The sequence below is a fragment of the Apteryx mantelli genome, chromosome 22 (assembly GCF_036417845.1).
Source record: "Apteryx mantelli isolate bAptMan1 chromosome 22, bAptMan1.hap1, whole genome shotgun sequence".
Taxonomy (NCBI): Eukaryota; Metazoa; Chordata; class Aves; order Apterygiformes; family Apterygidae; genus Apteryx; species Apteryx mantelli.
Window position 1 is genome coordinate 10965396 of NC_089999.1, and position 110213 is coordinate 11075608.

General features: G+C 49.1%; 6 protein-coding genes across 8 annotated transcripts; 4 read left to right on the top strand and 2 right to left on the bottom strand.

Annotated features, from left to right (window-relative positions):
- Nucleotides 1–2843: 2843 nt before the first annotated feature.
- Nucleotides 2844–5105, bottom strand: MRM3 (mitochondrial rRNA methyltransferase 3). Its single transcript, XM_067309522.1, has 4 exons — nt 4834–5105; nt 4293–4537; nt 3710–3877; nt 2844–3506 (listed from the first exon to the last, which is right to left on the bottom strand). The coding sequence occupies exons 1-4, from the start codon at nt 5103–5105 to the stop codon at nt 2941–2943; spliced, it is 1251 nt and encodes a 416-aa protein (XP_067165623.1). The 3' UTR covers nt 2844–2940.
- Nucleotides 5106–5171: 66 nt separating this feature from the next.
- GLOD4 (glyoxalase domain containing 4) lies at nt 5172–11757 on the top strand. 2 transcript variants are annotated; one of them, XM_067309622.1, is made up of 9 exons: nt 5172–5285; nt 5736–5785; nt 6546–6666; nt 7672–7816; nt 8029–8165; nt 8784–8870; nt 9109–9222; nt 9310–9396; nt 9918–11757. In XM_067309622.1, exons 1-9 carry the CDS (start codon nt 5196–5198, stop codon nt 9981–9983), a joined length of 897 nt encoding a protein of 298 aa, XP_067165723.1. In that variant the 5' UTR covers nt 5172–5195; the 3' UTR covers nt 9984–11757. The 2 variants fall into 2 exon arrangements, with proteins under 2 accessions (XP_067165723.1, XP_067165724.1); XM_067309623.1 differs by having other exon boundaries at nt 5175–5231.
- Nucleotides 11758–12062: 305 nt separating this feature from the next.
- GEMIN4 (gem nuclear organelle associated protein 4) lies at nt 12063–15548 on the top strand. Its single transcript, XM_067309730.1, has 2 exons — nt 12063–12135; nt 12243–15548. Exons 1-2 carry the CDS (start codon nt 12126–12128, stop codon nt 15422–15424), a joined length of 3192 nt encoding a protein of 1063 aa, XP_067165831.1. The 5' UTR covers nt 12063–12125; the 3' UTR covers nt 15425–15548.
- A 567-nt stretch (nt 15549–16115) lies between these two features.
- TLCD3A (TLC domain containing 3A) lies at nt 16116–23545 on the bottom strand. Its single transcript, XM_067309694.1, has 5 exons — nt 23386–23545; nt 22456–22539; nt 19512–19725; nt 18563–18658; nt 16116–18123 (listed from the first exon to the last, which is right to left on the bottom strand). The coding sequence occupies exons 1-5, from the start codon at nt 23505–23507 to the stop codon at nt 17854–17856; spliced, it is 786 nt and encodes a 261-aa protein (XP_067165795.1). The 5' UTR covers nt 23508–23545; the 3' UTR covers nt 16116–17853.
- A 414-nt stretch (nt 23546–23959) lies between these two features.
- On the top strand, nt 23960–94580 carry VPS53 (VPS53 subunit of GARP complex). Of its 2 annotated transcripts, XR_010886229.1 has the most exons (23): nt 23960–24043; nt 27512–27592; nt 28698–28747; nt 29580–29646; nt 44859–44945; nt 45253–45368; nt 46507–46626; nt 52341–52419; nt 53806–53949; nt 54989–55131; nt 55859–56000; nt 57739–57840; nt 60969–61063; nt 66022–66264; nt 67673–67820; nt 68749–68831; nt 72433–72511; nt 78452–78600; nt 83925–83994; nt 87557–87694; nt 90922–91026; nt 91403–92685; nt 93015–94580. XR_010886229.1 is itself a non-coding variant. In XM_067309857.1 (22 exons), the coding sequence occupies exons 1-22, from the start codon at nt 23960–23962 to the stop codon at nt 91571–91573; spliced, it is 2496 nt and encodes an 831-aa protein (XP_067165958.1). In that variant the 3' UTR covers nt 91574–94580. The 2 variants fall into 2 exon arrangements, 1 of the variants encoding a protein (XP_067165958.1); XM_067309857.1 differs by having other exon boundaries at nt 91403–94580.
- A 3225-nt stretch (nt 94581–97805) lies between these two features.
- On the top strand, nt 97806–102736 carry RFLNB (refilin B). The gene is made up of 3 exons (XM_067309858.1): nt 97806–98037; nt 98835–98944; nt 99824–102736. The coding sequence occupies exons 1-3, from the start codon at nt 97834–97836 to the stop codon at nt 100152–100154; spliced, it is 645 nt and encodes a 214-aa protein (XP_067165959.1). The 5' UTR covers nt 97806–97833; the 3' UTR covers nt 100155–102736.
- The last annotated feature ends 7477 nt before the right edge of the window (nt 102737–110213 follow it).

Here is a 110213-nt window from a genome sequence, read left to right on the forward strand (position 1 = left end):
CCTGCGGGGGCTGCTGCGCCAAGGCTGGGAAAGGAAGGGAGCCCCCGGCCCAGCCCAGGCTCCCAGGCTCCTGCGGCCGCGCAGCAGCATCTGCGATGGTTCCCTCTGACGAACCCTGGCGTCCCCGGGGAGGGCGGCGTCCCGGGGCCACGCGCGACGCTGCGTGCGGTGTGCGCTGAATAGTGAGTGTTGTGCAAGCCGCTGCCTTTCCTTGCAGCTCGTTTGTCAGTGATGGCAGGATTACGGCCTCTCCCCTTTTATCACTGTTGCAGCAAGCCGCCCTGGCAGGAGTTTGGAAGAGCAGCCAGCTCGCAAAGGCAGCAATCGTATAAATCTGTTGTGTTTTGCACGCTTCACACATTCTTGTATTCAGCGATGATTAACTGACTCGTGAGCAGTTCAAGCAGCAGCAGCACTGCTGCTTTGCTGCAGGCCGCGCACGACGGGTGTTGCCAAGTAGGAGCGAGCAGGAGCAGCTCGAGGGAGGCTGGTGTCCAGCTGGGCCCGGCTGAGGAGCCGGCGCTCGGCGCTGTACGTGGCCAGGGTGCCCCAGCGTAACGGCAGCCACGGCGGGGGCACCCTGGGGCTGCGCACAGAGAATGCAGCTTCACTGCAGCCCTTCCCCCCGTGCTGAACTAACTCAGCCCTCCTCCAGTGGGGTTTCCTGAGAAAATAACCTTTTCAGGGACTTATCGTGCACCCTAGGGTTAAGGGATGGTGCAGGGAGACGTGAGTGCCTTGGACCGGCGCTGTGCGCAAAGCGGCTGAGCAACGGAATTGCTTCCAGACCCCACTGCCACCTAGCGCACACGCTGTTTACACACAGCGGGCTGCTGTCGGTTTGGGGGCAATCTCCATGGGTTTGTGGCTGGAGGGACAATTACAGTGAGGCTGTGACCAGGACCGCCTTGTCTAGAGCATTCGGTTGTGCAGCAGCGGCTGATTTTAGGCTAAACGTGGAGAACCCATGTTCCCCTCTGGCCGCTGTGGTTCGGGCTCCCAGAGAGGTAGGGGTGGTGGGGCAGGGCCTGCGCTCGGAGCACATAGTGCTGCTACAGTGACTCCGGGAGCTACTGACCGTCCCCTGGGTCCGCTTGGCATGAACAGGGCTGGAATTGGTCTCTGGAGAAAGAATTGCTGGGCTGGAGCGGTTTCAGCCATGAGGAAACGCTGCTGACAGTGACTGCACTCCCCTCCAAATACAGGGGCTCAGGCGTGGAAGAGGCTGGATCTGTCTCAGGGTATTTCTCATTTCTCTCACAATATAAACGACTTCAGCGTGATAATGGCAAACAAAGCGGGCTGGCGGTAAGTAGTTTATGACCAGCAGCCAGTGTAGGTGAGGCGTTTTCAAACGCGCAGGAGGATGCAGCTGGGGCTGGCACAGGAGCCCTCTGTCAGTAAACAGCTATGAGCAAAGCTGAAGAGCAGAGCGCAGTGCAGGCAGGAATTTGCAGAGCGACAAGGGCTTTGCAACGCAGCCCCAGGAGCGCACATGGATCCCCCGGATCCGCGGAGGTGGGTTACTGCAGCCAGGCTTGCTGCCGGCCACCCTCAGGGAGGTGCAGGCAGGGCCCTGGGATCCTTCCCTCCCTCCTTCCCCTGGAGCCCACAGCTCGTTCCCCTTTGATCCCAGTTCACTGCAAGTTGCAGTGCTACAGCTCCCTTTTCCAAGCCTTCCTGTCCCCTCATCCATAACTCATCCGTCGGTGCTGAGGCAGCGCTGGAGCCGGGCGGGCTGTGCAGGGACGGACACTGCCACCTCCCGGCAGCGGAGCAGCCCCGGCCCGCCAGGAGCGCCCCGAGCGCAGCCCCGGGTGCTGGGAGCTGCCACGGGCACCCACGCGGCCCCCGTGCGGGGCAGGCGGTTGGCACCCTGCTCTCATCGCTGGCTGGAGCACGCCGTTCGCCTAAGTGCTGGCGACACTGTGCTCAGGTGCCGCCATTCGGCCTTCCCGACCCAACGTCTAACGTCCACCAGTTGTAAGCACGGAGGCTCCCGTTCCCCCCACGGGCTGCTGCAGCAGCGCCAACAGGGCCGCGAGAGGAAGGATGCACGTGTCAGCCGGTGACCTGCCCGTCCGCCCTGGCTGACGTCAACGCTGCTGCCAGCAGCTGTGCCGTGACCCCCTTGCGAGCGAGTTCAAGGCCTCCCCTGGAAACTGCTGGGTGGGTCCGGAGCAGCCCTGGCCCGGGGCCGCAGACCAGGAGGCAGTGCAAAAAGCCCCGCAGCCGGGGAGCTGGCTCCCAGCAAGGCAAGGGCCCCCACCCATGGCCGGCTTCCTACTCAGCAGCATCACCGTGCGGCCACAGGGCCCGCGGCCGCGCACTCGTCTGCCTGGTGAGCCTGGCTGGGTTTCTGCCCCTTTCTGGGGGAGAGAAAGCAGCAGCACCAGATGCCAAGCACCCCCGCGCGTGCACTGCTCTTCCTGACGCTGAAGAACCGAATACTGACTCAGCGGGCTCCTGCCCGTCCCGGGGCTACGTGTGCACAGCACCGCCGCTTCCTCATCACGCTGCAGGCAGCACAGCTGAGCTCTGCCTCAAGGCGAGAAACCTGGCGTTGGTGCTTTGCCAATAGGGAACAAGACAAGAAGAGCGGCTGGGGGGAAAACAGAGTGCTGCGAACCCCTCTCGGCATCCCTGCAGAGGCGCAGCGGCAGGCTCTGCGTATCTAATCCCACTGCCTCCCACCCTCAGCAGACACACAGGTACGCAGGAGCCCCAAAGTTTCTCACGTTCCACTCGCGCCGTGGGGAGCCAGCCGGGGTGGTGGGTGCTGGGAAGCAGGACAGGCTCCAGGCAAGCTCTGCCACTGTCAGAGCTATTTAATACGCACGATAGCACAAACAAAACAGCCCGGGCTGCTCTTTTATTAACTCCTCTGCAGGATGCCAAAGGGAAGAGATGCTTTTTTTTCAGCACCCAAATCTCAGCAGCTTAGCCCACTACGGGGAACTTTTGCCTTTCAGCTTCTTGCTTGTGCCTCCACAGCAATTGTCTCTTCCCTTCAAAGAGCACGATGCCAGCAGCTATGGCAGAGTTCAAGCTGTCCATGCCCGGGACCACGGGAATGACCAGTCTCTTCCCCCCTGCGCTCGCTGCGAGGTGAAGCGCGTCTGGACTCAGACCTTGGGTCTCTCCGCCAATCACTACTGCCACAGGGGTTCGTGCCCAGTTCTCGTAGTAATACTGGGCAGCGAGCTCTGGGACACAGGCACCCGCCGTTCCCTCCCTGTCCTCGCTCTCAGGAGGATGAGCCTTGGGTTTTGATTTTACAGGAGCCCGCGAGTTGCTGGAAACAGCACAAGAGCTGCCAGCGCTGCCCGACACGAGTTCTGTCTCAGGCTGCGCGCCTGCGTCTTTGTTGTCAGCCACACAGACCTGGGCGCCAGCGGGGAGATGGCGGGGAACAGATTCCCAGTCCAGATTGGCAACGATGGGCACGCGGAAGTGAGCTCCCATGCCTGCGCGAAGCACCTTTGGCTCCCACGGGTCCACACAGCCTGAGACAGAAGGGAAGAAAAAAGTGAGAGTGCAGCAGCTCCAACAAACGCACAGACTCAGTAGCGGCTCCCACAGCAAAGCGTGACTGGGCAGAAACCGCTTACAAAGTCTCTGGAACAGCATCCTAAGACCTCTTATTCCCTGTCTTACCTCCAAACTGGTCAAACTAAACTCTTTTTTTCCCCCAAGAAAAGGCTCTTACCTTTGGTGAGCAGCACTTTCTCACAGCCTGCTCCAGCTGCAGATCTCAGAATAGTCCCCAAGTTTCCTGGATCTCGGATATTGTCACAGATTAGGACCACTGGCAATGAGTTGGTTAGCTGAGCAGCAGGATAAGCCATCTTGGCATGGTCAGGCTTGGAAAAGATCCCTAAGGAGACAAAGTGCCGATAGGCTTCTGACTCTAATACATCCCAAGGAGAGGGCTGACTCTGCTTTAGTTGGCCCCAACTCCACTATAAAGATGTGCCAGAGAAAGCATTAGGAAGAGTGTTACTTAAAAGTTTGATAAGACTTTGACACTTTGCAATAAGAACTATTTCCCAGTGGAGCGTGAGCAATGTGCTATTAAAAATGGGCATTAGGACCTTCAACGTACCCTAGGAGCCCCTTTCATAGTTATCACAGGAGGCCAAATAAAAGGGAAGTCTCTCAAATTATTTCACTCTTGACACACAGCCAGAGTGTCTGGGGGAGACCAGTGAAGAGATAATCATTATCCACTTATTAAGTGTGGAATAAGTTTCCCTTTGAGCAGTGTTGTGACTATTTCTAAGGCAACTTACCTATAAGCCCCTGAGGAGTTACAAGGTCAGACCAGCTCTTAATGTCTTCAAATTTCACCTTAACTAAGTCGGCTCGTTCTAGCTCTGCCTCGGGCAGCTCCTTCAGGTGCCCCACGGTGCTGAAGAAGAGAGTCTGCAGCACAGCTCCTGCCTCCAGGGCATCCTTGATGAGCCTGTGACCCTCCAGCAGAACCTTCCCGTGATGGTCCCGGAACTTCCTCGACTTGGCTATAGTCACCACTTTTCTGCAGAGAAGTTGATCAGAGAAAACGACCGTGATGCTGACACCATCTACAGTCTGAAGCTTGCCAGCCGCGAGCAGGGAACACGCGGGAGCCCCCCGAGGTGTCTTTGGAGGGGCCGTAACCGGTGTTAGGATCCCGACCGCCACCCCGAGCCCCCAAGCTCGCCCCAGGCGCTGCAGACGCCGCCGCGGGCGGCTCGGCACGAGGCGCGCACGGGCCGCGGGGCCTCGAGGGGGTCGGGGCGGGGCGCCCCCGCCGCTGCCCCGATCGGCCACGACGGGCGGCCGCCGGCTCACCCCAGCCTCCTGTCACCGGCCGCCGCCTTCTCGTACCACAGCCCCGGCCCGACCGAGCGCCGCTCCACGGCCGGCGGCGGGCGGGGCTCCGCCGGGGCCTGCCGCGCCTCGGCCGCCGCGCCCCGCTCCCTCTGCGGCGGCAGCACCCGCACCGGGCTCCGCCGCAGCGCCCGCGCCCAGCGCCGCCCGGCGGCGGCCTCGGGCGGCCCCGCGGGCCGCAGCAGCAGCGGCGGGCGGCCCAGGCCCGGCGCCAGCCGCCCCAGCGCCGCCATCTTGGGCGCTTCCGCCGCCGCCGTCGCGCGCGCACAGCGTCATCGCTCTGCGTCACCGTCCCGCGCCGCGCGGCAGCCAGCGGCTCGGAGATGGGGGCGCGGCGCGCGCTGCACTTCGTCTTCAAAGTGGGCGACCGCGGCCGCAGCGCGCGCTTCTACCGCGAGCTGCTGGGCATGAGGGTGCGCGCGCGCGGGGGGCGCTGCGGGCGGCCGCTGGGGGGCGGGGGCGCGCGCGGGGGGCGCTGGGGGCGACCGTTGGGGGGCGGGGGCGCGCGCGGCGGCCGTTGACGGCGGCCGTTGGGGGGCGGGGGCGCGCGCGGCGGCCGTTGACGGCGGCCGTTGGGGGGTGGGGGCGCGCGCGGCGGCCGTTGCGGGGCTCCGCTGAGCTCGGCCCGCCGCACAGGTGATTAGCGCGGCCGGGTCCCCGGGGCAGCGGCCAGCGATGCCGCTGCCTCCCCCACCTTCTGCCGAGGGGGGGCCGCAAACGTGACTAAAGCGGCCGCACCAGGACAGATCCCCTTCGGCCGGGCATCGTGTCAAGCCTGCTAAGTGTTCAGCGTCAAACGTGTTTCCTTTTTTTTTGAGGACGAAACAGGTCTGACTTTTCTTTGCGTGTGTTTGATTCATCAGGTTCTAAGACATGAAGAGTTCGAGGAAGGCTGTAAAGCTAGCTGCAATGGGTGAGTGCCAGCGTTCCCTTTCTCTAATCTTTTAATTCTCGTAAAACACCCTTTAGTCATAACCGGTCATATGTGATTGTCTTATAGGTAGATTAGTATTCTTTCTAAACTGTTCTTCGCATGGAACTAGCGCTGCACCTTTTTGTATTGATGTGGGGTTTACATTGAAACACAGATATTGCTGTGTTACATTTGTAATCTAGTATTGAACTTCCTTTACGAAATCACTTCTAAATTCTCCTGGAATTACAGTCAGTGTTTTGGGGGCAGGTTTCTCAAGTCACAGGGCTGGCTAGGGTCTTGAATAAAAATCCTTCCTAGGAGCCCCAAAGGCTTTTTTGCCTGTTCTCTTTTTTAATTAATAAAGCATATTATAATCAGTTAACTAACTACTTAATTTTCCTACCTTATAATAAGGAAGTGCTTGTATAACTGCAGCTAGTGAGCAGCTTGCACTCTTGAAACGTGAGGTGGTAGGAGGTGGGTAGAATTGTTTTTATCAGTTATGATAATCATGAGTGACAACCTAAGATCAAAGCTGTTGGCTGGTAGGAAAACCTATCTGTGATATGCTATTGTATCACTATTAGCCACAGTAAGAATTCTTCACAAGCATCAGCTCCTACTTAATGGAGAGGTTGCTGGATTAGCTGTACCATATATTTATTCTAGAAATGCAGTTCTCATCTTGAGACACAAACACTTGCGGTTTTTGAGGTTTATTTCTAATATTTACTACAAATAAATATGGTTGTTTTAGCCCTTATGATGGAAAATGGAGTAAAACAATGGTGGGCTATGGACCAGAAGACAATCACTTTGTTGCAGAATTGACTTATAATTACGGTATTGGAGATTATCGACTTGGCAATGACTTTCTGGTAAGTGCCACACTTAAAATGTTTCTTCTTACGATAATTTTTTCTTTATTTATTAGGAATCTGTTCAATATATAACTTGCGACAGTTGTTTTTTTATGCTATTTGATTCCTTGGACACTTTTTATTCTTGCTTGTATAGTTCTGTCCAAGTTGGAAGAACAGAAACTAGAGCAGTTTTGTGTGCATTTAGGAAACCAGGAAGTGCTTCCTTGAGCACATTCCAACTCTTAGTTGCTGTGTGTAGGACATGTGGTATTTCTGGCAGGTCCCACTTGGAATGGTCAGCTAACAAGAACCTTGCTGTAGGGAAACACTCTTTTATTTATCACATTTATTTATTATTTTTTATTTCTTTAATATTTATTATTCACCAGCTGAAAGGCAGTGAGGATCTCATGTTTTTTTCTATGATTATATGTAATCTCATTTTCCCATAATCTCATTTTCTTCCCGTACTTTGAGAAGTGTCAAGGAACAGATGCAGAGCCACAGATGTCTACCTACCATGGTAGAACAGTTAGGAACTTGGTTTTTTTCTTCTCTACAGTGTGTTGTATCAGGCTTTTAAATTCTTTTTGCTTCTCATTTCCCTTTGATGTAAAAGAAGTGTAGGTTAACACATTCCTAGTATATATGTGGGATGAGAGATCAGCTTACACTTACTTTGTAGGAGCAAGATACCAGATTCTCAGGAGATCATATAGTCCATCTCTTAGCAAAAGTACTGTGATTTGCTTTTGGTTTTCATACGTAGAGGCAGATTTTTAAAAGGTGGGACCTGTGCACCATCCACCCTGCCTGGTGATCAGATCTCCTTGACCTCAACCACAGGTTGGAACAAAGATTATGGCTAATGTGGCCTGCGAGGGTGAAGGAGAGGAAGATGGAGTTTTCCATGTTGATGCATGTAAACTGGAGCCGGTGTTAACGCAGGCTGGCGAAGAGAGGCGCCTTAGCCATCTTTGCACCAGCGTATTTGGTATGTGTCCTTTCTGTTCTTGCTAGGGCATAACGCTTGTGTCCGGCCAGGCTGTGAGCAACGCTAAGAAGCTGGGGTGGCCCCTCAATGAAGTTGCCACTGGTATATTTGAAACTGAAGCCCCAGGAGGATACAAGTTCTACTTGGAAGACAAGGAACAACTAAAGCAAGGTAAAACATATCCACTTTTACTTACACTCAAAAGAGGCCTACAAATGGAATATTAGAATCGGCTGTGCATTTGGCTTGTGATGGTTCATGAACCAGGAGCATGTTTCTGTTTCATTTCCTTGTTGCTTATGTCTTCTTCTCAAGAACGTAAAACAATGAGTTTAAAACTACAATTTATTTGTAACTAATACGAAATTATTGCAATCTTATAGATCCTGTGCTAAAGGTAACTTTGGGTGTCTCCGATCTGCAGAAGTCTATTAACTACTGGTCTAATTTGCTTGGGATGAAAATATATGAGAAGGATGAGGAAAAGCAAAGGGTTTTGCTAGGCTATGCAGATAACCAGGTTAGTCTCACAGAAAAATTTCCAATTCCGATCTTTAAGTGTTGCGTTTCATGGCAGAAGCTTCTCATTCATGAGAACAAAATCTTAAAGGAAAAAAGCTCTTGATAAAAAGAAGTGTTTCTCTGACGTTCTCAGTATTAGCTTTTATTGGTGCATCCTGCTTCTATCTTACATCTTACATGTTGCAAGGGAAGAGATTCTCAAATTTGTTAATGCTTCTGGGTTTGCATTTTATATGCTTTGTTAAAAGCATTTTTATTTTGTGAATTATTGCCCAGAATGCTCATGCAAATAGAAATCAGTGGTACAAGTTGACCATTTCATTGAGACGCTTACCTGAACATGAGCTTATTTGTTCGATATTTTGTGAAGAAAAACTGAAACTGTCAAAAATTCTCAGTCCTTCCTGCTTTGGATTGGTTTTGTATGTGTATGCTTGCATGCACTTAACTTCATTTTTTTAACGAAAAGCTATGGCTTGCTCTGGTAGTTCTAACTCATTGGTAAATGTGTGTATGGGTGACTTTGAAATTATCAGCATCAGTGAAAAGTGTGAGTAAGTGTAGCACTGAGAATAGTGTTGTTGCAAGTTAGACAGTTTTTCTTTTTCTTTTTCAGTGTAAATTGGAGTTGAAGAATGTTGGAGGAGCAGTGGATCATGGGACAGCATTTGGGCGGATTGCCTTTTCCTGCGCGAAGGAAGAGGTGATCTTCCTTCTCTTACCCCTTTCATTTGACCAGCTGGCTACTAGGAGATTAATTTCTAGTATTAACAAAATATCTCAGATGTGAACAAAGTAACACTGAACGGATGTTCTGTTCGTGTTTTTTGCAGTGAGAATGCAATGGAGAAATGGACTAACAGGAAACTGTAAATGAGAACAACCTGAATGCGTCTGATCTTCATCTGACTAGGGCTGATCTTGTTTCTTTTCTGTTTCAGTTGCCAAACATTGAAGCACTGATGAAAAAGGAGAATCAGAAAATTTTAACACCTCTGGTTAGCTTGGACACACCTGGCAAAGCCACCGTACAAGTGATTATTTTGGCAGATCCTGTGAGTACTATTGGCAATACTGACAGATTGGACTTAAATTTCTTTCTCTGAGTTATCTAACTTACTCTGCTGTTAAATTTGGTTTAGGATGGCCATGAAATCTGCTTTGTGGGAGATGAAGCATTTAGAGATCTGTCCAAGGTGGATCCTAACGGTGACAAATTGTTAGATGATGTAAGTAATGCTGTCTGTGCATTAGTTTTCATCCTGATTGGTTAGACACCTAGTAGAATTTAATTTTTTTTCCAATTCCTGTGTTTTTTCCCTTTAGTTTCAAATGGAAACATTTTCAGGGAAGCAAGTCATGTGGTGTTGTATCTGTCTACTTTCCTGCTAAGGAAAGCAAATCAGCTTTTAAAGTTCACTTCTCTGTCCTGGCTAGAGTTTTCTAGCCTCGTCCTCAGGGCAGCCACATGGTTGTGCATCTTGCTGGACACGTCAAAAAACACTTTGGTGCAAGTTACTGCAGAGAATGATTTGTCAGCTGCAATAACATCCATGCAGTTGAAGATCCTCCCGCGACAGAGGGGCGCTGGCAGAAACTGCGAGGTTTCTTCAGCAGAATAGCTTGCTTCAGCACTAGATTGATCATAAGGATGCTTTCTAAATTTGCGGTGCAGGCTGGTGAATGTCTGCAGCCAGGTGTTTGGCTGAATCAGCTCCTGTTCTAAATACTGACATTTTCCTTTGTACAGGCCATGGCAGCAGACAAGAGTGACAAATGGTTTGCTGAGAAAAAGATGAAGAAGGCTTCTGCTTAGCTGGAGAAAAAGACTCGTCTGATCATTCGTGCCTTAGTTTCCATCTGAGCGAAATGCCTAGAATATGTAATGTGTTGTGTTATCCTTTCAATAAGAGGCCAGTGTAATGTCTCATGCTGGGGGGCGGGTTGAGCTTGTATCTCTTAATGCTAATATCTCCTTTCGAATAAATGCCACATGCTCCTTCAAATTGTAGGTGAAAAATTGGGTTGTCCAGTAAGGAATAGATTGAGCATGTGGCTTCAGAAACAGGAGCCACGAGTTAATAGGTGGAAAACCTCTCACATGTCTCTATTCATGTTAGACTTGGAAAAGAGGTCCGGAGTTTTCCCTCTAACACTGCTACAGCTCTCTGACATCTTGGGTAGTGCACTGTTACAGTTGTCACTGTGCTGAGCGGCTGTCCTCAGTTAGCCTTCTGCTGTGGTTGAAAGCGAATAATAACTTTTTCAGTTTTCCTGTTTAATGTCACCAGAAGCAAATTTCTGATGTATTGAAACAAAGGTATTAAAAAATAATTTAAAAGTGGGAGCCTAATTATTTGGCTATATTCAGATATTCAGTAAAGAATTAAAATAAGAATTAAGTTTGTGGATGAAATAAAATTCATTTACAGGTGTTCTCAAATAGTCACTTTTAAAGCAAAATGTGAGCTCAAGAGTGAAATAAAAATATTACATGGAAAAGCCTATTCTGTTTCCATTAAATCTGATGGATAATTTGAGGAGGAAATTTTCCTGTCAAAAGCTTACCAACAGCAGTAGAGTTGGGCAGGAGTTATTACTAAAGCTTATTCTCTAATGTATCTGTAGATTCATTAGAATCTGCAGATTTATTAGAATATCTAATTAATTGGCTTTAGCCATCCCGGAGGATTTGCAGCTCAGAAAAGAGATTTTCAGGTAGTTCTGGCTCTGAATATCGCAGCTATTCTGCTTCTGTGATGAGGTTTCAAGCTGAAGCTGCAGGGTTGTCTACAGAGAACTTGACCCGTTTATAGCTGTGATAGCGGGTTCCTATTTATTGAGAACAGAGTAATTATCCTGCTGCTGAGTGTGAAAATTCTAGTCTGGAATAAAAGTTATTTTCATTCCAAAATCTTTGTCCAGCTTTCAAGGGGAAGCATGCGCTTTGGAAGGCTGGGGTGGATTTCTCCCTGGGGTCGTATTGCACGAATCCACTGGATATATTCAATCCCACGCTGGGACCCCGCTGCTGCGTAGCTCCTTAGCGCAGCACATGACCCCGCGCGTGGCAGGCAGGAGCCTGGCTGTGCCCTGGGGCGCGCAGCAGCCCTGCGCTTTCCACTGAGGGCCGGGAAGCAACTTCAGATACGTACGTGTGGCTTTGCAGGCGGCTTTGATGTTCAAATACCTTTGGAAGCAATGATTAGGGGTTTGTTCTGCTGGAATAAAGTCACGCTGCTTTTGCTAGCAGAATGAGAACTTGGGGGACTCATTACCAGCATTGTTCATGTTAGGCACGCTAGCTGCTTTTTAATCTCTCTTCATGAAAACCTGAAATAAGTTTTACAGAAAAAAGGAGGCAAAATCAACAGTGTTAGCAATCAGGTATCACTGAGAATTTAAATGCTTACAAGGAATGTTCTGAGTTAAAATGGGAAAAAATCCTCAATATGTTGTTTGAGCTTTTTGTTTCATTTGATTAAACCAACTATTGATCAAGTAAAAAATATTACACTTAAATTGTATCTCCAAAACTTGTAGCTTGAAAACGTGCAACTAAATGAATAAAAGTGCTTTGTGACGATGGCGATCTGCGTCCTGTTCTTTCAGCTACCCCGCAGGGCGTTTTTAGGTAACGTCCTGCCAGTTTTAATCTAGTTCCCAACACCTTTTATAGGAACAAAAAACCTGTTGCAAAGCGGTATCAAATGGGGGGAAAAAAGCCCGACCCCAACTAAACGTTAAAGGTTTCCTGCTACCCCGGGGGGGCGTAAACCCCCTCCCCGCCGCCAAGCGCGGGAGCCGGAGGGGCGGGGCCGGGGGCGGGGCGCGGCGGCGGCAGGCCCCTCCCCGCGCCGCCAGGGGGCGCTGTGGTGGCGGCGGCGGCGGCGGCGCGCGGGTCGCCCGCGCTGGCGTCACAGAGCGCGGCGGCGCGGGCGGCGGGAGCGGGGCCGCCATGGAGGCAGGTGCGTGCGGGCGGCGGCGGGAGCGGCGGCGGCGGGGGGAGGAGGAGGAGGAGGAGGAGGACCCGGTAGCGGGCCGAGGTAACGGCGCGTCGCGTGTCTCCGCGCAGGGCCGTGGGGCGTGTGCGAGGAGATGGCGATCCTGCACGGCGGCTTCCTGCTGGCCGCCAAGCTCCTCCAGCCGCGGCCGCTGCGGGAGCTGCGCAAGGCCGACTGGCCCGTGGCGGGGCCCCCCGTCGCCGACGCCCTCCGCGAGATCGGCGCCCGCCGCCCCGCGCCGCAGCCCCCCGGCCTCTGGAAGAAGCAGGCCGTCGCCATGGTGTGGGCCAAGGTGCTGCTCCCCGGGCCGCCGCCCGCCTCGCTGGACCGGGGCTGGCGGGAGGACGCCTTCTTCTCCGTCGGCCGGATGATCCCCGACGTGAACCGCACCGTCCTCTTCGAGCTGGCCAAGGCCCTCGACGTGCCCCGGCTCTTCGTGCAGCTGCTGCTGGCGCTGCCCTGGGACCTGCGCCGGGGCGAGCTGGGGCGCTTGGTGGAGTACGTCGCCAGCGAGACCTCCCCGGCGGACATCAGCTTCTTCTTGGACGTGTGGTGGGAGGTGATGAAGCACAAGGAGGAGCGGGAGGACAGGACGGCCTCGACGTTCAGTGCGCTCATCCGTCAGCACGGGTCCGAGCCCTCCCCGGACGACGGGCTGCAGCCCCCCAAGAGGTTCAAGAGCGACCCTGTCTCTGCGACTGGCCCGCCTGCTGCCACCAGCCTCCTCATGGTCCTCATAGAGGGGCTGAAGAAGACCTACAGGAGCATCGCCCTGCCCCGCATGAAGTGCTACGCCTTGGCCAACCTGGCGGAGCTGCTGTCCGTGTTCACCGAGCTGGAGCCCCAGGGCAGCTCCCTCCCCGTTGCCGAGTACCTGGACAAGGTCTGCTCCATCGTCAGCCTCTGGAACAGCGATGCGGAAAGCCGGTACCACCAGAGAGGGCTGGACGAGAAGGTGAGGGAAGCTGAGAGAAGCATGAGCCTCTTGTCCACGGTCAAGCTCTCTGATGAGGAGCTCTTTGCTGGCTTGTACTTGCTCCGCAGCTTGCTGCATGCCTGGGGAGAGGAGCTGCAGGGCACCCTGAACAACTCCGAGGAGCTCTGCTACGAGAGCTACCGGCTCCTTGATGCTCTTACCACCTTCAGGAAGAACCTGGTTTGCTTCTCGGAGACTCGAGACCTGAGTGAGGATGAGAAGCCCATAGTGCTAGAGCTGACACAGATCATCGAGCACTTTCTCGAGAAGACCAGCACCAGTCTGAAGAGCAAGGATTCGGACGCCAACCTTGTCTCTTCAGTTGCCATGACAATCATTGAACGGAAGCTGGACCGGCACATGGAGATGTGCTCCATTTTTGCTTCTGAACAGACCTGGGCCTTTTCAAAGGACTGGGTTGACTGCCTTGTGAAAAACAAAACTCTCTTCCAGAAACCAGAGCTAGTTTTGAAGCTGCTGGAGACTGTGGTGAACTTTACAGTGTCCTCCCAAGACAGGGAGGCCCAAGAGTTGCAGATGCAAGTGACCAGAGCCATCCTGGAGTGTTACACTGAGCTTTCATTAACTGACAAGAACGAAGTACTCTCAGGCGTCCTGGCTTCCTGGGGTGGTCCAGGTCTGTCCCTGAACTTGCAGGTTGTCATGGAGGGGTTCCAGGAGGATCTGAACGTGGCTTTCAACCAGATCACGCAGAGCGTTTCCGATCAAGGCCTGTCCAGGGCTGTGGCTTCCGTGGCCAGGCTCACTCTGCTGTACCCCGAGGCCACCGTGAAGAAGGTTTGTAATCTTGCTGTTGTCAACCTAGGAGCGCACCAGTTCCTTGCCCAAATCCTTTGCTCCTTCCCAGCGCTGAGCTTCCTGGAGACACACGATGATCCCGGTAGGCCACGCAGCCTGGTAGTGAGGTGTCTGAAGGAGGCCGTATGGGGGAAGCTTTCCACTGCAAGGGAAGAGGAGCAGTTTCTTGAGTTCCTGGCCTTCCTCATGCAGCCAAGCTCGGCGGCTCCACTTGTGTCACCTGCAGAGGTCACTAAAGCCTTTATCCTTCCCTGTTTGAAATCGGACTGTGCTCAAATTGAGCTGAGCCTTCAGATCCTCGGTAAGGTTTTGGGGATGCAGTCCTATCCAGAAGAGCACTGGATCAAGTCCTGCTACCCATTCCCACTCCTCCTCAGCCTCTGCAAGCTTCTGGATGGTTACACAAGGTACTGGCATCAGCCCAGGGACCAGTGCTTCCCTTCACTGGAGACCAAAGACCTGGTGGTGAACACCCTCTCCCAACTCTGTGAGGTGGTAAGAGCAGAAGCTGCCCCATCCCCTGATGTATGGGTCCAGTCGCTGGCTTGGCTTCATAGGAAGGTGGCATCACTGGACTGGACTGTTGGTCTCCGACTGAAGAAGTTTTACGGAGACCACTTCAAGAATGAGGTCCCAGAGACGCTGTTTGAGATCTGCAAGCTCCCAGAGGATGAGTGGACGTCCCGGGCTTTGCCAGCCTACGGGCCGGGAAGTGGGCTCCTGGCATGGATGGAGTGCTGCTGCATGTCCACAGCGCTCAGGGAGACGATGCTGACGCTCCTCACGGTCAACGTGGACAACCCTGAAGAAGTGAATCTCTTCAGCAAAGGGTTCCTGGTGGCCCTCATACAGGTCCTCCCTTGGTGCAGCCACAGCGAGTGGAAGAGGCTTGCGCATGTGGTCCAAAGCTTGCTGCAGAGGCAAGTCTTACACGTGCCGTACACGCTGGAGTACGTCCAGTACCTGCCCCTGCTCAACCTCCGGCCCTTTGCCCACTACCTCCAGTTCTCCGTGCTCTTCCTCCGAGGCTTCCAGCTCCTCTGCAGCTCCAGCTGCTCCACTTGGCTGCAGGCAGAGGCCTGGCTCCACGTGGTCCGGCTGTACTGCAGCAGCCTCACGGACCTGCTGGGCTCCATCAAGAGCACCGCGGTGCCCCCCGAGCAGCCTGGCGAGGACGTGAGCCCCGCGCAGGAGGTGTCCTTCGTCTGCATCCAGATGTTCTGCCACGTGCTGCACGTTGCCGCCATGCTGCCGGACAGCGGGTGCGGCGAGCCGCTGGTGGTGGTGGCACTGGAGGTCCTCTCGCAGTACGAGGCCTTCAGCGCCGCCGACACGTCCGCCAGCCACGTGCTGCGGAGAGCCAACGAGAGGCATTTCCTGGAGTGCATCACGGACAACGTCGCCGACAAGGCGCTGCGGAGCACCCTCCTGCAGAAGCTCGGCAGGCTGGCGGCTTAGGCAGCGCGCTCGGCCGGGGAGCTGGCTCGGGGAGGAGAGCACGGACCCTGCAACGGGGGACCTGATACGTGGAGAGTTGTAAGATCGATAATAAACCTTATCTTTTTTTGCTCTTTTGAACTTATTTCCCCCCCTGCAGTGTTTTCTCCCCACCTGTCTAAGCAGCGACGCGGCCGTACAAAGATGGGTGGGAACGGCCACTCCGATTTCCCGGCGGGAATAGCTGTGGACGCAGCTGTTGCTGACCCAAGGGCCTGGTCCCGTGGCTGCAGCCAGCCGTGTCAGGGGAATCGCTTCCCTCTGGCTGCCCTCCTGTCCAGCCCCTGGGTCGGCGCGGGTGGCTGGCTGGGTTCACCGCCTGCTGCCGGAGAAACGGGAAGCAAGTCGAGCGAGGGCTCGTTCACGGCGAGCCGGCGCCTTTGGCAATAAGTGTGGGTTGCTCCTGCCCCGAGCTGGGCGTGAAGCCGTAACCTGGATCGCGGTGCCGTAACACCTCCCCACCCAGGAATGAACGGTGTGTGGGAGAAACACGTCCAGTGGGGTGACTCTGGAAAGAGGTCTTTATTGGTCTCTTCCGATAGGTGCAGTAGTAAATAGGGCAGTGTTAGTGCAAACAGAAATGCCTCAGTGGCTTTTTTGTCTTTCCTTTACATAAGGCACATTACTTGTAATAAAAACAGCAAGATGCAAATATTTGTAAGAGATAGCAAGCGTTTTATAACATCAGCTGGTCTCTAGGTTTAACACAAGACGTAGTGTTTCTGCAACAACCGACTGCACATTGGAAGAGGCCTTTTTTATTCTTTGCAATCCGTGCAACTGTGGCTGGAGCAGGATCTGCCACCAGGAAAGGAAAAGGGGGGTCTCCCAGAGCGAAGCACTTTTCAGCCACCATTTTTTAGCTTTTAGGCAGAACGAGAAGCGCAGAGCGGCGGCAGGTCCCCGGGCTCCCGGTGCCATCGGCCGCAGCGAGGCCGCCGGGGCCGCGGCTGGTGGAGCGAAGGGAGCCCTTGGCTCGCGCGGGAGGTTGCAGCCCCAGCTCACACTGCGCGCAGGGGGGGACTTGCCCCGGGAAGGAATTGCGCTCGGAGCAGTTGCTGCTTGGATCGTACATGCCCCGGCGGCTGGTTAACCCCAGGCTGCAGCCGTGGCGCTGGGGGCAGCGGGGAAGCCTTGGCCTGTTTCCAGCGTGACGCAAGGTGGAAATAGGCTGAACCCACCAAGAAGACAACTCAGCACCCGGCTCTAGCGTTGCCTGGTCCGGACACCAGAGCCGGTCGGTTCCTCCGGGTGGGCGGGAGGGATGGACCCTGCGCCCGCAGCGCAGGCCGTGCCGGTGACCTCGGGTGCTGCTGGTGGGGCTGGAGGGAGAGCAGGGGCAGCGCATGCTGGTGGGCTTTCAAATGCCACCTGGGGGATGCGGGGCAGATAGGAGCAGCCCCTGTGCAAGAGCAGCTAGGGCAGGGGGTTGAAAGCAGCGTCCCCGGCCCCCGACGGGCTCTGCCCGGTGCCCCATGTGCCGGTGAGACGGGGGCTCAGCCCCTGTGCCCGTCCTGCCTTTGGTGCCGGGCTCGCTGCCCGGTCCGGGTTGCTCTCCAAGACAGCGTAACCTTTCCCTGATCCTGCCGTGAGCTTCTCCTCCCTCCTCCAGCCCTGTGAGCAGCACCGGAGCCTTCCCTGCCCTCGGGACCGTCGGCCACAGGCACGGGACGGTTGTAGTGAAATGCCCCTTGGGGCTCCACGGAGAGTCTGCACGTGAGCTTGAGCCTCGCAGCCGCGAGAAGCGCACGAGGGAGGTAAGAGGCCGCACGCAGCCGTAGTGTAAAGGCAGTGTCGGAAAAGATGGGGAAGGGGCCGTGCGGAGCAGCGCCGCGGTTCGGGGGCCTGGCTCCGCTCTCGGCTGTAAATCAGAGCTGGAGGAGTGAATCGGAGCGGCGGCAGCTGCGGCACGAGGCTCCCCCGGCCCCGAGGGCCGCGCTCGGGGCTGGGCACGCTCCGGGATCGCCTCCGCTGCCGAGCTTGCTCCGCAGGCTCCCTCACGCCGCACCTGGCATCAGCGTCAGCCCCGAAGACTGGGGGCTTTTTGCAGCAGCCCCCTCTCGGGTAGCCGTCGGTCAGTCAGGTGCCGCAGCGCTGGATCCCAGCAGGAATGTCACGCCGCTGACGGACGAGCCTCCTCCTCGCCGGCTCCTGACCTCCCGCGGGTGGGAGGATGCGAGGCGCTGGAGCGATACGGGATGAAAGTCGTCCCGTCCGAGGCTGGCGCTGCCCCGGAGACAGCAAGGCTGCTGCAGACTGAAACCGCCTCGGGGATGCGACGCTTCTGCCGCTCTGCTCCCGGGACGGCCCCGGCAGCGCCGGCATCGGAGGCAGGGGAGCCGCGGAGGCCGCCGCGGCCCCCGCCCCGCTCTCGGCTGCCCCGCCGGCCGCTATCTGCTGCGCTCAGCGGGCGAGCTGCTGTAGAGTCGGGCGGCTTTGCGGCAGATCAGCCTGAACCAGTAGAGCTGCGGGGCGATGAGCGAGGCGTTTGCGATGTTGCAGTGCAGGGGGATGCGGAAAGGCACCAGGTAGATGGGGATTCCCACCTGCCTGGCGTAGGCCGCGTACATGAACGGGAAGAGGAGAATTCGGCAGAGGAAGAAAGTCACCAGGATGAGGATCCCGTTCACTTTGTGCAGGAGCGTGTCCTGCATCTTGAGCTGGGGAAGGAAGGAGGAGACCGTGTTGCGAGCGCTGCGTAAGCGACATCCCCGTCCGCTCCTCGGGCGAGGACTGTGCTCGGAGAGCTCGGAGAGCCAGGCAGCAGGGAGCCGGTCCCTGCCCCACAGCGCCTGCGGGCCAGGAGCTGGGTGCTGGGAAGTGCTGGGGGTGCTCAATCCAGTCTCCTGCGCCCTGGGGAGACGGCTGGGTGCTGGAGGCGGGAGAGGAGCACGGAAAGAGCGCCCAGCAAGCGTGGATAGAGAGGAGCATTTCGGAGAAGGCTCCCCCCTCGCTGCTGCATCACCGGGGCTGATGGAGAAGGGCAGCCCGGGGCGGGGAAAGGGTGCAAAGCACTGCGGGGTTCCCAGGCGCCCGCTCGGGGTGTCCGGGACCCACCCTCCGAATCGGCTAAGACCGGCCTCGTCCCTCCTCGCCTACCTGCATGAGGATTTTGCCCAGCGAGACGAAAGGAGTGCTCAGCTCGGCTGTGAAGATGCAGCCCACGAAGAAGTCCCCCAGCTCGCCCCTGAAGTGCTGCAAAGGAACGCGGCAGTGAGCGAGGGCCCTCCCCACCGCGGTGCATTTCATAGCCTGGGTTCTGCTCCGAGATCCTGTTGCTTTCAGGCCCGGGATTTCCCGGCAGGGTGGCCAGGAGCTAACACCGAGCATCTCCACGGGATCACGGGCTCCTGACAGGCGGAGACGCTTTGCCTTGATTGCAGGGGTGCTGAACGAGATGCCAGCCAAGCGACAGGCACAGAGCCAAGACAGGCAGCTTGAGGAAAGCCTCCTCTTCGTCACTCTAACTAGTTGGTCTCAAACTGATTTTAATCCCAAAAGTCTAGCGGCAGTTTGGCTTGTGGGCTCTGAAGAGGGGGTGGATGCCTGTCAGTGGAGACCCACCGTAGGTCAGTCTGGGAAGAGCTGAGGTGGGAGAGAAGCACTGGGGAAGCGTCCGGGCATTTTGGCTTTGGAGCAGGTGGGGAACCTCCTCGACTGGCAGCTTTGAGGGACAGGTTAGGCCTGGCCTGATTCCTGCCCCGTCTCGGAGCGGGTGGCTGCGTGGGACGCCGCGTGGCAGCGCTCTGCGGCCCCGGCCGTGGTCAGCCCACGCTCTGCGCCCTGCTCTCCGGGACAGGGAGCGCGTGCAGGTGGAGCGGCATCTCGGTGACGCAGGGAGGGAGGCCTCGCTGGGAGAGGGAAGGACCCGCTGCAGTTCAAGGATGGGGACAAGGACACGGTGCAGGGAGCCCAGCTGGGGGGCGGCCACCCCACAAGGGGCGTCCCCTGCGACCCCTTACTGGAGGGGACAGCGGGGCTGCTGGCTGGACGCCAAGCGGGGCTCCTCCGTGGGCCGGATTTCGCCGTGGCCACGTCCGGCCCTTACCTGGGTGACGGGGGTGAGCACAACGAGGATGAAGAGGTGGTGGGTCACCATGAGCCGCTCCTGCAGGAGGAAGCTCCGCACGCTGGCCAGCGAGTGCTTCTCCTCCGCTACGCCCCTGTCCCTGCTCTTGTGCCAGTGGCAGAGGTACATGACGTAAATGTCGTAGGTCATGTAGGGAACGAGGACCCAGACGTACTCCACGGCCAGCCAGTGCCTGGGGAAGGAGCAGCACGCGTGGGGCTATTGCCGCAGCTCTGCGCGCCCGCAGGCGGCCTAGAAGGCGGAGGGCACCCGAACGCCGCAGGCCGGTTGCGCCCCAGGCTTCGCGGCAAAGCGCCCGCCGCGGGGCTCTGGGAGGCGACGCTTGCTGCCACCTGCCATCCGCCCCGGCCACCCGGCTTCGCGCCAGCGTCCCAAAGCCCATCCGCAAACGCGCCAGAGCAGCCGCGCCGCCGCGGCCACGAGGAGGTGAGCAAGGCGAGCCGGTGGTGGGGAACGTGCGGGTCTCTCGTTCGGCTCTTTCGGTGCCTAGAGCCGGTAAGAGCCGAGGGGCGCAGGAGGCGCGGAGACCCTTCCTTCGGTCTGAAATGGGAGTGACAGCTGTCAAAGCTAACTGCAAGCCGAGAGGTGCCCAAGGTTGACTGGGCCGGGCTCAGCAGCCAGACCCTGCAAGGGAAAAGGCACCTGCGGAGCGAACGGGGGAGCAGCAAGGTAATTCCCGAACGCGGCAGGGGAGCCGGGCGAGGGCGTCTCAGCGTGCCGTAAAAGCACCGTGTTTACTGAGCCGCTGACTCTCGGTGTCCGGCAGAGCTGCGCAATCGGCCTTGCTCAAGCGGGCAGGGAGGCCGCGGCGGCAGGAGACGGAGATCCGAGCCCCCGTGGCTCCGAGGCCCCCGAGGAGCTCAGGGACCCAGGCGGCGGCGGCGGCAGCTCTGCGCTGCGCCCAGAAACACACCCGGACCCTGCGCGCCGCCGTGCCAGGCGCCAAGCGCACCTGGCCTGGAGCAGCCCGGCACAAACACAGCCTTAACGTGAAGATCTTGATTAGCGCCGCAGCCGCCCCGGCGTGCCAGGGGCCGGAGCGCTCCTCGGGATCGAGCGCTCGTCCTGCACCTTCGCGACAGGTAATCTTTTCGCCCTAAGCGCCGGGACGTTCAGAGCCGATGCTTGGTAGGAATAAAACTTTGAGACTGGGTCCCCTCTGTGTGTCACGCTGCTTCTGCGGGCAAAGCAACACAGCGTGGCCTACCTCGCGTTTGAAAAGCACCCGGAGACCTCAGAGCTCACTCGAGATGCCTGGCCAGCACTTAGGAGGGTGAAGAGCAAAGTTTTTAATATAGGCAATAACCCCTGCAAGACGTTTGTCTGTTGGGAAATAATTGCACGCAGCTGCCTGTTCCCAAATTATGTCGGCATCCCGGTTGCACAACCCAAGCAACAATAACCCGTGCGCTGCAGAGACGGGACTCCCGAAAAAATACTGCATGGAACGGCACTGATAAAAAACTGCTGCTCTAAGACGTGTAGCTGGGGGCCCAAATAAGTCCGCTCTTGCTCTCCCGCCGCTTCAAGGAAAATTTCTTTGTATGCTTTTGCTATTTCAGATAGCGAGATATACGTGATGTAAAACAGGGAGGGGAACTGACCAGCTATTGTGTTTGTCAAACTTGCCCAGGGCTTCGGAGGGCGATTACGGCGCCAGCAATGTAATGATTCTGCCTCAGTAAATTAATTGGCAAATTTTCCCGCAACCTTTGTGATGCTTCCCGGCTCTCTGTCTTGCCATCGTTTTCTGCGACCTTCCCCACTGAGCTCAGTGGTGCAGTTCCCCTGGATTCAAAGAAAATCCGGGTCTGCGGCCACCAAGTCCTCGCGTGGAGCTGGCGGCCTCTAGACGCCCAAGCAAGCGCCCGGCTCCGGGGGGGGGGACGAGGACTGCTGGCAGCCTCCTCCTCTCCCCGCACGTCCGGGATTCTTCATGAGACCCATCTCGACAGCAGATGGTCTTACAACAGAACGATAACTCATTGGACTAAGCAGCCGTGAGCCGGTTTTATGGATCTCTCTATCTATAGCGAGATAAGAGCTCTCACCTCCGTGTGCCGGAGGCAGGGCTGCAGCGACTGCGACGGCGGCCGTCCGGGTTTTTCCCCCCGCGTTTGTGCCCAGCGAATGCCCTGTTATAAGGATCCTCGTACGCGCGGATCTAACCCCCAGGTTTTGAACAGACGTTGTTGCTATACACCTTACAGCGCTTTTCAAGGAGTTAAATTCTCGTGTCACCGTCAAATTCCATCTCGCCATAGCTGCGTTCTTCCCACCTACAATTTTCTCTGCTATTCTACAATAATCGCATGTTTTTAATTCTTCTGACCTGGACTACTCTATGTTGCTCTGTTGAGAGCTACTTTTGGGGCAGTTTATTTCAACGCTTTCAGTAATAGGGGAAGTGGTTTTGCAAACTTTTTACCGTTTTTTCTTGTTTCTGAGCTGCTTCAGAATCTATTGGCAATGGAAAAAGCAATGTACCCTTAAAATCAGTTCTCACTATGTCTGCTTGGCTTGTTAGGAACTGAAAATTTCAGCGAGGAGACTCCCTGCCTCTTCGAAACGCGATGTTGTGTTTTCTGCGCGTAGAGGCACATGTTAAAACCGGAGAGGCATTCCCAGGGAAGAGGTTCCCGCGGCTCCATCCTAGCGGAGCAGCCCACGGCACGAGCAGAGGGAAGCACGCAGTGTTTTTCGCAGGGGGCACAAGCAGTGCATCCCCTAATCCCTACGCCAAAGCAGAGGAAAGAGGAATAGGAAGCTGTTTTTCCCTCCCCTTTGTGCGCGCAAGCCTCTCACATAAAATACCCCGTGCAGGCTGTCTGAGCGCAGCCTCCTCGCGATCCTTGCCCGTCCTTTGCAGAGCAGCCAGCCAGCTTGGTTAGCGCTTGATTACCTGTCATACACCACGTTCTTGCAGTTAAGGACAACCGTGATTCCAGACACCGTTGCCATCGTAGCTTGGACCGTCGACACCAACCTGAAACCAAGAGCGGAAACGGGTCAGACCCGAAGGCCGCCAAAACACGGAGCTTTCCTAGGCGAGGGCTCGGTCGCGCCGAGGAGGATGTTATCGCTTGGACGCCCGCTCCGTGCACGCCCCGAAAGCCTCCGAATGGTGCCGAGAGCTCTGCCCTGCGCCTGCTCCAGCGGCACCCGTGGTCCGAGCTGCTCCGTGGAAGCTGGCCGGAGCATCCCCGCTCCCCCAAAGCTGACATACGGGAGGGCGATGGCAGCGCGACGCGGGGCAGCAGGGGACGAGAGAGGCTCCGCGCATCGCCGCAGGGTGATGGAGGGCTGCTCCCGCGTGCGTCGCCCTGCGTGCCCAGTGGCACGAGCACGGGGACGGGCGCCGCGTGGGGCCCCTCGGTGTCACCGGGAACGCGGTGGCGGGCAGTTCCCGCGCGTCGGGGCTGCCGGCTCAGGGGGCTGCATGATGGGTCCAGGCTCTGGACTGCTCTGCACGCCGTGGGGCCAGGTGCTGGACCGCTGTGGGTCTGGGTGCTAGACTGCCATGGGTCTGGGCTCCACACCGCCATGGGGCCAGGCTCTGGACACCCATGGGTCCCGGGCTCAGGAACACCGTGGGTCCTGGGCCCCGGACACCCATGGGTCCCGGGCTCCGGAACACCATGGGTCCTGGGCTCCGGAACACCGTGGGTGCTGGACTCGGGAACGCCATGGGTCCCGGGCTCGGGAACACCGTGGATGCCGGGCCCCGGACACCCGTGGGTGTCGGCTCCGGACCCTGCGCGCCCGGTGCCGGTGCCGGTGCCGCGCCGTGGCGGCGGCTGCTGCGCCCCCCGGCCCCCCCGCTGCCCCGTACCTGCCGCTGAGGAGGACGCGGTCCTTGAGGCTCCATGCCGGGGCGGCCCAGCGCAGCGCCCGCACGCAGAGGGCGAAGAGCCCGGGGAAGAAGGCGGAGAAGAGGGCCAGCGTACGCCACATGGGGCCCCGCGCCGCGACGGCCGCGCCCGGCGGCGGCGGCGGCGAGAGGGCTCCACCGCCCCTCGCGGCCCCTCCCCGCCCCGTCCCGTCCCGTCCCGTCCCGTCCCTCCCCTTCCCTCGCGGCCCGGCCCGGCCCGGCCTTGCGCCCCCGCGGCGGGTGCCCGGCGATGGCTGCGCGGGCGGCGGCCGCGCTGCTCCCGCCGCACGGACGTGGCGGCTGCGCGGGGGGCAGCGGCCGACGGGGCGCCCCCGCGGGCCGGGCGGGCGGCGGCGGGACCCGGGGGAGCGGCCCGCCCAGGCCCCGCCCCGGCCCCGCCGCGAGGCCCCGCCCCGCCGCGACTCCCCGCCCCCCCCGCCGCGAGACTCCGCCCCCCCGAGGGTGGGGGGGAGGGGAGGCGGGGCCCTCCCGCATCCCGGCGTGCCGCGCGGCCCGGAAGCGGCGGCGGGCCGCCATGGAGGAGGACGAGCCGGAGCTGGCGGCGGGGCTGGAGGCGGCGTTGGAGTTGGCGCCCGCCGTGCAGGCGGCCATCGAGCAGGTGCGGCGGCGCCGCGAGGCGACGGCCCGGCCCGGCGGTGGCGGCGGGAGGCCGGGCCGCGGCCGGCAGGGCGGGCGGGGAGGCCGCGGCCTGCCCCGGGAGGCCGCTGCGCCGGGCCGCGGCCCGCTCGTGCCCCGCGTCCCGGCCGCTCGCCGCGCCTCAGCGAGGGGCCCTCGCGGCCCGGGCGGGCACCGGCCCGCGGCTGAGCGTGTCCAGCTGCCGCTCTGCCGCTCGCAGCCGCGGAGCGCCGATCTGCGCGGTCTCTGGCAGGTGGCTGTTAGTTTTTTCAGGGCTGAGGCGCTTTTGCTAATTGATGGCTCCACGTGTGGTGCGTGCGGCTGGCGTCACGAGGCCTGCGGCTTGCTGGAAGTCTGTATGGTCTAAATGTCTCCTTAGGCTGCAGTTTTATGGTCTATGTTACATTGCAGCTTGTGTCTTCCAGTGTCCCTCAAAATCCTCAGCAGCTCTTAGAGCCCAGCAGAAAAAAATCCTTGACCGCCATGGGCGCGATCATGTTTCCATTGAAGTCTATGACTGAACTTGCACCAACTTCAGCTAACCCTTCTGCCGGAAGGGCTCTTTCCTTTAGTAAAAACCTCTATGCAAAAACAGGAACGGTCTCTCAAAGTACCACACAGATAAATCTTCTCATTCTCTTGGGTGTTGGGGCTTGCAGATCATTTTTCATGGCTGTCTTTAAAGCAATAGGACAGATCATGATAGGTGGCACAGCATTTCAAGTGAGCACAGCATCAGAAGGTAAGGAAAGTAGCAGAATTTTTTTGTGTGTTACAGATTTTGGAATTTCATTGTTTTAAAGAAGCAGGCACCCCACATAGTCTGTCTTTATGTGGGAATAGACCATCTGGTAGTAAACTGTTGAGTCATTTTTACTGAAACTTTGAGAACTGCTGAATTATATACAGGTTCTGAAAGAGAGTTAGAACTTATCCAGAAAAATCATTTTCTGTGTTTTATAGATCCTGTATGTTTGAAAGCCAGAGAAGACTGTTGTGACTTTTAGCATTATACAGACAAAGAAAGTCACCCAGTGACGTTTTCATCAAGCACAGAACTTCTCTTCAAGCTAAAACATCTCTTTTTTGAGAGATAGCCAGTTTTGACTTGCGGTTTTGAGCAATAGAGAATTCATCACATCCCTGGCTGAGTTGTTTTAGCAGGTAATAAGGCTGTAGGTAGCTATTCACATCTTGGCTGAGAAGAGGCAGTTGAAGATGGCACTGCCTCCTGCTCTTCTTCAATTCCTCGCTGGCATTCACCAACCAGTAGTCCTGTCACTACTGTGAACATTGCTTTGGGCAAAACCTCCCTCATTCTGGTAAAGTTAGCAGAACTCACTCAACTGACTCCTGCATGAAGCAGGATGGGGAGCACACACAGGCTGTTGGCCCAGCAAAACATGGGGTAGTCGTTTTGGCCGACTGCTTGTGACAAAGGCCTAGGAGTAGTAACATCTTTAGCTGGTTACAGCTGCCTACGGCATCAGCACCTGTCTTACAGTTTGAGAACGTAGTTCCCGACTAGCCTGTATCTTCCATCCCACCCCCTGCCTGAGTTGCTTTTAACACTTGTGGGAATTTGGGATGAACTGAATCTGCTCCCACTGAACATTAACCCAGTAAAACATAAGTAGTTTTTGGTTGGAGCTGATCCAGCCCTCCAGGCACTGTGTGAATGGCCAGGAGCTGTGGCCCCAGAGCAGGGCAAGCTGACTGTGATGCTGCGTCTATGCTCTTAACATGGGCTAATGTCAGAGCATCTTCCTTACTCAAGCAAGACCTCATGCATGTTTAACTGCTTCCTGTTTCTCTTTGGCCGCAGGAGTAACTCTGGAGAAAAGGCAAGCTCTCCAGACTTGTCAAGGGAGGAATGGGAGAGGGAAAGTACAATGGGCTGCTGTACAACCTCCTTTCGATCTGGGTTTGGGTTTTTTTTGTGTAGTGCCGTGCTTGTGCTATGAAACTGTCAGTGTGCTGGTGACGTTACCAGACTCTGCTCGCTCATGGCCTTGTTGTTGCTTCAGCTGCTCAGTCTGTTGTGTCCGTATCTGCTCTTTAGCCATCCCAGCACAAGGGTCTTCTGCACCCTGGACGTCATGGTCATTTGTAACTGAAAACTTCATGGTACTGCATGGTGCTGTGACTCTCCTTAGAGAGACTGCAAACTCTCAGCGTTTGTAGTATCGTTTAGCTCCTTTTCTCCCTTCCTGGAGGAAGGGCAAGCACATCTGGCAGTCAGATGTCATTGAGAGGTTGAATTGAGGGGCTGACTCGGACTTTGATGGGACAAAAATCTGTCACAGCACAGCTGTTGTATTGTGTTCTGGTTGGGACAGCAGGACTCTGTCCCTTTGTCTCCATCTTACTATGTGATCTGTTCGCGATTCACTTGCTTGCCTCTTGCCTTAGTTTTCTTGACTTGCATGGGTGATTCTGGACCTGGCCAAGTGCCTGTGGAACTGTTTTAGTCTTGGGGTGAAAGCTGCTGAAGAGACCTATTTCTAGAAGTTGCTTTCATTTAAAGGGCCTCACAAAGCTGCTGCTTTAACTCTGTAAAATGTAGATGCTGCGTGTGCCCAGTAACGTGGGGTTTCTTATGATGGTTTTGTGAAGGCTCGAAGTGGCCAGGGCGATACAGAGAGGTGATGCTGCAGTGTGACTGGGGGGAGCGTCTATGTGAAGTAGTCCTGGTATTGATCATGGAGGGCGGAATAGATGGCTGCATAAACAAGGAACAAATATGGTAGCAGAGTAGGTAGTGCAGCATATTTTAGTCTGTGGGGGCGAAGAGCGAAGCCTGATGGCCTCATTTGCATCATTTCAGCTACTCTGAGGACAGATGAAATCTGTTTACACCACAGCTGCTCTTTTCTCTTTCCCATGGGTGGGAAGAATCATTCAACAGATTTTGTTTCTCTCCCTCTTTCATGTGAAAGTGGCAAAACCCAAGTCTCCAGAGGACTTGTACAGTTGCTCTTAATTCATCATGTTTCCTACTACAAGGCCGTGAAAAGCAAATCCTCTGCCTCTCACCACAGGGCCTTGCAAAACCCAAGCAAAGATAAGGGCAAGGCTTCAGCAGGGGGTTTTCATTTGCAGACAGCTACAAAAGCATCAGAATGGTTTGGGATGCATAATTAATGGCTTGTGTGTCTTGAGAATCCCTTGCACGGGACTGATTGTACTTGGGCTGTATCTGGAAGCATGCATGTATATTATCCCTGCATTTGCTCAAGGTGATATCTGCAGGAATTTTGATAGGTCAGAGACCACCAGAGAACGTAGCTCCTTTACTGCTGGGCAGAGGCCTGGCTGCCCTCTGCACAGACTCTTTAAAATGATGCTGTTAAACATGATCTGAAGTGAGTGCTGCAGCAATTAAAAGTAATGGATACTGTGTGAAGTTGATGTATTGTTGATTGTATTTTTTTTTCTTTCCCCTCTTTAGGTATTTCCCAGCCAAGATCCACTGGACAGAGCAGACTTCAATGCTGTGGAATATATTAATACTCTCTTTCCCACTGAGCAAGTAAGTAGCACTCATAGTACTGTCCTCTCCTCTGTGTGAGGGGTGAGCTGATGGTAAATGACAGAAGGCATGTTTAAACCTGTGCCCAAGCCTTTTCTTCAAAACAGCAGCACAAGTAGTAAGTCCATAGCAGTAATCGCTTCTTAAATTCACATTTAGTGAGATTCATTGTCATTATGCAGACTCTTTACGGCCAGAGTGTTTGCTGACTGGAAAGTCCTGTTTTGATCTGCAGAAGGAAATTACTTCTATATAAAGGTTTCTCTTGCAATTAATTTTGTAACTTGCTGTGACTCCTGAATGAATCATTGTTGTGGATTCAACATTGGTGAATCCTCAGGGGTTTCAGCTGAATAAGGCAAGTGTTGTATGTGAAATGCCCCTGGTCAGCTATGTTTTAACCCCGTTGTTTCTTTTGAGCTATAAAAAATGGGACTACCATGGGGTGGTATCCAACCACAGGTTTGTGAATCCCTAATCAACCCCACAGGCAGTTTTGGACTAAGCGATTGAGGAAGGGAGGTGTTTCTGCAGCTAAAGATTGGGTGCTGTGGGATAGCTCCTTCACAGGTTTTACTGTGTTTAAGACTTGCTGCAGCACTGGGTTCTGACTTTCAGCAGTTCCTATTCAGCTTGATGGTGGTGCTGATTTGTCTTTTTTTCCCTTTCTCGGGGGCAGCTATCTGCTCCCAGCTCCAGCAGCAGCTAGGCCTCCTCCACCCTGGTGGGGTGGGTGTCCAGGCTCTGCAGGAGGGTCTGTCTTGCCATTGCTCGCTGGAGGTCACAGTCACTATGGCATTTAGGGAGCAATTCCTGCTGGCTGAGGCAGAGCTCAGGCAGTGGAGGGGGAGAGGAGGGCTGCCCTCTGCTTGCTCAGGGCTGAGGGGGAACCAGGGAGCCTCCGGGACCAGCAGGGCTGCAGCCTGCACATTATGTGACCTGAAGAGCAGCTAAGATGCCCTGCAGTTCCTCTGTCAGTAAAGTAGAAGTCGTTGCTCTCCTCCTTGTGAAGTACCATACATGAGAACGTGTTAGGTATCACAGTTGATGTATACCGCAATAGAGTTTTTTGCCCTTTAACTTCTCTTTGTTTTTCATATTGTAGTCTTTGGCAAACATCGATGAAGTTGTGAACAAAATCAGATTGAAAATAAGGTAAATTTTTCCGTTTCATTGTTTCAGGTGGTGAGTAGTCTGGTTGTCACCAAGGCTACATAAATACAGTTTTTGTGCTGTAGCTAATCTGAAATAATTTGCTTGGAAGATGTGGATAGGTTTAAGCTCAAATCCAGTAGGCAAAGAGTGGGGAAGGGATGAAAATATCTCATTGTAAATTTTTATTTATTTAATTTTTTTGCTTTGCCCCTATTGTGTAATACGGTTCCTTCAGGGATCTTAGCTGGTGGGTTGTATAGCAGAGCTTTGAAAGGCAGTGAATTAAGAATCAACAAGTACCAAATCTTAGTACAGTTTGAAGGCTGAGAAAATAAAAAAAAAAATCCAGAATAAATCATCAGCAACCAGATTGCCTGCTTGTGAGGTCAAATTAGCAATTGTAAAAACTCTTTCATTACATATTTTTATGGTCATTCTTGGTACAATGAGTATAATGTAAAAGTGTGAGTGTACAGGAAATACTTATATTGTCTATGCAGTCTGGCATTGCCAACCTGAAAAGACTGAGTCAGTGCTGTAATATATGAAAAGAAGAAATGGAAATTGATGAAGAAAAGCTGAAGTTATTGGTTAACGGAAGAGAAATGCAAGAAGCCTTGATTAAATTAGGAAATAAGATTTTATTTTTGCAACAAGATTTTTAAATTACATAAGGTATTGATGTCCTGTAGAGAGGGAAATAAATGAAAATTTAGTGTTGGTAGCACCAGCTTTTTTTTTCATTTGGTTTTTTTAGCTCTCAAGATTCCTACAAACTGCTCGAGTCATGCATATAGAGAATGAGTTTGACATTATAGATTCTCTTCTCCAGGAGGCTGGATGACAACATTCGAACTGTAGTGAGAGGACAAACCAATGTGGGACAGGATGGCAGGCAGGTATGTGCATCTCATCCCGGTAAATGCCAGAGGTTCTCATCTTGTGCTGCTAAACTGGGGAAAGGCTCTGGCAGGCAGAAACCTGCTCTCTTTGTTACAGAGGTGTTTTTGCTGTCTCTTGCACTGATGACTTTGTGAGCTGCTCACTGAACAGCTGTTCTAACATGCTTTCTGATCACTCTGCAAAGGGAAGTGAATGAGAAATTGATTTAAAAATCAGAAGCAGAATCAGCAAGCTCACAGTTGCGCCACTGTGAAGCTAATTACAAATGAACAGGAATAAACAGATGCAAGCACATTTGCTATTGAGTAAGGATCAATAAAAGGATATTTAGCCTTTTAACTAGGTCACTTGTTTAAATATCCTCCGTCATTAGTGACTAAGCCTAATGACTGACTGCCCGTTCATCTTGCATGAATCATTCAGCAATCAGATTTTCATTTGTCTTTTGCGTGACAAATGTGTGTGCTCAGAGTACAGTATTGAGCATCATGGCCTGTTTGTGAACACTGAGCTTGGTCTATGTCTTATCTGATAGTGAGGCATCACCCAGTGCCGCTGTTTCCCGCATCTGTTCTGTTTTAGACCAGAAACATTAATGTCTTGAGTTGTCAGTCTTGCTGCTTTCCTCAGTACCAACAGTGGTCTATCTTTCTAATACTAGATTTAACAACGGGTTGCTGGGAAGGGACAATCGTTCCCTTACCAGCAAGCCTGCCTGCATTTTTCCAGTTTTTGCTGCAGTAGCAATCAGAGTATATCTGCTCTTTCTTGGCCCCTGAAAGCCTCAATCTCACAATTTTTTTCATGCAAAATCTGTTGTGTTAAAAGAAGAATTTCTGTGCAATCTGGACATCAAATCTATGCAGGAAGTGGTGAAAAGAACTGCTCTGCACAGAGAACAGAAAAAGGACCGAGATCAAAACATTCATAGTTGGCTGACTTCCAACCTTATTTCTTCAGTTTTGTACTCCCAAAGATGTAGAGAGTTTACTTCACTGGAGGAGAATACACGGAGTCTGGGGCTAGAAATAAAAGGTTTTTTTTGTTTTTGTTTTTATTTTTTTCTAATCTTAATTCTGCCAAAGAGTCTGTGGCCTTGAGTGAATTATTTCACTTACCTATGCCTCAATATTGCTGTTAAAAATGTGGGTTGCTTGCCTCTCCCAGCAGAACTAGTTCAGTGTTTGCATGGTTCACTGCGTATGGCTACTAAACTGGGGATGTGCTTGGGAGATGGCGTAAGGGAGGGCAGGTTGGCTACTCCTGCCTGGGAGTAGTGCTGCCTGTAATCACTGTGCAGGGATGAGAAGTTGGGTGGGGAGGCAGTTACTGAGATTGAGGTGGGAGTGGAAACTAGTGCAGTACTTGGAGGGGAGAGTTTGGATATGATTGGTGGTAGCAGGGAAAGCTGGTGCTCTTGTAGCCTTTTGGGCATGTACAAGGGTGACAGGTTCAGAGAAGAATGCAAAAAAAGAGGGAATGAGAAGAGCTGCGGGTGAGAATTGCCCCATGTTCCTTCAGGGCTTGCAGATCGGAGATGTGAACGTGGTGAGAGACGTAGAAGAAGCAGTGCTGCATTCGGCTGTGCATGCAGGATGACAAAAGTGCCCGTGTACTATGGAAATTTGGCAAGCTCTAGTTAGAGCTGTGCTTTCTCACTCTTTATTCCCTTTGAAGTTCTCCACAGCATGTGGAGACAGTTTTGGACAGTATCCTCCTCTGAAGTGCTGGAGAGGCAGATCTGTTTGTGCAGCCCTTCATTTAGTCTGGCTGTAAAGGAACCAATTAAAATTCTGTCCAAGTTAAATCCTTTAAACATGCATGTGTGTGGTGTCTGTGCAGGGCACCTTTCAAGTGGTCTGGAACTGCAGTTAGTCACAAGCATTCCTGTACTTAGTTGTAGATGCTCTTATTTTTTCCTCACTTTGCTGTGCAAGGTAGAAGTGCCCTTTAAAAAAGACTCCAAAGCCTGCAGATGCACAGACTGTGTGCTAGGGCCAGGCAGTCTCCCAGGAGCATAACAGTTTTTTCCCACTTTCAGACTTCCTCAAATACTGAAATCATTCAGTTACTGAGAATGTTAGTTCCCTACTAAGAAAAGTTGTTTGTATTTGAAATGCTGTGGACCTTTTGAGCGTTTCTGATCCAAGTCCACAATTTCACTCATACATGGATTTCATATTGAACTGCTGGAACAGGACTGTTAGTGGCAGGATTTAGGAAACTAGGCCTCAAAGTTTAAAGCAATAAAGGAGCGTCAGTAATTTCAGGCCTGAGATGTTAGCAGGTTGGAAGGGCTGGCAGCAGAACAGGTTGTCTTACAGCACCGGGGCATGCTTAAATAGCATTTCAGTTTGAGGTGACATTTTATATTTGGCTCTCAAGAATCCAGCAGAAAAACTTGGAAGAAACAATTGCTGTTCCTGTCATCCTCTGTGCTACTTTCTCTTAATTCATCCTGCATGCTAGCTGGGGGGAGTGAGAGCGCCTTTAATCACATGACAGCCCTGTTGATATCAGATTGTGGGGATTAAAACCTTGATCTTTAGCACCAACCACCTGTTCTTGTGCTGAAGAGTGCCTTTGTTTCACCAGCATATGTTCACTGGAATCAAGGACACAGAAATGTTAAGTTTTTATAGCATGAGAGGCCTATCTTCCCCCACTTGGAAAGGAAGGATTTCATTTTCCAGTGTGTGGTAAGAATTAGTTACAAAATACCTGAAAGCAAGGTGCCCTTAAGAAAAGCAGATCCTCTGCTAGGAATGGAGTCTATGCTGTTGTAAGGGTGTTTTTGATAACAGCAGTAAACTTGAACAGCAAAAGCAACACCAATCTTTCCCTACCTTTTCTGGTAGTAGTTTGTAATTTGAATGGTCCTACGATAAAGTGGACTTTAGGGAAGGTTTTCCTTTAATTCGTACCTGGTTAATTCCTTGTTACCTTTTTCAGGCTTGTCTTTTCTGTTTCTCACAAGTGGCCCATCTGAGGAAGTGACAGCTGCTGTGTCCCTTTCATTTGTTCCCCTGATCTCTTTCCATGTTTTCCTCTCTCTGTTCTTAAAGCTTGGGCTGCCGCTGGCTGTCCTGAGCTGGGCCTGTCTGAAGGGGCTTTCCTTGCTCCGCAGGGTCTTGTTCTAATGGCTCTCTGCTGTGCTGGCAGGGTAGAGCTGAAGCTGCAACCTTTCTGTTGTGGGGGAGCACACATAGGTTCTCTTTTCGACTGTTTTTTTATCTTCATTAAATCTGTAGGAAATCAGTAGCTCCGAGACCCGTACTTCCCTGTGAAATACTAGTGCAGCATACACGTGGATAGACAGTGTGATCCTGTGAACCTCGCCCTTAGGAAGCCCATACTGAAGAATGCATTTTATTGCATTTACCACAACTGCAAACCACTGCTGATTAATCAAGAAACAGTTGGCAACCAGCTCTTGTGATAGGTTTGAAACAAAGCTTTAAAACAGCCACAGCAAAAAGCTTAAACTTTAGATACCTTTCCCCATGTATAGTGGTTTCTTACCATATGAGATCTCTAGCCTGTAGTATGCATTACTCACAGCAGACTAGCTTTTAAAGAAGCCATTCCTGTTTTTTAACATATCTGCATCTCTCGACACACTGAGACCCAAGAAGAACTATGCGAGTCTGTCCTGAAAGTGTGCTTTGTAAATAAAAAGGGAATACGAACTCTGTTGCAGCCGCTTGAATTTCAGAGGGAGCTCAGGGTGCTAGGTAATTGTTGTAAGATTGGACCTAGAAGGAGTTTTCCAAAAGACTTCCTTCAGTCGCATCCTTTCCCAGCAACATACGATGCAAACTGGCTGCGTGGTATCAGAGCTAAAAGAGCCATTCTTGTCTGGAGAATAAATAATACATTTTTTATAAACATCCTTTCAGTCTTTCACTTCCCTCATAAAGAAACAGAAACCTTGGATGCAGTGGTAAATAAAAAAAGTCCTTGTTTAAATCAAAGCGAGCCAGGTGAGGGTCCCTGCTGAGCCCAGTTCTCTCGCTTGTACCCCATACCTCCTTCGGGTATGTTGGGTAGAGGCAGGGTTGTGGACCTGAGCGGTTGCTGTCTCTTCTGTCCTTGTGCATGAGACAGTAATGTGCGCTGTGGGGGGAGAAGCTGATTTGGGAGCCTCGGCCTTGTCTTTTCCATCTCCTGTCAGCTTTAATTGCTGAGCAGGAGAGTTGGGATCTGATGCAGGCTGCTGCTTCAAGTGCTACCCAGAGCGCTGGGGCCTGGGAGTTATCATCAGCTGATCTCTTTATGATAGTGTATTTGGCAAGTGAGGATACCAGGCAGCTTTCTGGAAGATGAACTAAGGCTATTTGACCTTTAACAGGTTTCTTTGCCTCTGAGGAAGGGGTTATTTAACAGGAGAGCCCAGCAAGGGGGGGTTCCCCTCGCGCTGAGGAGCGGTGCTTCAGTCGGCCTTCTTGAGAGCTGCACCTCCCACGGCTGGCCAGGAGAGGGGAGCCCAGCCTTGGTTTTGAGACAGGATAACATCCTCGTTTGCTGTTAATCGATGGTAAGGGAGTGCTGCAGGAGGAGGGATGTCCGAGTAGTGCTTCATGTTATTCTTCCAGTCAGAGCAACCTAAATCCCAGTCAGACCCAGGGTGAATTGTAGTTTACAGCTACGGCGATGCGCTCTCCGTGCTCCTTAAGGAAAAGGAGACCCAGGGCTTAGCAAGTTCCAAGTCCTAATTGCAGCTTAGCAGTAGCACTCCCTGCGGTCCAGTCTCCTGTCCGGGCTGCCTGATAGTGTTCGCAGGTGTAATGTTGTGGTTCATGTGGGTCAAGACGATTGAGCAAGTCTTCTAGGTGAGCTGTGTGTATGAGAGGGTTGCAAGAGCAGCTTTTTGTAGTCTGTCTAACTTTTAAGCAGTTTCCCAAATAGTCTTGATCACATACACATGTACGTACGAAATAGTATTTAGTGGCTGAAAAAGCAGATTCTAAATCTAACTAACTCTTCTGGGGCCGTATTTATTTGATTGACTTTATTTTTAAACGGCTCTGAAGACTGGAATGCCCTCTTCTCCATAGAGCAAAACATTTCTCAGTTCAAAGCATCTGCCTTTTTGAAATTTTGCCCTAGAATTTCCTCCAAATGCAAAAGCCTTAAAATAGTCTGGCTCATTGGCTTCCCCTTCCTGGTGCGATATTTCTGTAAAGTGTGTAGACAATACTGTTAACTTCAGAAATTATCTCACTAATGATCCTTTTCTGGGAGGAAACAACAGTCGTGGGTGGAACATTCCACTGCAGGGTGTAACAAAACTTTCCTTGGGAGTCCCAGACTGGGGCTATTTCTGCTGCCTTGGGAGAGGCTGGGAATGCAGAAGCTGCTGCGGTTCGCTTGTAACGATATGTGGCTCGGGCTGCGCCTGCGTTTTCTGGGGAGCCAGCGCCCTCCGATTTTTCCTTCATAAGGTTTTTCTCAGATCTGCTGCTGAACTGGAGTCTGGACTGACCTTGCTCTGAGCTGTAGTCCAGTTGTGGCATACTTTCCTCTCTGCCCTAGGGTGTAGTATAAAAAGTTCCCATAGATTTTTCCACCAAGCGTTTAAGGTACTCTGTGCATTTTTATTTGTCGCTCTTTAGTTCTGTTTATTGCCAAACCCTCTACATGGGCTGGCTATAATTTTTTTGACAGTTGTTGACGTGCCTTTGCTGTTTGTTTGGCTGAAGTTACTTCACCTATCAAGCCAAATGTCTTTGTAATAAAGTAGCCTCTGTATTTTCAGACTATTTTAACCCTTTGACTGTATCTCTGCAACTTGGTTTATCATTTAGTATCTCCTAGTGTATTAGGGTCCTGGCTCATTTGGTGCTAAAAAAAAATAAGTATTAACTAAAAAGAGGAAATGAATGTGTTCTGGACTGGGAGAGCCTTACACGTGTCTCATGGCTGAAGACACTAGTCTAATAACTTGGTTTGCTTTGTTTGGCTCCCACTTCTTTGCTTTGCTCCCTGAGAACAGTAATGTATTTTTTCTTAACTACAGGAGTGCAAGAAAAGAGGTGGCAGCTGCTGTGGTTAAAGAATACAAATATATTCTTGCTGCCCAGCCTCAACCCAGCGCAGCAGTAGAGAGTTTAATTAGCCATCCCGTACTTTGGTAACCATTGCTGTCCTTTCTCATTGCATATAAAAATAAACACGTCTCAGCTCTGCAGCTGCGGTGAGGCTCAGACGGCGTTCCCTGCCCTGCGTGTGTGCTGCAGTGTCTGGCAGTGCTTAAGCCTGTGGAAGGAGGAGGATGCGTCTGGCATAGAAAAATGCCCATGGGTTATTGGGTTTGACAAGGTCATAGATGGAAGGATGTGAAATACTTTCTCTCTCGGCTTTTTTTTCTTTCTTTTAATAGAGATCAGGAAACACTTTGTAGAATCAATATAGGGAGGAAGAAAGAGATGAAGATGGACGGTGAGCGGAGGAAGCGAGTGCTGCAGGTGCTGCCTGTGGCGGAGGGGACAGTGGCGGGGAACGCGGTACTCCCCTGCCGCCCGAGTGCCCCTCTTAGCTAGCGGTGTCCGGAGCTGCAGCGCAGGGCCCTGCTCTGCCCTCCCTCCTCCCAGCCTCGTCGAACGCTGCGGCTGGCGGGTAGTGTCACCAGAGCCGGCAGCGCCGCCTCTCCGCAGCTCCGCAAGTGCTGCATAACAGGTAGCGTCAGCCTGGCCGGCAGAGAGATGATTTTGTGCACCGTTTGCGTAAACATGCTTAAAAAGCACCACTGTTGCTTCAGCCTCTTCTCCTACCTCCACCTGTTTGTGTGGAGACAGCTTCTTTGGCTACAGGTTATGTTTTAAGTTAAACTAAGGTAGTCAGTGCTTTCAGATCACCTACTATAGGTACTTGATTTTATTTTTGCATTTATTCAAATAAATGCTCTCTTCCAGACATCGAGTTGCACACTGCTTCCTTGGCTGCAGTGCATGAGCTAGGCATGTGTGGTTGGCATGGAGGAGCATCTACAGTACCCCGAATGCTGGGGCCTCAGCTCTGCTGCTGAGGTAGCATTGACTAAGTTTGTGTGAGCAGTAGGGCAAGGAAAATCGTGATAAGACTTGATCTCTTAATAACTAATTAAGCCTAAGGTCTGAAAAATATTTGGGGGCTTTTCTGTGCCACAATCCCTGATGTTGCAGGCACTGTCTCTTAATGATATTCTTTCCTACATGGCTAAACTTTATCTCCTGTTTTCTGATGAACAGATCATTATTCTGAAATATGAACAGACAAATGTTAGTTTTTACTTTGTGTTTTGAGGTGGAGAGGGGGTGGGGGTTAAATACTGTGTCTTCAGCTGTGTAATTGTATTTAAAAAAAAAAAAGAGGCCATGCCCTAGATTCTAGAAGATTTCAGTCCAGTGACTGGAGTCCCATAATATTCTTAAGCTTTTGTAGCCAATGAATAATAAACAGAAGTTGAGCTGCCAAAATAAATCCAAAGTGAGATTCGTTTAGAGTCATTTCCCAAGTGAATTATGACAGTTGGATGATGTCCTTCCCATCTAAGAGACACAGGAAGCTTTTCCTAGCCTAATACATGTTTATTGAAAAGGGTTTCAGGTGAATGGCGTGCCAAGAAGAAATAGTGCTGTTTATTATCCTTTTGGCTACTGGCCATTAAAACTGGCCTCTGCAACTGTAGAAAGAGGTCAGGCATAACTTTTGCCATCTGCTGCAAAGCCCAGTTCAAGGCAGAAGCAAGTCTGAGCTTGACCTTCTCTTGTGCTTCTATATCAAAAGGCAATAAATGCACTAGGTCGCTGTCCTGTAGCCTCAGGCTGGAAAAGGGGTTGCATTTTGTGCTGGCAGAAGACATGCTTTATTTTTGATGGTGTTAAAGGCACTGCAAGTTGCAGAGTGAGACTGGGCTGCTCCACAGCCAGTGCTGTTTGTTTTTGTTGCCAGCAAATCAAGAAGCCCAGCTTGAAAATAGAAATCTTGACAACAGACAGGAGTTTTTGTCATACTACGGATTTCTTTTTTTTGATCTCTCTCCTTTCTTTCTCTTTTTTTCGGTGTGTCCCATATGGTAACGTTTATTCCAGCTGTGTTGCTTCCATGCCTATGTCTGATGAACTGTCATCATTTCCATTTATAAATCCCTATTTGTAGGGTTCATGATATGGTTGCGCATTTTTTCCTCCCCATACTTGGCCTCTAGGGCCTTAACCTGCGCATGAATTCATCTTGCAAAATCTGAGAAGCAACAACTTGGCCAGTTGCTAAACTTACCCCCCACGTAATTCAAACGTGGCTCCCATATTGCAGATATGACTGAAATGCTGCCTGCAGTGTGCAAACTTGTCAACAGACAGACAGCCAGACTACAGGCTTCTTAGGCAAAAATTTAGTGCGTAGGGTTGCAGATCAAATGAAGCACGTGGCCATGTGCCGGAGCGGAGGGTGCGCGGAGGTGTGCGCCCGGCAAGGGTAGTTAGTTACTCGGCGCCCAGAGCAGAGGCACGGCAAGAAGAGACGTGCCGCTGCCGCAGGGGCGTGAAGCAAAGGGCTGCAGACAGCCTCACAGACAAACTCTGTTGGATTTGGCTGCGGTGATTTATCTTTAGCTGTAAAAACTTAAGAGTTTTCTATAAAATGAAATCAGACTGAGATTCAAAATCTGTTTCCAGCCTTTCCCAAACCAGAGGGACTCATTTGTATGAGGTTTTAGTGGCAGAAATTGTTAGGCTGGTCGCAGCGTACAAGGGTCTCTTTGAAATCTCTGCAGCTGAGGCTCCTTTGAGAGTTGGGGATGGGAACTTTATTTTTAGGCATGGTCTAGATTTTCATTGATCTGGGTTGTAAGTGTGGCAGCAAATGAAAGGAGCATTAACACCCTGTATCCAAGCATGGGGATAGATCCAGGAGCATTAAATTCTCAGCATCCTGACCACATCCCAATTTGTAACATTAAAAATACATTTGGATGCTGTGAATTTGGCAGATGTCAAGTGTCTATAAAATACTTAGTAGAGGACAGCTTTCTGATGTGGGTAATAACATCCAATAGAAATATATATTGGCTAGAATCAAATAAAACTAGCGTGTTTCTAGCACAACACCAGTAAGCATATGGAAACTATCAAGGTATTTTAACCGTTACTGGGGACAGAACAACGTTAATTCAGTAGTTCCCAAGCTCAGAGTTTCCCAAGCAAGCAAAATACCTCGGAAGGTTTGCTCTTTCCCCAGTTAAACGACATTTTGTAGTAACACACAGGCCTCTCTTAGTTCCTTTGTTTGCATATTTCCTAACATGTCAGCGTCTGTTTACGTGCGCAGGGATGAATAAAGAGATATTTAGAAATCACACACCCACTAAGGGAATGTCATGGCCTCACTGGAAGGATGAGGCGGCAGGAGCTGTGCCTGAGGTGGGGAAGGGAAGGAGGATGCCGCGTCCCCCATTTACTACGGCCATGGGGTTTTGGAGAGACACTGTAATGCCCCAAATTTTTCTTTGACTTGAATATTGTTGCTAATGCTGTTTTTGTTCTTGTTGATGTGAATCTGTGTGTTGCTGTAAGTGACTAGAACCCTGACTTTTAAAGGATGCATCACTTCAAAATCTAGTCAATTAAAAATTCATGTCACTTTTTCTGCTAGACTTGACCTCATCCTACCTCTTGCTTGGGGGTGTTTTCCTTCCGCCTGTTGCTGTGTGGAAGACCTCATGTAAACAGGTGCCAGAACTGATGATGTGCAGATTGACCTTAGAAATTGCTTGGGATAATGCCAAGTATATTCTTTAGGCAATTTTTTTTAAAGAAATTCCTGTTTTAACTCTACTCTTAAAGAAATTGTTTTGTACTGCAGCGTTGGATGGACTGTTTTCCTGTTGCATCTCAAGGTGGAGAAGGTTGAAGAGCTGTAGTTCATTAGTCTGCTGTGCTTTTCCCTCTCTGCTTTGAAGAATTTAATGAAAACTTGTGTAGCCCTGTCCAGCTTACCTTGGCTCCGGCTCTGAGCTACAGAGTTGGGTCCTCCAACTCCCATGCCTTAGCTCTCAATGGCCTACATTTAATCGCTGCTGTTTACGCAAGAGCGGGAGAGCTTCTGCTGTATAAATGCAAATTGCCTGAGAAATGGAGCTAGTTAAAAATCTGTCCTGTGTTTAAATTGGAAGATTCCCCTCTCCCCTCCAGAACTGGCTGAAGAAAGTCTGCTTTGAAGCCCTGCTCTTGCAGGCCCTGGGGCTGGGCAGTGCCGCGCGGAGGCACCTTCGCCTGCTTCCCTCGCGGCTGAAAGGTGTTCCTGAACCCGTGCTGGCACAGATCAGAAATACGCCACAACCAGAGAAGGGGACAGGTGATACGTAGCCAAAGCCTTTCTTGTACGAGTGCTCTGGCTAGATTCTCTTGCCCTGTTGCTGGTTCTGCCCTCTTTCCTAAATTTACTGTTGTCAGAGCAGCTAGGGTGCCCCAAGGACAAACACTAAAGGAGATGCTTCCGAGTAACAGTGGCTGTTCTTGAGACTTTGCCGATGGATACCCCTGCCTCTCTTGGGCAGCAGTGTCCTTTCGATGCTGTATTTCTCAGCTGGTGCCTGAAGTTCAGGGACCGCGGAGGTTGTATGAAGTTGTAATAAATAATGCTGATGGGTTAATTGTAGCTTGCAGGCTCAGTTGTTGATTAGAGTCATATGGTATTTTTCCAGTACATCGCAACCTTAATTTCAACATCCTTGTTTCACATAACCACAACAGATTATGTATCCAGTCTCTTTATTTATTAGTGGTCCTCTGCCCCTGAAATGACCTGCTATTTTAGGAAAGGAAATACAATAACTTAACATTTGTAAGCCCTTTGGGGTACCATACAGACACACGTTTCCCAGTTGCACTGATGAGGAAACCAGTGAATTAACAATGCAAGGTGAACCCTGTGTCAAGCCGCAGAAGATTAGCAGATATTGTTAACCACATAAATCAGTTACGTCAGATTAAGAGTAGTTCTGATTCTCATGATATTGTTTTGTTTTTAGAATTTCTGTCCAAGATAAATCCTCTATTAGTAAAAATAATAATAAAAAAAGCAATAAGAAAGTGCTTTTAAAACTCATGATTCACTGCCTTAAAGGGAGCAGTTATTGCGTGTAGAAGACTGAATTTACTGGAAAGAAAATGCACTCTTACCAAGTATAAAGGGTAGTCTCTCAGTGCCTGCAATTTCCCGTTTCCTGTTTTACAGGAGAAAGGATAAGTGTTAGATAATGTAACAAGCTTCTGTGTTAGACCTTGAATAATTAGGCCTATATTCACATCTTAGATGTTGGTTTTTTTATCCCTCAATAATGAACATCATTTATCAAATACAAGATGTTTTTATAAAAAAATAAGTTAGTGTTTCATTGATTGTGCTCTCTTTGCTTTACTCTGTCTTTGACGTGACCAGGATGGTGAACTTATTTTTTTCCATTATTGGTTATTTTAATTTCCTCCCTCTGCTTGCAGTACTTTACTTTCAAATGCTGCAGTTGGAATGTTACAGCCTAAAACTTTTATTTGGTTTCTTTAGAAAGAACCATAGGAATGTTTAATGGTAGGCTTTGTCCAACAAATAACGCTTTTGATTCGGTTCTGAGTTTTCCATCAGATTTATCTGACAGTGTTCTTCCGGCTAAAAGAATAATAAATTTTCATCCAGCATTAATTTTAGCAGATCATATGTATGTTTGAAAAAAATGTTCTCATCTCTAAATGTAAATTATATATATTAAAAAAATACCCAAGGACGTTAATAGAGCACATTAATGAATTAGTTTCTTCCAGCTCAAATAAGGAGTATACAGGTTGGTGTGTTTTTTTTGTTTTTTTTTTTGTTTGTTTGTTTTTTGTTTTTTTTTTGTTTTGTTTTTTTGTTTTTTTGTTTTTTTGTTTTTTTTGTTTTTTTTGTTTTTTTTTGGAGAGTAGCTACTGAATTAGTTGAAGATTTATGTCTTAATGACTAAGCAAATATTTGGAAGCAAGTTTTAAGAAATGAAACTAGTGTTTATGAGCAATTCTAGTTTACTCAAGTCCATTAAGTTTGCTGTTGAGTTTTCTGTGTGGGTTTTTTAACAGTTCTGGGAATGTATACCTTTCTCTAAGAGCTGCAATATAAAAGTTGAACAGAACATCAGCTGCTGTTCCTGCCTATCCTCTCCTCTCCCCCAAATTACAGCCCTGTTATTTTTCAAAGCAGCAGGAGACCAGACCTCTTTAATTCATCATACGGGGGCAGAGCACTCGTCTCACTTGTGTGTTCCCACTGTCTGGGAGGAGGTAAAAGCAAGAAGTGTCAGGACCAGGGGACGACACCAGTTCACCTTATTTCTGGCAGTTTTAAGTATGCAAGAATACCATCCCGTCTGAATTTGGTCAGGGTTCCCGTGACGGTTTTAGGTGTGGCGTCTGCCCGCTGCGGCGCGTGCTGCGTGTTCACCACAGTGAGCAGTAGGAACTCGCTCTTCAGGTATAAATCAGTTTCCTCTAAAGAGTCCCCACTGATTTTTGTCACAATATTATTAAGTAGTACCTTGACCTGTTAAAGACGTAGATTGAATGTGGTTCCTTAACAGCGAACAAAAGAGAAACTGCTGTTATGTGGACAGGTAGAAAACCTCTTTGGGCCTGCTTTGGACCAGTCTCTGAGGATAAATTGTGGTGCAGGAACTTTGGAAAAGGCCCCTGTATTCAGGCAGAGGATATTTTATCTTATGAAGAAAATGGATAAGACAGTTTACCTTGGTGGATAGGGATTTTAAAGTAAAACCCTCCCGAAGAACCAAGATGGGAATCCTTGCTCACTGTGTTCTTTACTCAGATCTTGGTCTCTGAAGGCTATCGAGAACGAATGACCTTCTGAGTTGAATATTGATGTTTAAAGTAGGAACTCATGCTGTCTTTTTTGGAGAACAGGTTAGAGGTGCTACCACCCAAAAGAAAGGATTGTGATGGATGGCTGAGGGCCTCAGCATGCAGATTGGCGGTTGTGTCAGAAACGAGAGCTGCTGTGACTATTGTCTGAGCCTGTATTTGAAAAAAATGCTCTACATGGGAGAGGAGAGGGAGATCAGAGACCTGTTTAAGAAGGGTCAGCTGGTGCTGCGAATTTGGGAGTGATCCTACCGAGTGTTCTGTGTTGGTTTGTGTGCCGCCTGGCTTGTAGGATCTTCCCAGGCTTCCTATGACTGACTCTCCTTAGCGTATCTCCCAATAGTTTGTCCGCATACATGTGATCCAAACAAATGTCTATTCCTGAAAGTTGGTTTGAGGTGATCCAAAGACTGAATGAGTTGTGTGAGATTGCCTCGGCTTTGGAGATGGAGGAGGCTAGTTGAATAATGTCTCCTTTTGGAGAAACTTCTTTTTTTGGAGGGGACTGGCTAAATCCTCGTCTCTTCTTTTAGAGAATTCAGCAGCTCTGTTGACCTTCCTTGGGATCGTGCAGAGAAATTAGCATTTAACAGTAGTGCTGAAGCAAAGGGAAACATAGCAGCTGGCATCTGTGAAGATCTTCAGGTTGATTTTTTTTTTTTCTACAGACCCATCCAAATCTCGGAATATGCAGGGCATTTGGTGCTTGCTTAATAGCCCACTTGAGTAATGTGCTGCTGCTATGGTCTGGGACTCAGTACAGAGACAATAGTTAAATATGTTGAAAAGGGCATTCTTTAGTTCTTTGGTTTATGTTTAATCCACATGCCTTTGAATGGAATACAACTATTCTAAATAGTGACTAGGCTGCAGCCAAATTAGAAGAAAGGTGGTGGTGTTCATTCCTAATATAGCTGTCCCTGTAGCACATTTAAGTGTTCAATTCATTTACTGAGTATGCTATATGGTAGCTGTGTGACACTAATAGATAAAGTGTTAACTTTCACATGATTCAGAAGATATTTCAGAGGAGACTTTTTTTTTCCCCTCTGGAAAATGAATTATAAAATGTTTCCAACTTTTATGCTTTTATTATAATGCAGCTATGTTCCAGCAAAACCTCCTGGCGGACAGTTTGCTCTTACATTTCCAAATGAAGATGTGTTAAATTTATTTGCTGAAGGATCCTGTAGCTAGTATTGTAACCTTGGTCATGGGACTGGATATAAAAACAGAGGAATAGAAGCTTGCTTAACTGCAGGAAAGAAAGTGGAGCTGGAGATGGAAATATTACCAGACTGGGAAGGCAGAATGTGTTGTTACTTCAGAAATCAGATTTTGGACATGTGATTTTGGACATGCGGCTTTGCTTGTTGCATCCATGTGAAGTTCATGCTGGTTGTATGAGGTCAGGATACACCATGGTTGTATGAGGGAGACCGGATACCCCAAGAAGCTTGCAGCAAAATGGTACAAAAATACAGACCAAGTTTGCTTACTGTGCTCAACTCTCTTGTGGGTACTGCTTAACCTGTGCGCTTTGTTCTGCGCCTAGGAAGAACCACTCCTCTCACCTGTGGATGAAGGGCTGAATTGCCCACCTCAAAGGAATCAACAAAACATGCATCACATTTTTCAACAGTATCATATGCTGTTAATTCAGTGAGGTTTTTAGGCAAGCACTCAATGTTCTGTATGTAAGGCGTTCAAAGAAAGGAAAATAAATAGGAGATGGTTGTTCAGCACAGCAATGCATGTGTCACTTGGTTTGACTTTAGAACAACTACAGTGCCAAATTTGGAGATGAAGTTCAACCACTAAAGAGCATGTAAGAAGATGCATCTAATCTCAGGACCAATGATACAACATAGCTATTAAAAGTGGGGGTTGGAATAAACCAAAAACATCATCGTTAGGAAGAGTGTTTTCAGTGTTTGTCATAATGTAGAGGTTTTATTTCCCTGTCTAAAGACATATCGATCAGTAGACGTTTACATTTTTTCTGCACTGGAAACAGTGCAGTAACCTTAAACCTACTGATGTTCCAGTTCATATCATGTAGAGTGCTTTCACAGAAAATCTCAATCAGATTTTGTCAGAGCATTATTGTAAAATGAACACTGAAACATTGGTCCACCCAGATTAAAATCCCAGTATAAAAGTATTTATGTATTGGCTTTTGATGTGCTAACCATATTTTCGTTGTAACAGAACAGCTGCCCTCCACTGCCCTGGCCCAGGTTGCTGAAGGGAGCAACTGTATAGTTCTTAGAAGGTGAAAACTGAGTGGATTTTCTCTCTACTCTTCTTTGTTTCTTTTCCAGGCTCTGGAAGAAGCCCAGAAAGCAATTCAACAACTCTTTGGTAAAATTAAGGATATTAAAGACAAGGCTGAAAAATCAGAACAAATGGTGAGTAGCAGTTTCTTCCTAGCCTTGGAAAGGGAGTGGAACACTGACCTTTGCTTCCAGCTCTCATTAGAGAGAGAACATTTTTGTCTATGGTTCTACTGACTGGTTGGTAATCACTATTGAACATGTGTTCTGGATCAAAAATCTGATAGTGTTTGTAGAACCTGTATCCTTGTCTTTGTGTTTGCCTGGCTATAGAGCTAACGTGTTTCTAGTCCCTGAGGGAGAAGAGAGCCCTTCTCATCTCCTTAAAACATTGCTGCTGTGGCTTGATATTTAACCAGACTCTTGTTTTTGTATTCATTAGGTTAAAGAAATCACACGGGATATCAAACAGCTAGATCATGCCAAGCGTCATCTGACCACCTCCATCACCACCCTCAATCACCTCCACATGCTGGCGGGGGGTGTGGATTCACTGGAGTAAGCATGTGTATTTTTAGTGGTGCTTTAACACTACTGCTGAGTTCTTGAGTCCAGTGCAGTGCTCTGAGTAGGTCTGTGACAACTGCTTGTTCTTCTGGAGGAAAGTTTGCTTATAGCTTGCAGTCATTGTTGGCTGATCCTTTCTGTCTTACTCAAAGTGACTTGCAACCTATAGTGTTAGATCTAAGGGTTTGCAGCATCAGTTGCTTGAATTGCAGTGTTGATCATTGGTAATAAGGAATGAGAGTCTTGCTTCGTTAAAGAGTAATACAGTCCAGTATCCTCATTAAGAATGTGCTCTTCAGGGGGTTGGGGGGATTCTTATCAGTCTTGGGTTTTAAACTGGGATGGAATCTCTTTTCAGAAAGGTCTACTCTAGTTCTGAGAGGAATGAGTTCAAAGAAGCCTTACAGCTTGTAGTATGTATGGAGTTGAGGCTACATGTTCCTAATAGTCCTTTGTGGTTTTTCAACATGCTTGAGAAACACACTGGCTAAGGGAATCCAGTTTTTACATGTTGCATCTGTGAAGTTGCAAGACCCAGGCACAGCCTGTTCTTGGATTGTAGCAAATTCTGCACGAACACTGGGTTGTTTAGTGTTTAGAATTAAATTTTACTTAAGCTGCTGTCTCCATTGGAATGATCTAATGGATGAAGAAAAAATAAACTTGGTTGGGTTTTTTTTGTCAGTTCCCTGCGAAAGTTATTAACAGAAAAGTTGAGGCTAATAGCTTTTCTGCATAATGATTCTGCTCCCCATGAAGCTCTAACTCGCACTTTGTGTGTGATGACAAATGGCTTACCTCAGGTCGTTATAGTGAAACAGCATTTACTGCCTCTGGACCCATACTGGGAAGCGAATGCATTCAGTAGTTTACATGTTCTTTGCCAAGTGTTGCTTTTGACGTTTATGTTTTTTGAAGCATTGTTAGATGTATACTGGCTTGGTTTATTTTAGCATCAGTTGAATGAAATTGTAATGCTGTATTGGAATGTTAATGAAGAGTTGTGTATTTTAGAAAAATAAATGTCAATAGGGACTGGCATGATCCAGCAAGGATGAGGTAACCTGTGGAATTACCACCCAAGATTTTCAACAAACCTGCCTTTGTAAATCTCCAATTTCCTCTACAGGGCTATGACCAGGAGGAGACAATATGGGGAAGTTGCCAACCTTCTCCAAGGTGTCGTGAATGTGTTAGAGCACTTCAGCAAATACATGGGGATTCCTCAGATTCGACAGCTTTCTGAAAGGTAAAATAATCAAATGCTGAGCACTCGCCTGCCTGCTGGGAAGGAAGGTTAGAAAATGCATTAGACAGAATCAGTTCCACAAGAATGTAAAGGCTGGACATGGTCCTTTGAGCTTATTTCCAGCCCAAACTGGTTAAAATTGGATGCAGTTTGCTCAAATCTTGAGCGGTCTATTCTGTTAAATGATAGCAATTAATATGGATGTAATTCATAAATGTTCTGGACTTCTCATTGACAGGCTTTTAATTTGCTTACCTGGAGTAATTTATAGAAGTGCAAATTGTTTAATCTGACCTTGGTGTACGGGTGTTTGTGGTAAATCTTGAGGTGATACTTTCTGCTGCTTTCTTAAGCTCAGTGAGATAGTCCAGCTACCTGGCATGAAGCAGAAATACATGCATTTAACATAGTGGTGCTTGGGACCACTTTCTGCCCAGACATGTGCCTTACCGCTGTCAAATTGCATAGTAGACAAAGGGCTGGATCTTTTTGTGAACTGCACCAAGAACTGTTCCATCTTGCCATGGATTAGCAGGCAGGCAGGATTTCTTTTCGTGGACTTGCCAAACTCAATTATTCCAAGCACCTTGAGCGTCTTCTGCCAAAACTTGTACCTGTTGCCCAATTCTGCTGAGTTTTGAGGCTTGTAATGACAAAGTTTTCCAAAATAACATGCAGCATGCCTGACTGGTTTAAAGCTTTGCACTTGTAAAAAGCTTTTGAGCTTGTATAGCCCTGATTTTCTAGCATGGAGTTACATGTCTGAATTTGGTGAGTTGTGGTGCAGCTCCAGGAGGAAGAGCCCACCGTTCTCCACAGTAGCAGATGAAGGCTCAGTGGTGATTAAGCCACCAGATCTCCTAGGGTTTTGGCTTCATTTGGGACTTGACAGCTGGGTGCCAAGGGAAGTGAACTAGGGCCTCCCTGTTCAAGGGGACATTGCTGTCCCTGGGGTGGGCTGGGAGCCCAAACCTACTTTTCCTGCTTTACAGCAGGCTTTATTTCCCCTACGCCACACATGGTATTTGCTCAACACCCTGCAGTAGTGCTGAGCACAGCTCTGAGATGAAACATTAGGGGTGAACCTTCTTAATGATACTATCATATTTGACAGTGTTTCTTTTCAGCTTGATGTTTGAACACTGCAAATCTGCACTGCCATCCTCTTGATGTCTGAGATGACTTTGCTCATTACAGAGGTACTTGAAGGAGCCTTCCAGGCACAGTAATTAATTTTTTTGGTGATTCCCTTTGCTAAGACAGCAGCTGGCTGCCTGTGCTGTTTAGCAATGGAAACAGTGTTCAAGTGTTTGTTTGTAGCGTTTTCATGTAAATCTGCTGGACTTTCTTTATTGTATAGATACCTATTCCAGAAAACCCAGATGGAGTCCATGAGACTGAGCTAAAGAAAGATCCACCCTAAATCTAGGGGGAGATAGGGGGCCTTTGGTTTAACAAAGCGCTTGACCATAAGCCTTTGCTTAAATGAACATGAACATTAAAGAGATATAAACACATCTCAGCGCTTTTCTGCATTTGAGTTGTTGTCTGTTCCAGTCCTTCATCTCAAAGATAACTCGTTTCATTTTCTTCCAGAGTGGTAGTGCCCTGGGCAGAAGTCTGCTGGCATTGGCCATTTTACAGCCACACGTAGTTTAAGCCGTGGGCCAGAATTCTGGTGTTTTTTTCCCTTTCTAATGGAAGATTATTTACTGCTTTTGTAGTTGGTGATAATTAGAAAAAACTTCATGCTGCTGCTAAAAGGCACAATGGTATCAAGTCACACGAGAGAGACTGGCAGGGACGTGGAAGAAAACTCCCTTTGTTTTATTCTCGCTCCAAGATAAGGATCTGAGAAGCTCCAAGTCTGTTCCTCCTATTTTTAGTTTTGCCTCTGCTGGATTTTCCTTCCAGTGTTTACAGAGTGAGAGTTGCACCATCTGGTAGTGATAGAAGTGGCTGTTTTGTGGGGTGAAAGGAGAGCTACACCCAATGTGTTGCTAGGATCTCTTTACTGCTTTGACATCCAGGCAGCAAATTACTCCAGGGAGCTTTACTGTGCTGTAATATCTGCTTTGGACTTTGACTACACGTGTACCTATTAGAGCACAATTTGGAGTTGACTTTTTTCCTCTCTTTGCTTGAAAATACTTTCAAGATTCATGAAACGTCAAAAGAAGTTTGCCTGACTTCTGTAGTACTATTTTTATACTGTTAAATTGCTGGGGTTTGATATCTTCATGAATTTCGTTTAATAGCACAACTGAAGGCTCTGGGACATTTGAGAAAGCAAGAAATGCCTCTTGCAAGTAGATTTTGGTGAAGATGAGGGGCAGTAACTGAAATCTATTAAATACATGGCGGGATGGGTGGATTCGCTTGCTTTCTTTATTAAAGAGCCTCTCCTTCTTGCCATGAATGAATTGAAGTCAAATATGAACGGGAAACCATGGGAAAGAAAAGTGCCTGCGTGGTGCTGGTGGATGTGATCTTTGTCACACGGTGTTTAATTTAGGTTCCTGCTCCTTGATGCTGTGAAAACTAATGATGTGTTTTAAATGTTGCTTTCCACCTGTCCTGTCCCTTGGGAAATAATCCAACAAAACCCCACTTAAAGTATTCATTGGTGAGTTGACTGGACCCTCAGGGACTTGGATTCTTGTACTGATGCTCTTGATTATTGATGTAAAAATGTCACAATTCACATCCAAATGCAGATATTTTTCTAGTTATGTTCCTAAAACAACTAATAATATGGTGCATTGGAAGGTGTTTGCTGTAGTTAGTAGTGGTATTTTGTTATCTCTTATTTCTGTTCTGTTTTCTGTCTCTGGAGGGAGTATTCAATTAGTGGTCACAAACCCACCCATGAAAGTGGTCTGGAAAGCCTAGCAGATAGTGGAAAAAAGCCTGGAAAGTATTTAGAAGAAAGATAATTATAAGTTTACTGCAGAAAAATAGGCTAGCTCAGCCCCTTTTTATCTTAGCAAACTGCCAGGCGTAGTTTAATATTTCTGGTAGCTTTGGCTAAAGGAATTGTGGTTTCTAGCAATTTACTGTCCTTTGAAACACAGCAGTGTTTGTTGTTGTTGTAGTTTTTTTGTTTGGTTGGGTTTTTTGCTTGTTTGAGGTTTGGTTGGTTTGTTTGTTTTTTAAGGTGAGAGCAAGTCAGAGAAAAGTCACTAATCCTCACGTACCCAAAGGTCTTGGTGCGTGCGAGCAGCCACGTGAAAAGGCGATTCCCCATGGCGTGGAGTCAGGCTGCCCGCTGAGTCGCCCAGCACACGGGCTGCAGGCGTCTGGTTGGGGAGAGACGTCTGGATGACGCGGACCCCAGAAGAGATCCTAAATCTGTTACAAACCCCGAGCGTCTGAGGTTGCTGAGACTTCGTGCGCAATTCGCTTTCTGCGCAATTCGCTTTCTGCAAATGGTTAAATGCACGCTTTATTATGCACGCGCACAGATGGTCCTTGATGGTGAGCGCAAGTGAAGGTAGCCTTGGGATCAAGGCTCCAGCCTCTGCAATTTCCATTTCCCTTGCGTGAGGATTATTTTGAATTGAAAGGCTCACAGCTTTCCGTGGGGAGCAATAATCTCCAGCGGCTAAAGCAAGTGCCTTCCTGTGTTCTCTAACTAAAGCAATCCCTCTGCAAAGATGTGGCATAAAGACTTTTATGTTTCTGAGTGCATGTTAATGGAAAAAAAATAATTGTGCGTGTCTGTGTGTGGGCTTATATAAAGAGTGATAATTACTGGGAGGGCAGTGAGGCACACGCTGGTCGCTCACACATGCCTAAACCTTGGGCTACTTTGATTTCTCTGCCCTATCCATGTCTTACAAGAAATGCAAAAAATGCTAAAACCCATTTCCCTTGTTTGTTTTGGGGAGATGTTTATGCATGATAGCTTAAAAAACCCAACAATTTTAACACCTCAGTTCAGCAAGGCATTTGTGCAAGTTTCTTAATTTAAGGATATGAGAATCCCCATTAAGAATCTCCGTAAGTACTTTTCTGAATCAGTGCCTAAAATAACAAAGCCTGTGGACAGGGCTTTTAACTGCCTGATGAGGCCTCTTTTACGTTTGTTGAATCCTTAGGAATCTGGCTGCTCTTCTTTCAGTGCTTTCACTGTACTTTGCACTGCAGCTGGTTTCAAATGGGAAGGTTACTGTAGCTTCTCCTACGTAAGGAAATCAGTACCAGGGCTAATAGTTTCATTTGTTTATATAATCTCATTCATTTTTGTGGCTCCTGATACTAAAGACTTATTGTTTGTTGACTATTTAAAAGATACTATTTTTTCAGTCCATGTTTAGTGTCTTTTTCTTTTTTTTTCTTTTTGTTTTTTTGATGGTCAAAAGGTTTGGTTCTGTGACGCTTTCTGACATGAGTTCCTTGTGCAACTTAAGCAGGATTATACCTGTTGGGGCTGCTGCGATGGGCTCCTCTTTCTTGCTTAAATTTCCTGCTCCTTCTATTTCAACATATTAGTGAATCCCTTTTGTTTTACAGTAAGATATGCAGGTATTAACTGTGGTCTATACCTGAAAGGGTATATAAGCTTTCAAACATTCCTGTGAAGCAGAGAGCTTAAGTGAGAATTATGTTTGACATTGCAGGCAGGAAAGTTTTCAAGTAAAAACCCCATAAATAAATCCTGCATAACGAACGCAGGTCATACATACAGTTAAATCACAAATATGTTATATTTTAACCCTAACTTTTAAAGGAATAGAATTTTCTGCATTTGGCACCATTAAAGAATCCAGCTTATTCTCCAACATTGTCAGGTTGTCTTGTAGTGTTTCTGCTACTAATGGATCTGAAATGGAAGATTAAAGTAGTATATCATTCTTTGATAAGGTTAAGGAGTCTTAAAAAAAATCCAAATTCTTCACTTGCCCACCCCCACTCTGTACAAACATTTTCACAAAAGTAAATGTACCCACTCTTTCTAATGTATCAGTCTCTGTGGAAGAATGCACTGCTTTGAATAATCAGTTTAGTCCTTAAAGTATTTCCAGTATAATAAAAAGTGATGGAAGAATTCAAGGTCTGCAGAGGAATATAAGTGCCTAGCTATTTATTTTGGCTCTTTGTAGTATGTGTAGGCATTTCCATTTCCCTAGAAGTATCAATTAGGGCATATTGACTTTTATTTCTGGAAATTGGAAGCTTTATTCTCTGAGCTAAATAAAGAGCAAGATTGTGGTCTGTTCAGACTTTTTCACCCATTTCATACCTTTGCTCTTTTATGCTTCTTAAGACATAAAGAGGTTATAGTATACAACCACAGCCAAACAGTATTCACGTGGATGCATTTAAAAGTAGGTCAGTGTATGTGGAACTGTGAAAAATTCACTGTGAAGATTGAGATATTGTGAAGCTTTTTATGTGTTAGAAAGATACTTCTGATAAAATGTGTTCAATACACACAGATGTAAGGATCTGCTATGAACCGATCACACTGGCATCGAAGGAACGGTGCTGATTCTTCAGCTGAGGAACTGGCCCTTACTGAAATACTGACTTGCAGCAGGGCCTTCTTAATGTGGGTTGTTTTTTTTTCCTTAGCTTGCTTTTTTTCCTTAAAAAAAAAACTTAAGGTAACTGTTAGGATTGAAGTCCATTTTGTAGTTATGTTTGCTGAAAACGAACCAAAAAAGTTGTTGTACCACCACCAAAGTCATTGCTTCCTATTTCCTCATCAGGGTGAAGGCAGCGCAGAACGAGCTAGGACAGCAAATCCTGGCGGACTTTGAAGAAGCCTTTCCTTCGCAAGGTACAAAGGTAAAGAGCGCCTTCCCCTCTTCCTTCCCTTGAACAGCAGTGCTGAAGTTGCCTGTCAGACGTAATTGTCACCTGCTTTTATCTCATTTTACTTCTACGTTTGATCTGTCTCTGTTTCAGGAGTTATTTTAGAAACCAAACCAGTCTCCCAAGCTGTAGGGCGATAGCAATAACGTTCCTGCCTGTTTCTCTCTGATGAATGTGGGAGGGAAACGACACCCTTCCCCTCTCATGCTGTGTTTGAGGTGTGCTTGGGAAGTAGTGTTGTGCTGACCGTTCGCCCAGCCAGAGGGAAGCACTAATCAGTGTGACCCCGTCACAGTGACTTTCGGAGTCGCTCTGTTGTTTGAACACGTTTATCGCAGTAAGGCCTGCAAGCCAGTCGAGGAGCGCAGCGGGCGTTGCGCGTACGGCCATGCAGACCGGAGCGGGGTCCTGCTCCCCGAGCGTCTGACCCAGGTGCTTCTCGCCCACGTCCCTGGCTATTTGTCAGACACCAAAGATGCATTTAGGAGAAGCAGAAGTTGTATTTAGGGAAAGCCAAGCGCGGGCTGTTTCGTGACGTGCCGTCACTAAGTCTGCTGGGGCCTGTTGTCTCTGCTTTATACAGACAGCACAGATATAAGCCTGGGCTAGGACTGAGGTACCAAATATGCTTCCTCTTGGGAACACTTCACAGGTTAGCCAAATAATGCATCTGAATGCTTGCAAAGGATACAGAGGGTAGGTGTGAATTTGAATTTATTGCAAAGAAAACTCTAGTTCTGTCTTCCAAAGTACCAGCTCTGCTGGTTTCTTCATAAAACTAACAGAAAAGAGAAAACTGTTTGGAACAGATTCTTGATAAAGAGCAAATCTGTGTCCACATGAAGCAGCTTCAAAAGAGAGTATTTTTTTAAATGCTTCTAAATTATATTTTCTGTCTTCTCCACAGATATAGTGTTATGGGCCACTACAGATCAGCATCAGATGCTAATCTACATTTTGCAACTTGATCACCTCTAGACTGCTTTTTTTCCCATTAATTTGGCCTTCAGTTTTGCAGAAAACAGTTTTCTTGTCCCACTTGTCAATCACTTCTCTTAGCTGCTCTTCAGAATATCTACACTAGTGGAAGGCTTTGCGGAAGTCATGGGTCAATGGGTCTTTTCTGCAGAAGGAGCTGGCTGCACTTCTGCAGGTTGGTGGCTTCCTGGCCGTGGAGCCACATAACTTTACTGCCTGTGTTAAGGAGGGAGCTCAATTGTTTGTCCAACAGCAGAAAGCATCAAAAAGAGAAAAGTATTGGGAAAGGGTAAAAACAAGATAACCCTGGATGCAGTACAGTTTTCAATCACCCCTTTGGCTGTTTAACCTTAAACCATTTGTTCCTGTTTATTTTGACAGAGGCCCGGTGGACCCAGCAATGTCCTACGTGATGCATGTCTAGTTGCCAATGTCCTGGATCCCAGAATCAAACAGGAAATCATCAAGAAGTTTATTAAGCAACACCTCTCTGAGTATTTGGTCCTCTTCCAGGAAAACCAAGATGTAAGGAAAGCATAGCAAGCCAGATTTGGATTTTGCATTTTGCTCTGGTAGTATGTGCAAACCTCGCACTTCCACAGCTTCCTCTGGTACTGTGTTCCTGACCTAGGGGCTTGGAGGCAGCGACTTGCTGGTGTGTTACTGACTGGCTGATGACTTTGGAGGCAATGTGGTCTCCTGCCAGGATTATTTCCTCCTTCCTTAGAGCTCAGATTCATAGATCAGCTTTGGAAATGTTTTCCCCTCCTATAACAAATGAATTCAAGTTAGCCATATACTTTCTGCCTCATAAAGGGTTGAAAACTCTGATTGTTGCAAACCCCCCATCCCCAAACCTTAAAAAAAGACGGGGGGGAGACATGTCTAGTAAGTGGAACAATCTTTGTAGATACTTTTTAAACTTCTTGTCCTGATGCTAACAGTTTTTTTTAATATAATCATCTCAGATTTATATTTGATAGTTTATGACAAAGAGCAGAAAAAGACTAAAATGCTTCATTTAAAATAGCATTTTTTCAAGAAAGTTCTTTGAATTGATCTTTTTGCTTTTTTGGCTAGAAAGCACAAATTTGGGGTGTGGGGGGGAATGATCCCACTCTGCTCTTGTAGAAGAATTCTGGCTTATGGTGACACAAACCCCAGAGTTTGAAAACCAGTTGAACATGAAAATCCAGGAATTCCTGACTTCTGATCCCATTGCTGACCTTAACTTCTCTGTCTGCAAAACAAAGAGAATGGTGGGATTGAATGAATTATTATTGGATTTAGTTTTCAGTCTTACCTACATGATTTAGAGGTGCTGTTATCCTCATTTTCAACATAATTTGCTCTCTCAGTTCACATAAGGCAGGATTTTCAGTCTAGCTTGTGTTTAAGCATTTTGAAGAATGACTGTTAGCATTCAAAGTATTATTAATATCGGTCAAGTTAACCTTGATTGATAGCCCAATTTCCTCTGTGAAACAACTGCAGGAAAATTAAGCAGTCAGGCTGAATATTAGCAGCTGCCGCTCTTGAGGATGTTGTTCTCCATGTTATTCAGGTCGCCTGGCTGGATAAGATTGACAGGCGCTATGCTTGGATAAAACGCCAGCTGGTGGACTACGAGGAGAAGTATGGGCGCATGTTCCCCCAGGAGTGGTGCATGACGGAGCGTATCGCTGTGGAGTTCTGTCACGTCACGAGGTGAGCGTGTATGGATAACCTGCAATGATTCCCCACGGTCACCTGCCGTAAAGCAAAAGATTGGCCTCTCCTTTGCCAAAGAAATCACACATACAAAGGACTTTAAAGACTGTCTCCAAATATCTGTGTAGCTTGTTCATGTTTTAAAACTGCAACAACAAAAAAAGAGTGAAAACCCTGAGAAGTACCGCTAAAACCGTGTTTACTGTCTAGGGAGTGAGACAAAATGGAAATGAATTTTCAGTTTAGCAGAGATAAGAATCAATAAAGGCTGAATGAGAAAACACGAGCTGACTGTGGTGTGACTGCCCCAGGCCAATCTCTTTGAAAGGCAAATGTAGGAGACCAGGGGAAATGCTAGCCAGAGTCCCAGTAGCACCGTTACTGTGTTCTGGGACCCCAGCTGGGGACACTGCCAAGGCTTTGACAGCACTGGCTTTTCTGGCTGGAGTGGTGCATGGGGTGTTAGGAGATGGGGTCCTGTTACACGCACAGCTCTAAACAATTGTGGTTACGTGTTTGAAATGTGACCTGTAAGGCAGTTTTGTAGCTCAATGAGAGGAGCTTAGGAATTAGCTTGAATTTTGTGCTGAAAGTGTCTCTCTAGAGACTATAGACTGAATTACAACCTTAGGTTTTGGATCTTTCTCTTCATATGCACATAGGTGATTAATGTTTCCATCCAAAAAAACACATTTGTCTTTTTTCTCCCCCCTCTCCCTTTCAGGACAGAGCTCGCTAAGATAATGCGCACAAGAGCAAAGGAGATTGAGGTGAAATTGCTTTTGTTTGCAATTCAGAGGACAACCAACTTTGAAGGACTTCTGGCTAAGCGCTTCTCAGGTTGCACTCTGACTGATGGGACAGTGGTAAGGGGATTTCTAAAGAGCAGTCCTTCGGTCCCCAACTTTTTGGGGAGGAAAAAAAGCCTTTTCTCACACCTAGCTTTGGTAATAGGAGACTGCAAAGGGTGTCTCCTGCAGCCTTCTCTGCCAGGAAAATTCTGACTTGCCCTGGCAGCACAGCGTGTTAAGTGTGCCTGTACTCAGTGGGTTATAGCTGGGTAAAGGGATTCTTGAGCTTGCGGAGTGTGGTAGATAGGCTGCCTTAGGGCTCCCGAGAAGGGAAGCGTACTGATTGTGTACTGTTTCGGTTCTCCTGGGCACTGTGTTATTTGCAGCTGAAGCCACTTTGGTATAGAGAACCACAAGGTAATTATGGCATGGTGATTGCATTATAACATTTGTTCTCTGCAGGCTGATGACACATCACAACTAAAAATCCCCTCTTCTCTTCATTTCTAGTTACCACATGGTTACCACACAGTACCAGCTTTCCACCCCACATTGTCTGTTAGGGTGGTCTTACTTGCAGAGGCACCGATAGCTTCCACTTCCAGTGTCTCGTTCAGTAGATTGTAAAGGCAGAGCCAAGAGAAACAGCTCACTGAATATCTCTGGGGTCATCTCTGTGCTTTTTCTGCCTGAAATCTCAGCCAAGTGCTCTGCCAGCCAAATGCCCTGGGAGCACAGAATCCACGTGTGGCTCACGAGCCACTGGTTTGAGGTTCACTGCTCTGTCCAGCTGGTGTCTTGAAACCTACTTGGATGTGATAATTCAGCCTACCAGGCAAGCCTGGTGGACCTGTTAGTAATTTGCTGTGGATCAGTAGGTGCCACTAATTAAAAAGGGAAGTCCTGTGAGATTTTCCTCCTGGCTGAATTTGAGATCTCTCAAGAATATGGCTTTATTTTTCTGACAAATTTCATACGAAGTTTGCAGCTTTAATTAAATTGACTTCGCTGGTTTGTTTTTATCCCTCTGGAGAAGGTAGAAACAGAAGCGGTTATAATAGAGAAAAAGAAGAAGGGGAGTGTACGGCTTGAAATAAAGAAAATTCTCCCCTCCCCCCTTTCTGATCTGCCTGGAGACTGTGAAGCCCTGGATGCAGTCATCTGACCTCTTTTAAACACAGAATGAAGCCCATAATTATAAATGGGTATCCAGAGAGTGCACAGTGGGGACAAGCAGTCTGGCGGGAGCAATAACGCAGGATTTATTGCAGCAGCACAGTTTTCGAGCCTGCAGTTGAAGGCTGTGTTAGCAGTTAAGCCTTGTATTTCTAAAGGGTTTAGGACTGACTCATGTCAGTGCCTCCTGAGCAAGATCTCAGTACTCTGCTGCTTCTCCTGAGCCTTTGGTACCCTTTCAGGCTCTCTGTCTAACAGCTGATGAAGCTGCAAGCATGGTTGGGAGTCCTGATGGTCCTTTTAATGGAGATCCCACATTCTGGAGTGAGGGGTTTGAGAGGATGGAGATTTGATATTAGTCAGGATGCCCCTTCGAGGGATGGTCCAGGCAGAGTGGGTGAGTGCAGGCGCAAGAAGAGCGGGAGGAGGCAGACTGTAGCCCTGGAGTAGGAGGGACTGTGCTCCAGCCTTGATCGAGAGGCACCACCTGGCCCTCTGCATCCTCCTCTTTGCTTGGAGGAGACAAACTGCTGTACAGTGCTTTGAAAGGCTCAGTAGAGCAAAACATGCAGCTGTGTGCGAGAAGGTACAAAAGAGACTGTTTTGCAAGGAACTTTTTTTTTTCTTTTTTAAACAGAAAAAAACAGAAGTGCCACCTCCCTCCACCAACCCATTTCTGGAGGATGAAACTGGGACAGAGACAGATGAAATTGTGATTGAGAAAAGTGATACGGACAGAGTAAGTCTTCCGAATTCTTGAGTTGTCAATGAGGCAGTCACTGTATTATCTCCATAGTTTGTTTCATCCGTTACCTCTGCAGTGCAAGCAACACTGAACCACTTGTAAAAGCACTGGGTTTCCAAAGCACTCTGCAAACGTTAAAGGAGTGAATAGTAAGCACTAGTGTTTTAATTGGCACCGATATCAAAGCCTGCAAGCCCCATATTTCACTCATCAGACTGACACTTTCTAAGCGTTCAGTTGTAAGTTGTTTGGGCCTGGTACCCTCTTTGTTCGGTGAGTTTACAGTCCTGTAAACGGGCTGTTTACAGGTGGTGTCCTGATGCGTGACCAGCACCGTAGGTACCACGCGAATCCCCACCCCTGGAGATTTTGTGGGGTGGTAGCTCTCCATCAGCACTGTTTGTTGCAGTGCATCCCCACCAGATTTATACGTGAGTAGGGCAGCCCTCTGCCTTCCACCCACAGCAGAAGTCCTGAAATAGAACTATTAAGCCAAGTTTTGCTCCTTCCGTTAAAATATGACTTGGAGAGGTGGTATTGGTTAGGCTTTATCAGCGATCTAGAAGACTGATACTGAGAACCTGGGGAGTTATGTGCTTTGGATATTTTTTGTGAAGAGCTTTCTTTCAGTTATCTGTTGTGGCTGAAAGAAGGTTGGTCGTGATGCACCGATTTGGCATGAGGGATTGGCCATACTGGGAAGTCAGGAGTGCTGGCAAGCAGGTGAAGAGATGAGACACAAAACTGTGGGCTGTTTTTAATGAATAGTCGAATTCACTGCCCTGGCCAGAAACAGTTCAGTGCTCCTGTGAAAGGAGCTCCTTTGCTCCCTGTAGGGAAGGAGGCTGGTTTTCCTCCTGGTGTGAAGGCTGCGCCCAATCCACTGCGCTATTCTGTGAAATGCAGTCTGTGGAGAGGTTTCCCTCTGTCTCTGGGCTTTCCTTGTCTTAATATCCACATCTCAGTGCTAGGATCTGCTGCAGGAGTGACTGCCCCACAGACCCCTGTCTTGCAGATGCATGCTTGGAAGCCTCAACCTTTAGGCCCCTCTACTTCCCTTTCGAAGTGTCATCAGTTAGTGGCTGGTGCTGGAGAGTTAGTGCTGGAGGCCTGATATTCTTTTGCATTCACTGGCTGAAGACGAGAAGGAAAAGGAAGGGTTGCAGATGAACAGTTCTGGTTGATAGAGCACTTCTAAGACTCTAGTCTTGAATTCTCTGAGAATTCAGGACACTTGCAAGTGTAAGAGGGAGCACAAGAGTGAGGGGGGGAGAATTCATGTTAAAAAGAACCTCTTTTAGTGATCCTAGCTGTTAGATTTAATCTGTTTACTTTGGATAGTAATGAAAGGAAACTGGGCCAGCTGCAGACCTCCTTACTGTGACAACAGTAACCTTTTATTATTTCCATCAAACTCGAGGAGGAAATAGCTTAAACATCTGCAGCTTTTGGACAGGATTGCACACTCAGAAATACAGCTTTACTGCTACTGTTAAAAGATTTAGTATTCTCTCTACCAGACATGCTGGGAGCGGCATGATGCAAAGACCCACGCGCACTCCCAGAAATACAGTCCTGTGCTAGGATTCGGCTCTGCCAGCCTGGTGAATCGTAAACATAATGAATCTGCAACCTTGTGTTGGCACTGCTGTTCCGGAGACCTTTGCGACTGGAAGGTTTCTGTAATTACCACCTATTGTTTTCCTCCCAGCTCTGATGAGCGTGTGCATCCGGCAGAAACGAGCAGGCACTGGCAAAGGGGCTGGGACGGAGGATGCTGGGTAGTGGCTCTCTCCCAAAACAGTAAAAACTTACATTCCCCAGTCATGCTGTTCGTGAAAAGGTTAACGAAGCCAGTCTCGTAGAGGTGGTCTGGACTCCATAAAACTATTTGCTCATATTAGGTTTGCAGCCACATGTTAGTATTCATTTTTGTGTCTTTGAGTCTTAATTATTTCTGAGAAATGCTTGCTTAGCTATTCTGTGCTGTTTCTGCCAATGATCTAGTGCCACCTTCTCTGTCATTTAGAAGAGTACCTCCTTTAGGCTCTCTTGATTTGCTTTTCTTTGGTTAAAAAAAAAAAATTTTGAACTGGAAAAATTTATATCTTCATTGGCTGGGAGCTGAACCTGGCTTTTTGTGGAGAGAGGCAAGAATTCCATTCCAGAGTCACTGATGCCTTCTTTGCAGGCGGTGAAAGATTGTCAGCTTGCCAGCAGACAACAAGGAAAATTGTCTATCAATAAAAAAAAATCTAGTTGTAGAACAAAGAGGAGCTTAAAGACCTGGTCCAGCTGTGGTACTTGAACATAACAGCTTTAAGCATATTGTAGTCCCAGTGGCTTCAGTGAGATGTGCTCGGCCACTTTGTAGAGTATGGTAATAAGAAGTTGGACTTTGTGAATGTATCCCAACTGTAGGGATGTACAAAAATGTTGTTTTGCAGTAGTAAATTAAACCTCAGGCTTTTAAAAATACTGTATAAACTGAGAGCAAATCGGATGACTCGCAAATGGCATATGTGCTTACTGCTCTAAATTCAATTTTAAAGTAGAACTCTGCATCCCCAGAAACATGTTTCACAGTGAAAGCAATCCTATAATGTTGCCTGTATAATTCCAACTCCAGTAATTACGTTCTGTTTATCTAAATAAAATTCATCCAGATGAAGTCTGTAACTTTAAGTTATTATCCTTAATGTTCTAAAATGTAGGGATTTTTCAGTGTTGCTTCCAAACAACTGCTGTGTTTCATTTCGGAGGTGGCTAGTGGAGTCCTGTTACTTTTGGAAGGATGCAGTGAGGTTTCCTTATTTGCAAATTGCATTGAGCCTCTTCTGCTGAAATCCATTATAAAAGCATGGAACAGTCTTCTCTGTAAGAATATTTTACAAGTGAAAAGAAAATTCCTTGGAATACTGACAGCTCTGCAAAAGCAAAGGAAGACTGGGACACACGGATTTTGTATATTCTGTTGATCATATGCCTTTGATTATCTGACAGCAAACTTCTGGGTTGTAGTATTCCTAAAGATTTAGATCCTCCTGTGCTGTTTGCATTAGTGTTTCTTCTAGATCTTACAGGGCGGGTTTGAAATCAACACTCTAAATGTTTCCTTACAGCCAAAGAAGCCAAAGGTCCCAGACAACCCTTTTCACGGCATTGTTTCCAAGTGCTTTGAGCCTCACCTTTATGTATATATTGAGTCCCAGGACAAGTGAGTAACCAGAATGCTCTTTTGGTTTTGTTTGCTTTCGAATGTGCATTACAGTGACATTGCCCTCGATTATGTATTCACGTTACAGAAAATGAATTTCTTGAAGTGCTCGTGGTTCAGGAAATTTAGAATGAGTGGAGCCTTCGCTCAGGCAAAAATATGAGTGTTCAGAGGGCTGTGGATGTTGGTTTTATCTGTAATTGCAAAGGCCTGCAGGAATGATGCCCACTGCCTTTCTGTGGAAGAGGCTTAGTGTTTCTGAAATTGCTTCTGCGTTCCCACTGCAGACACATGCCTTTCTTTCATCTCATGTCTTCCACAAATAGTAGGTTTGCTTTTTCTGTAAAATATACATGTGCCTTCTTGGCAGAGGAATTTCAAGATTTGCTTTATAGAAGCAAGGTCTTTGAGATCCTCAGATGAAAGCTGCTGTAGATAGATGAGTTGGCTGTAAGATAACATTCTGGTCATTCACAGATTGGAACATTGTCAGGGGGATTTGCATCCCTAGAATCCTTCTTCCTCTTCCTTTCTGACTTGCAGCAAAATACTTCAATGAACAGAGATTTCAGCTTGGATCTCTGAAATGTTTTTACAGTTCTCATCACGTTTTCTTGTGCACCTTGATTCCCACCAGGGTTTAAATAACATCTCTGTGATGACTGCAGTGCCAGTTGAGGAAGGAGATGGTTGAAAAATATTTAATACAGTCTTTTAGTACAGGCTACTGGCTGGAAACAAGGAAGAGGTGCCTGCCTCATGTAACTCATCTGTCCGTGCCCACCTATCTTCTGTGGACTTTCTGCATAGCAGTGGGCATCAATTGAGGCTCAGTGTCATGGTTTTGTCCTAACCCCAAGCTAGCCATCTTGAAGGGTTCCTGTGTCCCGTAAACTTTTTATGCTTAAAAAAATTTTAAAAATAAAGCCTTGCACAATGGTTTGTCACACTGGGGTTAGGTTCTGCTCTGCAGCATAACAAAGGGAAATGGATTTTTTCCTCCTTCTCAGCAAACTGAGCACTACCTTGTTTGAGTGTTTCTCCCCTTCTCACTGAGGGCCATTTTAATACCCATTTTGGTAATTCTATCCCACTGTGCTCCTAGCCCTTTCAGTGGGGTTTTCAGTGTTTTTTTTTTTTCCCTTTTCCTTTACGAGCCTGAGATGTTTTATATTAGCTTTATAGCCACAGACTGCAAAGGAGTTCAAAGAAAAACTGCCACAGTATTCCCCATGCTGCCCTCCTCTGCCAAAATTTGCTTTTCTTTGTCATTTTTCACTCTTTTTCCCCCTTTGAAATTTTGAGGAATCTGTGACTGATGTCTGAAAATGAGGAGTTGCTTAGATAGTTAACTGTTTATTTGGGCTTTGCCTAGAGAAAGTAGTGCGATAGTTTTGTTCATCATGGCTTTAGTCTGTGGCAGAAAGCAGCTTGGTCCTTTTCTCCTGGAAAATTGTTTCCATACTCGTTTAAAGGAACACAGTGCCAAAATCTGTAGCAGTTTAACAGGAGACACCTGAAAGAAAAGGTGCTGCTCTCCACCCCAAGCTGCAGCGTAAATACCAGATTTCTAAGCAGATTTCGTTTCTGTCCCTTTTGGGGATATGCGTGCTTAGCTGTTGCTCGCGGCCTGGCAGAGCACGAGGAGCGGGCGCTTGTGCGGTGAGCAGTTCTGCGGGAGCAGAGCAACAGCTCTGTTGGAGGTAGGTGTTGCCGGTGTGCGGAGCCACGTTTAAGTGTGCTAAAACGTGCGTTGATTGTTTGGGAAAACTGGCACGTTCTCTTTGCGGTGTGTGTTTGCGGCCCCTGGAGCAGAGGGGTTTCCGACATACCCAGTCAATGGATACAATCCTGCAAGTGGTCTGGACATCCCAACGCCATTCCCGTTCCCTGGTGCTACCTGATACCAGCTATTAACGTCACCACACTGACTGACTGACTGAGCACAGTGTGGAGTTGTCTAGGTGCTCTCTTGTGATTGCCAAAGATGCAGAAAAAGCGCTGAATAGGTTGAGGGAAAGAGAAAGGAGAAATAAAAGGATTTGAGAACCATAATAAAATTGTGTTCAATATGATTTCATTTCATATTTTCTCTTGGGTAGATATGGAGAGTTCTTGCTCCCAGCAGATATGCTGCTGTTAGGAAATAGCACATCTGCCCTGCCAGAGGATTTGCTTTCAGCTTTTTTGCAAAACCTATATGGAGAAATGTTATTTTCTGTAGCTCTCCTGCCTCCGTGTTTTGTCTTCCAGTAGCTTTTTCTGCCAGATTTTTGGAGCTCCCATTGTTCCAGGTTCTCAGCTTTGTTTTGCTAAAGCGCAATATTTGTGCCAATTGAAACCAGTGTGAAAGTTTCATTGGCATCAACTGAGGTGTGCAGTAATATATCTCAGTACCGTTAGTACACAATGGCCTAATGTTTCCTTTGTCTCCATCCCATGCTGAAATAAGAGCAGTGATCCTGGCTCGTGCAGGGCAGTTTGGCCAGGTTAGTATCAGAATAAGCAGGAAGCCATAGCACTGCTCTCCCAGCTATTTGGGACAGCTGCATCTGCTTGTGCATCCCAGTTGACAAGGCCTTGGCGGACTGGGGAAATGTAGATACATTTCGCTTTGCCTCAGAGAAGAGGAGAACATGTGGAATAAGCATAAAGAAACAAAAGCCATTGACATTCCTCACTGTGTCTTGAGACAGAATCAAAAAAAGTGGGGCTGGTGGATGCTAAGAAAGCCCCATTTTGTTGCACAGATGGAGCAAAGCACAGATGCAGAGGTGAAAATGCAGCTGTTTAATTTAGTGGGGCTTTTGACAAGGGGCGAGCCACGTCCGCTTTGCTTGAGAACCTGAAGGAATGCTACAGCTTGTGCCCCATGCGAGCCCTCCTTCCATCGCCATCTGTTTGGCTAATGCGCAGCTACGGTGGGAAGTGTAATTTGCTTCACTGTGGTCAACTACGATGAATGCCTCGGTTCAGCGTTCAATTGCCTGTGCCAGCGTAAAGATTTATCGCATCAGTTGAGCTGCCTGATGCTTTCACAGTTCTTGTAACAAAGCGGAGGAGCTGTGTCTATGTGTGGAATCGGAGCTACATAAAGTACTCAAAGCAGCACGTGGTGAGCATGAGAAAAGGGCTACTTGTCTTTGGAACAGCCTGTGAGCCTAGTTTAAGCCAACGTGCCTTGCTGAGCATTTATAAAGCTCTGGTTTTGCAAGGACAGACCAGTAGATTAGTTTGGCTCAGCAGAGCATCCACAGCAGGATTTCATCTCTTCTGGTGCTATAATCTGTAAATTTATCAGGGAAGGGCCGTGTTGCCTTTTCCACTGGGGCAGTGCTGTGGATCCTGAGGAGCAATGCAATGATAATGATTTTTCTCTTTCACAGGATGAACAGAAAGAGAGAACAGAAACTGGGAAAAAGTTGTTGTTGTCTGTTGTTTTTCCCTATAATTGGCAGTGGTAAGCGAGAATGTGCTAAAGGATCTTAACCACCATCAGTGCTGGTGATAAGGTTGTACCCATCCCCGGAGATCCGGCACAGTCTCTTTGGGCGAGTTCTCGTGCTGTGCTGTGTGCCCTGTGAACTGGCTTAGGATTAAAAGAACATTAAGCTGAAACTCTTTGACTGGCTTTTTAAGAAGGGTTTTCATTTCTTTGGACAGCATTGCTGTCTTGTCAAGTCAGTTCCCAAAAGATAATGATAATAAAAAATCAACTGCAAAGGAAAGCATCTTGTTTAAAACTGGTAGCTCAGTTCCTCATGGGAGTTACAGTTCAGGTCCTTTCTTTCCCCGTTCTCCTTCTAAGGATTTGGCTTTCTGCACAGATAACAGCACAGCTCAGCGCAGCCAGAGGCTTAGATGCTGCAGCCCTCAGCCAGAAGAGGGGCGAAGGCTGTGCTGTGGGCAGGGAAGCTGAGGGAAGTGAAGCCAAAACTGTAGTGGAAGTGGGAGTATAAAATGCATGAACTTGGCAACTACTCTAGGTCAGTAGAGCGCCATTCGGTCATCTGAAATGTCTATATATTCCTCAAAAGCTAACCTTCCTTGTGGAGGAATGTATGTATTTGTGTGTATGCGGGGAGGGGGTTTATTGCTGTAATTTAATTCATCTGGCAAAGACTACTACACTTAGCTAAGCTCCAGTGTCAGGAGGGCTGTTCTTGGTTCCCGACACGATGTGCTGTCTCTGGAGGAGTAGGGCTGAAGGAACTCCCTGAGATCAGAGGACTTGTTTGGTTCTGTATTGATCGTTCTGGCCTTCTGCCAAGCTAAAAAGCCTTTCTGTCTTGATGAAATGGTAGAGTGAAGTTTATTGTTGCCTGAAGACCAAAATATTTGAGTAAAGACCAGGTTATAATGGATTGCTGGAGACAATAGTATGGCTTTTTGTGCTTTAAAAAGAGTTTAAGTCGGAAGTGCACTTTGTGCTCATGCTAAATAAAGCTTCTTTAAAGGATGTGTGAAGTTGTGCAAAACCAGGTGGTATCCAAATGGGACCAAGAAAGGCAAATGGCACACCGTTTCGAGCACATCCCTTTTAAAGGCATATTCCCCAAGGCCTGCTCTCAAGGCAGCTGATATGAGAAGTCCAACTGTGACTTTTGCTGGTGCCAGGAATGAAACTTGAGCATAAGCTTTATGCACTTTCATCATGTGCTGAACCCAGTCCTGGCAGACTTTGCAAGCTTTTATATGTGGCTGGAGAACAGACTGAAGCTGCCACTAAAACTCTGAGTACAAAAGGTCGTTTACTCATCAGCCCAGTCTTCGTTATTGTACGCGGTTTGTGCTGAGGAGGTGGAGATAAGAAAGGGCTGCAATACCAAACTGCGAAAATCGGAATGTGTTTATTAGTGTCACAAGACAGGGCATCTGGTTTTAAGCAGTATTCTCTCTCTTACCTCCTTTTCCTCTCCAGTGTACTAAAATATCTTTCCCTTCTTTCCTTGCATTAGAAATCTCGGCGAACTGATTGACAGGTTTGTGGCTGACTTCAAGGCTCAAGGTCCTCCCAAGCCCAACGTGGACGAAGGAGGAGCCGTCCTGCCCAGCTGTGCCGACCTCTTTGTTTATTACAAGAAGTGCATGGTGCAGTGCTCGCAGCTCAGCACAGGCGAGCCGATGATAGCCCTGACCACCATATTCCAGAAGTACCTTCGGGAATATGCCTGGAAAATTCTGTCTGGAAACCTGCCCAAGTGAGTTTAGCTTCCCAAATGCTGCAGCACAGTCTGAGACATTCCAGTAAGGAGCAGATGCTTTATAAAGCTAATTAACAAATATATACTTGTGAACATTTATGTTTCACTGTCACAGAAACCACATAGCAGCAATATGTCTACATTTTCTTCAGGTTTTTCTCAAAAGTTCAGTTTGTTGCACTGAGAAACAGCAAGAGACCAAATGGACAGCCATAACACTTTTTTTATCAAGGGCCCCTGGAAATTAGCTTCATATTCTGTCTTGATTAACAGTCATATTTCCAGTTTCTTAAAATTCCTTTTAAAATGCCAGCCCAAGTCTCTTCAGAGAGATCCAACTTTCAGAATTGCACATACTCTGCTAGTAGGGTAACATTCATACTGTGATTCTCAGCTGCCTGGTGTTATGAGCTCAAAATTATACATATATATAAAATAATTTATAATAAAGATCATTTATTTATGTGGTGCTAAAGTGCTTACCTGTAACTGCTTCTGCTCTGAAAAATTTGATATACATACAAATAAAATACATAAGTGTAAATCAAGAGAAAATAAAGGAAGTCATTATGGGGTTACACTAAAATAGGTAAGGGTATTTGTTTCACTTGTAAACCTGGGAGCAGCAGAATGAATTTCTGAAACTAGTAAAATCTTTTGCAGATGGAAGGGGAGAGGGTTACATCCAGAGAAGTGGAAAGATAAATTTAATGTGTGTTCTCCATCAGACCTCAGTTGCATTCTTTGTACACATTTTTTTGTGTGCTCCATTTTTGCCATCCAAGATAAATATCACTGTCCTATTTTTTTAATGGATTTGGATTATAAAGAGTTGAGAGGTAGGGAATTTCCTGACTCTAAGCTGTTCTGATTCTTTCTTTGTTGCTATACAGCAGTTAATCACTTGAACGCAGTGGAAAGAAGCCACATCTCCTGTAATTTATTGTGTTGATATCATCAGCTTTTAAAATGGGTTACCAAAGTTTCAAATGTGTTTTGACATCTCTTTAGTATTGAGAAGATAACTACAACAAGCTGCATGATAGTCACTGAGATCTTTCTGTAGTCTTTCATTAGATTTTGAGTTACTGACAGTCAAGGTGAATTTAGCTGGGAAAGCTGTATTAAGCTTAGTTCTAATCGAATGTGTTGCGAAAGGATGAATTCTCCTTTGCCTGAAGAGTTGCTATCAAGTTATGTTTGTCTTCTAAAAGATGTTTTCTATCCAAAATAGTTATGGTTTTGATGCAGAAACGATTGCAAGACATTCCCTGGCCTGTGTTACACAGGGCGTTGGACTTTGTGATCTTAAGGGCCTTTTTTGGCATTGAAATCCTGTAGTGATTTTGCAATATGTGTTACTGTGTATGCCTGAGAGCCTCACAGGTTTTGGTTTTTTTTCCAGGACAACTAGCAGCAGTGGTGGGCTCACCATCACTAGCCTGCTGAAAGAAAAGGAAGGCTCTGAAGTGGCAAAGTTTACTTTCGAAGAACTTTGTCTCATTTGCAGCATCCTTAGCACTGCAGAGTACTGCTTGGCAACCACCCAGCAGGTGAGCTTTCCTCTGCAACCCCTCTGAGATGGCACTGGCAGCTGTCCCTGGTCTCTCAAGAGATGAAGTGCTGCTCCCTCTTCAGGGGTAGGCTGCTGTGGAGAGGGGAAGAGTCAGAAAAACTAAAATGTATGTGGTAGTGTCTGCTCTGCATAGTGTCCTGCTGATTATGGAGCTCTACATAATTAAATCTATTTTTCAAAGAAAGAAAAGTATTGATTTTTGCTGTTTCTCCCTGGGAAAACTCGTATGATTATAATCCTGCTTTGCATCCTCAGCTTTGCATGGCATCTGTTTATACTTGTTACATAATTTCTCTTAATGGAATGAAAAGAAAAAAAAAAAAAAGAAAAGCTCTGCTTGTGGTTTATGATCTGCTTTTTATAAGAACAAGAACAAGGCTAATTCAGTGTATGATCAGGAAAATGCTCACATCAAGTATTGGGGCAAGGCAGAATGAGGAGACAAGATATTTATGCTGATAGGCTTTGCAGCCACAGTGCTTCTTATATTCAGGTGCTTTCAGAATGCCGTAGATCAGTAGATGAGCTGTGACGTTTGGCCTGATCCAGGCCTCTCCATCACTAGAACTGGTGATCCTCCTTCTCTGCACTTTGGGTGCAGACAGCGTATTGGAAGACATCTTTGTTAGTGGGACTGATGCCAGGGTTAAGTTAGTACTGATGTTATACTAGAGTTGCCTATATAATCTTGGAGGTTAACTTCTTTGAGGACACCATCATTGGCCATCCTGGGAGACCAATATGTCCAACAAGGAGAGATTTCTGTTTCCATTGTTCACTGATGCAGTTTTGGATATGTTCTGGGTACAGTTTAGAAACTGATTTTTCCAGGATGTAAGTTTTCAAGAATGGTCATTTCAGGTAAGAAATCTGATCTTTTTATTGCTTGTTTTGTTTCCTAACAGTTGGAAGAGAAACTCAAAGAAAAAGTGGATGCAAGTCTAATGGAAAGAATCAACCTGACAGGAGAGATGGACACTTTCAGCATGTATGTCCAACAGATGCATCATCCCACAATATGCCTAACATCCTAGTTTGTCAGCCAGATAATGCTGGAGTAGTACAAGCACAAAATCCCAGCGTTGTAGGACCCAGCCAGCAAGCGTCAGGATATGCAGTCTAGCATAGGCATTTCCCTGGTGAAGGAATGGTCATTCCTTGGCTAGTCCAAGAGCAGCAGTAGTACAGACTTCAGATGTAGTTGCTCCCCATCGTCCTAGCCAAAGGAACAGGAGCACTGGAAAGAGGAAAGGAAATAGTGAGTTTCCATTTGAAACATCATTTGCATCTTGGCAGCTCTGTGAGGTGGCTGTTACATTTCAAGAAAGGAAGCTATTTCAGTACATTCCTTCCTGCTTTAACTTCCCACTGTTAATCAGCAGCCTTGTCAGTGTGATCAAACCCCATTTCAGATGACATAAAAGATTGACCCAGTCTTATATTTGGGGATTATAATTGAGAGAAGATTATCATTCATTAAAATAACTTCTCATGTAACCATGCTAAAAATACTCTCCTCTAACATCTTCCCCTCTCCGCTGCTGACAAACAGATTAAATATTTTCTGAGAGAAGGAAATAGAGACAAAAAATAATTAGTTGTTTTGCCTCATGTCAGGCAAAAAAAAGCCCGTAGTGAAGCTGGGAAAGTAATTCAAATCACCATCTCTCATTCTCCCTAAAACTAAAATTCAGCACAGATAGCAGTAAGACTTTTTCAGAAGACTTCCTTCCTGTGATTCCTCCTCTCTTGCTCCACTGGGCAGGATCCCACTGAATCTCTATCCAGATTTTTCATATGGGCTCAGGCTCCACTCCAGTCTGCACAGACTCCCTTTCCTTTAGGTATTTCTCAGACCTTTTTAAGAAGAGTGAATCCCTGATTGAAAGCTATGGTTGCTGGGTCCACTAAGCCAAAAAAAGCAAGGTAACTGGGGAGTAGGAGTAAAATTTGCCATGTGGTAGGATTTTCCTGACGTGGACAAGTTGAGGGCAAATTTTGCCTTTTCTCATGACCTGTCCATGAAAAGCCATTGCTGCTCAGGTTCCTCAGTGGCTGCCTCACAAGGTGCTTTGTTGTAGGTAGCTAATATGACATGTTTTGGAAATTGTTTTAATGTATAGTTTATGTTTGCAGTTTGGGATAGCTTTAAAGTTAAACCTTCAAGCCTGATGTATCTTGTAACAAAGACTTTTTAATTGACTTTCAGTCTGTTCCAGAATAGCATTTTGTCCAGTCTTCTGTCAGTGTAAGTCATAGCTATAAACCTCTCTTTGGCATTCGCTCATTGAACATCAAACAAGTTGTTTCTTCTGGGATTTGATTTCTTGTTAGGCAAAGTCATAAAGAAAGTGATAAAATGTTGCTGCTTACACACCCTGGAAAGCCTTTCTTCCTTCACAAAAAGGAGGAGGTTGCAGAACTAACAGCAATGCCTATAGAGCAATTGACTGGAGAGGTTTTTACAGCCAGGGTAGCTAACCATTTTCTTTAGAAAATGTGGGAAAGATAGTGGGCTGCTCTTGAAGTTCAACAGAAGGAAAATTAATATGTGAATCCAGAAATCCATGAGTTCAGAGATCCCTTGAAGGCCTGAAGTACAAAACTTACTAGGTTCTCTGTTAGAACCCATTCTGCTCATTTATTGCCTTGTCTTCCCTATCTGTAAAATTCTGTATGTCTGTCAGGAATTGTATGGGGATTCATTAACTGCAGCTACCACATCATTAGATGCTGCCTGGGGCAAAAGTTTCAAATGGCTCCTAGCATGACCAGGAGCCAAGTTTTCTTGGCACATCATGATGCTTTACATTTGCGACACACCTCTTGCCGCACTGTTACGCCTATAAAGTAGGTGTGTTTATTCTCAAGTGTAGACAAAGAGATTTTTCTCCCTACTTGCCTGTGCTTGGTGACCCAGCCTCAGACAGACTTCTGACATGTGGAAACTAGTCATGAAGTCACTTGCCTTCCGTTAAATGGGTTGTGTGTTCATTTTGGTGCTAAGCCACAATTCTTTCCTACAACTCACTGACAGCAGATACCCTGTAGGAGTCAGCTGTGCCCAAAAGACCAGTTATTTCAGTCTGGCTCCCTTGGCATTGCTTGAGTTGGGGAATCCCCCAAGAAAGTAAATCCTCTGATGCCCAGCAGATGCAGAGGCACTGGCACAAATGGTCGCAGGTGTTTTTGTCTCAGTGCAAGTTTCAGATCATGTAACTTGAAGCCAGCGATCACTTCTTACTTCTTCTCCAATATTAATTTTTCCAACTTGTCCAACATTTGTCCAACATTTTGGACAAGTTTGCCCTTGTAACAGACAAAGTAATTGCTCTAAAGAACTGGTCTCTTATTTAGCATCCTGTTCCAGTCTTTATGTGCTGAAGTGCTAAGAAAAGGAATAGACAACCTCCGTGAGTTGTAGCGAAGAAGAACACCCAGGCTTCCCAGCAGCAAAGTTGTGGGTGGGTGATTCCATACCTCATTGAGGAGGTGGATGCTTAAAAATATTTAAAGGGAATATTTTTAACAGTGAACTCCAGAGTGGTAACCAGAACTTCATGAAGAAGAGGAGGGGGAGGAAAGATGGTTTGAAGGAACCACTGGTCAGATTTTGTATAGGTGCTACGATTCTCACCTGTGCTAGTGTCATTAGAAAGACCAAAATTAAAATACAATTCTTGCATGCATGATCACAAAGTTGTAAACAGGCATCTGTGGCAGATTTAAAGTTTATGCTGACTTTAAAAACTGTACTTGCATTGTGCAACACTCATTTGATTATTGCTTCCTAGCAGAAATTGTCTCTAATGCTAGTACTGGGTTATGTACCCACAAGGGTGATCTGAGCTGCCAAAGATAGTGTTTCTCAACTTGTTTTAGGATCAGTTGCAGGTGTAGGCCCATCATTGTATTCTAAATCTTATATAGTAGGATCAAATATGTCTCTAAGCTATATTATGCTGTTTAAAAAAAAAAAAAAAAAAGGAAAAAGGTCTTTGACTAATGTGCCCTTCAGTCTGGTACGTCTCCAGGAAACAAAAACAATGGATGGCTGCAATCCTAGACATAGTATAAATAAGACATCTGCCTTGATCATCTCAAATGGGAGACAGGCATTCAGAACTCAATACAGATGTGCTTTTTTAATCCTCTTTGCAAGTTTCTATGAGTAGCAGAACATTGACTGTGAATGAGTGGAGAGACTATTCAATTTTATTTTTGTGCAGACTGAATTAAATTTGAAGTAGAAGCCCAACCTGGCTCAGTACTAGGGAGTTCTTCTCTTCCTGATGCAGGGTGGGTTGCCCAGTCTGACATGTTTGCTCCCCAGCCCCTTCTGTTTGTCAAAGCAGAGAAAGGTCAACTATAGAAATGCTGTCTCTACGTTAAACCACGTTGCGTCGCTCCCTGAAGAACAGCATGCAGAATTTCCTGGATTCTTCTCAGTACAAGTTTTAATCTATGTGTGTATTCACAGCGCAATGCTAATGTAATCTAGTAGATGATTTTCCTCCTTGGCAGTCAAATAAACCAGCTCCTGCACTGTGTTGCTGAGTGTTGTGAAACTTGTGCTTGATTTTTTGCAGTGTGATCTCCAACAGCATACAGCTGTTAGTGCAGGACCTGGATGCAGCCTGTGACCCTGCCCTGACTGCTATGAGCAAGGTAGGGATCACATTTGTTTTGGGAGTAGGTAGCTTTAAGATGCATCATGTAGTTTTTGTTTGCTCTAATTACATGATTTCACTCTTTACATATCCTTTACGCTGTCCTGAGACTTGGCCATGTATTGATTGCTTCTTCTTGCTACTCAGAGCAGCAGTTGCTGTAGTTATAAATACATTCTTCAATCCAAAACGCCTGTAATTCAGGTTAGAGCTTTCATTCATTTGCAGCTCACTGGAACACAGACAATATAATGCTTTCTGTGAGTATCCATCTCAGGTTTTCTCTTTCTGCTGTTACAGTGGGAGTCTTCAGGATTGTGAATATTTTCATGAGCATGAAATTTCAAATACATCTTCTCATTTGCTATGCTCTTCATATTCTTTGGTGAGGAGTTTTACTAGCCTAATTGCTTGTGGCTCTTAAATGAAGGTACTCAAAGGGTAATACAGAATTGGGATTGAGCCCTGTTGCTCCTGTGATCCTCTCGAGGACATATGGAGCCGTTCCTAGAGAGGCCCATGTGATTAGTGCTTAAGGATTTTGTTGCAGTTATGCTGCTAGCTTTTGTACATTTGAAACTCAGAGCTGTGTTTTCTTGCCAAAGTATTGTGAAAACCCAGACTGCTTTAGACAGAGGTGAAGACAGCAAAAGTGGATTGAACTATTTTTTTTAATTAGAAATATTAAACATGGATCTCCATTTTTGTAGGATCAACATACTGTCTAGCTGCCATGAATTTTAATAGCTTTCTGCTTTATGATATATTCCAGCTGTAACTAGCCACCACCCCCAGCTAGTACTTGAAGTGGAATGCAGCTGGTAATCGAGCTTGTACATGTCCCAAATGGAAAGACGCTTTTTTTCTCCCAGTATAACAACACCATTAGGAAGGGCTCAGCACTTCAGGTGTCGCTTGTGTGCTGTGACAGTTCCTTAGATCTCCTCCTGAACCTACCTCACACAGTAACACTTGAATCACTTAGCTCTAACTGTTTATACTCGAGTAAACCACAGCCTCAGAAAGCAGCAGCTGGTAGACCATTTATTTTTGTCTTTGGAAGACCAGTAAAATGCAGCCCATGTGATGGGACTGATGAGATATAAACAAGTTAAGTGCTATGAAATTAGCTAAATAAATACTTGTCATTTCTGCACATATTCTACTATTCACATCAGACAGAGTTGCTTTTATATGATTTTTAACTAGATCTGGGTTTGGTGCAAGAGTTACTTTTGCCTTGCCCTCCTCCTTCCTTTCCTTCAGGGCTTATTTATTACTCTGCCAGTTGAATAAGAAATGCATATAATTATTTAAATGCACAGTTAGAATTTGGAAGGATTTGGAAGGATTGTAAAATTTCAGTCTATATTCAAGGGGTGAAGACTGTACGGCTAATCCATTCCAGTTTTCCTGTAATGCGAATGCATGCCTGTCTCAAGGCCACTACTCCATTAGGGCTCTTCCTTTGTTTAGCTTCTTTTCATTTACTTCACTCTGATGTCCTCCAAGATTGAACATTCCCAGTCCTTTGTTTGAAATCTGACTTTTGTTTTCCTGCAAAAATGTTTGGTAACTATAGAGGTAAATTAAGAAATACTTAAACCTCTAAAGCTGCTTTGGCTTCAGGCCACTTTGAGAGATTTAACATGGAAAATGGCACCATGGATATTGTTTTCAGCTGGGAATGGTGCTCAGTTTTGCAGATTCTTTACCTTGTCTGTTCTGGAAGAAATGGTAAATAATGAGAAGGCTCCATTTTACCAGATTTGTAGGTGATAATCTTTATTCAGTAAACAGTTAACTGTCAGTAAGTGTATCTGGCTACTATGAGACATAACTTGTATTTTCGGATACCTTTTCCTGGTGCTTCAATTTTAGAGATGGGGTACTTAAAGCAAGGGCATGCCCACCAGGTGCTCACAGCCTGATTTGGGTAAAAATGGTGCTGTAATGACAAGACGAAGAGCAGGAATATTTGGGAACATTTTGGGGAAACTAGATGAGCTAGCTGAGGAGGCAGCTTTGTGGAAGAAGGGGACTGCGACCTGTTTACAGTCTGAAGTGACTGTTGAAAAAATGCTGGAAGGGGCCTTTGGAGAGTTGCACACAACTTCTCACGAATCCCGAGTGTGAAGGGAGCATCTCGGACAGGTTTGGAAGATCCAGTGTGTGCTGCAGAGCTGGGCCTGAGCCATGTGGTTGGAGCTAAAGTGCTACAGGTGTACAGGGAATCATATCACTGTGTGGATGTAGAATGATTAAACTTGGCTCTAGGACTGGGAGCTGTGACATGGGATTGGAGAGAAATTTGCCCTAAGCTCCTGTTGTCATATTCTGATATTCTGCATTTGAAAAATCGCATATGAGCATGCAGGTGTGTTGCTCTCACTGCCTGTCACCCCCAGGTCTGAGCGAAGAGGTTTGCTGTTGTCACTTGCTGATAGTGGTGGTTTGCCTTCTTGTTTCGATTATGTTTTTCACTATCAGAGCTGTGCCTGAAATAAATGTGGCCTCCCAGAGAGGGAGGGCTCTGAATTCTCCTGGAGCTATCGGTGGTGCAAACAGGTGTAGTTTGTCCCCAGGACAGAGCCTGCAACAGTGGTAGCTGCGAGGGGCCCTGTCCTCTGCTGTTCTGCAGGACTCGGTGGCTCATGGTGGTAAGTTCATGAACACCATCACACGAAGAACTGGCGCGTAGAGAATTTCCTGCCAGTGACCTGGCCACCGGCGTGGTGCACATGCCCACCTTGATTCCTGGGCACTGCGGCCACGGCTAATGAAGCGGTGCCTGGCAGTCTTAGCAGTTGCAGATGTTCAGGGGTGCCTCTGGAGGGCTAAAGGTAAGGTGGAGCAGCTGCTGAGGAAATTTGGATGCTGACAGTGATAGTATTTAATGCATGACTGACCAGCTGTGCTCTACATGTTATCTGCAAAGTGAGAGACCTGTTGTCTTTGGGAGCAGACCCTGGCCATCGGTGGAAAATTCTTCCATAACAAGTAGAGACCTAGAGCCAGGGAGAACGAGGATTGCCATGTGTGCTCATGTGGGTGCCACACATGGAAATTTTAATGAGGAATCACTTGCTAGTGTACGTTATTTTTTGTGGATAACAAAGTACTGTGGACATGCGCTACTGATATATAGCGAGGATTTAAACAGCCTGTTGTGCTTTCTTTTTAATTGTTGGGATGAAGAAACCGCTTATCTGCAGTGGGTGCTTTGGGTCCAGTTAAGTTTATGGATTGCGCTGCGTAAGGTTTGATTTATTTGCTGAATTAAATGTCAATTTATGTGTAATGCTCTGTGCTTGTAAGGAGGGGCTGGGGATATTTTAGTGACTCATGTCATTTGCTTGCTGCTTTTTTGTTTTGCTAAAACCTTTTGGCACGGCTGCCATTTCCCATTTCCTTGCAATTGAGCGGACAACAGCAAGCGCTTAAACACAGCTTTAATAATCTCTCCGATGCATGCAAGGAAAACCCTGAGAGCAAAGCCCTGGGAGCAGCCAGCTGCTAATTGAAAGTCAGCGTGAGTGTTTTGAGCTTTCACACAAGGTGCAGTGTGCAACAGAGTGCAACGAAAGCCCCTGTCGGAAAACAACAGAGGCGGTTTCAAAGGCAGCGATATCTGCTGCCGGCAGCACCCTTCTGGCCTTCCTTCCCCCTCCTGCCCCTTCCCGTGCGTGTGGCACGGGGTCAAGGGGGAAGGAGCCGGTGCTCCCCGAGCCCTGGAGCACCAAACCACCCCGTTCTGCTGGGGGCTTCTCTCTTGTCCTCCCCTTTTTAAGCAAGTGCCCTCAACCCTTGAGGATCGTGTGTTTTTGCTGCGGAAAAACCAGCTCTGAAGGTAGCACCAGGTCTGCAAACCCAGTCGCCTGTCCTCGCAAGGCGGCCGCGGGTGCTCGGCGGCCGCTCTCCCCACGTGCCGCGTTTCCCGCTGAGCAGGAGGCTGCAGCGCTCCTGGCCTTTGGGCTAACGTTCAGCCTGTGTATATGAACTATGTGGGTATCCCAAGAAAAACATAGGAGGGGGGAAAAAAGAGGAATAAATTTAAAACGACAGGAACAAAGCTTTACCAGAAGAGTCAGGCTCATATTTCTTCTGATGACTTTTCAGTATGTGTACTATTTCTTTCATTGCAGCTACTGATTTTTTTTTTTTTTTTTTTTCTGGTGAAACACACCCACATACACACAAAGCACTATTTTTACTGTTCATGCTTTCAAAGTTTGCTTGTAAAGTATTGCTTTTGGAATGAAGACCAAATGAATGAAGAACAAAATGAAAAAGCTACTGTTTTATTGTTGTTGTAATAATTCAAGTCAGCAGCCCCTTCCCGCTTTTTGGCCACCCCCTGTCGACTGGCACCGTCCGTTCGCTTAGGATTGCTGTCAGTCGAGAACGGCCAGGGCTGGGGTGCGTGAGTGTGCGTCAGGGAGAGACGGGTGCACAGTGTGTTTTGGGGATGCGACAATTGCCAAGAGCAATAGAAAGTAGTTGTTGTCTTTTGAGCAATCTTCCAAATCAAAGCAAGACAGAATTAAAGTGTGTAGAGGAGCTATTGAGTGAAATATCCCTTCTAATTATCCACTTAATGAGATGAGCGTTTTGGGTGTTTGGGGGTTTTTTTGTTTTTTTTTTAATGAGAACAGCTTTGCTAGGACATGTGCAGACTCTGTCAGATACTGGGTTTTGTAGAGAATTTGGCTCTTCTTGCCTATTAAGTCACTTGTGCTGCGTTCTGTTTGGATGGGATTGAATCAGCCAGGTTGCAGGGGACAAAGTAGCTGTAATTAAATTAAAAACAAGAATAAAAAACTTTACGTACAAAATCCAGAACTTGAGAAAAGAAGTTTGAGGGCAAACGTCCCCTCAAAGGAAAGCTCATCTCTTTCTGAATGTGCCCGCTTTTCCCTCCTGATTTTCTTACTTGTTTTACTCCTGGTTCATCTCCAGCGTGAGGAACCGCAGCCCTAACCAGTTACAGGGGGCACCTCGCGGAGCCGAGTCACCCGCTGCATCGTCTCTGGATAGCAGCAGTGCTCAGCAGCACGTTTCTGGATGCTCCTGTTCCTCAGTGACAGATTAGATACATGTTTGCCAGGGACATCAAGATCTTGCCCAATTGCCTCTTTTTCAAATGACTTATAATGTGTACTTGTTACGTACTTCAAATAAGGCTCAGAAAAAGTCAGGGGAGTCACGTATCTGGCTAATAGGGGTTATTCTGTAGCATTTCTGCTGATTTTAGATTAAAAACAAAATCAGAGATTGAGTAATTCTTCAGTTTTCTATATTTTTTTGCACGTATATTTGGGATGAACTGAAGTTTGTGTCCTAGATTGTACACCAGAAGTGTTTTCAGTGTCAGCTACACTGGTGTAGAGTGTTTTGACTTTAAGGTTATTTCTACCTCTTCCATCTGTCATCAGTCTCACCAGTATTAATGGCTTGGCTGCCATACAGGAATCCAGACTTTGCAAGCTTGCAGTTATTTTCTCAAATGCCTGTAATCAGGATTTATATGGGCACTTCATCCCAGAAAACTGGGAAAGGTTAAATATTAAGGCAGTCTGGGATGCCCCGAGAGCTTTTTTGATCCTCATGTTCCCCATTTGTGTAGCTCACCATGGTCACAATCTCTCTGTGCTTTGATGCAGAAAGGGCCATTTGGGGTTTTCTTTCTTTGTATCTTGTCTGCTTTTGCCGGGTACCCATGGTGCTATGGGGGAGAAAAGCTTGGAGGTTCTCGGAAGGGTTTTGCTTGGTAAAGTGACGAAAAATGTGGCCTTGATAGCAGGGAACCGCACAGATAGCTTCTTGATGATTCCCTAGAGAGCCTTTGACAGGAAGCTTGTACAGGTTTTCTCATATGTTTTACTTGAATCCTGATGAGTTAAACAGTCTTTTCATTGTTTTTTTCCCCTTTGTGCAGATGCAGTGGCAGAATGTGGAACATGTCGGTGACCAGAGTCCTTATGTCACCTCGGTAATTCTTCACATTAAACAGAACGTCCCCATCATCCGTGACAACCTGGCCTCCACAAGAAAGTACTTCACTCAGTTCTGTATTAAATTTGCAAAGTAAGTTACCAATTTGGCACAGAATTTCTCTAGTTCTCGCTCGTCTGTTTGTACGTGATAATCTATTTGCCTTCTAGCATGCTGCATCAGTGGCTCTCGATCTCTGGATCAAGACCCTCCCGTCCAGGGAGAGCACAGAAGGAGGTGGGGTAGGGCAGCAAACACCAGCAGCTGCTGGCAAGGTTGAAAGATGCTTCCATTCCTTGTCTCAAGTTTCCTGCTGAGGCAGATTTTCTCAGACGTTTGTATTGGTTGGTTTCTTCTTGCATGCCTAAACCATCTCATAAAATATTTTGATGATTGCTGTCTACTGTTTGCCAAGTACAGAAGGTTTTGGACCTTGGGCATATTAAAAAGGCTTTTAACATCTGAGCGTGGAGGGCTGTTACTGAAGAGCTGACAGATGACTCTTGTTATGGGAACCTACTTCCTTTCTCTGATACAAGGCTGTGATGCTTTCAAGCCCAGAGAACTTTGATGCATCATTTGCCTCAAAATAACTTTGATAATAACTAGAGGACTAAAAGGAGGGCACGTGTGATGGGTAGATGCTAAGTTCACAGTCTGAAAGCTGCTTTTCTGTGCAAAAATAGTTCAGTAAGGAATGGAAATATACTTCAAGATTTAGGGAGATGTTCCAAGTGTCTTCCTGGCATGACACTTAATGTTGGGCCGCATGAAAGGACCTGGAAGATTAGGCAGAAATTGCTGTTGCCTTTGGTTTCAGGGTTGAGAGCACAGCTCTCTAGCATCTCTTGGAAATCCAAGCTTTGAAGCCATGTGTCCAAAACTAAAATTCAGTTCTTTGGGGAGATACTTTGAACTCTTCCTTGCTCACCGGTGGCCAGTTGAACTCTGCATGCCAGTGCCCCAAGAAAAAGCCACTGTGGGATAGTGGCCTGGCCAGTTGCAGCTGCTGCTTTTGGGGTAGCACATTGCTATCCTGGTAGAGATGTGGGAGCAGTACTATACCCATCACTTGTCACTCTTTAAAATACCTTAACGTTCTATTCATCTCTGATAAGCTAATTATTCTGAAATAAACTGTATGGCCTGGCAGTTACTGTGTGGATTTGAGACTGGAGCTTCAGTTCCTACTTAGCAGCAAAAGATGTAGTAGGCTCTCTTGAGAACCATTAGCTTTTGCACAGGGTGGATGGCCAGAGAGTTTCGTTCCCCTTTCTTTCTCTGGGTACTCATTAGTTTGCATTAAGAAGCAGTTACTGATAAATCATATTATGACATTGCCCATAATCACTGTTTGAAATGCTGTCTCAGTGAAGATTTATTGCACGTAAGCCTCCTATGTGGTTATGATTGAATTTTATATTGCTAACATGGTGATAAATAAAAAACCATTTACTCAGCTGTTCACAGCACACTCTTAATACCTCGGCTTAGTTGCCTCCCTTTTAACTTTATTGCTAAGCTCATACCAAGTAAAATCTGGATAAAATACCCGGCTCTCACATTTGAGAGAAGTTCACGTCTGAACTGAGTGCCTGCATCAGATCTCCTTCCATAGAAAACCACAGAAACCTGCAAAACTACCACTCTACTTTAAAAACTTCTTAATACAAGTACAAGCCTGATCTAAAATGCATTAAAGTTAAGACACAGTCCTGAATTCACTGAGCCGTACATCAGGCATGGAAGTGAAAATTCGGTTCCTTGCGTGCCCCTGAAGACAGCGTTTTTGCCAGATTATATTTGGAGTCCTGCTGTACGACTTGGTTTTAAGGAGAACTAGCACAGTGGGTAAGACACAGACATTTGTGGTTTTGAAACTTTTTGAATTCTTAGGGAATATGCTGGCCTGTCTAATAAATATCTAGCCTTTTGTGTGCTACACAGCACTGAAAATCCTTTTAACAGGCGTAGCGTTTTTCTGTGTGTTAATGCCTGTATCTTTTTGCACTGCCAGCCACTTCTTAACTCTAATGGATTGTACAAAGGGCTAGTGTTGAGTTACAGGACCACAGGGGAGAAGGCATGTGAAGTCACTAAATTTAAAACCAATGGATCTGAGCCGAATCTGGAAGAAGAAAAATTGCCCTCAGAAATTATATCAAACCTCTAATCTAATCTGTCATCTTTTCTTTGTTTTGACCAACCCTCGCTCCCTTGAAATCGCAAGTAGCAGCAGAAGTTCTGGGAAGCGCTCGCGGCGGCGCGGAGGGCCCTGCTCTCCCGCGCCTCGGTCGCTTACCCCTTGAAATCCAGCCCTGCAGCGGGGAGGCTGTGGCTCCTGCGCTGGCATGTGCTTGGGAAGTCTGTGACCTGCCCTCGGATGATGAAGGGATTAGAACTGAGAGACAAGAAAAATAAACAGCTCTCCCCATCACAAAAAAAGCTCTCATTAATCGCAAGCAGCAAAATGTGGTGTGTAATTGCAACAGGCATCTTTCCAATAGCTCTGGTCTTTGCACAGTGCTTTTAATGAGGGAGTTAAGACTGCGGTGCGGAGGCTCCTGCAGGTTTCGAAGTAGCGCCTGAGCTAAGTCTGGGCGAGTCAGCAAGGGCCAATCGTCGCCTCGGAGGGTGCTGCAAAGCAAAACGCTTCTCTGCTGCAGTGACTCAGTAACAGCAGGATGCTTTGAACCATGTTTTGTAGTAGCTCGTCTCCGGTCGGACAGATAGGTCATGGTTGCAGCTCTGTCTCGCTTAGCGAAGCACTGTGTTTAATGCATCATCAGTGCAGGGGATTAGGAAAACACGGGCTTGGCAGAGCCACTCCTGTTGGACGGGAGCCTTTCAAATGCTGTGGTTTCTGTGCTTTAGGTTCCCAATCTGTCTTGCACTGCTTTATTGTTACACTGGGGACTTGTCTGCTTGCATGGAGGGTTTGCTGGATACAGCTTTATAGCTGAAACTGTAAATGAACTGTGGCATCCAGTCTAGCTGTGTGGATGTGCAGGGAGTAAAGGCATTCAGAGCACAGAACTGTGCAGAGCATTTCCCGTTGAATACGCACATATTGTTCGCATCAGGATTGCCTGCGGTACACTGCTGTAGAGCCAAACGTTGTGTCCAGCTTAGGCAAGAAACTCAGGTGAATTTTTCAGTTAAGTGTAACTGCTCTTGATGGCCTCTGCTAGACTGTAGGAGGAAAAAAAAAATACCAGAGCGGTCCTTGGATCTTACAGTTTGACTCATCTGTCCTGTTGGAGCTGAGAAGCTGTTTCCAATAAGACAGCGTGAAATAACAGGCATGCTAGGATGGCAGGTCGCTTTACCCTGCTGCACTGATTGTGGGTGGCCATCCTGAGGGGCCTGGAAATTGTTTCATGCAAGACAGGATGCTGCCTATGGGAGCCCATGTGGCTATACAGCAAAAAGAAGGAAAAAAAAGAGGGGAAAAAAAAAGAGGAGGGGGGAATCCTTTGGCTGCCGGTCTGCCACCCTGCAGAAAAAAGGCTCTCCCTGTTTCTCATACACAACATGAAGCATGAGCTCCAGGCCTGACCTTAAAGAGGAAGGGAGGGTTGGACCTACATGTAAGATCAAAGGTGCAATTAATCTCTAGCGCTTTTCCATTTGTAGCAGGTCGCTGCGTCCAGAGCTGCTACTGACTGCTCGTTTCATAGGATCGCGTGAACTCCAGCTGTTTCTGGCGCTCTGAAATTGCCCCCTGGGATTTATTTATGCACCTGAAAAATGGACTTCTAAGAGGGATAAGTTATATCTCTGCTGTAATGCTTTAGTGCAGCAGGAGTTTGTTTTCCTCCTCTTATTTATACTCTGTTGCCAAGGATGTTTCTCTGGTGGCCAAACTGAAAGCTATTTGGGGCAGCCCAGTAGCTGGTTCTCAGTAATGGTTTGAAATTGTTCTCCTTCTTGACACCTTTCCAGGAAAAGATTGTTCATTGAGAGAGGTCGTGGCTTTGTATCTGAGAGAAGGGGAAGGGAAGGAGTCTTCTCTTGGAAAGACGCTTCCTTGAACCATTCCTTTGGATTTGCTCAGCAGCTTGGCACGCTCCATGCCTGAGTTACGCTTTTGTCATTCTTCCATGAGAAAGGGCATGAGAAGGGAAAATAAATGTCCTGGCTCGGAAAACAGGTGGCAGGACAAACAAGATGTTGTCCACGCTCCTTGCTTCGTGGGAAGGAAACTAACAGCTTGACAGATGCAAGGGGGAAACCACACTGAATTTAGATCATCACCATAAATGGCGCTTTATGCAAAAGGCCAGAAAACAGACCAACTTACAATAACTTAGGGCAGAGTCACCAGGTCATGGACAAGGACCTGGAAACATGAGCCTTGTAGACATTCAGCCCAAGAAGGCCGTGTGAAAGAAGCTGAGTAAATTAAAATCAAGCCAATAAAAGGAAGGTGAGAGTATTAGTGATGTGGTCCTGACAGATGACTCCTCTGTTCCAGAGGAGTTTTTATTACTTACGCTGGTCATCCTCTGTATGCTTAGCTACTGAATTTTCCTGATGCTGCAGCTTGATATGGTAGGTAGGGCAGGAGCTTGTCTTGCGAGTGTTCGGCCAGTGCTTCTGCTAAAAGGGAGCATCTGCTTTTCCACTGAAGAATAAAACAACCACAAAGCCTAAAATCTAGAAGCAAAAACCTAAAACCAAAGCTGATGTTCTGGAGTTTGTTGACTGAAGCGGGTTTGTGTTCAAGCACCAAATGGGATCTCAGAATATTGGGTTTAACTTCCATATTTGCCAAATTCTCACCTTTTGAGTGTATGTAACTTAGTAATTTCTCTGAGTCTTAAGTCTCCATTAGTAAAATAGGGGTAATAGCATTTTCCTTTTCACAAAACTTTTTCTTGTCTTGATTGTGTTGGCTAGAAGCTTTCTGGAAGATTGCCTTTGTGTGTGAATGTCCAGGACCCAGCAGACCTCCAGTCTTGGCTGGACCTCAAGTTCAGTCTGTAATATGCACATTATGGAATTACTAGTATGCAGTAAAGCGTAGGTTCTGGATACAATCAAGATACTTCCACTCAGTGAATAGCTATAATCCTGATGTGTTGCTTTTTTATTATGTACAATAGTTTGCTTGTTCTTGAACTTACACTGTGATACTTCATATACATTTTATAGCAATGCAGTAACATAGAGTATGTGTGCTGCTTCTCAGTTAACTTTGAGATCAGCATGGATTAAAGCAAAGGAATTGTACATAATTTTTTGTTGTTTTATTTAGTATTCTTAATGTGCCCAGAGTCAGTTTGAGAAGCATGCACTTACTGTGTCTTTGTGGAAAGCCATGCTGTTTTGTTTTTGCATGCTTTGTTACTGCAGAAGACTATGACTCCAAATACTGACATTTAATTGTGTCGTTTTATATCTCTTCTCCGCAGCTCCTTCATTCCCAAATTCATCAACCATCTATTCAAGTGCAAACCCATTAGCATGGTGGGAGCAGAACAGGTAAGAGAAAGTAATTGCAGCGGCTGTCATATTTCACCACATCTGTGCTCTAGAAGTCAAGGCAGTTGTTGATGGAAAGTGGCAGAGGGCTGTTTTACGTGATCTGAATTCTCATGCAGCCGAGTGCCTTCTGGTTATCTGAAAAACTCACACTCATGCAGTATTAGTGAACAGGGATATAAAAGGTTTTTTCCCATGAAAGAGAATGGTGTTCTGGTAGAGGGACGGGTTGAGGCAGGTTTTCAGTGATCCTGCCACAGCTGAACGTGGAAGAAAGGTGCTCAGCACCTTCCCAAGCAGATAAGCTCTCGCTTTGCCAGTCTGTAGCACAGTAATAATAATCCTCTTAAGTACCTGCCTGAGGTGTCCTGATGAGACTCAATCTTCAATATGTTCATGGAAAGGAAAGGAAAGTTGCTTGCATCAGGAACTGCTGCAGGAAGCTCCCGTGTCCTTCTCAGAAAGACTGTCATTTTCCTGTCCCATCTTTTCTCAGAGCAGCTAATCTGCTGTGCCTCCCCTGGGGGGTCCATTAAACTCAAGCCTGTTGCTGCTCTGCTCGGAAGAGCTGAGGCATGGTCAGACCACGGTTGCTCCCACCCCAGCTTTGTCCAAGCGCCTGCCTCCCTGTTTCCCTTCCGGAGAGCTGTGGAAGCTGCAGACAGTGAGACGTGATCCCAGCGAAGGAAGACAGTTCAGTTATTGCTACTCAAACTGCATGGATGCTTTTCTGTTCAAACAGCGACCCTTGACAGGAGCCCCTGTCCCCCGAGTTGCACGTGGGTGGGCAGTGGGGAGCATTTACTACCTTTAGAGCATGGTGCAGCTGCTGGGCTCTGACCCCGTGTCTCCCGCACCTGCCTGCGGCCTGGGACCGCTCTGCTTGCCGGGGATGAGGTTTGGATGAGGCAGGCTTTCAGCTGTCTGCTGCACATACAGCTGCTCTGCTGCAGGCTGATTTCAAAAAGGAAAGAAAGAAAAGACTTGTCCCTAATGGGAGAGCCTTGGACTTCGGGTCAGTGCCTTAAAAGCCACTTGGGTTTTAGGCATCAGAAGATGGGTAATCATCTGAGCAGTGTGTCTCTGCAAGTGGAACGGGAGCTTCCCAAGAAGACATTCCTGTTTCCTTGTAGAACGCAAACAAGTGAAATACAGTTCCCGCTTATCTTGTGCGATGAGCAATAAACTGGAAGTGGTTAAATGGGCTTTTTTTTTTTTTTTTTAAAGTGTCCAAAGTGATTAACCTGTTGCCAGCAGTGGGCTTTGTGTTTCTAATATTAGTAAATATGTAATATATTGTTATTAATATTATTCCTAATTTAATGTTAATATTTTCGTATTAGGATTTTAATATTACTGTATTGGAATAATATCTGCATTTTGGTTCTCTAAAGCAAACTGGAGAGAGTTTTATTAGACTGATCCACAGTGAATGCATCTCACTGGAAGTGGGACTTGCTTTCATGGGATCAGATTTACAAAAGTCTTCATGTGCCTGCAGACCTGTTGGGAAGCACCAGGTCCTAGGAGCCTCTGGGAATTTCACCTAGTAGGTGCCTAGCAGGCACCTAAGGCATTGGGAGTGCCCTTCTTATTCCTTGTCTTCTAGCCGTGGCAGGCTGTATCCTTCTTTCATTGCAAATCTTTACTTGTTCAATGGGGTGTTGAGAAATGTTTCATAGGCGGTATTTCTGGATTAAACAATTAGTGCCTAGTTTCCTGCAAGTGCAAGAATTCAGTATTCCAGGTGGTTTTCACCCGTGTGTGCTGCTGTAGGCATCTAGATGCGCGACCCCATCCATGACTCCGCTCTCAGTGGCATTTAGGTCCTGAACTGCTTCAGGAGCTTTGGAAAATCCCGCTGGTCTGCGTCTTTCGGTGCCACTTTCTCCCCTGATGCAAGTGTTGCTGTGGCATGTGCTTTCCCTGCCTTCCTGGTCTCTAGCACTCCTGTCTCTTTGCTAATAATCGTGTTTGAAATCTGGACACTAGCACAGTGTTTCTGGAGGTTTCTACTGTTTGGTTTATCGAGGAACAAGGTCTACATGACCTTGCTCTCTGTGTGTTTGTCTCGGACTTACTACAATTGGCCATTTCAGTGAACTTTTACGGTAAGCTAGCAATCCCAGGGACATGGACTTGCTAAAGTTCCCTGGAAATGGGGTGAGGGGACAGAGCCCACACATGTTGTGACTGTGGGAAAGGCTGCCAAGTGAGCAAAACTCGTATTAGACATCAGAGAATGTACGTGGGAAAGACGTGAATTCCCCGACCATGGAAAAATCTTCAGTCCGTGGGATCCCTCCTAGACATGCAGGAATCCAGCTCTGATGGACAGCGTGAGATGACACCAGGCTCCAGCAGTTCTGCTGGACGCAGAGCTGCTTGTTTGTGATGTGGTTTACGGGCTCCCCAGGACTAGATTGATAGCATCCGTCCATCTCATGCGAACCGTGAAACAAGCACCACAGAGAAACGATACGCTGCCACGGATAACAGGGTCCAGATTTGAACTAGCGTGACCCGCCACCCCTCCTCCTTGGCTCGGTCTTGCGGGTCCTCTGTATTTTAACTGAATTCTCATGTGTGCGGTAAGCTGTAACATGAATATTCATGTTGTTCACTCTGGCGGTTGTCGGGGTTTCTGCAGAGCCAGCAATGTTGTGCATCGCGCAAGGAGAGCAAACTTCCTCCCATCTCTTGGAGAGCCCTTTTGCAGGAAATGCGCTGTGTATGAGGGCAGTCTGGCAGGTTTTCACACGTGGTCCTATATAAGGAAATTTTGCTCCTCTTCATCCAATTTGTATTCAGATTTCTGTCCGTCACAGGTCTTGTCTCACCTCTTTAAGTCTACCTTATGCAGTCAGAAGGTTGCAGTATTTGGGGGTAATTTCGCTCTCAGCCTAACTCACGGCACTTCGTCATCAGATGGTGGCTGAGCTGTAATGCCCATCTTACTTGGCTGCTTTTAGTGACTGCTCCTTGAAACTTGTTTAGCTGCTGGTTTAGTAAAAACCAACATACACCAGGCCGTGAGTTTCAGTGTGTCAGTAAGCACAGGATATTGAGTAGTTCTCAATGTCGGTATTGCGCTGTTGCAGTTTTATTTTTAAAGAAAAGAAATCAGCAGGTGGTTGAGTAAGTGTAGAAGACCTGTTGTAATTGCTGGCTGCTGCAAAAGGGAGCATGGTGTTAATTGATTTGACCTCAGTATCTATCTAATTAATGATACAGTTACAGGTAATCAAGGTTGTTTCACTTTATGCTGTTAAGGGAAGAAGACTGGGAAATTCATGCCTTACAGGCCAGATGATTAGCAGTCATAAGTTACTTTATGTCAGTAGAATAATGTTCTGTTAAAAAACGGTGCTGATATATATCCGCGGGTGATCTTGTCTTCTTGAACTGCCATTACGTGGGTTGATTCCTCCTGTTCTTGCAGTCCAATTACTAAGACTTTTTCAGTGTGTAAAGTATTAAACTTCTAAGCATGTTGGATTCTAGCAGCTAATGGAGCTTGGTAAAAGGGACCTGAATAACAGGGTGTGATTAACTCTCGCAGCTGCTGCTGGACACTCACTCTCTGAAGATGGTTCTCCTGGATCTGCCTTCCATTGGATCCCAAGTGGTGAGGAAGGCTCCAGCCAGCTACACCAAGATAGTGGTGAAAGGCATGACTCGGGCTGAAATGATCCTGAAGGTAACTCAAGACTGTTGATAAGCTGCCAGCCAGACTGCTGGATGGGGAATGGGAGCGAGTGAATTCCAGGGGGCCCTTCCTCTGAACGCGGCGCTGCGGATTTCACGTGAATGTATGCGTGCTTGTATGGGTGTGCTGCCAGCTGTTCTGCAGAATTGGCTTTTTTGCCTTGGTTTTGCTGCAGCTCTGTTTTAACATCACGTTTGAGTTTTCATCCCCACTTTTCAAGATAACAATGTGTTCGAGTCCCGCTTACTAGTGGAGCTGGGGCACCAAATGCCCTTGGGAGCTTGTGGAAATCACAGCTAACATCCCTAAGTGTCTGCTTCAGGGCTAACCCTCCAGTTCAGGTTAGTCCAGACCTCTGTGCAGACTTGGTCAGGCAGGGGAGCCAAGCTGTGCTTGAGTCACCTGTTTACTGTCTAGTGTATCAGCCAGTGCAAACATGTCTGAGTTACTGTATTCACCAGAGCCCTTTTTCATTTTCCAGACCTGGTGCCTGGAAAATGACCCAAAAGCAATGTGTTGTCTTCATGAAAAGTAACAAGCAAAGCAATTTCCCCTGCCTCTGCCTCCCCACTGTTGCCTTTCGGGAAGCATGAGTTAGGCTGACCCCAAGAGAAGCCATGGGAGCTTTGCAGGCTGCGCCCTGCTCGGTGATGGGATTATCCTCTGCTCACTAACAAAGCTGTGAGGAGGTTCTGGGCGTGCAGTAGTGGGACCTGGTGTCAGTCATGACAGCAAGCTCACGGTGGGGCCTCGCGTAAACCGCAGCACAGGCAAGGAGGGGGATGCCGAGCCCACACTGCGCTGTGCTTGCCCGCTGTTCAGCATGGGTTTGCTGCCAGGCCCAAGGTAATGTCAGGGTTGAGTTTGCATTTGGAATTCAGAAACTCCTTATGAAATTCCATGCTTTTGGAAGAAAATGGCTGAGGTGCTGGTAGATAATGTTAAAGCAAGTCTAAACTTCTTTAGAAATGACCTTAAAAAGAATATCCTGTTCCTGCTAAGAGGAGTAGAGACTGGTGCCTGTTGCATACGGAAGCATGTCTTTCCCCAGAGCTTATGTATGAATCAGAACAGCAGCAGAGTTAACTTGTTGTCTACCCTTAACATCACGCTGGCTTCATTAGGAATGCCATGAGGACATATAGGAAATCATTTCTGCCGAGCCCTGCTCCTCAGGCAGTGAGTGAAAGCTGTGGAAGTGCTGTTGGATTCATAGGCTTTGCCTTAGCAGCGCGACTGCTTTTTCAGACGTCGCATGCTCGCTGTGCTGCTGTACAGAGCGCTTTTGCTGGCCCCAGGTGAGAGCTCACTGTCACTATAACTAGCAATTAAGCAGCGATACTCTTATTGCGTTCAGGCCCCCAGAGCCCTGCGGAGATGTGTTACAAAATAATGCTCCTGTAATCAGCTGGTGACTAGGCTAAATGACTGGCTGCTGTGGATTTGCTAATCACAGCGACTGAATCTGATCACCCGAAGTGTAACCCACGCATCGGCATTTGAGGCTGGTGTCAGCACCCATCTCTGGGGTGTGGGAGAGAAAAAAGTCTCTCCAAAGTGCGTGCTACCAGTATTTCCGGAGGAAGATTTACTTGCAGGAACCCAGAGCTGAGTGTTCATCTCAGGCTGTTGTTTGCCTTGTGGGTTGTTTCTTTTCATTAGTGCTCAGACTCCTCTGTCTGTTTGCTGTTTCCAAATTCTGCATTAAAGAGTCTTTTTCCTAAGAACCGTTTCACAGGCAGTAGGCGATCAGAAGTACAGGCTAACACACCTCCTTGGTGTTGTCAGGGCTCTCCTACATAGCAGCAAAATGGTTCACAAGTGATGCCTCTGTTGCCCACAACAATACCACCATGCATTATCGCACCCTCGTTTATACCGGTGCAGCTAATTCGGTTGAAGTATCACTAAGCCCACAGATGGCACAGACAAATTCATTCCTCTAAACCGCACAGCACACGGATCCAAGCAGGGAGGAGGGAGTCAGGGTGCACACGTCCTGCAGAGCTGTTTCCTTTCTCCTCTGGCTACGGTGTCCGAAGTTCCAGCTTTTCGACTTGGCATAAGATTTTTACAAGGGCTGTAAATTAAGGATTTATAAGCGTATACATGGCTATGATGTTTCATTGGTCTGAAGTGCAGGGAAAGAAAGAAATGTCTCGGTGACAGAATACAGTGTGGGGTGAAATGGGTCAGTGGAAACATGGAAATGTTATGAAAAACAGGGAAGAGTCTGGTCCTGTGCTGTTTTCTCCTCTGCATGTGCGCACATTCACACACACACACACACACACACACACACACACACACGCACACACACACAAGCTTCCCCAGAAAGATGGTTTTGCTGCCCAGCATTAGCAAAAGATGTGTTCTTTATGGAGCTCATTGCTCATAAAAGGGAAATACAGAAATGAATAATCCTCTTTCCAGCTTCAGGTCTCTATTTTTTTTCCAACTTGATCTTCATTGGGACTAAGAGGGTTTGAGCTCTGGGGTGGAAGTCAGAGGGGGATCAGCGTGCTGATCAGCAGCCTGCAGCCCGGTCCCTCCAGAGGAGCGTACAAGCGGAGCTGTACCAAAGCGCAGAGTTACTGAGCGCCCGGATCTGGCTACGGGGGGGCAGCTCGCATCCGGCAGGTCAAATATCAGAAGCGAGATGGCAAAGCGGAGTGCTCTGACCCGCGCTGTTCGGGGCAGGGAGTGCTTGCAGAAAGAGCGTCGCCAGATTACCCCGTACGGTGCTGCATCTGCTCCCCTCCTGGAGAGGAGGGAGCGCGAGGAGCGCGCAGCTACGTGCGGGTCTGGAGTGCCTCCAGGCGCCTGCCGCCTGGTCTGCGGCGGGCAGGGGACGTCCCACCGCCCCATGCAACAGGAGAAACTCTTGAGTTTTGACCGTACACCGGCGCCTGCCAGCCCACAAGCTCAGAGACAAAGTCCTGCTGCCCTTGGAAAGGCGAGACGCAGCCGTGCAGCCCCTCGGATCCCGGCACGGCCGGCAGTGCAGGAGCCCCCCTGCTCCTCCCTGCTCCCTACTTCACTTCTCTTCACTCACCTTTACCTTTCAGTTACTATCAGCCCATACAACCCCTTTGCTGTTCCTTAGGCATCTTATTTTAGGAGAAGCCCATCCAGCTGTCACTCCTGTGCCTGAACTGACTGTGCATTGACTTAACGCATAGAATTAGTCTGATCTCTTTTTTCCTCTCTCTTGGCAGGTGGTTATGGCGCCGCATGAGCCCCCGGTTGTGTTTGTGGACAATTACATCAAACTCCTTGCCGACTGCAGCACAGACACTTTCCAGAAGATACTAGACATGAAGGTTAGAACTATCTTAAAAATTTCTGCTCGTCTGTTAGAGCTGCGCTGAAGTTGTTGGTGACTTTTTGGGTAGAAATACAGAGGGATTTGGGAGTAGGAGAAGCACCCTATAGGATGAGTGTATCTTCTCTACCCTGAAAACATGTAGAGTTTCTGCTGAAGAACAGCTCCTTGATTCGCTTTGTGCTCGTAGCTACGCTGGCTGCCATGGCTGAGCTCAGTTGTACCTAGATCATTCAGAGATCTGTGTATGGCGCTCGGTGGGCGAACAAAAGACCGAGACTTGAAACGGCCTCTCCAGCAGTTACTCTCATGTGTGCCAGCTCCCCGATCAATGAAGTCTGACCTGCTTGGTTCACCGTTCTCTGTTCTCACAGGGCCTGAAGAGGAGTGAACAAAGCAGCATGCTGGACCTCTTCCGCCAGCGCCTCCCGGCACCCCCCTCCGGGGTGGAGAACACCAGCTCCCTCTCGCTGAGCGCTCCTACGCCAGAGCAGGAGTCCTCTCGGATACGGAAACTGGAGAAACTCATCAAAAAAAGGCTCTAAGTGAGCAGAAGGAAAATTTGTTGCTCAGGACTAGCTGCAATCACTGGGAGCAAAGCTCTTCAGACTTATTATTATTTACACTATGCTGCTGAAAAATCAGTGTCCGGTCACTCTCATGCCTTGTGATCTATTAACCATCATAGACCGTGGCGCTGCATCTCCCTTCAGACCAAGGGAGAATCTGACCAAGGAGTTTGCCCTGTAGATAGCTTAGCGTGAGTGAAACCGAGGACACTGCCAGGTCCATGTGGTGGAGAAAGTAAAGGTATCTGGAAGCCATCGGCTATGGAAACAGTTTAGGTGGATTATCCGGTCAGAATATCTGGCTGGATACACTTGGTGTCCTGTCAGCCCGGCTGGGCTCTCCCACTGCAGCACTAAGGATTTTGTCTGAGAATTTGCTGTTATTCCCCACTCCCTGTTGCAGAGCTGTTCCTCTATTTCATTATTTATTAAAAGGAAAAAAAAAAGCTTTAACAGCTGGGACACGGGCATCTGCAGCTCACTGAAATCATTAGAAATGCCCGGGAGAGAGCCCCGAAGCAGATCTCTCCCTTGCTCCCCGGGCAGGCATGCATGGAGCAGCAAGGCAAATCCCTTTCCGAACGCGAGCAGAGGGCTGGATTCATGCGTTCTGCACCTTGGCAAATCGCCCGCCGGCAAGCCAGCAGCCTCCGTAGCTGTTGCAGCTTAAAGGCCAAACCAGGCATCTGCTGAGCCTGTCTGCAGCTCCTTGTTATTTGTCCCGTGCATGCTGGCCTCTCCCGCTGTCCCCGGCGGGAGTTTCCGTGCTCATCTCGCCCTCTCCCACAAAGGGCCCTTCATGGAGTGAGCGTCACACGGCACCATCCCTTGCCCTGGTGCCAGCCGGCGTGTCCTGAGGCCAGGTGTGCCCCGTCGGCACCCTCGCTGCCCGTCCGGGAGACACGCTGGGAATGTTGGTTTCAATGAGGAGCCTGCGGCTGCCAGGGGCTGTTCCCAGGACAGATCGCTTACAGCAGCCTCGCACGTCAAGGGCCTTCCTCTCCTCCACCTCCTCCTCCTCCTCCTCCTCCTCGGTCTCCTCCTACCAGCATCAGCTTGAACCAGTGCAGAGGAGAAGAGAACCAGAGGTGAAATATTTCGGATAACCCAGGCCACCCTTCTGCTCCCGCTGGCACCCGGCCGCGTAGGCAGCACGGAGCAGGGCTTGGGCTGGGGTCGGTGGAGCTGAGCTCTCCTGAGCCGCCCCTTGCCGAAGCTTCCCCGAGGAGCCTCCGTGCGGGGCTGCTTCACCTCGCGGAGCACCGCTGGATTTCTGCCCAAACTCCTCTGTGCCCCTTTTGGGGGACTTTGGAGGAATAGGCCCAACCAGCGAGCGCCCCGACGCCCTGCGGATTGAGGGGCAGGTAGACCGGTTGTGCCTGCTTTCTTTTAACTCAGGCTTCGCTTGTATTTGCAGAAACGAGAAGGCACGCGCCCGTCCGGCAGGCGAGGAGCGGCTCCGCTGCTGGACGCCTTCTCGGGAGGGCCACGCTCCGCAGCAAGTTTGGGCTTCTGGACTATATTTTTATTAGGGGGTGTTGTCACTGGGAGGTTTAATATTAACTGCTGCAGTTCTGGGAGGGACGGATCAAATGCGCCCCAGGCGGAAGAACTCCGTCCTCCCCGACCCAGAGCTTCGCTGGAAGCGAGGGAGGGAGCAGGTGGGATGAGAGGTTGCCCCGAGTGAGCTGAAAACGTGGGCTGACGCTGCGTCTGCCCGTCTGCTCACGGAGGGAGGAGGCGCAGCCGCCCGTCACCCGTCGCGGGGCTGCGGGCTGGCAAAGGCCCAGGCTGCGCTCAGCCAGGTAGGAGGGCAAATTTTGTGCCTGGCTCTGTAAAATCCTTTTTGCATGGCCGGGTAAAACCCCTCACTCGTTCTGCACGGCCGACAAATGAGCCTGCACTTCGGCAGCCAGGGCTGAGCACGGGGTTCGAGCAGAAACAGTAAATGAGCGCAGATGAAGTCCTCGATAGTCAATATTTCTAATGCTGCTCACAGCAGTCTGCCCCCGCAGTAAGGGGTGTATTAACGTGTACGTTAACGGCGTCTGTTCAGGAAATCTTTTTGCGGGTCCCCAGGACCGGACCCTGGCGGAGGATGCCGCTGCTCAACCGGGAGAGCCGTGGCCGTGATGTCCGTCGGGAGCAGCCGTGTCCTTGCAGAGCTTCCCACCACCGGACGCAGAGCTCGGAGCGGCAGGACGGGTAGGAGGAGGGAGGGAGGGCAATTCCTCATTACTCGGGTTTTAGAAATACTCTCCAAATCTGTTGTTGCTTCATGGAGTTTCTCATTTCCCATCCTGATTTCATGAGGAGGAGCGTTTGCACTCAATACGCATCGAGTGACAAAAAAGGGTGTTTGAAAGCACGGCAGGATTATGGGCAACTTTTCCCAAAGGACAAATCACATTAAAGTGTATGTGCAGAATGGTTTGTGCATTATCAAATGCAATAGCTGGGGTGGAGGGAACACAGGGTTTGCAGAGATTCATTATTCCCAGGGTGGATAAATAATTTATTTTAGATTAATTTTTCTTTGCGATGTCCATGGACGACTCGCTAAATAAATCGTGAATAGCTGAAGACCGCATTCAAGCTATCGTCGCGTGTCTTTCCCAGAAGACTTCTCCTGTTTCATTTTCTGCCTTTAATTCTAAAGAGAAAATGAAAAATAGATTTCTAGCTTCAACCTTTGGAAGAATGTTGTAGGCCTGGATATTTAGAGTTCCACTTTTTTTAGAGGGCAAGTTTGCATTTTTCCACTTTCAGTTTTAAAAGGTTTTGCCCCCCTCACTCTTGGGTATTTGTCGGAATTGGCACTTCTGTATGTGTAAATGTTAGCTGTTGGGGGGTTATGTCCCCAGGGGACAAACAAGGGTTTTTTTTCTGTATAAAAGCCACTTTTTACATTTTTTGGCTAAGGAATATTTCTGGCTGTATGTTGGAGTGTCACTAAAATGAATTAAATGGTTACTGGTGTTCATCTTTTGGGTGTTTTTTTTATAAAACTGCCACAGTACAGAAAGGGGTGGCGGGGGGCGGTGGCCGGGGGGAGGCTGCGGGCTCTGGTGCCGCGTTGTCCCGGGGACCCGGCACGGGACGTGGTTGTTCCCTCCGTTACCCCCCTTCTCTGCTGGCTTTTCCTCCGTGCCGATCTCTGGCCCTTCAGCAAACACCTTTTCGCAGGCGGCGCTTGCATCCGCAGCAGCTCCCCGGCTCCGCAGAGGCGGTCCGGGAGACGCTGCTGTCCTGTCGCTAAATAATAGGATGATTTTTGATTAATTCTAGCTGCCGGAGACATTCCTGCAAGAGCCTAATTTGTCCTTTGGAAGTAATGAAGAGGTTGGACCTTCGTATACGACAATACACGATATCGAAGGCGTTTCTCGTGCTGGGAGAATTAGTGACTCATTTGCTCTCCTCGTACCATCCCGTGCGCCCTGCTCTCGCTGCCGGGCAGGAGGAGGTCGGAGGGAGGAGATGGGGAAAAAGAAAGAAACCCCCCCAAACTTGCAGGGGTGAATTTGGCCGCCGGCGTTTTGATGCCCGCGCGCTCAGGAGTGTTTCCTGGCCGGAGGCTGGCGGGTGGCAGGAGGGACCCGGCGCGGCGGCGAGTGTCGGGGCTGCCCTGCGTAGCAGAATGGGCAGAAATGCTCGTGTTTGGGCTGTGCCAGAAATCACCTTTCTTTGGCCAAAACACCCCCAGCGCCCGCGTTAATCCTGCCACCTGGAAGCGCAGCTGTGAGCGCGATTCCCGGGCTGGGCAGTGTCACTGGGGTGAGCGGCCGGGAATTTCCCGGCGTTTGGAAATAATTTTCCAGCGTTATCGAATAACAGGGAATCCTCCTGATCCGTTTTCCTCCCGCCCGGGGCCGGCTCCCCTCGGCGGCGCCGTCAATGCGGCCCTTGTTCGGTCGCTGATTAGGCCGGGGCAGCCGGGCCCCAGTGGAAAGTCCTTTTCCAACACGGATCTTGATAAGATAGCAGCGCGTCCCAGCCGCGCCGGCGGCTAGAAAGTAAATAACCTGGGCAAACAAGCTGGGGTGCGAAGGCAGGGGAAAGAAAGATTTCAAAAGCCATCGATGACCGCAGGGATTGGGACGGCCTGCGGGGCCCCGGCGCCTTCCCTTCTCGCGGCCATCCCTGCACCGAGTGCGTCGGGGCTCAGCCGCCTCGGCACACGGGCAGCTGCCGGGGGACGGGGCTCCTCTGGGCGAGCGGGAGCGCTTTGGCGTCCTCCAAGCGAGCTGCTAAATCCTTGTCGGCTGCAACGGCGTTGCCAATAGCATCCCGCGCACCGGGAGAGCCCGCCGGGGAAGTGCCCGGGGCTGCGGCACGCGGCATCCTGCGGCTGCCGAGCCGCCGGGCAGGCAGGGCACAAGGGTTGTCTTGTGCCTTGCCTATAGTGTGTGTGTGTGTGTGTGTGTGTAAAAAATCACACTGACCCTGTTATTGGCAGAAATTGATTTTCTCCCCCAGGAGCTCGGCGGCGGCTCTGCAGTGCTGCTCATGCTCATCCAGAAACCGCTCCGGCGTCTCATCCCAGAAAGGGGCTTTTACGGGCGATTTTGAGGGGCTCGGCTTTCCCGTTGTTCGCAGAGACCCAGATCTCTCTTTTGCATGTGTTTTGATCAAAAACAACAAAACACCTGTCCCACACTTTTCCTTCAGACCCCAAAGGTTTCAATCAAAATTTTTAATGTTCTTTTTTTTTTTTTCTTTCCATCTGCATTTCTCAGCAAAGACAGACAACCTCATAGTATTTCTTCAAAGGAATGTAAATTCCTTGAGGAAGTATCCGGAGTTCCCAGCGCCGCATAGCTGCAAACCACAGACGCCTACGGCTGCGAGCGCCGTTCTGCTTTTAATTTGGGGGTAGCGGAGGAATTCTTTTAAAGGGTTTGGGTTCGCTTGGGCTGGACCCGTCAGGCCCGACGGCTGCTTACTGCACAGTGAAGTGTTTACTTTGGCCGCCGCGGCCTCTGCTTTCCCTCCGCAGGAGTATTCCCCCACCGAATCTGATGACACGACACGATTATTTCATTAGGATTTTCCAAAAATCGTTCCATTAAGTTCTTGCACAATGCTAGGCAGACCTTTCCCTCCGCTTTCTTGCTTTGCCTGCTCTGCCCGAGAAGCTGCAATTAATGCTGCGAGTGCTGTTTTGGGGGGGGTTGTCCTCTCTGCCCAAAAAATTGCAATGAATGCTGCAAGTGCTATTTTGGGGGTTTTGTCCGTTCTGCCCCAAAATTGCGATGAAGGGCGCGGGTGCCATTTGGGGTTCACGCGGGGAAGGGCAGCTGGCCGGCGGCATTTCGCTGCCCTCGGGCAAGCTGTGAGCGTCCAGCGATGACGCGGTTGCTCGCTGCAAAACCCAGGGGTTTTGGCTGGCGGGGGGTTAGAGCGGTATAAGAGCGGTGCAGGGAAGCGCCCGTCCCCTCCTCGGCCGGCTGGGCACCGCGGGGGAAGACGGTTTTTTGGCCTCAGCTGCGGCCCGGGCGCTGCGGCTCGTCCGTCCCGGGGCGCTGGAGCTGGGCGGGAGATGCCGCAGGAGTCGCTGCGTTATGGTGTGACGGCGAAGGGGGGCCGGTAGGGCCCCAGTGAGCCTGCTGGGGGGCGGGTGGTATTAAATATAAATGTATAATATATACATTATAGATATATATTATATTTTATATACGCATATATATTTCTTTTTTTGTGGCAATGCGACATGAACCGGTGGGGCCCCGGTGCCTTGGCCAGGCCGTGTCCATGTGGACACTGCCGCCAGGGAAGGGACTGCTGTGGTTCACGGTGACCCCTTTCCAGGGGCCTTTTCCTTGCCTTTTCCATGTTTTTTTTCCTTGCCTTTTCCATGTTTTTTTTCCTTGATTTTTCCATGGTTTTTTCCTTGCCTTTTCCATGTTTTTTCCTTACTTTTTTCCATGGATTTTTTCCTTGCTTTTCCCATGGATTTTTTCCTTGCCTTTTCCATGTTTTTTTCCCTTGCTTTTTCCTTGCTTTTCGGGATCCGCGCTCCCACCGGGGGGGGGGGGCGGGCGGGGCGGGAGGTGGGCGGAGCCTTGTGCCCTGCCCCGCCCATTCCCCGCCCCCTGCCCCGCCCCGCCCCGGGCGCTGCCGGCGGAGCCGGGACGGGACGGGACGGGACGGGCCGCGCCGGGACGGGCTGAACTGAGCCGCGCCGAGCCGCGCCGAGCCGGGCCGGGACTGGACGAGCCGGGCCGGGCCGGGCCATGGTGGGGCGGCTGAGCCTGCGCGAGGTGCCCGAGCTGCCGGACGCGAGGAAGCGCGGCGACGGGGTGCTGGACAGCCCCGACTCCGGGCTGCCGCCCAGCCCCGGCCCGGGCCACGGGCCCTGGCTGCTCCCGGCCGGCAGCCCCGAGCGCCGCTCGCCCGGCGGCCTGCCGGAGCCCGACGGCGCCGCGCCGCCCGCCGCGGTGAGTACCGGCCCCGCGGGCTGCCGCGCAGCGCCGAGCACCGGAGCCCCCGGGGGCCTCGGGGTCCCGCCGCCGCCGCCGCGGACCCCGGGGCGGGCGCCCCCTCCCCGCGCCCCGGCTGGGCGCCCCGGTGTCGGCTCGCGCCCCGGGTGCCGTCGCAGACATCCCAGCGGGAAAGGGGCTCCCGCCGTCCCGGAGCGCAGCCCGCAGCGAGCGGCTTGCTCGTTGGATCGTGTTTTCCAGTTAAAAGCACTGGGTGAAGGCGCGCTGTGGGTTTGCCAGACGGGTTTCAGAGGTGGGCGCTGAGCTGTTGGCGCTCGCGCTTCGGAAACCGCTGCGTTTTACCAAGGTGCCGCAGCAAAACCGGAAAACGGTTCGGGAGAGCCGCGCGTTAAGCGAGAGGGGCCCTCGCCGCCTCCTCGCCCTCAGTTAGCTGCGAGCTGAACGGGGGCGCGGGGGGCGAATCGCTCGCAGCTGGCACCACCGAGGGCTGCGCTGCCCCTCGGGGCTGTGTCTCCCTCGCGTTTCCCGGGGCGGCTCCTCCGGGGCGACTCCGCGGGGCTGGGACTCTGCATCCACGAAACGCCCTGCCCTGAGCAAACACGATCCCGGCTGGCGCTCCGGCAAAGTCGCATTGATCCACAGGCTGTCCCGGGCTACGCGTCTCCGCGGGACGGAGGGACTCTGCCGTCCGTCACGCGAACCTCATAATCTCTTGCACCTTGTCACCTCATGCCCTTCCTCAAGAGTACAACCGGCTCGTGACGTAAAAGGGATTATTTTTGCCTTTTTCACAGAATCCCGTGTTCTCTCCCGGCCCTCTGCTCTCCAGCTGCCCTCCGAGACTGTGTCCCCTGTCCTTTGGTGAAGGCGTCGAGTTTGACCCCTTACCACCAAAGGAAATAAGGTAAATACCGTGGCGCGGTCGTTTCGTCGAAGGAGTTAGCGCGTCAAGGAGCGTTAGGCCTTATCAGTGCCTGTGAGTCAAGCTGATTTATTTGCAGGGCTATTGTTCCCGCAGCTGTGCATTCCTGGACCTGGACGGTTGTACGGGCTGAAGGAGGGTTCAGCCGCTCTCGCATAAAATTTTTTCCAGGAAGACTTCCTGCATTTTACTCTCCTGCTCTTTATTTCATTGCACGGCTCCCAAACGTTGCCTTTCTGCAGATTAAATGCAATGGTGAGGGAAGATCTTCAAAGCGGCAGTCTTTCTAAGAGGCTGTTTTATTAGAGGAAAGGAATTTTGCTCTCTTTGTGGCTTTATAATAGGAAGTTTCTATCTTACCAACTACGGCCGGTTGCACGAACTGAAAGAAAAGTTGGTGTTAGGCGTGCGTGCAGGGGGAAAGCTGCCTCTTGCAAGCCAGACGCTGCAGCATCCCTTGTCGGGGAAGCTCGGTGTGCAGGCGGCGACACTTTCCTGCCAGGTGAATCTTCAGAAGTTTTTCTTGCGGAAGCGATTGAATTTGCCTTCAAACGGCATCCCGGGCCAAGAGCGCTGGCACAGAGCTCCCGTGTGACTCCTGCGGGATGAAACCGGAGCAAAGTGTCTGCCTGGAGGGGCTTGGCGCTCCGAGGACTGAGGGGGCTTATGTGCAAAGCCTGGATAGGGATCCGGGCCTCTGGCTTTTAGGCGTCGGGGTTCGAACGACGTCCCTTAGGCTTTGTGCAACTCGTCCTTAAAACAATGGATGTTTAAAACATCCTTAAAACGATACCTGCCAGCTCTTTTCTCTGCGAAACGCTGCGTGGTAGGATTGACGCCCATCCCTCTCTCGTGTTTCAGGTACACGTCCTCGGTTAAATACGACTCGGAGAAGCACTTCATCGATGACATCTACATGCCCGTGGGCCTAAGCGTTTCCTCCTGCAGCCAAACGGTCGTCTGCGTCCCGAACTGCACGTGGCGCAGCTACAAAGCGGAGGTGCGCTTCGAGCCCCGCAACAAGCCCCTGCGCTTCACCAGCACCACCATCGTCTACCCGAAGCACGCCAAGACTGTGTACACCACCACCCTGGACTACAACTGTCGCAAATCCCTGCGGCGCTTCCTCTCCAGCGTCGAGCTGGAAACGTCGGAGTCCCTGGCGAGCGACTGCGTCCTGGACGGTTGCTGACGGGCGGCTGTCGCTCGTGCCGCGATCCGTCCCAGGCCCGTCCGGTGCGCCGCGCTAGCTCTCCGTTAGCCACGGGGGTGCAGACCCCAGCTCTCCGGTCAGGCTAAGGGACCCCTGCCTGTCGCCGCCTCTGTCTCAGCTCTTAACTCCTGCTTTAAGCACCAGAATGGCCTGAACCCAACCTTCTGCGGGAGCATCCCTTAGTAAGGAGCTTGTTTCGTCGCCTTAAAAATTGCTAGTTCCCTCCCCTCCCCTGCAGTGCAGTAATCAGATGAAAATAAGGGGAAGTGTTTTCCCAGGGAAAAGGTTAACTGCTGTTTCACAGGTAAGAAGGAATCAGGAACAGTGTCTGGCAGGTGGAAATATATTTGATGCTTTGTATTGGTGCGCAAAAATAAGGGCAGTTCACTCTCCTGCAGAAAATCTACCAGATCATTTGATTACGTATAAACAGAGCCATCATTTATGTCAATTTAAACCATGGGGCTGTTTCCTCTAGTAGAACCATCTCCTGAAATTTGCTGGAAAAAGCTAACCAGGAGAAAATCCGGAACTCTGTATTTAACAGATACACAAATGTTATCCTGTTGCATTCACGTCTGGTTGGGAGGTGTGATTTGGAAAGGGGAATTCGGAGCAGAGTGGGAGATGACTGCTTCTGCAGCGCCAGGCAGCCGGCAGGGACCACGTTATTCTCGTTGTTTGGGTGAACAGAGCAGCGCATCTTCGGTACTCGTCCTGGTTTCTACAACCCTGTCGTCTCAGCGTAACGCGCTAACGTTTGCGTGTGGGTGGTGGGACTTGCAGTGAGGAATATCAGGCTGAAAACCATCCCTGTGTCGTTGCAAAGTCAAGCCTTAGCAGCGAGGTGTTGCAAACCTCAGAGGCCAGTCTGGCCTGTGCTGTCTGCAGTAGCCCAGTTAGTAACTAGGAAAGTTTTGGAAAATCCACGGCGTGTCCCATGGTGGACCGCGAGCGGAGAAGGAAATGCTGGGATCGGATGTGAGAGCTGCCGTGGTGGTGGCTGTGAATCATTGCAAGGGAGAGGTAGACTGTACCAAAGGACAGGCACTTTTTTATTGGGTAGCAAAATCCGCAGCTCTGTCTCCACGTTCCCTGGTGAGCTTTCCATCGCAAAGGTCCGTGTCCTCTCTGCCCTCCGGTGCTGAGAACGTCCCTGGGGTGGGGCAGCACGCTCCTGAATAACCCCTCAGGCGCATTAAGCAAGACACAGACGTGTTTTATGGCCAAAGGGAATAACTTCGGATACCGTGGAAGTCCAGCTGGATGGTACGTGCATTAGTTTATCGTGTGCTTTGACGAAAACAGAAGGTGGAGGTTTCTCACCTCGCCCCGATGGTTTTTCCGCAGCGGAGCGCAGAGAGCGTCTGCTTTCGGGAGGGTGACTCGCGCTGGTGGCTCGTGGTGTAGCAGCCCGGGGGAACTTTGCAGGCTTTGAGCGAGCTGGACACGACTTCCACGTACCCCAAAGCTCCTTGGAGGTGCGGGTCACCTTCTGGTGCAACGCCGGCCCTAGAGCTGCCCTTAGAGTGGATGCAATTAGCGCCCGGCCCCAAGGGTGGATGTTGTCCGCGGCGAGCTGGATCCTCGGGGGACGGTTGCTGAGCTGCGCTCGGGTGTGTTTGTGCAAGTGTGACGAGCGGCGCGGAAGGTGCTTTAGCGTGAGCCGAAATGAGCTGGGGGACTGAAAATGCAGCGGGGAAGGAAGGCTCGAGTCTGTATGGTTCGGTGTTTGTGCTTTTAACTTATTTATTAGCTCAAAACAGAACGTCCTTAATCTTTGGTACTTGCCTCAGAAAACCCGACCCTAAAACAATTCCAGGTGACACAGGCTGCCAAATCCAGGTAGCGGCACGGTCTTCTCGTTAAACTCGTTGGTCTCAGGCACCAGTATTTAGGAGATGCTTCTTAGGTGCGCACCGTGATCCTCCCGTAAGCCTTGCCCCACGATACGCCCGTCCGGAGAAGGCACAAGCCAGCCCCCGGGTTCGCAGGGTTTCAAGTGGGCGAACGTTTCTTTGGGAGAGCTGCCGCATCGTTGCTCGCTTCGCAGCTTCACGTGCCCTGCTCCTGAAACGTCCGGGATGGGCCGCTGCTGGGTGCAGGACGCGGGAAGAACCGGGACCCTGGATTGCTCCGACAGCGCCGTTCCCATGAGCGCATCAGCAGGAGATCTGAGAGAAGATTATAATCAAGTTGTAATCATTACTTGTTCCTAGTTAAATTAGAAATGAAACGACCCTTACGTTACGCCCTTAGGATAAAACACCTGATTTATAAAACAAGCGGATTTAACTATGTACCTCTCAAGCGTATTTTAATTGGTAGAGATGCTTTTTAAATTATTGGTGATCCAACATTTGCAAAGCTCTGATTAGCTCTGTGCAAGCGTTCTGGTGTCTGTGACGTTCCCCACCTCCTCCTCTTAATTTTCTCATTTAGCTAGTAATCAGTGATCTGAAAACTGTAATATAGGGAAGTCTTTTTTATTTTTTATTCAAAAATTTTTGGTGTTTGTTATGATATTTACTTAGAAATAAATACATAATATATCCTGCCAATCTGAGCTCCCCTTCTGTTTCTCTTACATCAGATGTTATTGTTGTTGCATGTTCAAGGAAGGCATTTCCTATATAAAACTGTCTGTATTTAAAGAAAAGAAAAGAAGAAAACAAATGTTGTGGCTTTATCAGTTTAGTAAGACGCTTGAAAAAGTGCCTTGAAGACAGCTGAAAATCCCCTCCAGCGTGTATTTGAGTCTTTCATCTGGTACAGTTTTATTTTTGCAGGGAGAGTCTCTGGTATGGACTTCAGCATATCCTACAGATGAAGCAGTTGTCCTTTTTAAATATAACAAGTATTTAACCAGACAATAATTTCTTTTTAATTTTGGATAAAAGTGTAGTTGTTCAAATGCTACATCAGTAAATACAGCATAAAAATAAGACTAGATTGTGTTACGTATTAAACTTTATACAAGCAAGATAGGAGGTCACAAGCTATCATTTTGGGAGAAATGCTGTGTTGTTTTTCTGGATACTTAATGTGGTGTTAAACCCGTCTGAATTTGCAGGCGTGCTGATTTTGTTCATATCTCTGGCAGAGTAGAAATGGATACAATAGAACATCAGTTAATTAATTCATAATAGGATTCTTCGCTACTTTTTATTGTTCATTTGGTTATCTGCTTGCAAAAGCTCCAGATTTGCATGTAATGACATTATTGGAATCTAGGGAGCTTTGAAGCTGTTCTACAGCATGCCCCCGTTCCTGCGAAAGCCTGTGCGAGCATCCGAGTATCGTGCAGCGTTTAAAGTACTAAACACCAGAAAAGCCATATATAAACATTAATTGCTTTGTAAAAGGGCATACAAAGAGACGTTAAGAAAAACTTCTAAATCAGAGCAGTATCTTTTAGGAGGGCTTCAGGAACCTGGAAAGCTTTTGCTTCTTTCAGATGCGCCAAATTCTTCCTTCTGTGTGCCCTTGGCTATTTATTTATTTTTTTAATACTCTAGCAGCACACAGTATGATAGATGTTGCTCTGCTGTGAGAAGCTGAAGCAGGTGGGTACAAGGCAGCCTACTCACTGACGTGGTTTTAAATCGTATTGGCCAAATGGGCTTCTAGTTAGTGGATACCCCCGGATGACCCCATCACGGTAGATGAGCCCATTTTTCATCGTATACGCTCTGCTTCTCAAAAATGTCAAATCTGGGGGGCCTATACAATTAATTTTTCGTAACACAATAAAACACCGTGCTTAGCAATTAGATCACCGACCAGGAGACCAGAGGGCTGGATTCTAATCCCAACGTCGCAGCTCACTCTGTTTGAAATGCTTGGTGAGTTTGTATGCCTGTAAGTGATTTTAGCCTTCAAATATCCTATCAGGTCATTTAACTGCTCACAGACTCAGTTTCCCCATCTGCCACAAGGGCTCTCCCTGGTAGTTTTACAACATACATGAATCACCGAAGCGCTCAGGAATAATGCAATGCGTATTATTTTGGGGTAAACTAATAGCAATAATTAGTGGTACTTTAGGACAAACGGGCAGCATGGACAGGAGGACTTTAAATACATTGTTGAAATAGTTGAATTGCATCTATATTTTAAGTAAAGGTTCTGTTCGGTTTGTCTGTTGCTTTTTAAATGCAAATGCCCTGTTCTCTGTGCAGACATACAGCAGTAGAGTGAGCAGTACTGAGCTACACAACTTGCCGGGAGGTTTTCGGTGGCGCCGACAGCTCTGGTACTCTGTTGGCTTGCAGCTCACGTGTGCTCCCCTGCAAACACCCGCGGCGCTTCCTCTCCGCGTGCCGCGCCGCCGGCGCCTGCGGACGAAGCCCCGGGAGCCGGGCACGGCTGGGCGGGCGCCCGTCGCTGCACGCGCCGCCCGTGCCGTTCCCGCCTGTCCACCTTGTAGATACGCAGCCTCTCCTCCGCCGCCGCAGGCTCTTCCGGGACGCCATCCCACCGACGGCCTTCGGTAAGCTGAGCGGAAACACCTCGATCTGCTTGACCGGAGCCCAAAGCGGCGGCGCAGGCTGATGCTGAAACCTTGCTTATTTCTGCAGCCGTCCGGACTCCCTGGGCTGCGGCAGGACGTCGGGTTTCATGCAGCTCGCGGTGGCGGTTGCCTGCAGAAGTGAAAAAAAAAAACGCCGTTAGCGAAAACGCCTGCATTGCCACCGAGGCTTTGCTGCCGCTTTCGCGGGGAGGATGAGGAGGCAAATGCCTGCTGCGCCTTGCGCGCGCCCCAAAACGAGCAACCCCAGCTATAATGAGCTAAAATCCTGCTTTTAAATGGGAAATATATATTTATCTGGTTGGCTAACATAACCAATCTCACCCTGGTAAAACGCGTTTATTTGAGGCTGCCGATGCATTGCTAGCGCTTCCGCGCTCACCGAGCCCCATTTATGCGGGAAATGGATTCTTAGTCGCTGGGTTTTTATTTTTAAGCTGTGATCCATTAACGCAGCGGGTGAGGTGATTTTTGCAGCAAGATTTCTGGAAGCTTTCAGACACCTTTTGTACTAAGATGCTGGAAGCGAACGCTGTTTCTGGACCAGGAAAAACTTGTAAATCACCCCGCTTTCTGCGGCGGCGCCGGCACCTCCCAGCGCTGCCGGGGGGCAGCCGGATCGGCCCGTGACTCACGCGCGGGGAACGGGGAATATTCAAGCAACGCTGCTGCAGCTCCCGGGGAGAAAACCACCAAATATTTCCAGCGTCCCAAGCCGGAGGCCGCTTCTGGCATTCGCCGCCGCTGCTTGGCGGATGCCCTGTGCCTCCTGCCGCCGGCGCTGCGCAGTTGCACGCGCGCCGTGGCCTCTCCCGTGCGGGTTGGCGGGTGCGGGTGCGCTGGGGGAGGCCCCGGAGCCGCGGTGGCCCTCGACGGCCCCCGGCCGCTGCCCCGGCTCCTGCGCCCGGCCGCCCTGCTCGGACCGTCCGGCCCCGACCCGCTCCGGCTCCCCCTGGCGCCTTCCTCCCTCCATCTCCCCATGGTGCCTTCCCCCCCCCCCGTCTTGGCACCTTCCCCCCAGCACCTTCCTCCTCTGTCTCCCTTCATCCCACCATCTCCCTTCCCCTGCCTTCCCCCTCCATCTCCCCTCAGCACCTTCCCCTCTGTCTCCCCTCTGCACCTTCCCCCATGTCCCCTCATCCTGCCATCTCCCCTCCATGCCTTCCCCCTCCATCTCCCCCCAGCTCCTTCCCCCTCCATCTCCTTTTATCCTGCCATCTCCCCCCAGCACCTTCCCCCTTCATCTCCCCCAGCTCCTTCCCCTCCATGTCCCCTCATCCTGCCATCTCCCCTCCATGCCTTCCCCCTTCATCTCCCCCCAGCACCTTCCCCCTCCATCTCCCCTCTGTCTCCACCTCCCCTCAGCACCTCCATCTCCCCCAGCGCCCTCCCCCCAGCGCTGCCCCCTCACGCCGCCATCTCCCCTGCCCCGTCTCCACGGCGGCGGCATCGTCCGGCCTGCGGGGGCCTGCCCGCTCCAACGGGGAGCGCTGGGGAGCGCCGGGGCCGCCCGGACGAGCCTGGGCGCGAGCGGGGGCCGCGTTGGGGCCCGGCCGCCTGCTCCGGCGCCGCCTGAGGCCGGCGGCCCCCGGGAGGCAGGAGAGGCGCCGGCCTCGGCCTCGCAGCCCGGCCCTGGCGCGGCCGCCGGCGCCCCGGCGTCTGACCGCACGCAGGCGGGTGGCCGGAGGCGAATTCCCCCCGGCGGGCCCTTCGGATCTGACCGGAATGGCTCCGTCTGAGGGCCCGAGGCGTGCGGCGCGGTTTTAAACCGCGAAGGCTTTTTGCCTTCAAACACACCTGAACCGGGCAATCCCCGGTTTCCCTGAATCGTCGACCTTTTTATTTAGAAATAATCATTACAAGGACGAGTACAAGCTGCACCACCGACGGCGGAATAGGAGAGAGCTGCAGTCCGGGTCGGAGCTGAGGAAGAAACCCTGGACTTGCAATCGCGACGCAGCCGGGCCGGCGGAGCAGGCAGGGCGACGAGAAAACGACGTCTCCGAAGTCCTCCACCGCGACAGCGCCTCGCCGGCGACGAGCCCGTGTCCGCAGGGACAGCTCTGCAAAGACAGACGAGTGGGCAGCTAGTTCGGCATTTGCTTATTTGGTGTGTTTTAAATTGTACAGGCAGGGAAGGAGGGTCCTTCCCCGAGGAACCTGCGGTGGAACCGGAAGCGAGAGCCGAGTGTGGAAAGCCGAGCAGAAACGCTCCAGCCGCTCGGCAGACCGCCACTGCCAGCAGGATCCCAGGCGCCTGGGTGCCAAGCCGGTGTCCAAACAGGGAATCTTTTAAGGTAATATCCCAGGACTGTTAAAATCAGGATTGTTTTGCCGTGCTGCAGGGCTGGTTTTGAGCATCCGTCGTTCTTTTGGAGGACACGTTCGTGCACGGGAGCTTCACGCCGCTCGGAGCGACAGTCCGTATTTTTTCATTTCATGGGAAATGAGCATGTCTGCGGGTCACGTAGACAGGTTGCTCCCAAACGTGCCATTATTTCCTATATGGAAAGGAGGCCGGATCAGCTCGGAGCACCTGCAGCGCGGCTGGCAGCGCCGCTGATGGGCCTGCAGAAGTTTGCTCTCTGCTCCAGCCCTTGTCGTGCGGCAGCTGTGATCTGGTGAATAATTCAGTGAAACCCATCATCCATAAAAGAGATGTTCTGAAGGGTTCTTTGGGCGGAATTGGAAGTGTCTGCTTGCTGGGAAACGAGTGTATTAAAAATTGACTTCATGCTATCAAGATAAAACTCATATTTAGCCTTTTTAAATTTTTAATGTAACGTCGTATTTATTCTCTGTGACTTCCAGCTACCAAGGCCCCAGCCAAGTGGTCGGACCCCGACGCATCTGTGGCTCTGCTGGGATCCAGGCGAGCGGCTTCGGCCCAGGGATGGACTCAGACTCCGAGACGCGTCGCTTCCTGGGCCTGTCGCTCCCGCCGGTACCGGTCGTTAAGTGAGGTAATCTTTTTCTCCCTAAAGTGGGCTGAACCGTGTATTTAATATATTATTGGCTGTGTGGAGGACTAGCCTGATTAAAAAATAAAAATAAAAAAAAGTCATCTAAAGCTTTCTTCCACAGGCTCTGTATTAATATGAACACCATTTCCTCTATTTTTCAACACTTGCCTAGCCCAAAAAGCAAAATATATGCTTAGGCGTGAACTTTGCAGCGTGGACGGTTGCTGGTTTAGGCTCCCCAGCCGTCCCCGGCGAGGTCTTGCGTCCGCAGGGCAGCGATGGGGCTCGCGGGGCCCCGGGCTTGGCGAGAGCAGGCAGCGAAAGCCCAGGCGGGGGCTTCCTGCCCCCCCTTCCCTCGTCTTTCCCTCCCTTCCCCTCATCTTTCCCTCCCTGCCTGTCAGGTGGCAAATTTGCACCCTGCATCCGCTGGGCCTTAAGGCGGCCACGAGTGGCGGGGCCTTTGCTCGCAGGCCGGTGCTGAGGAACGACTGCTTTTCTGTTGAGCCGCGGTGCGATCGCCGGCCGTCGTTTCGCTCGGTGCTTTGCCCGTTCAGTTCAAATGAAGCGGCTCGGCAGGATGCGACCCAAAATCGGAGCTTGGTGCCTGCCGGCTGGGGTGGGACAGGCGCCGCGGGAAGCCCGCGCGCCCCGGCGCTGGTGCTCGGGTCGCCTCGGAGCCCGCTCGCCCGTGGGATCGCTTTGCAGGTTTTCCAAGTTGCCCTTAAAGCGACATCTTTGAGCCGGCTGCAGCTGCCCCGGCGGTGACGCACCCCTGCGCGAAGGCGTCGCGTGCCCCCCCGCAACACCGGCCGCCTTTTCGGTGCGTGTGCACGCACGTGTGTGTGTGTGTGTGTGTGTGTGCTTTTCTGGGGGGGGGAGGTTTTTTTCTGTTTTTTTCTGATGAGGGTGAGGGTTTTTTTGCTGGGGGGGTGGGTTTTTTTGCTGTTTTTTTTTGGGGGGGTTGCTGGGCGTGTTTCTTTTGCTGAGGGTGGAGGGTTTTTTGGCTGGGGGGGTGAGGGGGGGTGTTTTTGTTTTTTGCTGGGGGTGCTTTCTTTCGTGGAGGTTTTTGCTGGGGGGTTGTGTTTTGCTTGGAGGTGATTTTTGCCGGGTGTATGTGTGTGTGTGTTTTTGCCGGGGGGGGGGGAAGGTCCCGTTTCAGGCTCCCCCCCCCCAGCGCGGCCGCACAGCTGCTCCGGCCGCGTCCAACGGCGCCGGGACGGGCGGCTCCACTCCGCTCCGCCCCGCCCCGCCCCGCTCCGGGCTTTCGCGGCCGCCTGGGCGCTGGCGCGGGGCGCGGCGCGGCGCCGCCAGGGGGTGCCCGGCCCGCGGCGGGGCGGGGCGGGGCGGTGCCGCCGGGGGGCGGGGCGGTGCCGCCGGGGGGCCGGGCAGGGGCGGGGCGGAGCCGCTGGGGGGCGGGGCGGAGCCGGGAGGGGCGGGGCGGAGCCGCCGGGGGGCGGGGCGGGGCGGCCAGGGGGCGGGGCGGGGCGGCCGGGTCCCGGGGCGGCGCAGGTGCGCTCCGTTTCCGCGATCGCCGGGGCGGGCGCTGCGCGGCGGCGGTGAGCCGGGAAGGGCGGGGGGGAGGCGGCCGCTGGCGGGGGCCCGGGGCGCCCCGCGGGGAACTTTTACCTCGTGCAGTTAACACCTGCGAGAGGGTTTTTTTTTTGGGGGGGGGGAGAACCCCAACGCGGGAGGGGTGGAAAACAGCGTGTTCTGCCAAAAAACGCCCTGCGCCGGGCGTGCCGCTGGGCCCACGCGTGTCCTGCCCTCGGCCTCCGCCGCCTGCGCCGGGGGCCGTGGCGGGACGGCTCGTTGCTGGCGGGGCCGGCGACGCGACGGGCCGGCTCGGCACGGCTTCTTCGTGGGCCCTTCGTCTTCCTGGTTCACTCGAGGTTACCCACGAAACGGGCTGCTTTTTTTTTAACGCCAGCGAGGGATTCCTTGGCAAACACCGGCCTGTTCCCCGTCCGTCCCTGCCGCGTCCAATTCTTTCCAAGAAACTCTTCTCGGGAGGCACCGGCGCGGCTGTGCCAACCTCCTGCCGCACGTTAAGGCCTCCTGAGCTTTTTTAGCTTATCGGAATAGTGAAATGAGCCTTTCTAATGGGCCGTTTAGATGCTAATTGACTTCTGCTAAGCCTACGCCAGGTCAACCTGCCCCAGAGCCGGAGTCTGCTGCAGTCATGAATTATTCACTCTGCACCGCGCACCTGCCTGGCGAGGGATCAGAGGGAAGTAGGGCCAAGGGCTGATAAATAAAGATACACCTTGGCAGGTGGAAGCGTGTTGGCTCTCTTCCCCGGAGTTATAGGGTGCTGGGGAGCCAGAAGACAGCTTTGGTTGGGAAAAATCCGGTTCTTTATAGCTTACCGTGCATCGAGTAGCCGCGCTAATAAGCGCGTCTCACGAATGCGTGGTGGTTGATACCATATGTCAGGTTTCCTGTAGAGCTGATTTTATCTTCCCACTCGTAGGCCTGGCAGGGACCTCCGGGGCATCGTGTTTTATAATCTCTTTAAAAAGCTCCATCTTAAGAGCAGTTAGGTTT

Excerpts from the sequence above, each read along its gene's own strand:
- MRM3 (XM_067309522.1), bottom strand. The coding sequence starts at position 5,105 with ATGGCGGCGCTGGGGCGGCTGGCGCCGGGCCTGGGCCGCCCGCCGCTG. Across the intron at positions 4,538-4,833 it reads GCCGGTGACAGGAGGCTGGG|AAAAGTGGTGACTATAGCCA; the intron begins GTGAGCCGGCGG and ends ACTTCTCTGCAG. Across the intron at positions 3,878-4,292 it reads AACTCCTCAGGGGCTTATAG|GGATCTTTTCCAAGCCTGAC; the intron begins GTAAGTTGCCTT and ends TTGTCTCCTTAG.
- GLOD4 (XM_067309622.1), top strand. The coding sequence starts at position 5,196 with ATGGGGGCGCGGCGCGCGCTGCACTTCGTCTTCAAAGTGGGCGACCGC. Across the intron at positions 5,286-5,735 it reads GCGAGCTGCTGGGCATGAGG|GTTCTAAGACATGAAGAGTT; the intron begins GTGCGCGCGCGC and ends TTGATTCATCAG. Across the intron at positions 9,223-9,309 it reads TGATTATTTTGGCAGATCCT|GATGGCCATGAAATCTGCTT; the intron begins GTGAGTACTATT and ends AATTTGGTTTAG.
- TLCD3A (XM_067309694.1), bottom strand. The coding sequence starts at position 23,507 with ATGTGGCGTACGCTGGCCCTCTTCTCCGCCTTCTTCCCCGGGCTCTTC. Across the intron at positions 22,540-23,385 it reads CGCGTCCTCCTCAGCGGCAG|GTTGGTGTCGACGGTCCAAG; the intron begins GTACGGGGCAGC and ends TCTTGGTTTCAG. Across the intron at positions 19,726-22,455 it reads AAGAACGTGGTGTATGACAG|GCACTGGCTGGCCGTGGAGT; the intron begins GTAATCAAGCGC and ends CTCCTTCCCCAG.
- VPS53 (XM_067309857.1), top strand. The coding sequence starts at position 23,960 with ATGGAGGAGGACGAGCCGGAGCTGGCGGCGGGGCTGGAGGCGGCGTTG. Across the intron at positions 24,044-27,511 it reads TGCAGGCGGCCATCGAGCAG|GTATTTCCCAGCCAAGATCC; the intron begins GTGCGGCGGCGC and ends TCCCCTCTTTAG. Across the intron at positions 53,950-54,988 it reads TCTTCCAGGAAAACCAAGAT|GTCGCCTGGCTGGATAAGAT; the intron begins GTAAGGAAAGCA and ends CATGTTATTCAG.
- RFLNB (XM_067309858.1), top strand. The coding sequence starts at position 97,834 with ATGGTGGGGCGGCTGAGCCTGCGCGAGGTGCCCGAGCTGCCGGACGCG. Across the intron at positions 98,038-98,834 it reads GCGCCGCGCCGCCCGCCGCG|AATCCCGTGTTCTCTCCCGG; the intron begins GTGAGTACCGGC and ends CCTTTTTCACAG. Across the intron at positions 98,945-99,823 it reads TTACCACCAAAGGAAATAAG|GTACACGTCCTCGGTTAAAT; the intron begins GTAAATACCGTG and ends CTCGTGTTTCAG.